This window comes from Anarhichas minor, unplaced genomic scaffold (assembly GCF_050575085.1).
Source record: "Anarhichas minor isolate MPS153535 unplaced genomic scaffold, ASM5057508v1 ptg000087l, whole genome shotgun sequence".
In the NCBI taxonomy this organism is placed as follows: domain Eukaryota; kingdom Metazoa; phylum Chordata; class Actinopteri; order Perciformes; family Anarhichadidae; genus Anarhichas; species Anarhichas minor.
This window is the reverse complement of record NW_027466533.1, coordinates 2786616-2908511: the sequence shown is the minus strand read 5'-3', so window position 1 is coordinate 2908511 and position 121896 is coordinate 2786616. Positions and strand designations below refer to the sequence as shown.

The 121896-nt window shown below is 44.4% G+C and overlaps 5 protein-coding genes across 7 annotated transcripts; 2 read left to right on the top strand and 3 right to left on the bottom strand.

The window, feature by feature from the left end:
• Positions 1-1437: 1437 nt before the first annotated feature.
• Positions 1438-47510, bottom strand: lmo7a (LIM domain 7a). Its single transcript, XM_076081877.1, has 29 exons — positions 47442-47510; positions 42821-42891; positions 40282-40351; positions 34864-34970; positions 26206-26236; positions 24982-25095; positions 23829-24048; positions 22846-23095; positions 18260-18289; positions 17326-17440; positions 16316-16452; positions 15157-15805; positions 14459-14710; positions 13897-14011; positions 12560-12721; positions 11381-11556; positions 11214-11277; positions 10889-10945; positions 9683-9708; positions 9306-9413; positions 7790-7876; positions 7006-7385; positions 5200-5255; positions 4838-4996; positions 4338-4524; positions 3748-4086; positions 2855-2963; positions 2254-2356; positions 1438-2173 (listed from the first exon to the last, which is right to left on the bottom strand). Exons 1-29 carry the CDS (start codon positions 47508-47510, stop codon positions 2151-2153), a joined length of 4266 nt encoding a protein of 1421 aa, XP_075937992.1. The 3' UTR covers positions 1438-2150.
• LOC142938651 (LIM domain only protein 7-like) lies at positions 19805-22666 on the bottom strand. Its single transcript, XM_076081965.1, has 4 exons — positions 22290-22666; positions 21522-21842; positions 21039-21185; positions 19805-20657 (listed from the first exon to the last, which is right to left on the bottom strand). Exons 1-4 carry the CDS (start codon positions 22664-22666, stop codon positions 19805-19807), a joined length of 1698 nt encoding a protein of 565 aa, XP_075938080.1.
• Positions 47511-49657: 2147 nt separating the features above from the next.
• Positions 49658-55083, bottom strand: uchl3 (ubiquitin carboxyl-terminal esterase L3 (ubiquitin thiolesterase)). Of its 2 annotated transcripts, XM_076081955.1 has the most exons (9): positions 54592-55083; positions 53941-53943; positions 53371-53499; positions 53030-53186; positions 51179-51264; positions 50869-50916; positions 50679-50754; positions 50516-50574; positions 49658-50424 (listed from the first exon to the last, which is right to left on the bottom strand). In XM_076081955.1, exons 1-9 carry the CDS (start codon positions 54640-54642, stop codon positions 50341-50343), a joined length of 693 nt encoding a protein of 230 aa, XP_075938070.1. In that variant the 5' UTR covers positions 54643-55083; the 3' UTR covers positions 49658-50340. The 2 variants fall into 2 exon arrangements, with proteins under 2 accessions (XP_075938070.1, XP_075938069.1); XM_076081954.1 differs by lacking the exons at positions 53941-53943; positions 54592-55083 and adding an exon at positions 54407-54412.
• Positions 55084-58103: 3020 nt separating this feature from the next.
• Positions 58104-62945, top strand: commd6 (COMM domain containing 6). Its single transcript, XM_076081889.1, has 7 exons — positions 58104-58358; positions 59855-59913; positions 60335-60400; positions 60510-60586; positions 60883-61051; positions 61143-61295; positions 61391-62945. The coding sequence occupies exons 1-7, from the start codon at positions 58334-58336 to the stop codon at positions 61439-61441; spliced, it is 600 nt and encodes a 199-aa protein (XP_075938004.1). The 5' UTR covers positions 58104-58333; the 3' UTR covers positions 61442-62945.
• A 951-nt stretch (positions 62946-63896) lies between these two features.
• tbc1d4 (TBC1 domain family, member 4) lies at positions 63897-91386 on the top strand. 2 transcript variants are annotated; one of them, XM_076081918.1, is made up of 23 exons: positions 63897-64888; positions 70727-70855; positions 70949-71180; positions 71656-71900; positions 73042-73131; positions 73623-73727; positions 73840-73972; positions 74097-74188; positions 74331-74441; positions 75322-75444; positions 76848-76907; positions 79706-79932; positions 80400-80543; positions 82697-82854; positions 83268-83480; positions 85236-85397; positions 85515-85673; positions 85783-85883; positions 85996-86139; positions 87960-88119; positions 88254-88423; positions 89738-89914; positions 90499-91386. In XM_076081918.1, exons 1-23 carry the CDS (start codon positions 64490-64492, stop codon positions 90727-90729), a joined length of 3765 nt encoding a protein of 1254 aa, XP_075938033.1. In that variant the 5' UTR covers positions 63897-64489; the 3' UTR covers positions 90730-91386. The 2 variants fall into 2 exon arrangements, with proteins under 2 accessions (XP_075938033.1, XP_075938032.1); XM_076081917.1 differs by lacking the exons at positions 63897-64888; positions 70727-70855; positions 70949-71180; ... (14 more) ...; positions 85783-85883; positions 85996-86139 and adding an exon at positions 87445-87581.
• The last annotated feature ends 30510 nt before the right edge of the window (positions 91387-121896 follow it).

The window sequence follows — 121896 nt, the reverse complement described above, 5'->3', positions numbered from 1 at the left end:
GAAAATGAGTTAAAATATATGGTTTCTACTGAAAAATGAAGAAAGCACAGATTGTCCCAGTGTGACGGCAGAGCTACAGTCAGTGCTCGGAGACAAAATTCTGTGTCACTTATTCATTTACAAACTAAACCACAAAATCGTATGACTATATTCCATAAGGCATTATGCCTATAAGTTACTGTGGCTAAAGTCAAAGGACACAGAACCTCTCCGTCTTATAAATAGTTGTGCAAACAGCAGCAGGTAACATCCAGCTGCAGCTGAAGGATCCTTTCACTCTTAAAAATCTTGTATCACAGTGTCCCCTTCTGGCGAGTCCGGGCTACACCCGAGCTTTAAGCCTCCGGTGTGGAAATGGAGCACGATTACTGGACTCACTCTTGTGTGTTGATTGTGAGGGGAAGAATCATCCACGAGGGCGTGACTGGAAATCTCCTGCTGAATTTGTGTGAAATCTTGTGTGAAAATTCCAGCGGGAGGGCATTAAAGAAAGAGTTGTTCTCGTTGGATATTCGTTTTTTGATGGAGGGGAAGAGCAAGCACAACTGAGCTCTTCCATCTGTCTTCCATCTCTTCACAGACCCTATTCTTCGGAGCATACTGCCTCCCTGTAAGCCCCAGCACACACACACACACACACACACACACAAGCCACAAGCCACTGGACTCTCCACATCAAAGCCTTCCATAAAGGCCTGGTTTTGGCTTTGGAGGAAAAAGATGGATAGTTTTATATTTTATATTTCTCATCCATTAGACTCTGCGCTTCGTCATTCAGGCCCTGCTTGTTTTCTAAGCATGAGGATTAAAATATCTCTCTCCAGCGAGAGAAGCCAAGAAACATCCCCCATAAAAAAAGGAATCTAAAAATTTGAGATGTGTGCCTCCAGGGGCTGTTTGTGCTGTCCTGAAGAATACAGAGGCAATTTATGCTCGGCCCAACTTATTTCCATACAGCACATCACTTCAAGTGGGCTTATTTACATCTGTTGGGAAATGAGGACAGTTTGGTACCTTACTGCTGAAATGCATTCTGGGAAGCTGCAGACTGAACAATCAAGAGCGTCCCCGCTCGTATGAATATTCAACGTGTCTATGCAGATATATCATAACAGAAAACATTAACAAAATAGCGTATCAAAGTGTAATCAGATATATTGCATGTGCACCGAATGAAATATGCATGACAAATTGGCTTCAGAGAGCACAGAGCAGGCAGGTCCTCTGAACCCTTTGCACAAAAAGGCTCATTGAAATTCCTTTCATTATGACTGTGGCACTACAGAGAGACGGAGAATGAGAGGGACGGACGGAGAAGTAATGGTTTCTGATTAGAAAGGCAGGGAAAAGCCTTGCATCGTGTACTGGGATATAATTACAAGGAATTATGCAATTTCACCTCTGGGGGGAAAAAAAGTCAACAAAAAACACACGAGATGAGCATTTAGTCATTTTATTTACAAATGTTACTGTTTGCCTCGATCAATTTAGTGCGATATATTCTTCACATGGAAACCTGCTTGTGTGTACAACTCCTCCATCCATCAGTGAAAACTGCAAACAGCTGCTATCCAAGCAGACGGTTTTAAATATGTTTTGAAAGGATCCTAATAATCTTAATTGCTAATCCCACCAATGAAAAGGCACACAGACGCAACGAGAATACATTGGTCGACAGACCTGTTAATACCACAAGACTCAGCGGAAAAAAGAAGAAGCAAGAGTGAGACGAGATTGAAACCTCAAAATATCTCTCAAGATCTCTAAAAATCTGTCATTACAAAGATCTGCCTCAATAATCTTATCGACAATTTAACGCTTTGACTAGTTTCGTGGCTAAAACATCAAAACTTGCGGATGCATGCAGAACCCTTACATTTTGTACAACTGTAATACTTAATAAGATATAGACACGCTAAAGTAGATAACTTCTTTGCAAGCTTACCCTCTCAATCACACACTGAAAATTAAAAATAAAACGGATTATAATTTGAGTCAACCGGAAATTTCTGTCGCCATAAATGGAAGTATGTCCAGACCAGGTGTCCCCGGCTGTTTGCAGTGGCTTCGATGCACACGTTAAGGGGTAAGGGGCTCAGGGGTTGTTGTCACATGTAGTCTCTTCATCAATCTGCTGGAGTACAGTCACGTCACATAGTGGTTGGCTGGCCAGCTGGGAGACAACACACAGCAGCATTAGAGAGAAGAAAAGCAACACGACGTCATGCTCGTCACGTTGATTTGCGCACTCACCTTTGAATCGCACGTAGCAGGTGTTACAGAAGAGCTGCTTGTTCCGTATTCTGACCTCGGCGCCGGCTGCCGACCCTCCGAGGTCACGCTTGCAGTCGATGCACTGAGGGAGTTTAAGAAAGGGAAGAGTTAGAGAGCTACTCAACCGCTGGTTAAAAGCTATAGACTAGTGTCCAAGTCCAAAAGGTGGAGGGATGAGGACAGACAAGACGCCCCCTTGATTGTATGAAGAGAGAGAGAAAAATGGAGGGAAAAGGATAAATGAGAGTCGAAGATTGGCAAGATGGATCACTGTTCAGATGCAGGAGACCGAGCTCGAGTGAAGACCAGAGTTCAAGGGAAGGATCAACAATTAAGCGTTGGTAAAAAAAAAAAAAAAAAGAGAGAGACAAAGTGAGGGAGAGGTCGATTAGTTTGTCTTGCAGGGTTTTGGCACAGAACATACTACTTTGCTCAAGCTGTGAAAGAGATCAGGACCTCGAGATTCACCAGGATTTACCAGGTTAGTCGTAAAAGAAAGGAGGAGTTTGGAGGAATCGAGGCCGAGGTGTGTTGACGGTGTGCTCCGGGGTAGGGGGCCGACACGTGGCCCAGCTCTCACCTTAAAGCAGCCCAAATGATAACAGAGCCCGAGGGACTCGATGATCATGGCCGCTCCCTTTCCCAGCGGGGTGTCACAGAACGTACAGATTTTCCTGCCACTCACTGACCTGGATTACAGAACGCACAGCTGTGATTTTTAGAGCCGAGCACATGTGCACAACGCATGTATGCATACGCACACACACACACACGCACACAACACATGTTCACACCATGCAACTGTTAAACTGATAGATGGCTTGTTTGCTAAAGGTCAATATTGGCCTTTTTTGTTAAATAATTATCTTGGATGAGGGCCAATCACGTCCCCTGCCAAAATGGAGCAGGAGCACCTCCATGACCACAGCTCCACAACATTCTGTAAAATATTTAATAATGTTTTTGCATTTTTCATTCCTTTAATTGTTTATTCCCCTATACAAATCACTGAGTAAACAACTATTTATACTTTTGGCACGGAAACAAATTGGCAAAAGAATATTGGGAAATCTTAGCTTGACTCTTAAATGATCAGTGCCACGGTGTTGCTTTAGAACACATGAACAAAGATTCACACACACTCAAAACAACACTGTATGTTGACAGTGGATTTAAACAGGGAATCTGTAAAACAAATAAAAAAGGAGTGTACAGCATAGTCAGAGTTTCACCTGTCAGCTGTGAATACAGAGGGTGAACGACACATAACACAATATCATACAACAACGTATCATATTAGGTTCAAAAGCAGAACAAGTGAAATCAGTTGAGCTTCAGTTGCCCTTTGCCACCACTCCCCCTCCAAAGTCATGGTTTATCAACACCACCTGGAATAAGACGATGCAACCCAGTATACCAGTGAGAGGTTAGTTGTTGGGGGTGTTAAGCGAAAGCAGCACTGTTAATATTTACCTGCTCTGCTGCTGAGGGGCGCCTGCCTCAGACGTGGGCTCTGGGGAGGTTGCGGGTGACAGAGAGGACGGCGAGGACGGCGAGGGGGACGGCGACTGCCGGGACCAAGGGGACGAGGGGGTTCCCGCCCCGGCTCGCAGGGAGCCCATGGAGTAGGAGGAAGGCAGGGTGGAGGAGCCGGGCCGCTGGGCCCCCGACGACCCGCCGCCGTAAAAGGGAGTGCTGCCGGAGAGCGCCGAGTTAGGCCGAGTGTAGTTTTGGGCGTGAGTGTTGCTCCTGGGCGTCCACGACGAGCGCCAGGAGTTGTAGGAGGCGTCCAAGTTGTCGAGAGACTCACCTCTGCAAAGGCCACACCCACGCCACACCCACATTAGCCCGTTAGAGGCATTTAAAAAGTCTGGCTACTAACTGAACCTGTGGTTTTAGAATATCTGGTCCGATCAAATCTGCCAAGATAAAGTCAGAGTAGCCAGACTAGTAAATGTTGTAATATTTCTGTGCAGGTAACACAGGATATTAGTAAGGGTGAAAAGCCAGCCACCACCATCACACAACAGAGATGAGATTGTTTCACTCTAACCAGACCGTACCTGCGCATGGGCGGCACGTCGGACTCATCGGTGGCGGCGGTGGTGGTGGAGGAGCGCTGGCGGATCCAACTTTTGTCCATCAGCATCGGAGTCTTCTTCTTCATCTCGTTCAGGATCTGCTGGCGCTCCAGCTCCGCCTGCGATGCCGACTGCTGACCCTTCTTCTCACCCACCCCGCTGCCCGTCACTGCACCCAGAGAGGAGAGGGTGGGAAACTCAACATTATGCCGCGCTCAATGAAAACACTTCCGGGAGGACAAACATAGATCACGACTGGCGAAGAGGACGGGTCAGAAACAATGAGGCTGTGATGAAGTCTGGTTGGAAATCGCCCTGCAATCAATGAGTTCATTGTTTTTTTGCTGCATGCAATTTTTCCGCTTGGCTGACTGATTGATGCACCATTTGATTGGTCAGCTGTTAATCAAACAGCTGTAGGTTTTTGATTTCGTAGATCATCACAAAATGAGAGCGGATCGGGGGGGGGGGGCCGAGCCCACCTCTCTCTGGCTCTCTGTATCTCATGGCGTTGAGGATGTTCCTCCTCTCCATCTCCAGCTCGGACGCCGCCCGCTGACTCCGGGCCTCTTTGTCGAGCTCGCTCCTGGCCTGCTCCTGCAGCAGCCGGTGAACCATGCCCCCCGGCTGCACAAACGCACCTACAGTAGCGCACGGCCCAAATGCATGTGCAACGGCACAGCGCATACGTTGCTTTTACAGTTATATTTTCTAAAGTTTTAAAACAACAAGTACGAAGAGAAACTAAGATCTTATATTGCTGTTGCATTCACAATCCATCACTTTTTTTCATTAAAGGTGAAATACAATGATGGACAATACCTTCATTTAATAGAACACTGACCTTTTCTCAGAGGTTTTTCCTCTTCATCAAGCTGGGGAGATGATTTAGACTTCGTCCTGTCAAATAAAGGAAAATAACTGTTATTTTAAAAAAAGAAAAGAAAAGGAGCCATACTTACACGGCTATCTTTATAGAAGGTTTTATAACCTTTTTATTACCACCATAAAATATCAATCAACTTCAATTTTGAAATGTCAAACCCCACGGTGAAAAAAATGGTTATATAAGAAAAGCGCTGATTGCAGACAGCACAGGTCACTCCCCGCTCAGCTGGAGACATAACACACTTATTGGAGGCCTTCCAATTTCATGAGCGTCTATATAAAGAGAGACTGTTTGAATGATTCAGTTCGAATGGAGCCATAGAAACAAAGCATCGAGTACCTGGACACACGCTTTAATATGTGTCAGCTTTGTTCATTACTGAGAAATGTATTGAAAATAATACAAAAAAACACGATTACTGCTCCAGAGATATACGTGATGTCGAATGATGCACCTGGTGTATGTGTTTTAAGGTGAATGACAAATTGTTCTCGTTTGATAGAAACTGGTGTTGGTGTTGGGCAGGATTATGTGCTCGTGAGACACTGTTTTGGCAGGTTCGGTGCAATTCAGGCAAGAACTGAATGTGTTGCCAAGATGACTCCTGTGCAGAGAATTACATAAAGCACTCAGAAAAAGGTGAACCTGCAGCTGAAAACCTGGAGAAGCTAACGTGAAAGCAACACTTATTCATTTACAATTCAAATGCAACCGATTACACCTGAAATCCCCCTATTTAATATTCATAAGCAGTATACAAACATTTAATGGAAGGTTTATAACACAATTTAAAGTACTGCTGTTATTACTTCCTATACACTTTATATTTTTACTCCTGTTTTATTCTTATCTCGTTATAATTCACTTTTTCTATTCTAGTTTTACTTATTTTACTAAATTGATCTTACTTGTATTGCTATAATTATTTTTGCACTGGTGTAAGTACTTATACACTTTATATGTATTACTCTATTGTATATATAGCTTTATAATATATTCTAATGTTTTGGAATTTGGAATTAATAAACCTTATCTTATCTTATAATGTAGTTGTAAGCAAATATAAGGACATTTTTAAGTGCTTATTAAACTTCTTCTGTGAAGACATATTGTGTATTATTACAACTGCTTTTTAGTATATTATCCTTAATTAATTATCTGTTCATACAGGGACCTTCATTCATGAGAGGCCACGGGAGGAGTTATAAGGGTTAATTAACCTATTTGCCAACAACTATTTATTAGTTGTTCATATACTGTACTGCTCTTAAACACTTAATTGGGGGACATTCAATAAACTGTTGCCCATTCAACCTACTCAACTCATTATCTTGAAATACTATAATATAAATTATAATCATTGTGAGGCACTTCAATCATTATATGTAGTATTAGTACTTATCAAATTGGGAATAAGGCGAGCAGGTTTTATTGGGGCCAAAAGCTGATTAGCTGCATACAGAAAGCAGCATTATCTTGTGACTGCAGACGCAAACACAATCCCTGTTGGACTGACCTGTCTGTAAAGGACAGTGATGGCGGCACACTGGCAAAGCCGGAGGCCCTTTGGTGTTGGGAGTGTGTGGGGAGAGGTGGGGCGAGGGTTACAGCACAAAGGTGGAGGACAAAGCACATGCAGACACGTTAGTCATGTTAATGCACAGACAACAAAGCAGGTTATGTCAACTATGTTATTATCCACATGATGGACGTATGAGGGAGACGTGTGAGGGGAGTAGAAGGAGCGGTGGTTCTACTGACCACTGCTGCTGCTGCTGCTGCTGCTGCTGCTCTACCAAGGCTCTCTCCCGCTCCCTGCGCTGCTGCTCCACAGCTTCCTGCCGCCTCCTCTCCTCCTCCCTCTCCTCCTCCCTCCTCCTCTGCCACTGCAGCTCCTCCTCCACCCTCCTCTTCCTCTCCTCCTCCTCCTGCCTCTCTTTTGTCTCCCTCTCCTCCTGGAGCTGCCGCAGCTCGCGCTCCTCCTCGTCCCTCTTCCTCCTCTCCTCCGCCTGCCTTTGGCGCTCCTGTTCCTCCTTCTGCTTTCTCTCCTGCTCCTCCCACGGAGGAGTGGGGGGCTGGCCGACGGGAGAGAGGGCCGAGAGTGGGCCGACGCCGCGTCTGCTCACCTCCAGGCTCCCAGGCTGCAAGAGAGAAGGGAGGACGGGAAAAGAGGAAGCGTTCAACCCACAATGGCATTAGTCTGAACTTTATCAACCTCCAGGAGGAACTGATCAACGGTGGAGGAACTCGTGTTTTGAAATTCCAATCAATGGGGAGTTTTTGTTGCAAAACTATAAGCCGTGAAAGACTTCCGTCACTACGGGAAACATAATCACACATGTTGTGTGTGTCCTGTGTGAATATCTCCATGACAAGACATTGTTCTGCTCTCACTCTATGGGAAAATAACCTGCATTTAAAAAAAGCCAGAAATACCAGCCCCAAGCCACGTAACTGTATCAACAAACACAGAACATGTATTAGAATACATTTAGAGGTCAGAGCTTATTGTCCCCTTTTAATACAAATGAAATCCTTTTGTCACCTCTTGTTGGTCAACGCTCTTGGCAACCTCCTCCTGATCCTTGAGCCACTCCTCCTGCAACTTCTCCTGGTCGCGTTTATATTTCTCCTGGAAGAAAAAAGCAGGGAGAGATGTCAAAGTTCACCCAACTAAAATGACACATGCAAACACTCACATAAACACAAAGACAATGAAAGAAATATATATTGTTCAGTACAGTGGGAAGAAAAAGCAATTCAAATAAAAACTATATTCTAGCTGTATTGTATTCAGGTAATTCTAGGATCACCAACATGTTATCTAACCATCCAAGTCTCACTGGCACATCATGAAATCAGGCCGTATATCCAACAGGGAACAACACTGGAGGAGGAACAAGCCTTCGCGGCTACAGCGGCTCTGCTCGGACACCTTTGATCTCCATCCAGAAATAGACCCTCGGAAAAAATGTTGAGACAGGGTTCTACTACATTCAAGTCGGATACTCGACAGATGCCTTACTTTCAGCTGCCGGATCGCTCTGTTAAGTTTTCTGTCTTGAGCCCATTAGGAGCAGTCTGCTTTGATTGAGAGGACTTCCTGGTCTGTTATTTCAATCTCTGAACCCCGTCTCATTGTGAGATGGGGCACATGGACAGATTCCCGGATGGGAAGAGTATTTTAGATCAAATGGATTGTGAGGCTGGTATTTTCAGTTGTATTAATGGACTAAGGCCCACCTAGCTGAAACGAATGCAGTCTAATATACCAGTCCTACAGTAAATCCTACCTTTGTGAAGGTTATAATGTTCAGTTTCTGTTTCATGGTCATTCTAGCGGGTGCAGGTTTTGGCACTGTTGAATTGTAATGCGTTTTACTGAGAGGTGTACACCAAATATTAGAATATTGTGTATATTTGGGCCTTAGAATCTGAAAAAAACTCAAGGAAATTGATATTTGTCTCATACAGATACACATAGTAAATAAATAAAAATAGAAATAGCAAATACACACTGCTTTAAAAAAAAACTTTCCATTCTCAGATTTTTATTTGACACAATTGTCTTCAATCTGTATTGTTTTAATTGCATTTTGTTTTCTTATCTACCTCCTTGAGTGTCTTTATTTCATTGCGTTGTGATTCATCTGAATTGTTGCTTTCTTAATATAACACAATACAATTTAACAGCACCACAAACTACAGAATCAACCCCTCTCTAGTACACTTCCAGTGAAACCTGGACATTGTAACCTTGACTGCAGGGCTGATTAATTACCCTGCGTTAGCTTCAGCTGCGTACACCTAGTAAACTGGCAACTGAGTGCATGTTTGCATTTCAACACCCATGCTACCATACTATTTAGTATGCCATGTAGTATGTCTCAATACCTAGCATGTCAAATGCAGCACGCCAAAAAACACCAGGATGTCCTACTACTGCATCCGGTCACATTTATCCATCAGACGGTCAAAGTTCAAGGCCCATTGTTATGACATAGTAGGATGTCCCAGTTATATGCATAACGTCAGCGCTACTCGAGCGTGCCCTTATGTACCTGTAGGAGGCGATCCTGCTCCTTCTGCCATTTCTCTTGTCTTTTGCGCTCCTCCTCTGGGTCCCAAGACCAGCGGCTGGAGGACGGGGTGATCGAAGGAACAGGTATCTGCAGACGGAGAAGAATCACTTTGTGATATTGTCAAGTCACTTTTAAATAAGACAGTTTGTACAATTGACATTATATTTGTATCCTTAGACCCATGAGTATTTGATCTAACTCATAAAAAGGAAAGCTCCCTGCAATCAAAGTCATTTTCAAATTTGAGATTCATTATAATGGGTCTATACTTTGTAATAACTGTGCATTTAAAGATGTTTTCCTGCTATAACAGAAAAAACAGAAACGGCCCTCTATACACTGATAAGACTACTCACATCTGGCATTGCAGACTCTGATCCTCCTTGAAAAGAAAAGAAAAAGCATCCAGTCAGTACTTCTGGCATGCACAGGCAGAGCAATAGAAGAGAAGTTAACCCTGAGGCAATATACTGTAGCAATCGCAAAGTTGACAGGCTTATTACATTTTCAACAGAATTTTAACTCAAACGGCAAGTCCTCTTTGAAAATGTCAAACAGTAAATGATGTTTTCAACAAGCCCACCGAGCAACAACGGTTAAATTTCACCCGCTAGGACTTATTGATTCTCTCAATCCAAGATCAGCCACTGGTTGACATTTAAATTGGACGCCAGGCCCAAGAGGTTCTGAATAGGAAAATCAATAAACTGATTGTAAGGACAACAAGGCCAAACAAACTGGAAGGAAAAAACACACGTGTGAGCAGCATGCGTACACAAGGATGCAGACACATACAGCGCAGCCAGTCTGAAAGGTTACCGTACGGTTCGATACATGCAGGCCACGGCAGCAACGGGAATGCTTTCAACTGCATGCGCAGCAAAGTGAAGAGTGTAACCATGTGTTAAACCTGGAGCATTCGAAAAAAACACCACAAACACTGCAGGATACCAAAGGTTTGTATTTGTGGTTGGTACGCTGGCAAAGCGTCTGACATGCTGTCCAGCCTTTGGAGCTGAATGTGCTACTTTTATACTGTTTTGCATTTTTCTTTTCATTTATACAGGGTTTCTTCTTCCCTCCAAAAACAATAAGCTGTGCATTTTTATCAGAAAATGATTCCTTAATTTGACTCCAAAATAGCACCAGGCTCCCCCGGTTGGAAAAGCATGTCAGAGTCCCAGTTTGTACCAAGCGAAGGTGAGGAGGTCACTGCACACTCAACCCTGTTTACCACAGAGGTAGACCAGCGCACTGACACGGGACCCCGAGACACCTGAAGGAGGGGAATCGGGCACAGCACAAAAAGGTAAGCTCTGGCAACCAAACAGAGCCATGGAGGAATCTATTTCAACCCGGACGGCTCATAATCAATCGATAATGCAACTTATCAATTGAGCATGAGGCTGTGACCGATGAGAAACATGCAAAAATCCCGTGGGAAGCTGAGAGACAGAAGCACAGAGAACCAAGCCACCAAATCACAAAGAAGTCATTATTATCATTATTATCATTAAGAACCACCCCGCCCCGATTTGGTCAGTCGTCTTTTCTTTTTTTACCTTTTTCAAAAAACTCTGACCTCCGTTTTAAGTTTTTCAAAGATATGGGTTCTGACTCTACATGAGAGATGGAAAAGAGGAGATATACCATTTTATATTACCAACACAGGAATTACACACACAGCACTGCTGTATCACAATAATACGTTTCAGATAATGTCACATCTTTTTGTTACACAACACAGTAAATGTTCATCAATAACCACAACAGTCCAGTTTTTGCAAAGACGTCAACAAAACCCATCGGTGCGTTTCCGTATTCAGCACAGAAATAGTTGCCAAGATCAATTCCATAACCTTTCTGATTGTGTGCTCTGCTCTTTACCTTTGTTCCTCATGGTCACCGCCTGCTCACGGAAACCTCCATTAACTCTGTTTGAAGCCACGTCCTGCAGGGGGGAGACACGGCGGGGCGCCCGCTCATTAGAAGGGCCCACAATACAGAAATAAAACTTGATCAAAACCCGAGAGAGTTCACCCCAGGTCACTTACTAGGACTGGGTGGGCGGCGGCCTCTTCGGGGAGCAGCTTTTCCATGGAGGTGAAATCCAGGCTGGAGCTGATGGCGTTGGCGTCGGAGTAACCTAGAAGTATCGGATGATCCATACTGGTCAGATTGACGGTCTTATGGCTTTTAAATGGCATGGGAGGTTGATCTCTGTCCCAGTCTGCATGCAGACAATGCAATGGCAAAAAAAAATAGGATGTGTGTTTCTGCACATAAAGCCACGTATTCTGTGCCTGTATATATATATGTGTGTGTGCGCAGTAGTAGTCGTTAGGTATTTGTGTACGTGAAACCCAACATTTGACAGTGAATTGTCTATTTACATAAAGAACGCTATGAAGCAGGGGACAAGGTTGCTGTTATGGTGTTATTACAGAGAGCAGCAGGGTGTGACAGAGAAACCTTCCCCAGCCATGCAGCCTATTAAAGCTTTCATAAACCCACACAGTGTTTCTAACAGGCTCACCAAACTATTTGAACAAGTACTGGCTGTTAGCTCAAGTCAGCTACTCTGGGTGGGTTATTCATATTTTTTTGGAAGGAGACACTGACGTAGTTGAAACAAGTAAGCCTGTTACACTAACACCTAACACTGTGCAAACAGCACTCAGGGGACCGTGGACCCTGAGATGGGTTAAGTCTCCACAAGGAAAACACCGTACAGACAGGAATGCTGATAAGAGAGAAAAAGCAGAAGAGGAAGAAGAAGAAGAAGAAGAAGAAGAAGAAGAAGAAACAACCAGTAGGAATAAAAAGGAAAAACAGGACAAGAAAAATGCACACAGGGAAAAAAACCAAAGTCTTCCCTCGTCAGATGAGAAAACAAACAAACATTACAGGTCCTTCACTGCTTAGCTGTCATGAAATCATTCATGGATGATTTCACAATAGTTTACGGACCAATTTAAAGTGTCAAAACTGTTTAGCAACGCAAGCGGCATAAGCAGCGCTGTCAGTCCAGGAATGTGACCCTTAAAGTGGTTCAATTCAATCTCCCGCAAACAAACAAACACACACACACACACTCACACACACGCACACACACACACACACACACGCACATACACACACACACACACACACACACACACACACACACACACACACACACACACACTCACACACACGCACGCGCTCAGACACACAGCGTTCACATGACTCACTGTTCCTGCCGTGATGGCGTATATCCATGATCAGACTGCCCTCCTGCAGGGCCTCCTCCATGCAGGACTTCCAGTCGATGTAGCTCATTTCTGCCACCTTGTGCCCGTTCACCGTCAGCACCTCGTCCCCGACCTGAAGCTGGCACATCTCTGCCGGGCTGCCTGCACGAGACAGAGGATTACTCATAAGAGCTGTCATGCTTGCACAAAGCAGCGGTTGTTTTAGTCATTTCAGTGAAATTGAATTTACAAGAAATTATCAAGTTTTTGGACAATGAGACTTTTTAATTCGAGTTTCAAAAAAAATCTGTCTTCAAGTTTTTAATTTGTATTATTTAAATGACAAAAAATGCAAATGTTGTTAATATTGACGGTGTATTTTGTGTAACAGATACTAAACAGTGCGGGAAGCTACTGGAATTCAAAAACTGCCTCTTCAAACATTTCCTTTACATCATCTTGACTTTTCACTACCGCCAAGTGAAACAAGACAGAATATATGTTCATATTTCTACCAACTAATCATATTAAGATCAATACTATTGGTTGTGAACATTTGACTGTGTGTCTTTACGTTGCTCTGCATGGCTCATGCGTGCATGACGTGGTTAATAACAGCACGGCTCATTTACTGCACGGCTCCATGTGCAGAACCGTGAATGAGGTCATTGTACTTTTGCATCGTCCTGCTTTATGCGTGCAGTTTTTGTCATTTTTTAGCGCTTTATGTCACTTAACTGGATTTTGAAACATCTCACCAAAGGACTGCAGCTAAACAATTTGCCAGCTGGTTAACATATACAGACATGGTGGTTCATGTGCATTGTCCTTACAAATACAAATTGAAATTAAACAAAGTATGATGCATCGTGACAAGTACACTGTAGGTTGAAACTGGTGAGACAAAGCTAGACTATTGATGCGGGGTGTTACGAGTATTAGTGAAACCTCACTAAATTACATGAGAAACGAGCGAAGGTGGAGAAAGCTCAGTAGAAAGAAAGGCTCAGACCCAGCAGATCTGACCCAGATAGACGCTGCCCTACATAGGTCTGGCAACGCCACTGCAATGGACTTGAAAACCTGCTGACAACCATCCAGCAGTGCCTGGCCGTCATATATATCAGCGCCTGGGCACTGCTTTCCAATATTACTGCTGTACTGTATCTGTGAATACATCAGGTGAGATGTGACCGTTTGATGTTTTTTTCTTCTTCTTTGAACCACTGGGAATGTTGTGAGTTTAAGGCTGCGAGTTTGGCTCATCGGCACGCATTATACTGGAAGGTGAATAAAGCTTATATCCTGTTTGTTTGAAGGTACGCCTCTGCTGTTACCTCGCTGGATGGACGTGATGCGAGCTCCTGTCGAGTCCCACGCCGCCTGGAAGCCAAAGTCTGTGCTGCTGTTGGGCTTCTGGTTCAGGCTGATCCGCATCTCACAGTAGTTCTCCTTGAAAACCAAACAGAGCAACACAGGTGAGTAGAGGCGAACTCAAAACACAAAAAAAACGACACCAAATAAAGGAATGTGTTCCTGACTTTCCATCGCTGCGGAGATCGCTGTGTCAGGTTGTGTTGTCTGAGGGTACGCAGGTCTGCTTTGGCAAGAAAGCCTTGCATTAATCATTTATGGCTGTTGATTAAATGCCAACCTGTTGCTATTCTTTCATTTCTGGGTTGCATTATTCTATTATTTTTAAGCAATCTTTAAATTGAGAATAGAAAAAGAATGAAAATCTGATTTAATGACGCATTTGGGTTCACTACTTATTTACCAGAAAGCCAGACACATTCAGTGACTGTTCACATTGTCAGTCATAAATAAAATGTGTTTAACAATCCCCACTCGTCAATATACAAGCTGATCGGTTTTATCCACAGCAGGTAACGTGACTACCTGGCTGGCTTCTTTGGCTGGAACAGGACTGAGTGGGGCTTCGGTCTTGACCTGAGGAGGGACGGGTGAGACAGTCTTCATCGTGGTCTTGTCTTCCTCCTCCTCCTCCTCCTCCTCGTCCTCGGTGCTGTGGGCCGAGCTGGAATGAGACTGATGCTCGTCCTCAGAGGTCATGAACTGGTGATAGCGGCTCGGCACCGCCGATTTCTTGGGAGCGACGGCGTCGCCGTTGACGCGCTTCTGGGGTTCCACCTGTCCAAGGTGAATCCAGATGGTCAAAGGATGCACACTTTGAGTCTTTGAGATAATGTAAAATGAATTCAACGGCACAGGGCCGTTTATAAAATGCTGATAATGGAGGGAATGGGGGGGGTCAACTCTCTAACTGAGCATGAAACTATTTCATAATCTTTACCTGAAAGTCACTAACTGATCTGATGAAACTGTGACAGTAATGAATGTGATGGAGGCCTAAAATAGCAGCTCTGGCAGCTGAGTTAGCATTATAAAAACACTAGTTTCATCTATTATTCATAAAGTACAGTAATCAGATCGGACTCTTGGGTAACATCGATGCCCTCAAAACACCTGAACAACAAGGCAAAAGATTTCTTACTGCCAAACAAAGACTCTCTAGATGTCCTTCAGTCACCTTGTGCTGCACTGGTAGTTTGTATTTAGAATGATCAAGTACTCACTGTAAAGGGTCGGGGAAGAGGCCGTGGCGCGACAACCGAGGTCAGGCGCGTGCTATCCGGTCTCTGGTAGCTCCTGGGGAGGGAGGCAGAAACCCGAGACACCCCGGGAGGCTTGGGTTCCATTGAGCTGGGCTGTGGTCGTTGTTTGTACAGAGAACCGGAGGAGGGGGCCCCCGCCTCAGTCTGTGCTCCCGACAATGGGCGCCTCGGCTCGGGCAACTTTTGCTGGGAGCTTGAGGAGGAGACGGCGGCCGCAGTCTCCACTGCCTTGACTGTGCCGGTGCGTTCTGAGACTGAACTCAGTGAAGGTGCTGCTGCTGCCGGAGATCGGGACCTGTGGAAAAAGCTGCGGCTGGTGGGAGTGATGGTGGTGGCGTCGCTGCCTGCAGGACTGTCCACAGTGTCAACTCCCTGTGAGGTGGGAGGGGAAGCGGCCCTGCCAGTAGTCAGGGAGGCGGAGGGGGGTTTGTCCTCTTTCCGAGGAGGCTCCGGGGATTCAGAAGAATAGTAAGGAGTGTCAATGGTGTAGCTCCTGGCGGGGAGGGCTCGGGTACGAGGAGAAATGACGGGTTTGTCAAATACGTCTTCGCCGTCCAGGTAAGACAGAGATCCAATGCGACCACCAACGCTGTTTTTTCCTTTATTTTCTCTGAGGACCGGACACAGGAGCAGAAGGATGGGATGAGGAGGGGAAATAGGAGGGGGAAAAAAGTGGACAGTGATGGGTGAAATTAAAGACAAGGGTGGAAAGGGATGCAATTTAGGAAGATGAAGGGTACAAGTGACAGGAAGGGGAGTGAGTGTCAGGGAGGAAAAGAAAAGGGTTGAAAAGAGGGGTGGGGCAAAGAAGGGGGAGGCAGGTTGTAAGCCGTCATTAGATTACACTTTCACATTGACTGAAGGCACAATTACAGAGAGTCTCCTCATTCACTCCTGCACAAACAATCCTCTAGTCTCTGCGTTTAATAGCCCAAAACGTCTCATGCACACCTTTTATTCTATTACTTCAGCAAAGGATCCCCCTCCGAGGGTCAAAAAAAAAAGGTGTAGAAGAGGAACAAATTAAGCAGGTGTTGCTTTTTTGGGTAAAAAAAACAGGATAAGAAAATAAAAATATCAATCTACCGATAGATTATGTGATCAAGGTGTTTTCTCTTACCTCTCCTCTTGCATCTCCTTGAAGGTCTTGGATCTTCTGCTGCTGGACGTGCTCTCCTCTGTTTTCTCCCTCTCCTCTTTCTTCTTCACTATATCAGAGTTGACACTCCTGCGCCTGTTCTTCCATTTGCTCAGGTCCTGTAGAGAAAAAGGAAGCCCGTCTAACCTCATGCACCATTTTTGCAACAGTTAAAACTTAGATCTGGATAAAAGCAGAGCGGTTGTGTTGCGTGGCTGACTGTACAGCTGGGAGGGAGGGAAGTTGAGAAGGAGAGAAAACCCACTCAGAATGGACTACATTTGAAGGTGTTCTATTTGTGTGCTTTAGGCTCCTCCCGGCTCACCTCCCCTGTGTATTGGGGACTGTGTGACCTAAATGCTGCTTTAAGACTCGATTATATTGCCAATGACACCAATCAGACTGCTGACTGTCACAGCAAGTCACACAAACATGGACAACTTTTTATCACTCTTAATTTATCCACCTACAAATTGAGCGCTTGTGATGCATTGATGGTGTTTAAAATTGGAGCACCGCTGCCCTTTGAAAATCATTTTCCAGGATTAACCTGTACCCTCAAGTCAGCTTTACATGGATTAATGTATTTGTTTTCATTCCAGGGTCTCTGTCTTACATCATCTGTCCATATTACATCATAAAAACGGCCCCACATGAATCATATCGTTAGTATTTACAGGAAGTGGTGTTTCCTGCCACAAACACTGATTTGGAAATGAGGACAGTCCATAGCCAGAGGGCAGCGCTGCACCAATCAATGTCAGCTTCCGTCTCTGGCTTCTCTCTGAGCAGCTCTCTTTTTACCCTGCAGGCCACATTCTGCACCACAACACCTGCTCTCCTGATTGCCGCACGGATCCTTCAGATCACATGCTCACCTTTCACTTCTGAGTTGGGAACAAAACTCTTTTCCTGCCAGAGTCAGATTGTCTTGATTTGTAAAACAAGAATGTAGGGATGGCGGACCTCGAGCAGACATATTATTTACTCACATCCTGCCACTGATCCTCAGTGTCCTTTCTCTGCTCGCGGTGCTTCTGCAGCTCCTCGTAGCGAGACTGCTGGACAATGTTGGGGTCCACCTGGATATCGCTTGTTGATTTACTCCTGTGGACAGAAAGAGTTAAGAGAGTTTTCAAAAAAGTCCTTGAGCATCAGCAGCTCAAGTGAGAGGTGGATGGGACGTTTAGTTTGTATATCCCGGCAGAAGCTTTACAAGGTAAAAAAAAAAAAGTTAGCAAAGATTGCATGCATGACTGTTGTGTCAAATAAACAGTAAAAAAACACACCAAAGTTCAAGTCAAAAATAATTTCCACCTTTTACCTCCCGTCCATATGTTTGGATGCTGATGCTGAAAATAAGTCGGATTAGACCTTTAACCTGTAACCAGGTGTTAGTTTGCAAACACAGCACACGGGTCACCCACACAAAAATAAATAAACGTAAGCTAAGTGTGTTAGTAACATGTATCACAGCGCTCCCCCGTCATGCAAAAAGAGCAGAGTCACTCACAGCCTTCAGAAAAATGCACTCTTTGTCCTCTCTTAGCTGTTGAGACGTACATGTCTCACACTCTATCAGTGTGGACAGACTAGCGCTCAGTCAGAACTCTCACTGGGACGCGCTAGAGTTTAGGTGGATGACCCAGCTTATTGCTACTGTGTGCATCTTTTCACTTTGTTGCTTTGTCAATAGAGCTTTGTGGAGCACCAACCCCCCCCCCCCCTCCACACACACACACGCCCCTGAACTTGGCCCTGTGCCAAACAATGCACTGTGTTGTGTGTCAGCATTCAGCAGCCGGTGAGTGAGAGCAGCAGCACAAAAGCAAGGGGGCGGGGGGGGGGGGCTAGCAAGGTGCAACTGCATGGGGGGCCAGAGTGAATGCAAACGTGCCACATCCCTGGGAGCCCGCATCAACTCACCCGTCGATACTCTCTTGCGCTTGCTGCTGTCTGGGGAACCGGAGAGAGCCAAACACAGACAAAGTCACATTTCTGTGGAGGGAGCCTTTGACAGCGAGTGTGTGAGAGTGGCCCGGTCAAGAGCTGCGATTAGTCACTCTCAGACCGGATCATCCCCCACCAGCTGGTGTGGGGCCACAAATGTATGTGAACCCAGCTAAAATATGACGCGGCTGGTTTTCACTTCATACACTGAAGAGGTTAGAGTTTAAAAGTACAGTTCACCCCAAAATCAAAGATACATATTTTACTCTTACTTGCACTACAGCCTAAATCATCTTTGATTCTGGGGTGAACTGTCCCTTTAAAGGTGTGTATATCGTGCGCTTACAGCACCAACTTTCCTTTCCCTGACATTTGTATGGGGAGTTGTGCAGACATGCATGTCTCTAAACAATGCTGCCTTTCTGGAGACTCCAACATGATGTCACTGGTCACGCAGCTTTAACATATGGAAGTGAAGTAAATCCAGATGGCCTTGACTCAGGTTAAATGGTTGCTTTGTGCGTGCTTGTGTGTGTGTGTCTGTTCATGTGCAAACGCTGCAGTACAGATTTGTGTTCAGGTTACCATGGAGTCCACGAGTCGCATCTTCTCTCGGAGCCGTGGGGAATTTCTACAGGCTTTTCCAAATCGGTTCAACAGACTCGACTGCATTTCTAATCGGCCCAGCTCGGCGCTGTAAGCGTGTTCAGGACGCTATGTTCGGATATTACTCAGGCTTGAACCTTTCCACACTCTCGTGCTGCTGGACTTGGAGCTTCACATGTCAGTGTGAAGTTCCCTCTCCTGAGGAAAACAACACTGAACTCTGGACAGGTCCGTGTTACTGTAGGTGTTAGGTGAGGTCAACAAATGGCCACGCATTCCATCACGAGAGCACGAAGTCTCTTATTTTCTTTATTAAGCTTGTATTTTTTTTTTCCATTCACACGCAAACTCGGTCTGACAGGAAAACAAAACCAAAGACTAAATGCAGAACTCAGGTCTGCTTTAACAGAGCTCATGATGTACCAAACAATATTGATAGTGTTTGTTCAAAAATCACACTTCAAAAACACAGTAGTGGTAGGTTTCCATGCACAGTCTCTCCATCCACTCAGCATGTACATACCACGTGTTGCTATGATAAAATGAACCATACCTCCATCATGCAGAAAAACCACAACCAATGTCATCGGGACTTTGACTGCGGTTTCTTATTGACTGGAAAAAGAATTTCAATTTTGAGGTAACAACAAACATTTAAAACAGGAAAATGTTCAGAGCTCTTGCCGTGCCTTCGTTGCAGTCTATGTGACAGACCCAGTGAATGCTGAAGGCACCTACTCGTTTTCATAAAGAAGAGCTTGAAGAGATGGCCTTCAGACCAGTCGCTCACAAGTTGGATCGACATGCAGTCTGGACCGCTTCCCTATCTGAAAGAAAATATTCCAATTCTGAAATGGCACTAATGAGTTTTCACACTCTACAAAGTCAGGAGGAACTAACAGGCATGATCTGTCTTTACAACTTCAGAGCAGCCAGCCTCTCCACCATGAGCCTCTTCTTGTATCTCAGCCGACTGGCTTCCCTGATCTCCTGCATTCTCTGCAGGTCGCCTTCGCTGCAGGAGGACGGCACTGAGGGCACCATCTGACTGGCCGACGGGTCTCTCTGTGAGCTCCGGCTCTGATCGGAACAGAGTTTCCGGACGAGCATGTCATCTGTTTTAGGACGCGCCTCAGCCTGATTCGGTTTATGTGCTGCTGCCTCCCGGGTCAGAGGACACGGGGGGCACAGGAGTCTGGCCTTGAGATCGGGAGGCAGAGCCCACGGCTCCGGGACGGGCATGGGGGCGTAGTTGTCCGGTGCTCCCGAGAGAGGCCGCTGTTGCTGAGCCTGCTGGGTTTTCTCCTTGCGATAGACCACGTCGTCCTGCTCGATATCGGGGTAGTGGTTCTCATCGTCGCTGGCGCTGCCGTGCCGCTGGGTGACGATGTTGAGCTGCGGCTCTGACGAGTAGGGACGGCGGTTGGCCGACAGCTGGGTCTTTATCATGGCCATGTCCGTGTTGGACTGGAAGGCCAGGGTTCGCCTGGTGAACATGTCGTCGTTCTCCAGGTCGGGGGAAATGCTCTCATAATCGAAGGGGTCCGGGGGCTCGCGGGGGTCTTGGCGCCCCAGGAGGGGCCACCGCTCACATTTGACCAGTCTGGGCCCAGAGGCGGGGTCCACTGGGGCAAACGCCAGAGGGGGGGTCATTAACAAGGGGGGCTGTATCTCGGGGAGGTGTGGGAGAGTGTGTGCTTGAAAGCGAGGACTGCAGGGGTTGGGCAGAAGGAGAGAGAAGGACAGAGAGGTGATGAGTGCATGTGAACTGGATCAAAGAGCAAGAAAAGGAGGAAGAGATACATCACGCTGCCATAGTGCTGATATTTGATTCAAACAGATGTTGATCAAATCAGGATCACTCTGGTGATAAATAAAACTGCGACGCTAACTGCCATCACTGGAATAGCCGAATAAAAATAGCATAAAGCTGAGTTACAGCCTATTTTCTACAAAGGTCGGTGCAAGCGAAGTGCTTTATAAAGTGTGTTAGGGCAACCTCGACAGTATATAATATATACTATATATTATCATTAGTATATTAGAAAGCAGGTCGTGAGCCCCAACAGGGGCCAATCATATTCCTTCTTTTGAAATGTGGATGCTCTAAAACATCCCGTCATTGTCACAACCATGCAGCTGTATGGACCTTTTCCCCACAACAAGGGTGGCGCGAGCCGAGGCCTCGTGCGTGTGGGGGTGAGAGGGGGAGGGGCCGGAGGGAGAGCGGGCAGAGGAGAGCCAAGGGCTGACGTCACAGTCGGAATCGTCCGACGAAGAGCCCGACTTCTTATAGCTACAGCCAAGGACGGCGGGGTGGAACGAAGAGAAAGGGAGAACAGGAGCAGAGAGAGAGTAAAAGGGAGGGGGGGGGGGAGAGATAGGAGGTGATGGCAGGAGAGGAGAAAGGAAAAGTAAGTGGGAGGAATCTGTACAGGAAATGCAGTGAATGACAGAATCGTAGGATCTAAAAAGGTTAAATTGGCATGCAATAATTGCAAAGTGGAAAAGAAAAAAAAGATTGTGCAAGAAGAAGGGAATGCATTTTATCCGTATTGCTACTCTGTCAAATGTAATAAAGTAGGTATATATATGAGAGAATTCCATGATTGATTTCAACGTCCTCACACACCTGAAGCCTTGCATCTTCTTGTACCAGGGTCTCCTCTGAGAGCCCAGTTTGATCTTCTGTATGTGAACATCTTCTTCGGGCGTCCAGAACTTTGGCAAGAACTTGTCATGCACTTTGGCCACGGGCTGGGGATTGACGCCCATCTTGCGGGAGTAGAGGTCATCCTGGACGGGGTCAGCGTAGCCCACCTCGTCGTCCTCGTCCTCGGAGTCGTCGTAAATCTCCCTGAACAGGCTGTCCGCGGACAAGGGCCGGCGGTGGTCCACCCTCACGGTGACCTGCCGGGGGGGCCGCACACCCCCACTGTTGACGCCGCCGCTGCTGCTCGAGGGAGACAGCCAATCACACGTGTCAAAAAGGCTATATTCGGCAGCAGCACAGCACGCCAGTCACGCAAAGAGTTGCCAAACAACCTCAAATGAGATGACGCAAGGATTAGCAAACCAAACGCAAGCTCAAAAACCAAGCTGTAAAAGAGGCAAAAAATTGATTTGAGGAGTTAATGTCGCCAAATCACTCCTCCAAGCTCATCAAATTCAGGAGACGCAAAAAAAAAAAGGACGTGCTGCAGCAAATAAATCTCAAAACAAGTCAAACAGAAACCAACTTTCAGGCGAGTACAGAGCTCTGTTAGAGGCAGCACACTACAACCAAGGGCGTTGCTCATGGTTACAATCAACCATGCAAACTGAGGGTAAGAGAAGCGCTCTAGTTCGCTCTCATCAGGCAGGCACATCAAAGTCACACAGTTGCTTCATGTTCTCTGACCTGAGGCCGGTCACATTCTGTTGAGGGGCAACATTGGGAGTCATAGTGACCTTAGGCCAGGGGCCCCTGCTGGCCCCAGGCGCCCGTCCCGCCACCAGGGGACTGACGGGCACGGCAAAGTTGGTGGGAGGAGCCGGGGAGGGGCTGTGGAAGCGTCTGCTGGCGAGGTCATCCAGGACGAGGTCCGGGTCCGGTCGGTCTGCGTCCGAGTCGCTGCCGCTCTGGTACTCGTAGGCCCACTGCAGATGAGCCGCTGGCGAGGCGCTCTGGGACGCCTGGCCGTTGCCGTGGCCGTCGGAGGAAAGCCTTGTTTCACTGAGGTCGCCGCTCCACAGGAAAATTAAAGACAACACCGGTACACAACCAACGTCGACCATTCAACACAACAGCACCACAATCACCCACATGATGGGAAAGGAGACAGGGTCAACTTTGAAGCACAGCACTTTGTGTGTGAACACTTTGTGTTACTTTGCTTTTAAGAAAAGAAAGAGGAATCAAATGAAACAGCACCTTCAAACACAATCAAAGCATTCACTGGTGTGTGTCACAGTACCTGGTGAGTGTGGCTTCCTCCTCCGTGTACGTGGGGTTGGCCCAGCTGCGCCGGCTGTCCTCATTGCGCTCGGCCCGCTTCTTCCTCAGCGGAGCGGGCACGTAGGCCGAGGGTTTGTCTTTAGTGGGCAGGAACTGGTTAAACTGGGAGCTGGCCTTGGGCGTGAGGGTTACTGACCGGCGGTAACTGAGACCGCTCTTGTTCTCGGCCATCCTGACGACGGAGTCGGCCTTGGTGTCGCTGCAACAACCTGGGGCAGAGACGGAGTGGGACGGGGTGTAAATAATCAGATTGTGGGAAATAAAGAAATAAAGTGGGAGAATAAATGGAGGAGACGAGGAGAAGTAAAAAAGGAGAAATGAGGGGAGAGTAGAGAAAAGAGCGAGGGGGATCGTGTTGTGTGTTCTGGCGTGACTCTGGAGGAGTAACAGAGGGGTGCAGGGTGGGGAACGGAGGCCTCCTCATTTACAAGCCGCTGTGGAATGTCTCACTTCCCTGTCCTGCAGCGTGTGTGGGGGGGGGGGGGGGGGGGGGACCACTCTGAGATCACTGACCACTACTTCAACCTCTCAAAGCATGCTACTTTTTTTGTCATGAAACAAGATTGCAGACAAGCTTTTGTCGTTGTTATACATCTCCTTCTTTGGGTGCTTTTTTCACTGAAAACATTCACTTTCAGGAGCACACCACTAGATGGCAATAGGTGTTTGTTTTCACTAATGGGAGGCAACTTTCTCGCTCCTTTGCAGCATAGCTTTCCAGTTCACAAATATTTGAAGTTCTGGACAGAACAGAGATGAAATTTGAGAAAGTCTGAACACTTAAATGACAATCTGCAGCTAGGATGTGATGGGGATAAGACAAAAACATGCTTTGACCTCTTAAATGCCATAAAGTCAGCTTTAGATTAAAAAAAGAGAGAGGTGAAGAACAGAAGATTCAGATATGTTTGTGTAGAGATGCAAACACACGAGGTCTCTTACCCTCGCTGCTGCCTTTAAGAGTGGTGTCAGATGAGATGATCTGGGGTCGGGAGCCCAAAGAGTCCAAGCTGTCCAGGGAGTCGTCTCTCCTGTGTCCTCCTCCTCCTCCTCCTCCTCCCTCTCTCAGTTGGAAGAGCTCCTCTCGCTCTGAGCACCAGCTGTCTCCAAAACCGCTGTCTCTGACGTTGCCGCCTTTCTGACTGGACGATTCCTGCAGAGCCTTTCATATACACACACACACACACAGTCAGATAATGGGCTGCCAATTACAATATTTAGCTCAGCAGTGTGTGTGTGTGTGTGGTGCGTTAGAGGTCTGCACTGTCTGACCTCTCGTTCCTGCACACTGAGTGACTGGAAATGCTCCAGTACTGTCCATAAGAGACGATGCATTCACTGCCATCTCTGTCAAAACAAATGGTGCCATGCACCGTGTGCCGTTGATGACTGTTTACTGCCTGAAGACATTTTTGATGGCTCTTGAACACATAAGCAAGCCCCGGAGCCACTTTAACTAGCATGGCTACGAACAAGCCAAAACTTGAAAAGCTTTCCAGATCTTAATCCACCGAATCCTACCAGACAACACAAGTCCACAAACTAAACCCGGCCTAACCCCGCGCCACTGAACTTGGATTATCATAGCTAAACGTACAAGACGGCACGGTAACCGACTGCTATTACTGAAAACCCCTGCAGTCAGATTAAATTATAGGGGACTAGCGCACCATCGCCTTTAAATCTATGTGAGAGCAAAGTGCCAAATTCAACACTGGAATGAGCAGGGGGGCAGGAAACGGGCTCCTTCAAAGAGAAGAAGCAGCTATTTTCACCTGCAAATATGAGCCGACTGTGCGACCGTGCTGTAAGCAAGATTTGAAATAGCAGAGGCAGAGGATCGGGTCATTTATGACTTAACGTAGCTTTGGTTTTAGAGGCCAGCAATCCGAGGCCCGTCGACCTTTTCACAGCCATTCCTCCACACATAGTGTACATACCGGGGGAGGACACAGAAACGTACTGAGCAGTGGCTGTAGAAGAGGATTTTCTTCACGATTTATGTGGTTTCCACGAGAAAATGAAGCTTTTGTTTCCTGACGACACGGATAAGACAGCTTAGAGTGAGCAATGGGATGACGATCCACTGTTTTACCTTGTATAGTGCTGTGCCCAGTAAGCCCTCGAACGCCTTGAAATTCAGGTAGGGTCCATCATAGAAACGGTCACACTGAGCTCTTCTACCAAGCCAGTAAATGGCGATCAGCACCTGGAGAAGAAGAAAACAAACAGCTTCTTACACAAAGCATACATGTGGAATATAGGTGGAAAACCCACTACCATTACCAGACATAGTACATCAGATCAGAGCTCTACATCTACCCCAGCCCATGAATGCTCTGTGCCAGGTGATTGTTGTGTTAGTTAGCCGCACTGACACCAGGTGATATCACTGCTCTTGTTTCCAGGCTCATCCAGAATACTCTGTTGCTGTTTGTGTGTCGGGCCGGGCAGGTAAATGTGCTGCACTGAAACAAACAGGCATCATTATATTGCAACGTTTTGCTGGTCCCCTTTTTACACGATACGCTTCCAACTGACGCGTCAGCTCTTTGGTTTTGTGTCACGCGGCCACATGCGGGAAAATAATGTGGGTTTGATAAAACACGATGAAGCTGTGATGTGAAATACTATGCTTTCACTTTTCAAAAAGTGTATGACTAATAAAACATTTATGGGATAAAAATTCCCTCAAAAAGAGCAAATGAAACACTATATCTTGTAATTTAATACCTTTCAGGATACTTTTCAAACGTACAGATAAGACCTTGCAATATATCTCAAATTTACCGAATGAAAACCTGTCAGTCACAATACCCTGGTCATTATGAATACATTTCGCGATGTAGAATAAAAGCATTTCAATTTGATGCAAACCCTACAGTGTGCCTTTTTAAAAAGAACTCCATAGATATATTATTTATATCTATCTACCTATAGCATTGTCAGACTCACGATGGACTGTTAAAAAAAAAAAAAAGTATCATAATTGATGCAGCAGATGCAGAGATATCGTATTTCTTATTCCACACATTCTTATTCCTTCTCAAAACCTGGCTCCTACATTACCCACAATGCATATAGCCTTCAGCTGCTAGCCCCGAGTACAGATGAGGAGCTACAGAGGTCAGGTAAACTCACTTCTTTCTAACTACACAACTCCAGAATATATATATATATATACTCGCTAACACCTGTAAAAAGGCTTTAAAATGAACCCTGAACAGGACTGAAGCTAAATTATCTTTTATGTTTTATTATTTCTGAATAAATCAAGCTCTTCAAAAACAAAAACAAAAGGTTATATTTCTCCACTCACATTTTTCAGCCTTCTGTTGGTCTCTTGATGCCTGCGAGAGAAAAGGCAGAAAACAGAGGTGTGTGTGTTTGTGTGTGTGTGAGAGAGAAAGTGACAATAAAAGAACAGAGGGCATGCTTGTTGGGTCTCTGTGTTGGGCGGTGAAAGGGCTGGAAAGTGAGAGCACAATCCAGACCTACTGCCAGCCCTTCACTCACTCGCACACAACAACAAAAACACAGAGGCCGAGAGAGAAACCAAACACGCATTCCTCCAAAATAATAATTATGAGCCATTAAGTGTTTTAGGTGTGCGTTTATTTTTACACTAATCACACAATCAAGCGGATGTAAAAACACATAGTTAAAGCTTAGGTGCACAAAGGGGTTTTTGTTTCTGATTTCAAACGATTCAGCTAATAACTGACGATTATTAGCTGAATACCGCTACTGTTGGAGCAGCAGAGCCTCTCGCGTGCTACCCAGCTCATACAGGATTTCAGTCGTATTTCTGGGGTTTGACAGTTGACCTGACAAGTCAGCAAATCACTCTCAGCTCAATCTTGCTCCTGTGAAACCAAACAACACTCACAGTGTCAACCTGCATGCCTGATATATTCCCTTTTTTTTTCTCATGCACATTGTGTACCTGTCGCCTAAGGTGACCGTAGTGTCTATTTAGAGAGGTCAATAAACAGCTACAGTGCACACAGTGGCCATAACGGTGACAGGGGGAGATATACATCCCCTCTGCAGCTCTGCACGCTACACATTCCTGCTATCACGCGGTAATACAAAAGTCACGTATGCCTCTCTTCCCCCTGAGCACATGGATTTCCTCACAACCCCTTTCCCAGCATGCGGTGCGACCGGCGCAACTGCTCAGAGTGCGATGCACGTGTGGCGTCGACACCTGAGATGACTGCCGTGTCAATATAACGTCAGGTTCATATGGGTCGCTAAGTTCAGGAGGAGGAAACACAGCGAGGACGTATAATCGAGCACATCATTTCAATCAGTCAAATGGGGACAACTGAAGTGATTGTCTGATATAGTACTCAGTAAAGTACTTCAGAACTATTTTAAAGACATTTGTACTTTACTTAAGCATTTCCATTTCCTGTTACTTTATATAGTCCTGTTACAGTATTTCTTTACTCCACCAAATGTATCTGACAACTATAGTTACTTGTCAGATTTCACATTAAAAACATTGGATTCTATAATAAAATACAACAGACCACTGGGAATGGGAGCAGATCAACTTTCTCACCAGTATGCGTCATCGTCAGGGGTGCGAATCCTAATTTGCCAAAGGCGAACACTGAAATGGACGGTTACCAATTTGGCATACAGCAAATTTATAGGCCCAATAAAAGAGGTGGGAGGCTAACAAAAAATACCCTCTCTTGTGTGGCTTGGAACACAGTCACAAAGCCTAAGATTATAGCAGCGCTGGCCAGATCCAGAAAATAAAAAGAGCTGTATACCAAATCTACCACCACACTGCTTCTCGTAATGCTTATTTATGGCTAGTGGTGATAGCTGAACTGAAGGGAAAACATATACAAAGGGATATTTTCAGGCCTCCAGAGGAGCCTCGGGACTGTTGAAATCAGCTGAGCGCTCATATGATTGAGCGCAGTCATCGACAGAACGTCATCCGAGTATGAAACACAGTTCTGCACAGAGAGTACAGGCAAGGAGCAGCCTCAGTGAAGTACTTTTACTATCAATTCAAATAACCACTTTGGGTTTTTGGTCTTTAATGTGCCCAAAGGAGAAGAAAGACATTTGCGTTTGTGTATCCTGCACACATGAAAGGAAGCCTGAATTTATAAGAAATATAATATATATCATGCCAAACCGATTCAGAACAAGAGTCCTTGTGAAGATGTAATTCTGTCTGTTTTGTTCCAGGTTTAAAAGGTTCACTTCAGGGTGAAAAATCATGCTTTTATCAAAATGTATTTGACATTTGCTTTTATCAAATGTCAAAGTCAGGATTCTTGAAAAATTAGGCAAAAAGCTTTCTTTTTGTTTATTAAATAAAAAATGTTACACTGCATCTATCTTTGATATTCAACTCATTATGAATTCCCAAATACTCGATTGCGCTAGTTGTAATATCTAAGATACACACAATTCTCGTCATACTATATTTATTGTTTGGGCACGTGGGATGTTGGATAACATTTCAGTTGCGGGCACAAATGGGTTACAGCTGACTCCTATCAGCCAACCTGCTGTACAGTGACAAATGAACCAGCCAGCTATCAGCCCTGAGCCTCACCCTCTGCATGCTGACACAGACTTTCACGTCAGCGCTCTCTCGCCGATGTCAAAGGGTGACGGACATCCTTCTTCTTCTAACCTCCGGAGGAGATGCAACGGCACAAGACACCATTAGTTGTGCGGGTTAGCCACTCGCTGTGTGCTAAACAACCACACGATGCAGCACAGGTGGACGACAGCTACACTATCAATCGACATTAGATGCACAAGTTTCAGATGCATCAATTATTAAGAGACTAAGGAAAACCACATTTTGTATAATAACTTGAAAACAGGTGTCTAATGTATATTATTTAAACTTATACTATATATTCTACCTCTTTCTTGTCGTATGGCGACTGAATTGCGTGAATCTGTTGTGCCAAAACACACGATTTCATTTGACTTGAAGCAGTTGAGGAGTGTGTTCTGCCAGTACAAACCAACCAGACAAAAAGAAACACATGCAGCCGATGAATCGTTAGCCGCTATTCAAATGCTGGACAAATAACTTCATGACAGGAGCCAAAGTAAATGATCTTTCCCATTAAGTCGATCACGTCCCGCGTGAAGTGACGTCTCTGTGCGTGGACCGAACGGAGACCACAGGATGTGTCTCCGTCCATGCACGGCCACCAACAAGATCGAGGCAGCTCTGAGACAATAACAACATCCCAAAGACAAACAAACCTGGCACCAAAGCCCTAAATTAGTGGGTGTGCATGTGTGGTGAGAAGCATACCTCTGCAATGAAGATCACTTGCTCTGCAGCATTCACCAACCTCCTTCACCCACGTCCTTTCATTCTAACGAAATAGTTTGGATTTAAAGACACACCCAGCCGCTCTCACCGGGTAGTCCTGATAAAACCTACAGGGAGAGTTCGAACAGAGGAATCAGCCGTGGGTGAAGACGGTGTCGGGCATCATTGTGGCGCGGACTTATCAGAGACACTGCAGCCTCTGTGAGGCTCTGTGCAGCACAACTATAACCCTTGTATTGGCCTTTTTTTTTTTTTTTTTTTTACAGCCAGGGCAGTGTCCGTGGTGTGGAGACTTTATTGGCCTTTCACTATCATCGCTCGTTTGCTTTCACCATCTGCCACAAGAAGTGACGGCAGTGCCACATACTAAACCACCAAACCAGAACGTGTGGTGCCAGCTCAGTGAACCACACCCCAAATACTAACACACGGGACACTTCTTTCTCCTTTTGCGCTATGCACTCAAAAACATTCAGACTTTGTCACAGTGAGCGTTAAACTACATCAACAGCAGTACACACACATGGCGTGAGGTGCAGTATTAAGTAAATTCTGATAACAGGCAGTCCAAATTTGTCTGGGAAACAGCACATTCCTTCAGGTAGGTCAAACATTTGGTTTGATCCAGAGCCAGGGATGCCATTGCGTAATCACAATCATAGAATCACACCACGCAGCCACTCCTCTTAATCTATTGTTTTAAAAGGGTCATTGACATTCCTCAAATGACTATTTTGATGTACCTGCCCATCCAGTGCAGTTAGCTTTTTTTTTCAGTTTGGAGAACAGTCAACCCGTGTCAATAATTTGCTTAAAAATCAAACGGCGGCAACGAGTGAGACTTTGGACTCCTCTCAGCGGGGGGTTTGTTTTGTCAGTTGCCAGAGGTCATGGTGCAAAAGCTGGACTCATAGCCATGAGTTCTTTACCTCAATACAAGTAGTAATACTTCAGGTAAAAGTAGCCAATTTCAGGTAAAAGTACTACCTTTAAGTACAATCAGCAGAATATATGTTAAACCTGCATGAAGTGATTTTTGACCACAGCAGAAACGCTGACATGTCGTCACTTGATCACAAATTACTGCATATTTCTACGTCATATTTTTAGAGCAACATTATCATTCATTTGAAGTCGTGTTTCTGGTCACCTGATGAATTCAAGTCTAATATTTGCTCTCTTTTACGTCTGCTTTGAGTCTACCAACTCATGAGAGAAATATCTGTCTCTTTAGCTGCTAAATGCTGCACTGTGTTCACCAGCTAGTCCATAGCTGTGTCTGTCTGCTGTTTGGTGCTGAGCTGGTAGTGTACGGCGGGTTTTTAGAGCTTCTTTAGCTGAAAACAGTTGCCTGCTGCGGGTGAAATCGATGCTATGTGAGAGTGAACCAAAACAGTAAAGTTGTGAGCCGAACAGTTAAAAAATGAGCTGAAAACTCACTATACATCCCCGTAAAGCCGATGGGAGCTGCAGACTCAGGTGATAATAGGGTCTTCAGCTGGTTTAATGCTTCCATTTGATACATTGTTATCATAAAGCATATTCTAAGTATCAAAAGTAGATCTACATACTTCCCTCTTAGATGCAGTGAGGTATAAAGCATAAAGTAGAGATACAAAAGTTAAGTGCAAATACCTCAGACTTGTACACAAGTACAGTAATTGAGTTAATCTACTAAGTTATTTTCCAACACTACTGATAGCTTGTCTTCCGAGGAGTTTTACAACATCTACATAGCATGTGATCAGATATGCTGCAATTCATCTTTGATAAACTACTTTGATAAAAAGGCAGCCATTAGGAGGGTTAAGCCGACGTTAATGCAGCTTACACACTGAAATCAGCTGACTAAGCATGAGAGTCCCTCCACAGCAACAAGTACAGCAGCACAGTGTGTAGAGTTCCAGTGTAATGACAAACAAACACTGCATATCCTGCAGTATCTCATTGACAAAACACCACTTGTTCAGACATTCATAGAGGTCAAGCGTACAGTAATCAGCTGACCTTTTGTGTCACCCTGGCGTGTTTTAGCCTTTTTCCTTTATATCAACGAAGAGTCGAGGTCCCGGTCCAACCTCGACTCCACGCTGTTGAAATTTCCAAATGGCAGCTAAGTGTCTAAAAAGGAAGTGGCCGAGGTTAAATGGAGCACTTTCAGATGCCATGATTCATCTGAAGCACTCCAATGCTCTCCAGACCCCTTTCCTGGGCAGCTGTTACGAGCGGACAGAGTTGGTCTAAAGCAGCCGGTGAATCATGTGGGATGAGTCCGATTCTGGTCCGGTCAGAATGACACCGCTGGGTGTTTTCAGCACTTGGCTGTAGTTCAGCGACACGTGGAAGATGTGAGGAAATCTTCCAGAATGCGTCACCCAGCAGCTTATCAGTCTGTTTCTCTATTACAACAGTTTGTCAAGTTATATATACACACATATACATATACATATATATATATATGTATATGTATATGTGTGTATATATGACATATTTTGATGTTCAATGTGTTTGTAGCTGATAAACTTTTTTTTTTGACAGCAGGCTACATAACTAGAGCAACATGCGCTCCAGATGGCGGTGAGGCCAATACTACAACAACCGCAAGGCTCAAAGGTCAACAAGGACATCCGATAATCCTTTATGGCTGTCATGACAACGTGGCCCAGTATGAATTAAACTGTGTTCTCAGCACACCTTGCTTTCATATTTATTCAATATCTGACTCAAGCTTCACGCTAAAAGAAAGACACCTGCCGACGCTAATAACTACATTTCAAGCACAAACTACCAATGTGTGAGATTCATCTGAGTCAATGGGAGGTTTCTTCTTCACTGAACTAGTGTTGAAAATGTACTTCTGTACATATTTGTAGTGTAGCACCTTTCATACAAGTGACTGCAGATTAGGGCGGCAGTTACTTATTATTTCCTCAATAAATCCATTAATTGTTTGGTCTTTAAATGCCACAAAATGTGTAAAAAATAAAAGAAATGAAATCCAGTGTGACATCATCAAATGTCTTGCTTAGACCAAGCAACAGTAAAAATAGAACAAAACACATCGAGGAGTCAGAATATGTGTGGTAATATTCCTCGATAAATGACTAGTGAAATCAATGAATTAATAATATAATATAATAATATTTACACTGTGCCTGCAACTATAACTTTATCTATAAAACCTGCAAATTCAACAAAAAATAAGCAAGAGAAATGAAATAAATTGAAAAGTTCATAACCACTGAAAAGAGAGGGTAAAAATAGCTGATTGCTTCATGTATCAGTGAAAAGGAAACTTACAGCACTAACAGGATAACAACCGTAGTGCTGCTGAAACAGAGAACAGGGAAGCTGAGCAAAGCACCTGTCAGACGGGGTTTAAGGGAGTGGAGGTTGGACACACACCAGGGGCAAAGACAGCTGATAGACAACTCTCTCTCTCTCTCTCTCTCTCTCTCTCTCCCTCATTTGCCTACAGGCTCTGATAAGCCACAGTGAAATAAAACCATTGGTCGTGCTCGTCTGCAGCCATGTTTGGGATCAGCTCCTCATGTTACTCTGCGTGTGCCATCTCTAAATACTGCAGCCGTGGGCACCACAACATTGAGGCTACAAATATTTCTACATTTTAGCCCGATGAAACGACGCCGCATTTAAGAACAAAAGTGACTGAAAAATCAACTTGAAGAACGGACTTACAGTCGGAGCAGCTGAGGGTTCATCTAAAGACAGAGAACCTGAAACTGTTTGACGTGAGCAACAGCAGCAATCAAAGACACAAAGAAAAGATACATGTTTCTTCCTCTTATAAAGTGGAAAAACACGATCTCAACTGCATAACCTAATGAATGTATTGGGGGGGGGACAACACACTATTAAAAGCACTTGTCAAAGTGACCCCCAGGACCTATAAATAGAAAGTGATCCCCTCCCTTCCCCAAAACCCCCGCACGCAGGCAGACATGGTGGCAGAAGAGCTGAGTACACCCAGTTCCAACAGAGCAGTGAGACTGGGACATTCGAAGGATTACACACAAAAAACATAATGTGAAATTTAGTGACATGCCAGCTTTCACTGCATAAATCTAGGTGCCATTTTTTGTCCACATTGTGAGTCCTTTAGCGCCTGTTTCATGGGGAAAACGACAATGCGAGAGGGGAAATGTCCGGTAATGCAACAGGTCCATAAAAGACTTGTCCCTGTATTTATGACACTGCTGTGCCTTAGGGCAGCGTGTGCTCTGCTGTGGGGACAGACAGGGTGTGTCTTGATGAGAAAGGGCAGGCAGATTTGTTTATTCAGAGTTCATATTCCAGTGTACAGTACATCTGCCTCTGTGTTTATTCTTTTTATGACCGCCGTGGTTTCGACACCATTGTCAGCGTTACTGAAGAATGACTGATGACTGACAAGAGCCTTGGGTGGATCATGGGAAAAGAATGGTCCTCCACATTGTGGCGACATCTCAGAGGACTAGCGTCATTTTGCCACCTGAAGTGATGTCTTTGCTACTACATGCTTATCTACTTGAAGTTTAACAACCTGCAGGCTATGGCTGCTAAAGCACTTTTTTCTTTGTGCTGTACAGCCACACAGAGAGAGAGAGAGTGTCACTGTGGATGGACTGTGCTCAAAGCTCTGGGTTACCTCGCTCCCTCCTGAGGGCGCACCTGTGTAAAAAAAAAAGAAAAAGCTGAACAGGTTGTTCGACATACCGCATGCATATCAGACCGGCACGCAAATGAGCGCAGAGCAACTGTCTGAAACTTAAAAAGTATAAAAAGTGTTTTTCTGTCCTGCTCCAGCTGAGCTTCTTTCTGTTCACACTATCAAGAATAAAACATTTCTTGATGTTCCTTCGCTTCCATGACTTGATTATTTTGTCATGATTTGTGATTTTCTAGACCTGCACCAAAAAGGAAATCAACTTGATCAGATCGGAACATTCTTCAAACCCGTGTAGTTTCAATATATTTGAAAGAAAACAGATAGATGTGTTATCATTATCATTCTACTATATCTACTGCTGCTGTTATTATTAGTAGTTGTAGTTTTTCCATCATTATTCTGCTCACTACTCTCATTATATGAATCATTTATGTCATATGCATTGAATGTGTTGTAACTCTGTTATCTTGTTCGTTCTGTACACATGACATCTATCTCACTTCTGTCCATCCTGATAGAGAGATCCCTTCCTTTTTTTCTCCCCGTTAAAGGAGTTTTTTCCTGTTCCGATGCGAGGGTCCCGGGACAGAGGATGTCGGATGTGTACAGATTGTAAAGCCCTCTAAGGCAAATTTGTGATTTTGGGCTATAAAAAATGAATTGAATTGAATAGAGCTGTGCTTAAACGGGTGCTCACCAACACAAGAATACATCCAGACTGAAAATAGCACTGACCTTTTTTTAAAAACTGCAGCTTGAATCATGTCTCACACGAGGACACACGTGATCCGCAATGCCGTATGTGTGAAAGTTACATGTTTATACTTTCTGCGCATATTAATGAGAACATTAAAAGAAGCTGGCTCAATCAAGGAAGAGTCAAAACCACGAGTTGGACCTCAACTCTGTGAATGGCAAGAACAGGTATCTAGTGGTGCCTGTATGTTAACAAAGCTCATCAGATCGGAACTTACTTGACTGTGACTCTCGTGGATAAGTCCTGGAGATCTCCTGGGTGAAAGAGCTGCGCCTCCTTTAGTCCGAGCTTCTTGCAGGCTTTGAGGAAGACGTTGAGGTTGTCCTGGACAGAGAACAAAGCCGGGATGAGGGTTGTCCACCTCCAGGAGGCGAAGAATAATCACACAAGAATTCTCTGGCAGGGGACGCAGCCTAAACTCACTGCTTCCAAAGTTCACATAGCCAGAGAGCAGAGACAGGACGGGGAGGAGCATGTGTGTGGCAAATAAGAAGTGGCCCAGTGCAGAACACACACACACACAAACACACACACATGCGGGAGGGGAAGGGAGGGGAGAGGCTGTGTGACAGGAGCTGACTGGCAGCAGCAAAGCTACCTGTGGGCTGGGTTAGGGTGGGGACACAGCCTCAAACCAGGAAGGATGACATCAGAGCTTTGCACAAGTCCCACCCAACCGGCCATGCCAGTGTAAAAACACTGACACACACACACACACACAATGCCGGCTACGCTCTCCTTCTCCTCACACCCTGAAACCGTCCCCTCCCCGTCGAGCCCTTCACTCGAGAATACCTGCGGAATCTGCGGTGCGGTGGAGTATTTTGGAGACATTTGGTTGCTATGATACAGGAGGTCAGTTGATAGAAACCGACGGGAGGACATGGGCGTGTCCTACACTGTGTCAATCATTTTATACTGCGTACAGTTTTATATGTGTGCACATAATTAGAGTGATGCACAATGGCAGAAAGACATGTTGTTCTATAAATATACATGCGTTTAAAAACTCGTCTGCGAACACAAGAAAAACACCATTCCTTTCAGGGGTTATGACTTCTCCAGTTCTAATCCCGAGTGTCTTGTTCGTAAGTCAGCACTTCACTGGGACAGAACTCCTTAGGAGGGTTTCATGTAATGACACATGGCCCCAACATGGGCTGGAATAATTAAGGGGTAGCTAGTTCTATATTTAAATGGCAAACATGCTTATTAGCAAATGCTAGGGACAGTGTTGACCTCTCTGTGCAGGAATCCCTCACTAACAGCTTTGTTTGTCCCTTAACGGCACTTTGTCAGGCCCTAGGGGTCACCGTGGGCCCCGTACAGGCCAAGGATCAACCCCCCCCCCCCCCCCTTCTCTGTCAACAGGCACTGGGGTCACAATTTATTCATTATAACACAGAAGATATGTTCTCCTCCTCTGCTTTCTCCTGGTAATAGACATGGTAATGGCATATTTCCAGATAGGTGCAGAGTAGAGTAACTGCTAATGACTTGTCGAGGTTTATCGCATACAGTGAACGCGACTTTCATCTCTCTCCCCATGTGTCCCTGCGACATCGTTCACAAAAAGAAATCATGCGATTAATCGCGATTAAAAAATTGTAATCGTTGCCCAGCACTAATATATATATATGTAATATATATTACATAATCTACACATATACCATCGACAAAGAATGGTGACCTCAATATTTACTGATTTTTAAAGTACAAGAAATTTGTCAGTGCTCTCTGGTGGACAATCTATGCAACTGTGACACGCAGACATAATCGCTGGTCATTTCCTGTTACTTATCGACCGACACATACGGAGAGACAATAATAAAAAGCTAATAGCGACCCAGATAATTTATTGGTCTGGCTCTAGATACCACTTTTATTTTTTGAAAGAATGCAGCTCATAAAAGACCACTGAGCTCTTTTTGCGACCAGGCCCCTAGTCGAGCCCCTGTGAAGCCAAGACTCACCATAATCCCATGTAATCAAGGCCTATGTAAAAGGCTCGTTAATATCACTTATGTCTGAATGTCATTTGAACTCAAAGAGCATTATGAACACACTTAAAAGCTCCCCCCCTCCCCTCCCAACGACCAGCCCCAGAACATGCAGAGATAATGATGTTGAAGGAATGTTATGCTGACTTGTGCCTGCACATAATCCTGCTAAATATGCTGCACCCATCCAGCAGCCTCCTAATCCTCATGCAGACTCGAGGAACCCCCTGATTTTAAGCACTTTCGCACCGAGAGACGGAAAGACTTGGCTTGTAAGGTGTCCGATTCGGATCCCTACCGGTCCCTCTGTTTCTTCCACTGCATTCTTTGTCTAAGATGTGCATACTCTACATTTACCCTCCAGTGACCCCTTTGGCAGCGCAGAAATCACCAAGCAAAAGCTATGGTTAAAATATCAGGCTACGCCTTTCCAAGTCCTGTGACAATAAACCCAGAAGAGATGGAATACTGGAAATGTTGCTTCTCCTGAAACGGACCCAATGAAAGACCCCCCGCCCCCTTTTCCCCCAGCTGTCGGATCCAGACATAACACGCACCCATACAACACAAACAGTGACAAAACGCGGTGGGATGCCTGTCATTGCTCGGATGATTACACAGACATTTAGAGGAGTAAAGACACCCTCGAGGGTCGTTGGAACCGTCTGTTTATCTCCTCCCACTGCCACCTCAACTCACCAAGGAGTTGGTGTATGCGGGAACATCCAGCAACATGCCAATTACAGTGCCTTTACGGTGGGCAGAGGCCGATGGAGTCTTCTTTGACTCCGTCCCTCTCTGGAGTCAGCCCAGTGGGCCTCAGATCCGGAGCCCCCGCTCACGTAGCTAGCCGCCCCGACCGCACAGCTGTCTACTTCCTGCTTCAGCACCGGTCAGAGCGGGACAGGGGGCCACGGGCACCAGGGTGCCATGGCCCAAACCCACAGCTCGCTGACTGCTCAGCAGCAGGCGGGAGAAGTGTGTTGACATGGGAAACATTCCCTTGGACACAAGCGAAGCCAAGGAATAGGCCCGGGTCTGGAGCCAATGTTGCTAAATATTCCACAAAACCAGAGATTTCCGTTTTGTTTTTTCCCCCCCTCTCTTCCCTCCCTGAGCTTCTTACTCTGCTACAGCTGAAGCCTGGTGCCGATTTGAGCGCTGACTCTTTCAGATAGCAAAACTAAATCCACAGTTATGACCATAATGCTTGGAAACGTTTGAGCGCTAATGAGGCATGTTTGCAAAGAGCCTTGCATTGGGCGGCGATTCAAGTTATATTGTATCTACATTACAGACGGATTACTCTTACTCTGAGTTTCTTCCACGTGCCATTTAGACTGTTGAGCATGCTACAAATTTCCAGTTTCGTCTCTGACAACATTTAGTGGAGATAGATAGCATACATGAGGACAAATCCGACACAATAATCCTCACCATGTGGAGACAATTGGCTAAAAATATACAATCACATGATGATTTCACAATGTCAGAGATCACAGCTAAAATTTTTATTTTTAAACACTTCATTTCAACACTCAAGGTGAGACACTATGGGCAATAACATGTTTGGTAAGAAAACATCCAAAATACACATTTGGGTGTTTGTTTTACTGCTTTGTCTATTTGCGTCTGTAGATAATCTCCCATTCCCCAAATATTTGCATTAGATAATGCCTCATTTGCATATTTAAACATACATTCGTTATTATTCATGGAGATGAGAGACAACCTCAGCAACACTACCTGAATACTTTGGGAGAAAAAGCTTTTCTCACACAGCAGAGTGAGAGAGAGCGAGTAATGTTTGTTTTTTGGAGAGCTCTCCCCTTTTCTCCATGTGGTTGGCAGTAACTGATCGCCGTGGGCCAACCGGGAGCCTTCACATTCGCTGGAGAATTTACGATCAGGTGGTTTCGGGTTTTTGTCCAAGTGCTCGGAAATACCACACCGACGCTGCCGACGGAGGACACACTGTACCTCATTACCTCAGCAGGTGTCCAGCCAGTTGTACTACTAACGGTTCAAAGCAAACTGGCAGTAAATTAGATTTATGTGATATCCCAGATATGACGGCACAGTGTTTGTTAACGCAAGTACTGTGTTTACTGTTGACGTCGAGCATGAATGCCAGTCTGTTTCTTCTACTTGTCATTGTCCTGCCAAACATGTTGAGCGTTACTGAGCCCACCGCTGTACACTCAGACTGGCTGGGTTAAGGTTGGGGTTCTCTGTAATTCCTCCAGACAGCTGGACCCAATTACTCCCACAAGAGAGAGCTTTGTGAAGGATGGGTTTAAGGTAGGGTTTTCAACCCTCTACTTCCCGAGCACTTGTGTGCAGACACTCCCAAAACATTTACTCCACTGTGGGCCAAAAGGCCTCTGCCACGAGCTGCCTCAATTTGAAGACATTGCCGCGTCTAAAAAGGTGAAAAGGTTTGAAAGCACTGATTCAATAGCAGGTTGTTACGTGAGCCGAGCTCTGCCCTCGTCTGACCTCCCGTCACTCAATCAAAAACTTAATTATCCTCACCGGCACAAAGACTTTTCTGTCTGAAATGACTTTGACTGAACCCAGCCTCAAGCATGGCAGACATCATATTTAGGGTGCGCTCAAAGGCGGCCAGCGGCCTTTCAAGCAGCTCCCCGTTTGCCGAACTTATTAGTGCGGACGGATATGAGGAGCGACAAGTCACTGAGGCAAACACCTCTCTCCCATTGGCAGCCGTGCCCTCAGACCTGTCGCCAGTCAGCTCAACTGCTGCTTGAGCATTTGTACATCAGTAGTAACAGGAGACAAAACCGTGTACGAAGGAAACTAGGATGAGCTGTTGAGGATATGTACCCTTTGACGGGAGACACCCCGGGTACAAACATAGTTGCTTTCATGCACTGATCACTTTTCAGATTTTGGGCCATTTTGCTTGTTTTCTTTCAGAGCATTCAAAATATTTGACCCTATTCTGCTATATGTAACTGTTCTAAATGTATAGAACAGTCTTCAAAGTAGAAGCACGTTCCTTTAAATTTCAACTAAATGTATGGAATTTGGCAGGCATATGTATCATGTCCAGACTTTTAAAAAAAGGCTCTTGGAACGATACCGCAAAGCCAACAGGAAGTCAGCCATTTTGAATTTTCTATGCAGCATTTGGGTTTCCTCTAAATGATCACATTTTTCTCAGACTCTGAGCCAGACATCTCCACTTGAGTAGCACGATACACCAAACTTCCCAGTTTCAACATCCATATTCTGAAGGTTTTTATTCCTATAAACATGGCTGTTGACAGTATTTTCTTATTTAAGAAGTGATACAAAGTGATATCCAAAATTCCCTCTGTAAAAACCTTTGACTCTAAAATGTCAACAACATTTGAATCTGACTTTATTCAATGGTCAGATTTCTGTTCTGGAGATTAGCTCATATTTGATAAGATAATGCCTCATTTGCATACTTAAACAGACAGTTTTTGGAAAACTGAATTCCCTTAATGTTAGTAATCAGCTGGGGCAGTTTGATGGAGATATCTATTAGTTAAATATTGTACCCTATTCACGAGCACCTCCACTTAAACACAATGTACATGCAATGCCCTCTGCCTCATATTTAAGCTGAATAAAAAGAGACTTACCAGTCCAGCAATAGGTGTGGGCAGCCTGTTAACCCTCCTGATGACACCAGGCTTGATCTTGTTGATCAGACTGCGAGCAAAAGAAAGAGAGGGACAACATCAGGGAAAGGAAGAGGGTAAGTGAAAGCACTCGGTCATTGGCTAGTCTGGTCTCACTAACAAGGAACGAACAAAACGTGTTGCAAAGTCTCTGTGTTGTGTGTTTATGACTTTGTTTAATGGCGGCCACCTGGCTTCTGTTTAGTAAATGGCTAGTGGTGCACCGTGATGTAAACACGCTGGGTCCCCGGCTCCTGAAACATACCCTCTTCTGTTGGAACAACCCCAAACAAACAGGAATCACCACAGACCAGCTCAGAAAAACTGCTATGGTTTTTCATAGATGATGGTGCTTTTCAAAGGGTTCCTTTGGTCCAAGAGGTCAAAAAAAAAAAAAAAAACTACTTTTACTACTAATAAAAGAAGTAATGCCACAGTGTACATTTTTTTACAGGTGCAAGTCTTACATTCACAAGTAAAATAGCAGAGGAATTAGCAACAAAACGTACTCAGATTATGGCTACAATTTACAAATTATCCGCAAATTATTTCCGTGTTAATGTTTTGCTCTATGAAATATAAAACACCATGAAAGTGAAAAATGCCTGTCACAATAAGAGCTCATGGCAATATCCTCAAATGTCTTGTTTTGTCCAACCAACAGTCAAAACCCTAAAATGAGTCAATTAACCACAATACAAGAAACGAAACAGCTGCAAATTCTCCCATTTGAGAAGATGGAACAGTTAAAAGTTTGCAATTCTTTTTGCTTGAAAAGCGGCTCAAACAATCAATCGATTATCAAAATAGTTGCCGATTGATTGAGCAATCGTTGCAGCTTGAACTCATAGCATCAAAAGTAATAGTGCTCCTTTCAGTGTTATATTGCCACATCATTTATTGGACATTTTTTATATTTGGTCCTTTGTTTTTTTATGTAACGTCTTAATCTTAAACATCTTTCTGTTGTTTTAAGAAAAGGGACACATGTTAAAGTGTTAAAGTGAGTCTTCTGCTCTCAGTACAGCAGACAGATTGGGGTGTGGGGTGGGGGGGGGGTATTTTGTATGGGTTGACAATAGATGCAGAGAAAGAATGCAACGGGAATGTGATTTTAAGTTAGTCATTTAGCGGTGAAACAATAGAAAGCAGTGATGTGTCACCAGATAACACACACTGTAAGCCAAGTAGGATGTAATCATGTGTGTGACCCGCACTAAACATTCCTCCCCGAGCAGCTGTGATAACCACAACACAATGGGAACGGAGGCCGAGTATCTAGGTGAAAGCGGTTTTAATCTCGGCCCACCTCTTCCTCGCGCTGAGAGAACGTGGACAGCCCCCCCCCCACAGCGTCTCCACGCAATCAGTGGAGTCAGGCCCGGATCAGCAGAACGAGTCGCTTTCTCCTTTAAACGATGCTGATTGAGGTTTAGAAAGATTCTGCATGGGCCGCTGGTAATTACAGCTTCTCGCTGATGCGTGCAAACCACATTGCTGTGTCCATCCACCGGGGCAGCCCACACACACACACACACCAATGTATAAAAAGGGACATGATGCTAACCCTATCACACACACACACACACACACACACACACACACACACAAACACAAACACAAACACATCACTGATATGAGAGAAGCCACAACTCTTAGCAGAGCAGTCGGTGAATCGATGCAAAAGCCAATTCTGGGTAGATCAGGCAGCAACTTTCACTTATGAAAAGTGAAGCCAATGCTGAAGTGTCTTTAACTTGCATTCTTTCTAATGGCCAGCAGGAGGCGATTGTATAGAAGTCTATGAGAAAATGACTCTACTTCTCTCTTGATTTATTACCTCAGTAAACATTGTAAACATGAGTGTATGGTCTCAATCTCTAGTTTCAAGTCTTCTTCAATACAGCATGATGTTCATTTAGTACATTATGGTCCATTTAGAGTCAAACAGACCATAAAGCAGGGGATGATTTAGGGCGGGCTTACTGTGATTGACAGAGACGTCTCTGAAATCCAAGATGGTGACGGCCAAAACGCAGAATTGAAGGCTTCAAAACGTCCACAAACCAATGTGTGACTATGTATACTTCTTATCTAAAGTCTATGGCATTGATACATTTGCATCTCTAACTCATCAGAACTCTCTCCACACACTACACGGCTTCTCATTAAAGTAAAGGAAGGCACTCAACAGATCTGTAACATCTGTCAAACACAAACTCCTCTTGGAATAGATCACGCTCCGCATCCTCAAACAGTTCCACAGAGGGCAGATACGACACCGGAGGCATCAAATGACCACACAATGCAAGCCCCATTGTGCTGTCTGGAAACAGTGTCTGGCTCACTTCATGTGGCTGACAAACAAACAGCGGCCCGGCGGGGAGTCCGCCTGGGAAATATCAGCAACACTTACGCTGGGGTGCAGAACCTGGAGGAGAGCAGGAGGGCTTCCACAGGAATGAATGGCTCGACAGAGGCGCTTGGGGAAAGTACTTACTCACACAGCAGAACTCCATTCTCCAGCGCTGATCGGAAGTCGTCGCTCCCGAATCTTTTCTTGGTTACTGCCTGGAAAAAAAGAAAGAGAAAAAAAAGGGATACAAAAAGAGTGAGCAAAATAGCGAGAGGGGCTGGGTGAGGAGAGGAGGCGGGGGTTAGTGTGTGTGTGTGTGTGTGTGTGAACGGGGTGGGGAGGTTGGAGAAGAAAGGTAGGATGTTGAGAACAGTAGCAGAGGAAGTGAGAGGTATTTCCTTTGAGTTCCTACAGTGTCTCCGGGACAGAGTTGAGTCTCGCGGTCCTTCAGGTATTCCTCGGGAGACTCACCCTTCTCCTCACTTTGGTGCTAAAAGTCGCTGGTAAACTGGAGAGCTGCGCTAAAACCGTGCTGGAGCCAGGCTGCCCAAAGACCGCAAGGCTACGGGAGCATCTGGAGCGCTGTGTTGTAGCCTCATGCCTTTCCCATGATCTCAAACCACCACTGCGTGGAACACCAAGAGTCATTATGCAGGCTGCGTGCACGTGTGACGTCCAGCCGCACACACATGCACGTACACAGTAGACACACTGAGACAAACATCCTGGGTTTTAAACACAACACATACAATTGTAGCCTTTCATTCATGCAATCTGTATTTCCTTTAAAAGGCAATAATGATATTGTTTTCTTAAAATGTTTTCATACTTTGTTATGGGATATCAAAGTCACGCTGATGGCCACTCCCTCACACAAACTTCCTGAATTTTTCCACCAGCAACGTCTTGACAAATCAGCACCTGAGCTGCTAAATCCAAAACAAATCACAACACAATTAGAGTGTATACTTCTACCAGTTCTGCACAATCGTCTATATTTTATTATTTTAGAAAATATTAATAGTTTTAAAAAATCTGGATGTGCATTGATAAAAAAAGACATTTATGCATGGATGCATGACATTTTTATATTGTAGATAATACAGAAGTAGCAAAAGAAATGCTCAGAAATGCTTTGCAATGTGTGGAAAACATTTTGAGACATCCTCGATCTGGATCCGTCCCAAACACTAACCGATTGGCCCACGGCCTGACTTTCACCACACGTTACACTGAAACCAGTTTCTGAGATATTATGCTAAATGATCCCAGTCAAACAAACAACCCGAGACTACTGATGAGTTATGAAACACCCTTCATTGACCTTATACGCACCGCCATGTGTTTGACTTTAAGTCTTTAGTTTACGTTACCAACAGGGCAGATGAGCACACATATAGGCCATTACAGTGTAAGTACAGTAATATGAGACAGCTGCCATTAAACAAAGCACACACACACACACACACACAAACACAAGCACAAGGCAAAACAAGTCAAACGGGTCTGACAAACCAAATTGGTCAGATGTGCCTTTTCCCTTTGAAGGGAAAGGGACAAAAGCTGGGACTATTACTGGCACAGCTAAGTACAGGCCGTCACTTTTCGGAACGAGAAACCGGAGCAATAGAGACTGACTGTATTACACTGTTATTATTGTATTGTTTCACACAAAGTCCTGCTACACCTCTGACTACACCCTGGGTAACCTGAGCTGGCCTCAAATACCCATCATTCCAAGGGAATTAGACACATTCTGTAATAGAGGACAGAGATTCAAGCTCTGACACACTGTCTTTGCACAATGCCATCAAGCCATCGTCGGGACATTCTTGTTACCTGCTGCTCCTTCATTGACAAAAATACAAACACAACCAGACGCTGAATACAGGGAACACAGACGGACGGGCGAAACACACAAACACACACACACACACACACACACACACACACACACACACACACACACACACACACACATACTGCATTCACACACAGAAAACAAAGTTCACAGTGCAGTTAGCATATGCAATCCTGACCCCTGCTGTTCTTTGGGTGCGGCTGGGATTCGTGTACGAAAACAAACAATACAGGTGGAAACGGTGTCAAACATGTTCCCTCTTTCACTGGAGCTCACTGGAGGTGTGTGATAGGACAAGAAACAGAGTGAATGTGATAATCAAGATATTATCTCCCCGTCCTTGCGTGGAAGGTGGGACCCACCCACAGAAGCTCGCGCTGAGCCAACTGTAACAGAGCAGGTTTCTCCTCGATATCGTCATGATTAGAGGAATTAACTGCCCTCAGATCCAGATCCAGCCCCCCCCCCCCCTTCCTGTTGGACCCCTAATCTGAACCAACATACTGCTGCTCTGATGTAACGGTGGAGATTTAAGGCAGAGGGGGCAGAGATTTTAAAAAACAAAACGGCTTGCCGCAAACTCTACCGTCGCTCCCCTCAAGAATGTGGTCCTCAGAATTCCTTTTGGGCTCGTAAGGTGCATGCGTGAAATGAATTATTATCAGTATTATTGCAATGAACCCAAGAATAATGTCTCGGTAGAACACACACAATCAGAGGAACTGAGGGTTTTTTCTCTGCGTCCGTGACCACAACTATTGTTTATTCATGCGGGGCACTGAGGCAAATTGGTACTCAAGGTTTGTGCGGATGCACACCCCCTCCACTAATTGTTCCTAAAAATTCTTCTGCAGAGGACAGGCGCGTGGGTCGTCACAGGGCAACTAGGACACTGTCCACATATTTCGGAATCCGACTCAAGAGGCAGGAGCCGTCGGTGACGACGCCATCGACGTTGTCAGGACATCAGCATTCATTTAGCAACCTTTTTTTCTGAAACCATAAAAAGCACTGGAACAGATGCGGTCTAATAAAACAGTTATTAGATAAGTAATTTAGCTGGTGTTCATAACAGACTGCGTTTGTGTTTATATGCATGATCTTCTGACCTGTAAGTTGCACAAACACTGCCACTTGTTCCTGCTCGTCAACACTTACACGGCCTCTCCTATTCAATTAACAAGGACCTCTATTATTCCGCCAGGCCCTGCGGTTGTAGGACGCAGCGGCCGGCGCTGGCTCTGTTCACAGCCATGGCAGCAGCTAATGCAGGAATGTGTCCATGTGACAGGCTCCAGACCATTTAGTCTAGTTTTTTTTAACAATACCACCAACCTCGCCGTGCACACATGCCTCTGTTTAAAGCGCTATGAAGCCCGAGCAGTTTGTTAATCATTCAGCGGCAGAATCCAAGAGAGGGTCAAGTGTGCCAGAATCGCTGCATACTTGTTTCCATTACGCCAAAACCCCTCTCCTGCACTGTTAATACACTCGGCCTGCACCTTTTCCACTTGCTTCCTGCTCCCCCCCCCCCCCCCTCCCACCTAATCCTCCTGCCCCCTGCCTGAGATCATGCCCCCACCATGGTGCACGAGGTAACCCGCGACAATGGGCCAGTGTGTAAGCGCGAGAGACACTGATGTCACATCGGAAGAATTCAGATTCACCCCCCTCGTGAAATTAGAACAATATTTGTTTAGTTGCAGCCCCTCCAGCGGCTCCTCGCCACCCTGCTGGGAAGAGAATTTGCGAGATGAGGAAACATAATTCCACACGCTTGTAAAAAAAAAAAAAAAGAAAGAAAGAAAGAATGAGACTCTGGCTGGCGGTTGAGTGGAAATTTTAAATGATTTGACATTTTGGGAATAAAATGGGACTTGTTTTTAAAGGGCTGGTGGGTAGTTGTTGTTTTTTAGTTGGTAGCTGTTTTACAATTTGAAAAGAGGAAACTTTATGATTATTAAAGTTTTTTTTGACAGAACAGTAATCACTTGTTGAAACCTCTACTCTAAATGCATGGCGTGTTTTACAGAAATGGTCATAAATAGCACACGAGCCATAAAGTGTGACTGCTTTTTTTCATTTCTGATTCATTACTGACACATGGAGTAACAATTTAAGTGTTCTGTATACGGCAGAGAGCATTCCTTATTATAGCCAGTGTCATAAACAAGGTGGGAACCCTAAACACAGTCGGTTCATGACTCCTTCCGGGTTGATCTGTTCTTACAGCAGGCGTATGGTAAAATAGCTATGATTCATAGATCACTCATAGAAGTTTTTTCACAATTGCTCTGCTGAATTCCTCACGACGTCATTGAAACTGTAGCCTCAAAGAGAAACCCTGGGATGAACGTTAGAGAAACTGATGAGCAGGTTCTCGTCAAGATCTGACAAAAAGTAAGCAGTGTGAAAACAATGATCATGATGAATGGGGTCAAATCCACCTGTACTCTGAGAACAGGTGAGATAGAGGACGTGGCTAAGGCTTGGAGTGGTTTAAAGCCACACGGTTTCAAGTGGCTGAAATGATACACTTCCACTCTATTATACCTGAGAGGAGAGGTCAAAGGTGACACATGCCTCCATGAATCTGTTGTTCCAGGTTACTATTATCTGGGAACTTTTGTGGTTCAGCAGCTGAGCTATATAAACCCCAAGCGGGCTTTAAATCAGGGACGTTTAGGAAAGTAAACCTCAGCTTTAAATCTCACAGCAGCCACAACTTCTTTCAAACTTCTTTAAACAGAAAACAAATCCACACAAAAACACCCGTTTTCCTGAATTGCCGTGGCGATCACAAGCACTTTGCCTATTCGATTACACCTCTGATTTCGAAAGCTGTCAGTATCTGTGAAGAAAAGTGTTTCGATAGTTTAAATAAAAGAAAACGTTTTTACTCACCTCAATCCATCTCTGCGCCTCCACGTAGGCTTCGTCGCAGCTGACCGCGGACTGCTCGCGCCACTCCATCACAGCGACCTATTGTGTGCACCGGCGGGGCCGAATGGGTTCCTACAGTTCCCCGCATACAAAGTCCGGTGACATCAAATGTGGGCCAGTCCAAACAAGCAGACACAACGCACGCACTTAGCAAACAACAAAAACTCGTTAAGCAATCTAGAGCTTCACCGGTAAAACGCGTAATCACACTACTCATTCAAGAAAAATGTGTCCTATTGTTCGTTTCCACCCAGCCCGTCGCTGTGCCTGAATGCAAGGTGGAACAGCGACGCGGAGCTCCCTTTGCATCACCTCAGGCGTACCTGTCCTTTCATCCGGCACGCCTGTGGCGCGTTTCTCTTCTGGGTATAGTTTCGACACACCGCTCTCGGTTCACAGCGATCAAACGAGATCTCCACAGTCCGACTGCGGGCTCACTTCGTCCCTGACAGGAGAGAGATTCACTTCTGGTTTAAGTTTAAGCATGCATGAGGCCGTGACGGAGGGGGTCCAAAGTGGGGTCCGAGGACCACCCACGGGTCCTTTTGAGCGGCTTCCAGGTGAACGCACGCTTGTGTTGGCCCGTTATTTTCCCTCTCTGAGAGATTATTTTGATCCCAGTTTTTTCGTTGTTCCCCCCCCCCCCCCCCCCCGCTGACCGTACAGTCTGCTGCACAGCGATGTGACTCATAACCAGCAAACAGTCTCACATTACAGTTCCTCGGGTCAACATCGTATCAGTTTGACGTCTGTGAGTATAAAAAGTTTCATCAAATGTTAAAAAAGTTGAGTCCTTGGGTAAACTACTTGGAGAAGTTCGGCTCGCTCTCCTGCAGCGCCACCCAGCGGCGGTTCGGGTGCACGGCAAGGCCTACAAACAGAACTGACTTGATGCAAGATTAAACTCCATGGATTGGTAATATAATGTAATAAGGTACCCTACTTGTTCTTGACTGAACTGAATATTTATACTCCACTACATTTCAGAAGAAATTAATGTTACCCTGCTACATTTATTCAACAATTATTACTTTGCAGATTCAAATTATACATACAAAAGCATCGATTACGTGACAATATATAATGCATTGTATAGATTAAAATACCCATAAGTAAACAGAGTGGTTTAAATTAGCTCCACATTGACCAGCAATTTTAAATTATGGTTCCACATCAACCCACTGATGTAATATAACAAATATTCCGTCAAATTAGGATGAATTTACAACTTTTAGAGCAGGTGGTTGCATTACAATCAATCAAGGGCGAGGCCTGTTTCACACCTCTCATTCTTTTTTTAATAGTATTTCATTTTGCCATTTCAGTGATTTAGTGACCACAGAACAAACAGAAGTCATGCCAGTGATATAAATAGCATAGCTACAGCTCAAGATGTCCCTGTCTTTACTCAATGGTTCCAGTGGTGTCGGGTCTTAATTGCAAACAATTGTCCCATTTCTCAATAAATTCAAATTGTTGAATCTTCAATACACATCGGAGTCTTTCAATTTTAAATATCTCAACAGTATCCAGCCAGTGACTCAGAGTAAGAGGGTCCTCTTTGCACTATTGCCTTCTTGGTCGCCACTAACAGAACTTTAACCATCGGTCATCTCACTGAACGCTTTCCCTCGACAGATCGCCGAGATAGAACACCATAAAATGTCCTTTGTAATTCATGACCAAATATCGCTTTCATTATCATTTTCATACAGTCTCAGAAAACACGGGTGTGATCTGCATTTTTCTCTCCACTCAGTCTCCAGCACGACTGTTATGCAGATGAAATGTACTTCAAGTCTTTAGGAGTAATGAGGAATCCGACTACATTTTTCCAACAAAAATGCCTGGTGGTTGATTGCTGTATTTTAGAGATGTTGCACCAGTCTTCTTTGCTTTACTGTATTTAGCTTTATTTTTCACCATTTCTCTCCAACAGACTGTGGAGAATTCTCAGCTCATCACTCTTTGTATGCATTACAGTGTCACGGTCACATGGCTGGGTTCGTGAGAGAAATCTGGACAAAAATATATTAATTTTTAATTCTCTTCAGCAGGCCTGATCAAGCGGTAGACATCTGGCAACAAACCCATCAAAGGTCAATGTATATAAAAGGTTAACAGATGGATAAATAACTACGATGTTTGGGTTACAGAGAAGATCAACAAAAGAGAGGTTTAATAAATTTGCCTTTTATTTGACAGAATTTGTAATTCTTATTAGGAAAATGTAGGCACCTTCCACATGGATGTACAGTTTGCATTTTTTTTTTTTTTTTAAATCAGCTTTTCATAACATTATTACTGCATACAACAGAGTTAGGCTTCTCTGTTTCTTCAAAGGTATGACTTGTTAATGAAAGCCTTGCTAAACTTCTTTCTTCAGCTGGTTTTGAACATGTGGTTGGACACATGATCAAAAACAAATCCATACATGCAGCATGTGTCATTGAACACGGACCACATAAAAAAAAAGAAGAAGTTGAGCTGAAGAATCTTTTTTCACTTTCTTTCTTCATTGAAAGCCAAACATGCCATGTAAACAAACTTAAGTGCAGTGTCAAGATAGTACAGCTGATATCTGTTTTACAGTTAGAGAGGCTTCAGCAGTGAAGAAACGGAAGATTGTGATCTTAACAGGAAATACTTTTAGCAGCACACTGATTCCCTTAGAATTTCAAGTGATTTATATCCAAACAATTTAACATTACTACAGAATGATACCCCGGATATTTTAGAATTTCCACCATATGGATTTTTTTTGGGGGGGGGGGGGATTCCAATGAAGTCAGCACTTGAGAATGTTTGGCAGTAATGTTTTTCTTTGTTTTCTGGGGGACACACGGGAGCTTCCTCGGTATTAATCTTTGGAGAGGGCGATGATGGTGAAACGCAGCTCCTGAGGGTCGCGAGCCATGAAGACCTTACAAACCTCTGCAGCGTCCTGCGGGGCAATCAAACACATGAGGACTTGCAACTCAACCAGAGACAAAATATTTATGATAATTTGCCCGTTGTATTATGTGCAGTCTTACCTCCATGAAACGATCCTCTGAGGTTTTTCCGTGGACAATAGGGAAAGGCTTCCGGCCATCTAGATTTATAATAATAAAAAAAGAAAGTGGACGTAAGTAATTATCATCAACAATGAGACAAATGCAGCTCAATATATTTGTGGTGGAACAGTGGTTAACTCACCCAGTTCATATAACTGTCCTCCAACATTCACAAAAGCTATAAAATGCAGGTTCACTTTCTCATCTAAACTTGGGGCCTAAAACAGACAAGAAATGAACACATTTTGAGTTAAACACATCCCTAATAAACAAAAACCAGAGGTGTTCTCGCTGTCTCAAGCGTGCTCCTTTTACTAAAACTCAAAACAAACCTCAGTCTGCCCCTCCTGTGCACTGGATTCATGTGTAACGCGTATACTCTGAAACAGAAAGTAGGGAAAAGAGCCAATGAGGGTACGCAATGGTTCCTGGTAGCTTTTCTATGGTATTGTGCTTAAAAGGTAATTTTACCAATCTCCTACAAAAGTACATAACACAAGGCCAGTATTATCATTAACTGACAAATGACAGAGCTGTTATACAAAATTGTAAATGCTAAAAAGTTACCTGGACATAGGTGATTTAGTGACCACTTCATCACCACATCCTTGAGCAAAGATGTTATTTGCAGAGTTTCCTTACCTCGTCTTTTTCCAGGAAGGCGGCTCTTTCCTCTGAGGTCATTTTAGACGTTTGTTCGATAAACTTCTTCAGTGGAGAATCAGACTCTGAGGGCAAAGGACAACATGCAGTAAAATCTATGGAGTCAGAGCTGGGGGGGGATATATATATATATATATATATATATAGATATAGATATAGATATAGATATATATCTATATTCAAGAAGTCTAGTAGTAGTAACGTCTCTGTGTAGTCAACAACTGTCAAATCAAATAAAGAAAGTACACCAATTATATTTTAACAAATTATTATTCTCACTTTTCAAATTTAACTGGATGGATTATAAATAATACATAGAAATACATAAATAAATGTTCTTCACATTTCAAGTAAAATAATGGCTGGATTAAAAAACAACTGACATGACAGAAAGCTTTTGAAAAATGTGCATCTTAAAATAAAGTAATTCATTTTAGAAAAATCAATTTCACTGAATTGTCCTGCAGCTTTAAATTCATTTCATCAGGTGTGGAGTGATGTCAATCAAAAATGCCACAATATTATATTTTTGTCATCTAAAAAGATAAATCAGTGAGCATAGACTTTATCAGTGGTTATTAAACCACTTGTTTCAGTTATATCCTCTCTGGTAACATCATTGTTGGACAGTGAACTAATGTGTTAGGATTCTGATCGTATTGGGCTCTTAGGTTTATTTTCTGTGTCTTCATTTCAGATGTGAGAGGGTACATTTGTTCAAAGGAGTTGTGCTTTGCCTCGTAGTGTCGCTTCATTTACCGCTTTTATCAATAGTTACGGTTTCTGAACATATGGGACATGCTGGTTCTAACTTCCTGTGGGAAGAATTAACATAGAAGAGTCTGTTCATTCATGCTTATAAATTCTATTCTCTCTGAACACGTTTCTCTTTTTGGAGAACGTAATGCGAGATAACTTCTCTGATCAGCGCAATATTCCTGCTCTTCTTTCCATTTCCTCGTCTCTCCCCCGTGTGTCACGGTGTGTATACATCTCATCTCACTCGATTCAGGAAACTTGTCAGAATACTCACATTTGATTGGCTGAGCTGCATCACGTGATGTGATTTACAACGCATTGGTCGGCGTGTTTCCTGCACCGCTGAACAAGTGCCGTAACGGCTGAATAAGTTGCGCCGGTTAAAGTATAAACTGGCTATGTAATATTTAGATTTCAAAATTATCGGTTTGAGATCCTGGGTCCGGATGCAATTGCGTCTGGGTCCAGATCCGGACCGCCAGTTGGGGACCCCCGACGTAGACGCTCAATCAAATATCAATCGACATCAATATTATAACTGAATAACTGTTATAAGGAAAACAAACAGCAGATTTCCATGCCGCAGTGCATCTTATGGTTTTTGCTTAATTATACAATGACAGTTTGTCAAAATGGACTTAAATGAAATGTTCAATTTGATTCTTTGGAGGAAAATGAATTGTTTATTAAGCGATGCATCTGTGAATGGTGGATCGATGAATCAATCGTTAGTACTGCTCAGTACTATCGTTTAAAATCCACTATCAGTCGACCTATATATTATAGATATTGTAATCAGAGGTTATGTATTGTAGGCTAGATAAATAAAATCGGTTTCTTGTCCTAAAACTAAGCGATACAGAACTGTTCTAGGCTGAGAGAAAACAAAACAGTGCCTTTAATTGTTTTGCTGCTAGTTTTGTTCTAAAAATGTATTCAAATCCAAATTGAATGGATATCGTGTTATATTGTCCTCTCACAGTCATTTTAACCCACACACACGACACAATCAACTCTGCAGTCATACGACTCTCTTCCAGTGAATGTGACGTGAACAGCATAAATACTCACCGAATTCCAGGTGAGCCTGGTTGTTCGCCACTGCGTGAATTAATCCTATTGTTCCACAGGCGTTTCCAATAGTTTGCTTGATGAAGTAGACGTCCGGAGACACCTCCTGTCGCTGACCCTTGAGTTTCTCTTCTTCTTCTTGCTTGAAAGCCTCATACTGGACAGAAGGAGGAGAGAAGAGAAATCTCTGTTGAACATTGTTTCTTAGCGCATAGACATGATCCTGTACAACATGTACAGCAATTGTTGAGTCACAACATGCATCCATGTGGAGACCTCCACTATGGCCTATATCCACATGCAGTGAATACATTTCACACCAAAGATGCAAAAAAACGTACCTTATCTGTCATTGGGAAGAGAAGCAGCACTGCACACACTGGTCTTGGTACCATGCCGAGAAGCTCTGGATCCAATCCGTAGACATCTCCAAATTGCCAGGTTGGTCTCATTCCCAAGCAGTTGACGAACTACACAAAAGCTGAGAGTTCATTTGTACGCATACTAAGACGTAAAGCTAACCTAACGACATCTCAGCAAGGTAGAAAAGTTGACCTCAAAGTTAAGTTGTACATCACAGCTGGCTCCGGATAGAACTTAGTCCTGTCCTGTCCGTAACGTAATACAATAAAATATATATATTTTTAAAACAAGTCAATGTCATTACACTCAAAGGAATATTCACTGCATAGCAACATATTACATTTCTGTTAGAAAATCTTACAGGGAGTTTCCTGTAAATATTGAATTTTGGTACCAGGTAAAAGGAAATTAGGAATTTCCAAGAAAGACAAGTTTTTATCAAAACCCAAGCAAGTATTAATTAAGTACCGACCTTTTATTGGAAACTTAATTGTCATATGTACAATTGAAACTGTGGATAAATATCCAATTGTTCATGTACTGCTGACCTGCTGCGTGTTGACTGGTTACACTTGCAATGAATTTAAATGAATAGAAATAGGAATAGAATAGGAAATGTACCAATTTCAAACTGTCTCCGTTCCCCCGCATCATCATCAGTGGCAAACTGTTAACCTCACTTTACCAAGTGATCCTGATGAACTGGACATGAGACATCCCACCTCTTCCCATTGTTAAATGTGGACAGCACTGTGTGTGATTAATCCGGGGTTACATTGATCACTTTGCTCAGAGGCTTTGGCTACTTCAAAAAGGAAATCTCTATTGCAGGACAGAGGCTACATTTTTTGTTAGATGTTATTGAAAATCCCATGGACAGACTTTACTCTTTAATGATAGCGTTACATTGGAGGTAGCATATTTGCTGGGTAGGCCTTGTCCCTCTGCAAGTCTCTTTGTCACTGTTTATTAAGACCCATCTGGTGTTAAATTAAATCAGAAGAAAATTCTCACCTTGGTCATGACCTGAAATGAAAGCACACAAATAGAAGTATTAGTCAAATTGCTTTTGGATTTGGCAAAGCAGCCACACCGGTATTCAGCTTTTGTTCTAACTGCTAGCTCAAAGTTAGCTAGCCCTCACATGCTTGTTAATGAATGGCTTCGATAAAAACGATAAAGTTTGAAGAAGTATCAACAATACATACTTCTGGATTTGACTCCAGGGGCAACCAGCGTGGACTATCCATTCTGAAGTAACGTCAACAGTTACTTTCCTGTCTACCGTGAGCTAAAACGCTGAAACTGATTCACCAAAATCTGTTTGACAGCTCAAATTCGCTTCCGCGTCAGGAGAGCGCACCCTGACATTTAAATAATATGCGGGGGTACTTGCCTCTTCATAAACCATAAATACACCACACCCAATACTTTACACCATACAAATACAAGTTACATACATTATAATCATAGTTATGTTATTTTATTCTATCGTAGATAATTGTGTCATGGTTCTTTGTCTGTAATAAAAAGCAGTTTTGAATGTGCTTCCCACACCGCCCAACAGTGGATCATTCCAGAGTCGCAGGCGTGTTTTGGACTTCAGAAAGACTTCTCAGTGGTTGTGGTTGCCCAGTCCCGTTCTGTTCTACACAGTGCGACATTTCGTCCGCTTTATTTTTTATTAATGGCCGTGTTCCTAATCGTCTTCACTGATCATTTTGCTATAATAATGAGTTTTATTTTTTTTTATCTCGCAAATTAGCGAACTGGTTCGATTCATGAGAGACAGCGAGTGTGATTATTGACAGTGGCAATCGTGTGGCACCGTAGTGACAAGTCTGAGTTGAGTCACCTGAGCCACTTGTTCTCTGTATACATCCTTAATTAAAAGAGTAACCATGTTGTACTTTTTGTTTCTCATTCAGTATTCGCTGGTTTTCAAACAAAAAGGAACAAAGCACATTCTTTCCAAATAATTACTTGTATAGTAATTTACAACAATCGCGCAAAATAATGAAAATAATCTGTTTTAGTATAATTTAAAAGTATGTATAATTAAAAACGTTTTAAAATTAAAATCTGTAAAAAGTCCAATCCAAAATACATTATCTTCACTCTTCCTCTGCTTTTATGTAGGTGTCACGAGCTGCCAGTGTCAATAGTGTCACAGGACTGCCACTAGTTGTCAGACGATTGTCACTAGTCAGAGAAATGCCACTAGTCAGAGAAATGCCACTAACCAGAGGATTGCCACTAGTCAGAGGATTGCCACTAGTCGTCAGACGATTGCCACTAGTCAGAGGATTGCCACTAGTCAGAGAAATGCCACTAACCAGAGGATTGCCACTAGTTGTCAGACAATTGCCACTAGTCAGAGGATTGCCACTAGTCAGAGGACTGCCACTAGTTGTCAGAGGATTGCCACTAGTCAGAGGATTGCTACTAGTCAGATAATTGCCACTAGTCAGACAATTGCCACTAGTCAGACGATTGCCCTAATCAGAGGATGCCACTAGTCAGAGGAATTCCACTAGTCAGATGAGTGCCACTAGTTAGAGGATTGCCACTAGTCAGAGGACTGCCACTAGTTGTCAGAGGATTGCCACTAGTCAGAGAAATGCCGCTAGTCAGAGGATGCCACTAGTCAGACGATTGCCACTAGTCAGAATATTGCCACTAGTCAGAGGAATGTCACTAGTCAGACGAGTGCCACTAGTCAGAGGATTGCCACTAGTCAGAGGTTGCCACTAGTCAGAGGACTGCCACTAGTCAGAGGCAATCGTCTGACACCTAGTGGCAGTCCTGTGACAACTATTGGCACTAGCAGAGCGTGGCACCTACTGACACATTTATTAAGAAGAGGATGAGTGGAGATATTTTCCGACTTCAAACATTTAGGCATAACCACTGGTCAGTGTCAGTTGGCACTCTGCAGATGTTTAGATGCCACGAAAAAGTAAAAAAATAAACACAAAAAAGTGAAAAACTTTGTTATTCAATATTGCAGCTAGTTATTTATGACTATTAAAGTAGGCTTAATAATTAGTGAAAACTGTTTTTGTTCATTTTTGTTTCAAAACGTCATGACGTTGTTAGCGGAAGTATTTCAATAAAGTAAATTTCAAAATAAAGTTGAACGTGGTTGCTCAACACATACAGCTTTAAGCCAGCTACATGGATTGACTTATTCGGACCGTTGCTGAGTTACATTTCCCATCCAATTTCAATGGGTCCTGTTAATATTCAAAGTTTTTTCTCCAGTTGATTAGAATCTAGATAGTTGTGCGGTTATAATTGCTGTTACACTCAAGAGAGGTGTGCGTATTCAGGTTTACCTGGTGGAAAAATGATACCAGTGTTGTGCTTAGACTAACAGTCTCCTAGAAGTAAAGTAGCATAGTGGTGGTATAACGTTTTCAAATAAAAAAATTTACTAAATTAAATTAAAAAGGTTGGTACATTATAAATATTATGGTATATAAGTGTTATATATTATGAAGTGAAATTTAGTAGTAGCAAAACAATATTCAGTATAGTACAGTAGTATTGCATATTGTAATTATTAAGTCTACAAATAGGCCTACGTCTGTCTGTCTGTCTGTACACTTAGGTATTGACAAAAGAAAAAAAACGCAGCTACTCTGTGACTCAACTAAAATCCATACTATGATCATAAAACTGACATGTCGTAACAACAATGGATGTTCTCAGGCCGCTCAGCTCGGCAGCTTTTTGACAGGTGGCGAACAAGTGCCGCTCGCTCGCCGCTGTCCTGACACCTGACTGACGCTTGCCACAGACTTGCCACTGTGGTGCCAGTGCCACAAGGAGGATCTCGGCCTTGCTGTCTGAATCTGTTGTCTTTCGCTGCCAAAGCCAAATGTGACACGAGATGGCAGAAACTCCATTCTCCATTTACAGTCCAGTAGACACTAACAATAGCACAGTAACAGCTGTTTAGATTGGCGATCTACAGTCAAGTGCTTGTGTTACAAGCAAAAAACAATTCACATATGTATTTCATCAAGCTTCTTTTCTTTGTCTTTGCTTCCTTGTCTTGTCTTTCTGAACACTTAAACTACACTAATAACTTTAAAGCAGATCCTGTACTCTGTCCTGGGCTAAAATAAAGGCTGGTTCTACTGTCATTTGTAGAATGTATGAAATACTCTATTTTATCGATCAAACACCTCAGTCATAATACTGTAACAGATATATGTGCAATGCATCTTTCATTTAGCATCATTTCATGTTTGACTGAATAAATAACTCACGGCTCCAGTATTCAACAGTGATGTCGTAGTATAGTCTGTGCCTTAATAGTACAGTGTGATTTCAAAATATAGTGTGATGTCATAGTACAGTGTGATGGCATGACATATTGTGATGTATCATAATAACGTGTGAACAAAGTGTGATATCATAATATAGTGTGATTTGGCATAGTGTAAGATATTATAGTAGTGTGATTCATTTTGAAATTGATGAAAGTTTAAATTGCCAGTCACCTAAGCTTTTTACAGCAGGAAATACTGTACATCCAGAAAACCCTTTTTTTTTTTTTTTTTTTTTATTCGGCCAAGGTGAAATGAGCCTGCTCCTTTTTCACAAACAGAAAAACAAAGCTTCTGTAAGCGTAAAAACCAAAACCTTAAAGCAGCCGATCACACTCCAATACAGTAGGTGGCGGTAAAAACCCTTTACGATAGTTGGGAAACGCCGAGAAAGAAAAAGAAGAGGAGTATTACCGATTATCTTGAATGAGAGGACTTTTCTCTGCACAGAAAGTAGCACTGTTTGTTACTCAAGTGGTTTAAAGGATAATAATCCCTTCTCCTTCTTTTTAGATAATTCGCTAAAGGGGTCTTTAAAGGCCAAGCAAGAAAGTCGCTAAGTTGGTAACACTGCACGGCGGTCAAACGTGAAGCTTGTCAGAAGATGCCAGCAGCAGAGGAATCGTATGGTGAGTTTCCACTTCCATCATGTTGCTTAACCGTACAGTGTTTTCAGCAGATTGCAGTTTGACTCGAGAGACGAAGAGGCTTCTCCCAGCCATTGATTTAGTAGCGTTAGCTTAACACGGTCGCTAGTTTCTGTTTCCCCTCGCTACCTGTAACATTAGCGTTAGCTGAACCAAACTATATCCCTAAACCAAACCAGTCGTCTTCTGCGACGCTTAACCCTACCCCAACTTTACCCTAACCGGTGTAACGTTACCAGTGCCACGCATAACCATGCCAGTCACCGCTGGTCTCACTATATTGAAGCCCTCACAGAAACTACATCATGTGAGCTGTGCTATGTAAAAAAAGGTTTTAACCCGTTTCCCAAGTTGCGGCTCAATTGCGCATCCAGGTATTCGGCTGGCGGCCATCTTTGTTTTTATTTGGAACTAGAGGCACAGCTTGGCAAACAGGTCAACATCTTTTTGTTCTGTCAGCGGACGCAATATTTTTTGTTTTAATGCAGATGGTTAGTTAGAAGACTATGTGGTGATTCTGGAGATACTTTCAGAAAAACGGATGCTGTCTGGTGATCAGGGTATTCTCCAGCAGACCCGCTTAGGGCAGACGGATTCTGCACATCACAGGAGATTTCTACTGAGCAATAACAGAAGCATCCGAACATTACTTCAGGGTGTTGTCTATATTTTAAATGGAGAACCTTACTGCAATACCTTGAATTTGTTTAACAACCTTCGCTGGGGAAATACCTGGAGCTGACCCCATGCATATATTACAACTGATAAAGTTGAAGGCATCTCCTTCAAGCTTTTACATAAATGTCAAACCACTAACTTTTATTTAAAGAGATTTAATAGTGACATGAATGCGTTTCCGTTTATTTTAGAACTGTGTATTTTTGGTCTGATATTAGTGCTTTCATTCATGATCATGTCCTTCCTGAATTTGTTTTGTGTTTAGAACATGTGCTTTTATAATTTCATATCTATGAGATCATTTTGCCCAAACACTGCTATATTATCAACTTATTGTTTTGGCTAAATTCCGTTTTCATAGGAGCAAAATGACTAAAGTTAAACCCTGTTTACTTTTCTTTTTTTTATGAAAGTCCACAATACATGCAAACAATTATTTCATGCGACAACTTTCTTGAAATTGGATTAATTATTTTATTTCTGATTTATAAACTATTTGTCCTAATTATTATTTTAAATGTTGTCTTGCCTTATGCGTTGGCCCTCCTTGTCCCTTGGCGTCTCTTCTTCTTTCCTGTCCTGAATATGGTTTCTATTTGTCTGTTTACTGAATAAAGTCCTGGGTAAGAAAAGGTAACGTCACACTGACATATTTGCAATAGTTTTATCATAGATGAATAATTGGCAAGATTCCTTCGCAGTCTAATTTGCTTGCGTGCCCTTTTAAAAAGGACGCAGATGGACCATGATTAACATAGATGGACTCTGACACCGTGACTCACTTCACTTCTGTACTCCAGGTGTCAACAAAGTTGTGGACAACATCTGTCAGCTTTCTCCAGATCTGTTGACTGAAGCAGTGAGTATATTTGATCTCTCTTTGTACATGTTCCCATGCAGGAAACAGGTTAATGAAAAAGCAAATACTAAGAACGAGGCATACAGCATAGTCCTTGAGTAACATCGAAGTGAGTGATGTAGACGTGCTGAGAAGAGGAACACCGCACAGGTCACGCATCGTGCCACAGAATAAATATCTTAATTGACAAAAATGTAAAGCAGCGTCTCTCTTCACACTTCATGTCATAATGTTTGCCACAGCATGAAATCGCAGTAGAGCAAACCTCTCAGTGGGATTAACAATGGATGTTAAATACAGTATGTTGGTGTTCATTGTCGGGCTATTAGCAGCTGCACTCCGCACAAGTCGCACAGGATGTGGCGTCGTCGCCATAGAGGTTGTGCTGCAGTTGCGATAACTAATCTTCTAATCTCCACAGTGTCGGCACATTCTGACTTTTCTTCAAGGGCAAACCAGAGGAGTAAATTCAGCCGAAATTTCTGACGTGAGTCAATATTTCCCCAGAATATTTTTTTAACTTCTAGTAACCCAGCTTCCCAAGTTCCTCTTTCATTACTTGTTGTTTTCTTCTTCTTCTTTTTTTGTCTGGACAGAGATTTCAGAGAGCTGGAGTCAGACTTGACCATGAAGCTCTGCAGAACATGATCAGATTTCTCATGTTATCATTCAGGTATCTATTTTTCTCTTCTTTTTTTTGCCGATGAACGTGGTGTGTTAGAATGTGTCAGCCCACGTTTATTCCTTATGGTATTGATCGAGGCCCAACATGTTATGTTTGATGCATTTGCATGTTTGTTTGTTTTTGCATGTCCAACTCCCCTTCATTAGAACATGCCTGTAGCGTGGGTGCCAATTGTGTAACGGAGCTTTAACAGCCTTTATCCGGGGCTATGCACCTGGTAAAATGCTAAATCTTTACACAAAGATGCACTTCATTGCAGTGTCAGGTGACATTTGTATCATCAGGTCCGCTGGGAAGAGCGGCCTCTCTGAGGATGACCTCGTGTCGAGGCTGGAAGAAGGCAGCAACAAGTGGCCGAAGGCTTCCCTTCAGGTGTTGCACAGGCTGTGGAGTGAACATGGTGCATCGGTCCATGCTCAGCAGGAGGTCCATGCCATGCTCAGCATCGGCCAGGTATGCCCAAATGTCATTTTCAAATATTTCTTGATGAGTTTGTCTCTATTCGAGGCTGATGAGACTTTGTTTGTTTGCTGCATCTTGCTAGTTGGTGGACCTGCAGTGGAAGCTCGGCATGGCGGTGAGCTCCGACACCTGCCGATCGCTCAACTCCCCATATGTGTCTCTGCTGCTGAAGATTGTCGAGCCCTCTGGACAGATTTGTCACAGGTCTTTTGAAATGACCATTCCACAGTTCCAGGTGTGTGTTTGTTGATGTGAATGTAATGTTCTTTGGAGCAATTTATCACGATTTTTTTATGATTTTTGTGATTTCTTTTTGTTTGTCCCTGGCAGAACTTTCACAAGCAGTTCAAGGAGATGGCAGCTGTTATGGAGACTGTGTGATTGCCGAAGTGCTTGTGGAAATTCCACCCCAGTTTACATGTAACCAACACAAGAACAGCATGACACACATGTGTGTGTGTGGGCCTTCTGGGTGTCTCACAATGTGGAAACAAATGACTGTCAATTGTCTGCTTTGCACTTTCGTTGTTCCACAGATTGCGTCAGCGTCGAAATTATTTACTTTTTAGGACAAACGGCTGTTCCAATAGTTGAAAAACCTCATCTTCACTTAGAATGCCAGGATTAAGTGTACTTCTTCCCATTAACTTATCGAGGTAGCATGATAACTAATGCAGTCTAATAAATAATAAATCCCACTTTAAAGTTACTACAAGGAACTTTCATTTTGTGTTGAATTTGGCGGCCCCTGTGGACAAAAGTGGTAGTGTTCCAGAGATGCCCTTTATGCCCTGGCATTTTACTTCATTGGGGTCTGGCAGTCTGCTACGTGCAGTCGTGATGCGTTAGTGAGAACAGAAAGCAGAGAGTCGGAGAAACAAAATGTTATTTTCTGAGTGTTTCACGGCCTTTACGTTCTAAAGCACAAATAAAACACTTCCACACCTCAAACACAAACTTGCGGGAAGGTGCTGATTTGGCAACGAATGCAGCCAAGGGGCAGGTGTGGACTTGGGAACACAGACACTCAGTCACACAGCTGAGGAGAGAGGGAGACACACAGGGGGAAACAGCCACGTAACAACCCGTTCTCATCCCAATACGAGAACAACGGCCGCTTTGTTATCCTACAGAGCTAGAGGGGGACTTGTGCCTCGGTAGCAGATAGCGAGCGGCGGTATTGGACAACCTGAACTTGCTGCACACCCTGCATGCTGTTATTGGCCACGTGAGGCCCCCGAACACGGCAAAATAATTAGGAAAGAGAAAATCTAGGCAGTAGGTCATAAGTGATGGAGAGGAATTAGTTTTGTCTCATTTTTTTAAGGACATTTTTGCATATTTTTAACAAAGAAATAGTCCATTTAGTTGAGTCAACACCTCTCTAAAACAGTTTAAACTGAACTTTTTATAAACTTCATGAAGGACTGTTTTCTCAGACTGCATTAGTTTTGTCTAACAGTGTTATGGTTCAGGTCCTATATTGCACTAAACTTCAGGCCCCCTCTGGTGTGGTACTTTTAGAGTGTACACAATCAGAATACATCGCCACAGTGAACACTGCAGTTGTATTATTTTTTTATCTTGGGTTATGGATTGTGATTAGCCCTCTTTACAGCATCCTTTATACGACATGGTGTCATTCAGTGGCTAAGATTTCATAGACGCGGTGCAGTGAGATGGTCCATGGGAACTTAAGACAGTTTTTTGTTCATGTCAAATTGATGAAAACTTTCTTTTACGCTTTGTGTTTTTCCCCCTTGCTATGCTGAAATGGCCACCGTGTGGTTCTGAGGAGGCCTAGCGTCGCACTTTTTTCCACTTTGCTCTGTCCTCATTTTGATGCCACACAACAATGATGCAATAAACTATGATTAAATGTAAACCTTGCAGTGCGTTGTTATTTCATCCCAACTTCACAGCTCAGAGCAAAATAAAACAATTGTACACTAAAACAATTGCTGTAAATGACTGCCACTGTTTACCATCTTACTACTCTGTATATGTAGAGTCCACAGGGAAATAATTCAGACTCTACTTTTGGGTACTCTTCTAGTCTGATGGTGGTTCCTAATGGGAAGTCTGGGGATCTGAAGGCATGCTTTAGTTATCTAGTGTGCAGATTGTGCATGTTTAGATTTTCGATTCAATACCATGTCAGCACTCCAAGAACAAAAATACAACTATTATTTCATCAAATAAGGGTCTGGGGGCAGCTGTGTTATAAGTATACAGGTAGGATATGTTCACATGTTGCTCACCAGCAGAGCGGGGTTTAGTGGGCTGCACAGCTCTTGTGGCTTCTGCCTCAGTGATGAGGTTAAATATGGCTCAGATACTATTTTGGGGGATAAGAGGACTCGGAATTCGATGGGAACTCCAGCGCATCAGATGTGATTACAGCTTTCCAAGACTGTGAATCAGCACGGCCTACTTGTAAACACTTAGTTGTGAACTCTTGCATGTTGTGCTGCCAACATATAGCCAAGTGTACGGCCGAGTCTGGTCTCTTTACACCGGCCGATGTCAGTTGTTAGGTAGGGTTTACAACTGACCGAGTGTCTGGTCCTCCGGGCCAGACACTCGGCCCGGAGGACCACCGCCACGAGGGGGTCCCTAAGCACAAATCCACACTACCGTGGAAGAGGTTTTCCAGTTATTATGCTGCTAGTGTATAAAAAGGTGGAGCCTCCCGCTTGTCACGTTTCACGCAGCGGCTCTGCCCCTGCCCACTTCCCCAGCACATGGGACGGTTGGGGCGGGTCGTCAACGCGCACACAGCCGCTCCGCCTTACGAGGCGTTGTGGAAGAAAGGATCACAGACCGGGAGGCGATAAACAAGCATGCGATGCATGTATGTTTTTTAGAAAGGGAAAAGGAAACATAGCGACCATAGCTAAGCTTCAGTGTAATAGGATTCCGGGGTTGGGTCTGTAATGCGCCGTCCCGTTGTGCGCTCAGGAGCAGCGTCCAAGAAATCAGATTTCTCTGGGCGACTTGTGTTTACACAGGAGCCATCCACAGCCACGTTTTAAAGCACGCAAGCGAGCTCGTGCTGGGACAGTACGGAACTGTTTTGGCGTTTCGAGTCGCTGCAAACAGTGGAGGACCGGAGCAGAGAGAGACACGCTGCAAAACACGCCACCATATAAATATATCAATTGACGTGACATTGGATGTGTGATTTTTGGATGACATGCAGCTGATCGACGGGCCGAGCACATGTGCGTGTAGCAAATCGCTTGGTTGCGTGCAACTTTTTGCCGTGGATGCGGACAGGGAAACTGTTGCAAACTAACCACAACTACGCCCCGGCCTCGGTTGCAGGGGATGGTACATCTGGATCGTTTATTTATTTTGTTAAAGTAGTCTTTTAGTACCCCGCGTCACTGTCAACGAGATCGACCGAAAGTCCCGCCGGGGGTCGACATGGAGAGTCCGGATGAGAGGGAGACCAGTCCTCCAAAGTCGGACAGGAGGTTCGCCCTGACGTACGTCGGCTGGTCCTCGCTCGACAGGCGGACCACCCTGCCCATGCTGCCGTGGCTGGTGGCGGAGATCCGCAGGAGGAGCGAGAGGGGCGACTGCGGCCCCGCGGTGCAGCCGAGGGAAGTTCAGCTGGTCCTCAACCCACCGTTCGTCCGGTGCGTCCCCTCCAACAGCAACTGCTCGTCGGTGTTCATATTCGAGCACAAGGCGCAGCTCGTCTCGCGCTTCATACACAACAGCAACGACCTCACCTACTTCGCCTATCTCACGCGGGGCCAGCCCGACAACCCCGAGTCCGAGATGTCCTGTCACGTCTTCCGGGCCAACGACCCCAACCAGGTAGGGCCCCCCCCCACCGAGAGTACAGAATACAGTTGACACGTGACACAACAGCAACTATACCAGGAAGAGAGAGTGGCACGATATTCTCAGTCTATTGTTCTTCACAATGATGATGTTGATGGGAGCAGTAGAATAATCTGTTATTAATGTTATTTCTGGATTATTGCACTTGAGAAGTGAGTTTTTAGTGACATCACACTTCTTAAAACTGCAGTACCAAGCTGTCATTTTAATGTTTTCGTCATATTCCAAAAAGTCCTGAGGGTCCCTAACTGTAAATGTGATGTCAGGATTTACAATATGGTCCACCTGTTTACTTTTTCTGATGGACTGAATCTAGCTCCACGTGTAAACAGAAGACAAAAGCTATGTCTTGTGCAGGGCCTGAATAGAAATCTTCTTTTATGTCATTTAATCCCAAACACAGAGAAGATTAGTCAACGGTGCAAACATGTTTGCTTCGGTATTAAGTATTTAGGCCACCGGTCAGTCGCTGGGAATGATAAACGGAGCAACCCTGGATTTGTTTTGTTTTGTTGGCAAAATTAATCCATCTCTTTGCTTTTCCCCTTTTTCAGGGGGTGGTGGTCAGACATCTCTCTGGTGGCTGTAGTGTGACAACAACAGTATAGGCACAATATCGAGTCAGCACATTTACACGCTGATCAGCATGCCACTCTTGAGTAATGAACTGAAATGTCGTAAGCAGTCAAAAAATCAGGAACGTGGGAGTCAGTGTTTTAAAGAGAATGAGTGTGCAGTCATGTTTTTTTTTTTTTTCATCTTTGCTGAAATGCACTTTTTGGGGAACGGTGTTTCAGGCCCTGTGCTCAGGAGTTAACCACAGTGGCACTGTGGTGTGTGTGAGTTTGCAGTAGTGAATTAGAATGTTTGTTTTTTGTTGTTGTGTTTTTATATATGAATCATGGGTTCAGGGGTTGTGCCAACAAGATTATTCACCTGCTTTAAGACCAGCTGGAGTCTTACACCCTGTCAATGTTATTCCTGTCTCCCCAAATAAAGAAACCGTCTCAAATAATGTCTGCAAACTGATATCCAGTGATGCTAGCGTTCTGCATCGATCTCAAATCCGCCGGCGTTGTGTCACGTTTCCTGTGGTGTGTGCAGGCTGTTGGTTTTGCTGGTGAAAGCTGAGAGCAGAAGAGTGCTCCGAGGCAGACGCACTCTCGAGGTGTCATGACCCCTTTGCTGCCATCCGAATGTTTGCAGCAGTCAAGGGGAGAGGCATCTTGGACATACCTCAGTCGGCGTAATTACGCAACAAAAAAACTGGTTTGGCAGCCGACGAGCGAGCAAATGTGCAAGGTGAACCATATGGAATGCATGGCTTATTCTACCAGTGCACTGCCACGTGTAACAGTCTGTTGCAGACATTGTTAATGATTCGATTATTTCATCTTTATAATACAGGGCTACAGGAGCACTCATTGTGCTTTGGTGGGTTTTCTATGTGTCCCAACTGAGTTTGAAGACATTCTTACTCTTTGCCTTGTTTTGGAGTGACAGGCATGTTTTATTTTTAAATCTATTCTTAGCACGAGGCCTCAGGAAAGACCCCTGGCATCTACCGATACGATGTGAAAGGTTAAAAATGAAACGACGCTCGTGGTGTCCTGAAGAGGGGCAAAGCTTAGGTGGCTCTGTAGAATTTGTACAAGTGGGAGGAAGAAATGGAGTTTTAACAAGAGGGATATGAATACACATGGAATGTCCTATTGTGTGTGTGTTCCTATGTTTGAAACCTCCTCGACTTGAAATGCAACTTTGGTCCCCATGGAATATAAAGGGTTGTGATGCCGTCGTTAGCGGTTAAGCATAAGGTGCGGCCAGTCTGCCATTACTCGGTCATCGCTGCACTCTTGATTGGTGTATCCATGACAACAGGCTCCACATAATAGTTAGATTGTAGCGTTTTACTTGGCTCACGGTTTGGGACACTCCTTTACGTCCCCAGTGAGAGACTCATGACAGCATGCTCAAATTTAACTCTCAACTCATCTCCATTGTGCTGTTATCAAGGCAGCAGTACACAGCCAGAGCCTGCTCAGTGTAGACCACAGGCCTGTGTGTTTTCCACCTCCGCTCCCACTTGGACCTGGACCACAGTGGAATCCCTCACGTTGTCTTGTGGGTGCTGGTGATCATTCTGCGACACGTTGCGATAGTGGGACACAAGACTGACTTACATAACTGCCCTATACTGTAGAAGTCTAAATCAGTATTTAGGAAACTTCATTCTGTATTTTGAAATAATACAAAAAAAAATCATGACTTTCTTTTCCCATTCGTTGCTATTGAGAGGTGTTGATAAACTTGTTGAGTCACACCTGTGCTCACTTTGGTTAGCCGGTCAGGCCAGGTTGCCGCGATCATGGTCACATTTCTTGCACAATGAGAAACTACATTCTTGTTTGGTTTCATGATTGATGATAAAGTGTTTAATCTGCAGTGCATTGGGAACAAATTTGACTTTATTCATATGTTGACAAGTGTTACATCTAAGTGAGGATGCATTATATTGTAAAGAAGTAGCTTTGCATGCTTGGAAATGTTTCCTGCCTTTACCTCCATATGCTTCAAGAGTCAGCTGACTCCATTTTTTTCAGTTGATTCTTTCTTTTTTTTTTTTGCTGTAAAATACATTGGTTTGTCAAATCACATGATGTAACTGTTTGATTGTATGCACAATGTGAGAGTAAACATAACAGAGAGCTCACTGCCCCAGATCATTTTATCATTTATCATTTGTTCTCTCGTCGTACTGTTATGACACGCTAAAGACACGGGAGGATGTAAAGTAGAGTTCATTTCTCTGCTCTCTTGAAACATTGTGATATTCCCTTATGACATGAGCTTCTTGGCCCATGTTAAGAGCCTTCGTGTTGCTTTGTGTTGAGTTGGGACATGAACTTTGTTACACTACAGTGCCCGGTTTGTGTTCAGGCAGATGGAAAAGCACTGGGAGGACGTGACGGCTGTGGTGAAAACAGTGAGCTGCCTTTTGGAACCAATCCTTGGAGAGCTTCCGCCACACAAAGACGGCTATGTTCAAAGCAACAGTATTTATCCAGGTTATATACAAGCAACAGCAGATTCATGAGCTGGTTTCTGTTTCAGTGTTTCTTTTTGTCTTTTTGGGGTTGAACAGTTGAAGTTTGAACAAATTGCTGTTATTGGATTTATTTATTTTGAGTAAATTTGCAAGAACTTACAGTTATTACTTTCAACGTAAAAAAAAAAGCATGTAATCTTGGAATTGCTTATGTTCTGACATGGGGAACTACCTCCCAGGTCTCTGTCTACTTCTGTCCGTATCTTACATAGACGCAATGATAACCTGTGTGTCTCTAAAAGAAGTCTTAAGTAGGCTTAATTGCAGATGGTGTGTGCAAGTGTGTTGGGTCACCAGTTTGGTTTAATGGTGCCGATAAGGGCAACAGAACTATGTGGCCTGCTACTGTTTGACCTGCTATTATTAAGGGCGACTGTTGGTTTGACATGACATGAGCCATGCAGTGAGAGCGCCCTAGGACTCCACCAGCTCAGAGGGAAACGATCCTCGTGTTAGTTTTCTCCTGAGCTCTAAAGCTGCTGCTGTTTGTTTAAACGGGCTTTGGATTACATGTATTGTTTGATAAAGCCAGGCAATGATGAGTGAAGGTTGGCTGTAAAAAGCAGTTTGAAGGAGTGTAAGAGTGGGAGGCTATGTTTGAATAGGTTTCCGTGGGGGGGGGGGGGGGGGCCTTTCCTCTTTGCCTGTCTGTGCCTGTCTCCACCCGAGGATTGAGCACCTTTCCTGGATCTGTATTAGGTTGACTACAAATATTTAATCAGATCAAATGGTGCTGTGGCGTCATGTTACTCATGTATAATCCAGCAGTGCCCTTACATGTTAAGATGGCGCTGTTAGGTTTTTTTATTCCTACACAGGCCTTACAGATCAGACAGTGCAGCTGTGATTCGCAGCCACCAAGGCCTCTGAATTACCGTGACCTTTTAGTGTCGGCACTGCTTTGGCCAATGCTTTTTTCCTCCCGACAAAGGTATTTTTATGTGCTTGCTTTGACATTTTACAAAGATTCCAGAATTTCATTTAGTTTTATGAATGTATTTTTTGTGTATTTTTTTTAATGTAACAAAATGGGGCTGCTAACTGCATTTCGTTGCACAGCCCAGCTGTAACAATAACAAGTGAACAAGTGTACCTTGGAGATGCACTTAGCTGTGTGGGGGGCCAATTAAGAAGAGTGAGTGAGAAGTCAGCTGGCAGTGAATGGCAATTATGAAATGGGCAATAAAAGGTGTTTTTTTTGAGACGGCTTGAGTCGCCTCAACCGCCAGACGTCCTTGAGCTTACAGCCGTAACTGGCTCTCCGAAATATTGTGTTGTTTGCTGTAGCACAATGCGAGAATAGCTGTGGACAGATGTAGAGGTGCACACATACTTGCGACCGATCGCATGATCCTCCTGGCGGATATGATGACAATTACACAGGTCGGTGTTGTTCGAGTGAACAGATGGCTGAGCACGTATGAACAACTACCCACCACCTGCCCTTCTTCCTCCTCTCAATGCAGCCCTCTGTCACCAGCCACGCACGGCTCTACCGCCTCGGGAAGGCAGGCACTTGGAAAACGGGACTTTAAAATAGCTCATGTGGCCACAGCAGCAGCATGGCATTTTTGATCCCTCCAGTGTCTCATACATAAACTGGCCTCCATAAAAAGCAGGACGTTTGTATTTTGTTTACAATCGGCTCTTTCCTGTTCTGCCTGCCCTCCCGCTGCTCTCCTGTGGCTCTGGTCACACCTCTGCTGTAAGACTCATTTTGTTACATAACTTCCCTCCTCAGTCTACATAATAAATGTATTTGCTCAACAGTCAGTTGGCGACTCTTATCAGATAGCCGCTGTTTGTTCTAGTGCTCATTGTTGTCTTAACCAGAGTATGTGACTGACCTTCACTGTGGCCCTTGGTCTCGCTTTTTAGTGAGCTGTGGGGGGTGGGGGGGGGGGGCTGGGCTGTCAGTCCCATTGTCTCTGCCAAAAAGAATGACAACTTGATTGTAAAAGTGCCTCATGACAGAATGATGAACTGCCTTTTGAATTCCGTAGTATTGCGTAAGAGTGCGCTTTGAAAGACGTACATTTTCTGTCGTGACTTGTTTGGTTGTTTTTCCTGGATGCAAGTTACCGAAAACGGACATCCTGCTTTCTGCAGGACAACAAGGTGCAGGTGCCTCACGCACACACATACACACCCACTCCTTTCCAGCTCTTTGTTGTCTCCTCATTCCCATAGAGTGTGGGCGTTTCCTGTCTCCTCACCTACTTCTGTTACTGATGTGGTGTTTGGTCTGTCTGTTGTTGACTAGCCTTAGTTAATTTTTTTTTTTTTAAAGTCACATGAAGTCAGGTCATGGTATTTGTTAATCCAAACATGTTCTTGTGTGAACTGCAAGTGTCAGCCAAACATAGTCTTACTTGTTCTGTTTTGACTGCTCTTTGTGTATTTAGTCTACACGTGTGTCCCCACACCCTGCATTGATTATGATGTGATTTTAAACATTATAGGAAGTAGAAACAACTCTCAAACGGTGTCTTTTGAGTTAAAAGAGTTTTTGCAAATGATGTTGTTGTGTCCATCTCAGTAGTGTTGAGTTATGTTATTCTCCTGTGTGCAGTCGTGAAGGAAGAGCTGCAGAGGAAAACCTCTTACGATTGGCTCCAGTTCGCTTCCCTTTCCTCCTTTGTTTTCCTCGTTAATGTCTTCCTATTTGTCATATACCTTCGGTCCTCTCTCCTGTCTTACAGGTCCCTGAGGTGATCAGCAGCATTCGCCAAGTGTCCAAATCAGCCTTAAAGGAAGACGCCAAGCCCAAACAGGAAGCCGACGAGGCCTTCTACAACTCCCAGAAGTTTGAAGTGCTTTACTGTGGCAAGGTAGAGATGTATGAGCGCCTTACTTATGAAGTGTTTTTCCATTTTATCTAGGCAAATTGTATTAATGCAGCTGAATTTATAAAAAATATCCAGGTGACAGTTCTGCTCAAAAAGGCTCCTGCCACCCTCATCGATGACTGCATCGACAAGTTTCGTCTGCATGAGGTCGAGCGCAAGCGCCTGCGACTGGTCAGCGGCCGGCAAGGGTCCACAGAGGGTGCCCCCGTGGAGTTACTCATTGGGGGAGAAGGAGACCCCCTCTCCTCTGCTCTGGATGAGAGTATAGAATACACGGAAGGCCCCGGAGTGGAGGACATGACTGGAGGTGAGAGCCTCATGCCGATTCGGGATTAGCATGAGCACAACAACCGCTCAAAGCTGAATCTGCAAGTAGCTTCACTCAGATTTTTACCGCACACAATTAACCGTTCGCTAAGCCCTGCACCCCTTAGTTACTGTGGCTACGCCTGTCAAGTCTAATGTCTAATTGCCAGCAGGGGGCGAATCCTCTGGTTGCAAAAACAAGTCTGATTGTACAGGAGAAAATGACCCTACTTCTCACTCGATTTATTACCTCAGTAAACGCCTTGTTATTCTCTTGCATCGTGGAGCTAGTTAGTATGTATTCTAATTGTATTATTCTCATTATTGCATGCAAGTACGGAAAACGTTAGATGAATATTTGATTAAACTGGATGACAAACTGCTGCATTCTGATTGGTCATGTGGTGGACCTATGCACCAATTAGAAAAGCGACTAAAATATTGTGAATGTAAATAAACTGCTCCGTATGTCTCAGGTAAAAGCCTGTCTAACAGTGCCAGTCAGAGCAGCCTGCGGGGAGCATTCCCCGAGTGCATCCTGGAGGACTCCGGGTTCGAGGAGCCCCAAGAGTTCCGTATGCGCTGCAGCAGCCTGGCCGGGAGCCTGCATAGGAAGCCGGGGGAAGGCGTCATCTTGGGCCCTGTGCGGCGCAGACACTCGAGCGCTCCGAACCACGTTCAGCCGTCTGACTCGGACAAGAACCGCACCATGCTCTTCCAGGTAGAGGACATGTGACAGTGCAGTCGACCTCCACGAGAAGTAATGATGTGATATGCTGATGTCTTGGTTTCAGAAATAGTGCATCGGCTCGGGGGTTTCTTATCTCCGAGACCAGATAACTGGAGCTGGTAGAACTCAGCACTGAGGAGCTTTATCGTAACGGCAATGTACTCACATTAACAGATAGCTGCTTTGTTGTTGAGTGCTTAGTTTGTACCCGAGGGCCTGGCCAGGACCCAGGGGTCTATTGTATTTTAATTACAGTATAAATGGACATTTGTACTGAGCTGTGTTAACATTTTTTACTATTTGCAGTGGACGTTAGGTTTATTGGACTCTAAATATACATCCTTTGTATCAGCCTTGAGCGAATTTCTTCAAATTTGGCACAAACATCTACTTAGACTCAAATTTGAGGTCAAAGGTCACTGATTTCACAAAATAAAATTTTGTCCTCAACTGAAGAATTCATATGACAATTGCATACAAACGTCTAATAGCATAAGATGATGTCATTTTGGACAGACGTGGATCTGAACCGCAACTTGGCCGGTTTATTTCTAATTTGTGTAATTCTAGTTTTCCCATAACTCCATCTGTGACACCAGAAACCCAAATGGCCCGCTTGCTTCATGTCATTTTTGGATTTTGAAACCCTCTCTTTATTTAATTCTGAGCCTCTTGCTACTGCAAGTCATCTTTCTGTGCACGTGGCTGGCCGTAATATTGCAGCGACTGGCATCGGCCCTCTGTCGCAGCCCCGGTTAAAGAGGCCGTAACTCCTGCGTAAACCGCCGCTTTGCGGGAAGCATGCGGCCTACGGAGTGAGCCAGCTGCCATTCCTCACACACATGTCCATTTGCTCACGAAGCTAATTTTTAAAACTAGAGCACAACGCTCAATATGATATTCCACATAGCAGTCAATTGTGGGAAAAATCGTTGGTGCAGACTTGTTGACCTCGATTTTGAGAGTGTGCTTTTATGTGTGTCACTGAACGGGTCTCCGAACGGTTGACACTGAGATTATCTTTGACTCGGGTAGAAACGGTGTGGTGATATTGTTTTGTGTTCGTACTCTTTCATGTATCTCTATGTGGTCTCACATGAATCTGTCTGAATATACTTTTGTGTTTTCGCAGGTCGGGCGTTTTGAAGTGAATCTCATAAGTCCGGACAGTAAAACAGTGGTGCTGGAGAAAAACTTCAAAGATATCTCATCGTGCTGTCAGGTTGGTTTATTTTTACTCACTGCATTTACACTAAAAGCCTCAATTTTCTGTCTCTGCTGCGGCCCCAGCAATAAGATAAGCTCAGACTAATTTGATGCATTTCTTCTGTGGGCATTACTGCATTACTGCCCTCCTTTACAGCCCAGCAGGCCTTTTTATTTTTCATTTAATTCTGGCGTCTTTATCAGTGATGTAGAAATATGTTCTTTTCTTTTTTTTAACAGCGCATTGCAATCCCATTTTTTTTAAACAGACATCCAGGATAAAGATAATGCACTGTCTAGCATGAGCAAATTGGCCATTTCACTAACCTAATGGAAAACGGAAATGGTGGCTGTAAAGAGCCATTATGCTATCTGAGACATGTGCTGTTTTATTAACTTGCAGCTCGATGATTTGTATCGCCGAACTGAATGCAAAGATCTAAACGTGTGGCGTTCCCTTGCCGTGATTCATTCTAGTTTCCCCGTTTGTCTCGAAATGTGACGCAGGGTGTCAAGCAGTCCGACCATTTTGGATTCATCGGTCGCGACCAGTCCGAGGCTGGTCCCAGTCAGTATGTGTGCTATGTTTTCCAGTGTGCCAGCGAGTCGCTGGTGAGTCATGCAAAACGCCACTTCAGCTTCCGCTCTCAACCCGATACTTGTATTTTAATCCGTGCTGTCCTTGCGTGCTTGTCTCGTCCCCGCTTTATACCGCGTACGTCAGGTGGATGAGGTGATGCTGACCCTGAAGCAGGCCTTCACGACAGCAGCGGCATTGCAGAGCAACAAGACCCCGATCCAGCTATGCGAAGCCTGCCCCATGCATGACCTGCACAAGCTCTGCGAGCGGATCGAAGGTGAGCCGCGTGAACTCAGTCACTCCCTCCGGCTTGAGTTATAAATGTGTCGATGCGTGGTCAGTTTCTCCGAGTTCACGCGACACGAAAGGGCTCTAATTCTCAGTTCCTATTCTGTTCCCAGGTCTCTACCCACCCAGAGCAAAGCTAGCTATCCAAAAATATCTCTCCCAGCTGACTGACAATGAGCAGGCAGATATTTTTGAGCGAGTTCAGGTAAGGTTAGCTCTGCACGCCTGATCTGAAATTTGTGACATATTGACAGTTGATTTTTTGTGATTGATTTTTAAAGACTGCTTCAAAGCAGTGCTTTTTTTTCCTTCTTGTGTTTTGAGTGTTTGTGTATCCATGTCTGCAGAGACTGAAGCCCGGGTCGGACCAAGAGGAGAACGAGCTGGTGGTTCTCCATCTGAGGCAGCTCTGTGGAACCAAACAGAAGAGTCACCTCCACATCGGAGAGGCCCCGCAGGTAGATGCTTAAACCGGTAGACCCTGAAAAGAAATCATAGTTACAGATTTGATTTCTTTAGCTTCACTAGAGAGCCGAAAACACATTTTCACTCAAATCTAAATCAAATGTAGTAGTGCGGATGCCTAAAACATTTCCAAGGGCCTTTAACAGCCTTGAAATTTGAGAAAAGTCACTTTAGCGCTGAAAGGTTTAAAAAATAATTTGGTTTTATTTGCAGAAAAGAAAATAATTTTGCATTGTCTCAGCAGTCTGGGCCTCTCTGTCTACAAGTAGTTATTGTCCTACGGTTCTCTTTTGGATTTTTGTGTGAATATAGCAGCAGTTTTAAATAGACAAGGCCACAGAAAAGATTAAAAAAATAGACACGATTGTACAAAACAAGATAGTGTGAGTCCTTGGATTCCAGTCAAACAGGTTTTTTTTCTGTTGGTAAAGCAACCTTTGTGTGAGTGAAGGTACGGTTGCATAGAACGTGTTGGGAAATGTCCGATGGCTGCTTTTGATGCCAAACCTTTTCAGCTCTTTACTTCCATCTTAAATGTTAAGGTCATCATAGTATAATGTTCCTACAAAGAACTAAGCTGGTTATCAATTGACTGGCTGTTACATTCAAGAAGTTTCTGCGGGGAAAGCGTGCCATGGAAGTATGAAAGGGTAGTGGATGCTTACTTTAGCATGATGTAGCCTGAGCGCCTGTATGTTAAATAGTAAATTAAAATGGCAGAACACCAGTCAACACATCCAGTGTTATTCTTGGCCGTGTGGTTTTGCTACTGCATGCTCACAGAGTCTGTTTTGAAGGCTCACACTGACAGTCACGCATTTTTTATTTCTGTGATTGTTTCCCGTTCCTCTGCCCGTTGTCATCGTCTGACAGAATGCATCAAACAGCTCATCGGCAGGAGACGGCACGGCCGCCAGCAGTCGCTTCAAACTCGACATCCTCAAGAATAAAGCTCGCACATCGCTCACCAGCTCCCTGGAGAACATCTTCGCAAGGGTGGGTCACGAGAAAGAGTCTTTCTTTTTATGACACATTTTCTTTTCTGCCCCTGCCTCGATCTTAATTCAATGTTCTGCTGTTATTTCATCAAAGGTTTTGTTATGCCTCCTCACCGGCAATAGCCTTTGCTTGAGGCATTATGTTTTTGGGTTATCTGTCCCTCCGTCCGTCCCGTTCCTCCGGGTCTGATGGGTGAAGCCAATGCGAAAGTGTTTTAAACTTGCATTCTCTCTTATGGCCAGCAGGGGGCGACTCCTCTGGTTGCAAAAACAAGTCTAATTCTATAGAAGTCTGAGTAATGACTCTACTTCTCTCTTGATTTATGGTCTTAATCTTTAGTTTCAAGTCTTCTTCAATACAGCATCATGTTCATTTCGTAAATTATTCATTTGGAGACGAATGGATCATAAAGCAGAGAGTGTTTTAGGGCAGGCCAACCTTGTGATTGACAGGTCGCTACCGGAGCCGTCTACGCCGTCTCTACGTCACTCCTTCGCAATTCAAATATGGTCACTTCCTTTCACTGATTGCAAAAAGCAAAGATGGCGACGGCCAAATCGCCCAACTCCAGGCTTCATAACGGCGTCCACAAACCAATGGGTGACGTCACGGTGACTACGTCCACGTCTTATATACAGACTATGGTCCTGTTCTTGTGAACACGATATCTCAGGAACACCTGGATGGAATTTCCTCTAATTTGGCAAAAAAAACATCTACTTGGACTGAAGGATGAACTGATCAGAATTTGATGGTCAAAGGTCACTGTGACTTCACAAAACGTGCTTTTGGCCGTAACTCAATAATTGATATGCTAATTATGACAATATCACACAAATGTCAAACAGGATAAAATGATGAAGTGATGACATTTTGGACAGACGTGGATGTAAACTGCAACCGGACTGGTTGGCGGAAATGTACAACCGCGACGCAGTGATTCTAGTCCTCTCTGTCTCTAAATTGAATCTCTGAATCTTAATTCTCCGCCCACCAGACAGAATGTGGCCACTGTGTTGTCTACCTTTTATGTGTCTCTCTGCTCTCCCTCTCTCTCTGTATCAGTTGCCGTTTCTGTGTCATTGTCATCCAGGGCATTTGGATTGACCCATATCTGCCAGTGAGACAGCTGAATAATTCCTTAGTAGAGGGATCCAGGCAATCTGAGACCTCTGCTGCCATCTGTTATTGTCTCAGAGAACTTAGCTCAGCGCTGACATGTTAACGTTATCAAGTCAGGAAATGTTGGTTCATTATGATTCATGTTTTACTCCCTTCTTGAAAATACAAACGGCACCTTCTGTCGTGAGCGATTGGTACATTTTGTGTAAACATGTTTTCATTTATGCATTTGTTCTTTCAGAACTTGTTTTATATTGTGTCATCACCTCTGTCCCCAGGGTGCCAGCCGGATGCGGGGCCGTTTGGGAAGCATGGGAAGCGTCAGCAGTTTTGAAAGGGTAAGTGTTCCTCGAGGGGTTAACACGAGAATTCCCAGAACTTCACTCGAGGGGCTCTGGGAATTCTCACTTTTGACCCAGTGGCTCTTAAAAGGATGTTATATTCCATCTCTGTCCTCATGATAGGCTTTCACTTTTGTAAGTGTCACTAGCTGGAGGCGGCCAACAGTTCTTTTCTCACGTGGAGAATATTATTCCCACATCTCATCATGCAGCTGCACTGGCCAAAAGACAGAACAGCACAGCAGGGAGTGGACCATTTGGGGTTGTCTGCTCCACGGTGTCACCGCTGTGCAGAATGTGGAGCGAGTGTGCGATGTCGTCCCTCTGACCCCCCATCAGTCATGATGGAGTTGCTCCACTGATGTTAGCATCGCACCCCTGGGACATTGTCGGAGTTACAGTGGACGGATTAAAGGACAAAGGATCCATCCGTCCCATTCTCCTGAAGGCGATATCTCAGGATTAGGGAATTTCTTCAAATTTGGCACCCGTACTCAAGGATGAACTGATTAGAATTTGGAGGTCAAGGTCACCGTGACCTCATAAAACACATTCTTTGCACCATAACTCATGAATTTATATGCCATTTATGGAAATATCACACGCATGTCTAATATGATAAGATATTGAAGAGATGACTTTTTGGACGGACATGGATGTAAATTGGAACTTGACTGGTTGGCGGAAGCGTACAACCACGAGGTGGTTATACCAGGCGGCAACCTCCGGTTCTAAGGAGTGAAGCCAATGCTGAAGTGTCTTAAACTTGCATTCTCTCAAATGGCCAGCAGGGGGCGACTCCTCTGGTTGTATAGAAGTCTATGAGAAAATGACTCTACAAAACGCTGAAGGCTTCAAAATGGCAGTTCACACACCAATGGGTGACGTCACGATGACTACGTCCACTTTTTATATACAGTTTATGGGTAACTCTAGTTTTCACTTAACTCCATCTGTGACATGAGAAAACCAAATGCCTGCTTGCTTCATGACATTTTTGCATTGAAACCCTCTCTAAATTTAGTTCCCGTCTTTTTGCAACTGCAAATAAATTATATATTTGCATGTGGCTGGCAGTTAGAACTTTGTCTGTGTCAAAACCTGCGTCTACACTACCCACAATGCAACACCAGTGCCTATAGTTCAGGCGAAGATTTGAGTGTTTTATACTAATAACGGCAAATGTAGAGATGATCAGCAGGCTACAGAGGTCTGGTGAGCGCCCTTCTTTCTAATTGAAAAACTCAAAAATGTCATTTTCATTCTCAAACTTGTAGTCTATAGACCCAACCAATGCTGACTCAAGTGACGTCACTAGAGGCAATTCATCAGATTACACGTAGCTTCTTACTGGAGCCACAAAAGGCTTTACACCACTTTTTTTCACATGTCAAGTAATACTCAACGAGACCTGTAAAGTGATTTTGATGTGTAAAAGCGGTGGAGTTCTCCTTTAAGCGCATGGTGCTCTTCCTATTTACCGCATGGAGATATTAAATATAGACCCTCCGCATTTGACTTACTTTACCTGTTGCATCAATAATGTCATCCCGTCAGATTCACTGTAAGTATGGAACGCCAAATGAGGGAAATTATTCACATTAAATCAGCCGTCAAGAGGCCATGTCAGCAAATCCACCAATACCGGCTGTTCAATAAGTTAAAATCACAATGACACAGACAGCCCTACTTATGAGGACAAAATCATAAGTTGTATGTTGTTCAATGTAAAATGATGTGCATATTCTGTATGTGCAAGGAGAATCTGGCGTCTTAAGGCGTCTTATTTTAAGGCTCACCTGCGCCCCTCTTTGTGACATTAGTGACGGTCTGAAGGGTGTTGTTTGCCCTGCGATTTGGGGATTTTGTCAGGATGCTTATGTCGAGCAGGAAGTTCAAGTCAGGATGTCCAGTTGTGATTCTGCTGAGCCATGCCCTTCCTTTCCCCTGTCATAGGACAGCACGACGCGACACCCTGATCCGCTGAGTCACGTCATCTTATCGACCAATCAAAATTCAGCCAGTCAGCTGACATCTGCCATGATTTACACAGGGTTAACAGGCCGAAAGACCTTTTCAAACCTGCAATGTGATGAGCGGTGCAAAGACCTTGGAGAGAGTGACAGTAGGTCTATCAGACCTTGCGTTTTATTTTCTCTGTGTATTGAAAGAAGCAGCACAAATATTGCTAAATATCTCCTGCCATGTCAGATCTTAGAGAGGGAGGTCTGTCAGAGCAGGGAGGGAGATTGGAGGGTTTTCATGTGGAGCTGAGCCATTCCGGTCCTCCCCACCAATCAGTGTGTGAGGCCGTGAGTCACGGGACGCTGGCCATTAGAATACAATAGATATGGGTGTTGTGCTGCCAGGCGGGAGGCAACTCAGAGTCCATGAGTGTTGAGTGGAGAGTTAAATGTGGAACGTTGGTTGTTTGGCTTTACGCTGGCTAGGTAAGTGCCTGTAACTTGAGTATTTTGGGTGGTGTTATTTATTTATGGAACAGGGTTACTAGCAGTGTGTGGTTTGCCTGCCAAAGGTATTTAATGTGATTATTACCCGTTGCTGCTTAAACCTAGGTTATTGATCTGCGTAGCTATGCAGAATATCTTAGAGGACTTTGTTATCATGCACCACTGTGTCACTGTTTCACTCTGTCATCCAGCTGTGCAGTCAGACACATCAGAAAATCCAACCGTGCTTTAACATATAATTAGAAAGTCTCATAACTGTACATAACTGTTTTTTTTCACCTATGTACTGACTTATTTCTGCTGCTCGCATTCGGTCCCCCTCAGCAGGATGAGGAATCGCCCGGTCACTCCCCTCCGGGCTCCCCTCCCGCTTTCCCCGACGACGGCAGTGGCGACCCGGAAGCCGGCCTGCAGTTCCGCCGGCGTGCCCACACCTTCAGCCATCCACCTGTGAAGAAACGCATCTCCTTCGAGAGCCAGCCGGCCGCCCTGAGCAGACAGCCTCCGCTGCGCAGACAGCAGTCTGTTAACCCCGAGCTGCTGCAGAGCAGGTAACTTATGCTAGTCAGTCCCGGCCTTACTAGTTCGAACCCATGGGAGAAAGGACAGTATGCATCTCTTAGTAATGTTGCAGGAGTGGATGTTTTGCACAGGGTGAATTGCGCTAAAAAGCTTCTCCAGGAGTGAGCTTTTGTGTTTTGTTTGACTATATATTTAATGCTAACTTTTGCTCAGAAAATCAGAACCTGTTGCTTTTCTTTGAATCCGTTTTAACGCTAACTAAATATTGAGTTAACCTTGGATGTTCACTCAAACAATGTAATCTATTTGCAGTGCTCTCTCCACCTCCCGCTGCACTATCCCTGAACAATAGCGTCACAAGTTTCCTGTCACTGTTTTGATCCCCTCATGTGTTCCTCAGCGTGTTTCTGTGCTCCCACCAAAAAGCTCATTCTTTTTGTGTGATGTTTGTTTTGTTTTTTTGTATTTGTGGGCTTCTCATGTTTGGCTCGCCCAGTCCCGTGGCCGTCTCGAGATCGCGCAGCGTCTCGGAGAGCGAGTCCACCTTCGGCCTCCCCTCCTCCTTCTCTGCCCCCACTTTCCTGAAAAGCATTTACCAGGGCTCGCTGGGCTCCCTGGCAGACAGCGGGAGCCTCAAGAGGTGAGAGGGGGGGGTGCGTTCAGACAAAATCCCCCCCCCCTACTTATACCCAGACCACCAAGGGGCGGGAGGGGCAAACGGGTCTTTGCTGGGATGGCAGTAGCCGTATGTACGTGTTGGCTGTCCAAACCTTTTAACACCCAGCTTTTTCTGTCCCTGTATTTTCATACTTTGTTTATCCACAGCAACCTTTTTAATAGTAAAAAATACTTTACAACTGTTTCCTTTTATTCCCGCCATCGTCTCTGCAGCTGGACCCCCCCCCCCTCTCTTCCTATTTCTCTCAGAAGTAGAAGTGGATGCTGATATCCTCTCTTGTTGTATTTGCATGTAGATTTCAGACTTTTTTGCACGGCAAAACTGTATTTACTCTGTATTTACAGCCTTTATTAACCACACATCACCTTGTCCTGACCAGTGCCACCCACGATGCCTCAGGAATTCTTAAGCATCACGCCGACTCAGTTCAGCGACCTACTTACTTTGAAAGGTTGCTGTTAATGTTCAGCTGCACTAATCTGTATGTTCGAGGAAAGCAAGACACGCGGCTGACACGGTCTAGCAGGTGTCTGCATGGCAGAAAGTAAAGGTCAACATTTGCATTATGAATGAGATTCAGTGGAGCAGGCATTGTAAAATGGCATTTCCACAGGATGTTTTTCCTCCTCCTCAAACTCTGAGTGCTTTTGTTGATAATGCAGCAAAATGCAATTGATTATTTAAATAAATAAAAAAAGAGCAGGTTCAAAAGACACCTTTTTGAAAGACACCTCGACCTGCAGAGTATTTAGATGTGAATATGCCAACATATTCACAGATCGCTCTATCTGTTGCACTGTTAGATAACTTAACCCCAGTGCTGTCTTTTACTTTGTGGCTTTTACGAGCAGGAAAACATAATAAGAGGTAATGTGTCAAGTGAGGAATTTTAATCTGATGTGTGCAGAACAGCTGAGAGAGTAAACAACCTGGTCTCGTTGACATTTGTTTCAACAAAGGTCACTTCCTGTTTTTCCACTGTGCACACGATGAGGCGGGCGTCCGCCGCGCTGACCAAGCTTGTTAACTGCTGTAGCTGTCGAGTGATCCTTGACAAGTGGCACGAAGAGCTTGGTTCTTTAACGGAGGAGAAATGTAATTTGTCCTTGTCGCTTCAGTTCTTGACATTCCGTTTTCACATTCAACAGCTTCGGTGTGTAAATGTACCGTTCACTCTGAACAAAAAACACTTAAAAACAAAAAAGTTGGTGCCAGGATTTCAAATGTATCAGTACAAATCCAATAGGTCATATAATGAATGCGTAACTTTTAATTGCACTGGTGCTCAGAAACTGCAATGCATAATGCGCTGCAATATTTCAGAGAGCTACATTATCACGTTCATTTCACATGTATGTAGAGTAGCCTTACTAGTTATTGAAGTAAAACAGCCCAACCTGCAAAAGAATATCGACATGTCCTTATTTCTGCTGCTATTGGACTAAATATGTTGTGTCGGTAATGGCATCATGCATCATTATGCTGCGCTCCATCTCACCCACCTTTTTATGCACATTCCATGCTCAAATGTGAACTTTCCACATATGAGTACGCACTTTATTTTAGTTGTTATGCAATAACGCCGTTAAGACAGGACCTTTTTAGAACCTGCCAAATTCCCTACAGACACGGTTCCCTTTGTCTGCATTGTCTGGTTGTTTGCAGGTGTGAATTTATGGCTCCGATAAATGTGAAACATGAATAACTTGAAACGGCGAACATGAAGCTGTCCAGCAGCTCAGTAACCAGCTTTTCTTCTCCACTAACAAAAAGTATTTTTCCAGAAAAGCAACGAGCACGCATGCGCCTCAGCTGTGGCCGTCTGTGCGGCTGATCTTACCTAACAACACTACCTTTTGCCCTAACAGTAACATGGACATTGGGAATCAGTCAATGCCCGGTGCATGTTTTCCTCATCAGTCAATTTAAGCTTCACCTGGACCATTTCTCATCAGCTCAGAGAGTTTGCTGATGGGAACCGTGCGTGTGTGTGCGCGTGTGTGTGTGTGTGTGTGTGTGTGCACGCTTGTAAAAAGTTGATGAAAGAGTGTCTGCGCAAAGCGACACCTGAGTCGTTTGCCGGGCGTCCGTGACGCTGCTCTCCTCTCTCGTAGCAATGGGGAAGGCAGGAAGAGGACCCTGTCCACCTGCAGCGGAGACTCGGTGAGCGGGGGCCTCCCTCCGACCCCACGCAGGGTCTCCTGGAGACAGAAGATCTTCCTGAGGGTCGCCTCGCCCATGAACAGGCAGCCCGCCTCGATGCAGCACCCAGGTCCGGTAACACAATCCCTCAGTCCGCTTCTGAATAATCCACACGCGCATTGAAAATGAGGACATTTGATTCTTGTGGAAAATTCGGACACTTCTGACTTTTACATTGCATGTGTCGATGGGGAAAGCAGTAAGGGCTGAGAGGAAAGGGGAATAGTCCCACTCCCTCCTTGTCAGATAAACGGTGATAACGGAGCTTGTGAAAGTGATCCTCCTACCTGTTCTCATGGCCTGTTTTCTTGCCTTTTATAGTCTTTCATACTCAAGGGCGCTTAAACACATAGCCAGCGGATTATCTCCAGATCCAGGGCGTTAGCAACATCTTAGCCTCACAAACTTGGATAGCACACACCGTCATTTGGTTCATAGAAAATATTGAGACATTAAAAAGATGCGTTTTCTTTTTTGTTTCAGACTACTTTGACGGCAGGGAGCTGTTGCCCCTCTCTCCTCGCAGCGCGGGCTCAGGTCTGGACCCTCTGGGGCGTCTGCTGCCCCCGGCGGGCGACCCCCTGTCCGGGGAGAGGCCTAAGAGGACAGGGGCCGACTACCGGGCCCTCTGGAAGACGGCCATCCACCAGCAGATCCTGCTGCTGCGCATGGAAAATGAGAACCAGAGACTGGAGGGTGAGTTGCGTTTACTGCTGTGCACAAGTATGATAATCGCCCCTAGGACGAATACTTCCTTTGGTCACATGAGGGACAAATATGAGGAGTCTTTAGTGTATTTGTTTCGCTGCAGACACTGGAGGTATTTTATGAATCGTCACGGGGCTGTTCTTGTTGAAACCGGCTCACACTGGGTCGTATTGTTAAGATATTTATTACAGTGGGGACTTCCAGTCCCATTTCCCCCTCCCAATCATGAAAGTTTTACACTCAGCCCTCACCACACGCTCTCACACTTACAGTCTTGTTGTTCGCCGCTGAAGCTTTGCGAGCGTGGACGGAGGATAGAAGGCTCCTCCTCACGCTGTCGTCTCCGTTTATTTTGAGAGGTCGAATGTTGCCGTCTCGGTCGGAGATTCTGGAGCAGTGGCTATATTTAGAGCAAAATGTTTCGGTGTTGCATATGCACGCAGTTATGAACACATGCAGATATGCAAACATACTCAAGCGCTCACTGGGTTTAGGTGCATGTATGAGGAAAAACCAACAGTAATAGTTGAAATAGCATTTGTAAATATTGCCCTCTAATAGCCCAAGTTATTAAGGGTGTATCCCAAACTTTATTTTAGACATCCATTTTTTTCCTCTCCTCCCCTCACAAGCACTCGTCTCTAAACAGGAAGTTAGCGGGCAAGAGGAGGAATGGAGAGGAGGAAGTAGAGGCCATTTGGGACACTTCATTAGCTACTGCATTATCATAAAAAGGCATCTTTATAGCGAGGTGAAGTAAACCCCACATTGTAAATGTGGTAAAGTCTAAGACCATAATGTGTGTCAGATTTATGCATGTCTACCTCAAGCAATGGACAAAGAATAGTCTTGCTCTCAAAGGAGGACATAGCCTTTATATTCTATTACTATAATATAGTATATTAGATTATGCAATAATATGCTATATTATATTAGATTATGCTATACTATATTATATTATGCTATATTATATTATACTATATTATATTATACTATATTAGATTATACTATACTATATTAAATTATACTATATTATGTTATATTATACTATACTATATTATACTATATTATATTAAATTATGATATATTATATTAGATTATACTGTATTAGATTATTCTCTACTTTATTTGATTCAACTATATAATATAAAATTAGATTATACTAGATTATATAATATTATTTTGTATACCAACACATCTTTTTCCCTTTGTTTGTTAACATGACATCAATGCTGGTCTGAGGACCTAACTGTGAATATCCCTTTTCAATAGAAGGTAAGCGATATGAAAGCAGCCCACGGGATCAAGGCAGATAGATGTCTTGCATGATTTCGGGTGTTGGTTTATTATATTCCTTCAATTTCAGCTTCTTTTGTTTGCATGTTCAGGGCTGATCATACATGGTTCATGGTGTTTTTGTTGTACCTCTATCCCACTACCTCGATGTAGCCTCTCCATGCCTCCAGCATAATGGAGATGGGTCTTTGGTGTTAATGTGGGTATTGTGGCTTTTGTGTTTACACGGCAGACTTTCCATGGCAACTGGTGACAAAACGCGCGAGGCACTGTTTCCACACTTGTTTTCAAATCTGCCGTCTTTTAACTAGCCTGTTTTACACACGTTTTATAAGCACAGCCCTCCTTTTGTGTACCTTTTGCTCTTGATTTTCTGGTGCAATCAAGAGACTCTTAATTGACAAAATGATGTTGAATATTTTTCTTGTCCCGTTGATTGTGTTGCAGCAAGCAGGGATGAGCTGCACATCCGCAAGGTGAAGCTGAACTACCAGGAAGTGGGCCAGTGCTCCAAAGAAGCGCAGGCATTGTGGGAGAGAAAGCTGTCAGCCCCAGGCAGAACGACGGTCCCACAGGACAAGGAGGAGATGTGTCGCGCTCTCCACCAAGGTGAGAGACGAGTGTTTTTAAGGGTGGTTGTGAAGACGTGCCTGGTGTATTTGTGTGTCTGTGAACACACGACGGTGCATGTGTGACGTATTGAATGAGCACGAGTGTTTTGTGCAGGTGTTCCTAAGAGCAGGCGTGGGGAGGTCTGGCTCCTCCTTTCCCAGCAGCACCGGCTGCGTCACAGGCTGCCCCAGCGCCAGCAAGCCCCGGACACCCCCTACCAAGGCCTGCTGAAGCAGCTCACCGCGCAGCAGCATTCTATTCTGGTGGATCTAGGTGGGCACACGGTTGTAAAAAAAAAAAGGGGGTCCTCCTTCCTCTCGAAACGCTCACAGAAGCTATTTTTGTAAATGTTCAGATGTAAATGTTATCTTTGTCCTCTCAGGCCGGACCTTCCCCACCCACCAGTACTTCTCAGCCCAGCTGGGTGCAGGGCAGCTGTCCCTCTACAACCTCCTGAAAGCCTATTCTCTGCTGGATACGGAGGTACATGCTGTAACACTGTTTCTTTTCCCTGCCATAGTGGTGAATATTATGACATTGGTAGTACATATTTTGTGTTTTTTTTTTTGTTTTTGTGTGCGTGTGTGCCACACAGGTCGGCTACTGCCAGGGCATCAGCTTTGTGGCCGGAGTGCTGCTGCTGCACATGAGCGAAGAACAGGCCTTTGACATGCTGACGTTCCTCATGTACGACCTCGGCATCAGGCAGCAGTTCAGACCCGACATGGTGTCTCTCCAGGTCAGTACACGAATGGCTGGCTGGTCCACTAAACCGTTAGAATATGAGGAACAGTTTCAGCTACGGAGTCGTTTAAATGCGTTTGAATTCCTGCGAGATAATTTAGGGATCAGCATCAGAGGCGATAAATTGTTTGAGGATTCAAGGATCATTTATTGTCATTATTGCACAACCAAATTCAGTTCCAGCCCATTTGTGACACAACACATGACAAACAAAACAAGACAAAAACAGTAGTGCATTCCTGTAGTGCATTTTTTTAATTTGCATCATAAGGACTGTAAACAGCAGCAAAACAAATTCAACATTAAAAAAAACATTGTCCATCGTTATGACGTAAACACAGACTGTATCTCTTTTTTGCGACTGGGCATCAGACAGCCAGCAGTAGGCTGGGTAACGGAGTAGCCGCAGGTCCTAGCTTGGTTAGCTTCCTATCTCTTCTCTGCTCCCTGGGACAGTATGGTGGCCTTTGGTCCGGCAGGTCTGCCTGGTTTTGTTGGTCTGTTAACTAACCTTCAGTGTCGTTCTTTGCTCTTCTTTCAAAGAAGAAATACTCAACAGTTCCGATAGAACTGATGCTACTGCAGCATCTATGCTAACATCTTTAGGAGACGCCATTGTTGTTTTGAAGAAACAGTCGTCTCTCTGTGTCCTGTGTCCACGCCACTAGCTGCCAGTAGCTCATCAAAGGACTCTGATTGGCGCAGACACAAATGCATCACTTCAAGCCTGACAAGATGGATTTTAATGTGATATGTGATCCCGTGATTCTTGCTTGATCTTATTACATCATGAAAATCTAGCCCCTCTGCAAGGTAAATAAATCACAGCTTTAACCGCACTGTTAAGTAATAAAGTGGTGTTCATACAGAAGATGAAATCCTCTGAACATTAAAGCCACTATGAATAGAAGGAACGCAAACGGCAAAGACTGCTTCAGTTTTCTCTCAATAATAGATTGGGCTCAGAATAATAAGAGCATTTCATTTTGGTAGTAATAAAAGAGCTATAATCACAATAATACTCCACACTGTGGCTTTAAATTTAAATGTTATACCATACATACAGCATCGACCTATTGGGAACAGCATGGGAGTGACAATCCCACTGGACTTTAACATTCAAGTTTTAGCTGTCGTCTGCCGGCTGTAAAAGGCCTTGTGTACGTTATTAGTTAGCAACAGCAAACAGTAGCCAGTGTCTCCACCTCTTATTCAAGCCACACCTGCATGCCTGCTCTGTTAGCTTCTGTTAAAGATCAGCTGACCTCGCCGGGGTGAAAGCACCGACAGGCGTGGTGATGTTTAATCCGTAGCAGGTAACCATTTAGCCGAGCAGTTACTCTCCACACTGCAGCTCTGCTCTTTGAGGACTAACTCCAGAGGTTGCAAAGTAAGGAGGACTTTGTTTATCTCCGTGCAGCGGCTCAGCACGAGGAGGTAAAAGTATTACTTGTCTTCTTTGTAACCGTCAGGAAATTGTAAGACTGATAACCGTCTAATTTTAGCTCGGGCTAACTTCTGCTTCTCTTTTCTGTCGTCTGCGCATTTCACTGTGGCACAGTATCACTGCAGTAGTTAGCACAGCCCCTCTAATGCTCGGCCTTGACGCGTGTCTGAGCAGGACTCTAGAGCAACACTGGTACTGCTAAGAAGCTCCCAGCGAGGGTGAATGTTCCTCTGCCAGCTAATAATTCTCAGACTGCTCTGTTCCCTGCAGATCCAGATATTCCAGTTTATTCTGTGTGTTTGTCATCTGTCTGAACATGTGTGTGTGTGTTTATGCCCGTGCCCACTTGCCTCTGTGTGTCCTCCCAGGTTCAGATGTACCAGCTCTCCAGACTGTTGCACGACTACCACCGCGACCTGTACAACCACTTGGAGGAGCACGAGATCGGCCCGAGCCTCTACGCGGCGCCGTGGTTCCTCACCCTCTTCGCCTCACAGTTCCCGCTCAACTTCGTGTCCCGCGTCTTTGGTATGTTCTTAGGATAATGGCTCGCTGTGTTTCGCTCACACGCAAATGCTCATCTGGCCCTGTGAGAATGTCAGCTTTGGAAAAAGTGTGTTAAACCTTTTTGTTGTGGTGTTTGTATGCGTGTTTCTTTTCAGATTTCATATTTGTCCAAGGGACCGGGGTGATCTTCAAAGTGGCTCTCTGTCTGCTGAGCAGCCATGAGGGGGAGATAGTGGAGTGTGACAGCTTCGAGAGCATCGTGGACTATCTGAAAACTACACTTCCTGCCCTCACTCAGACCCAGATGGAGCAGACCATTGCCAAGGTACAGAGTGGGAAGTTGAAATAGTATGATGATTGGCACAATGACGCATGTAAATGTAAATGTTCTGCACGAGTGGCAACTTCATCGTTGTGGTAAGCCGACAGGTTCCTGATACTTGTGATGTCTTTAGAGGGGCCACGTTGTTAAAGACCCCCAATACAAGGCACGGTCCCAACGAGAATGCATATTTAGATAAAGTATTGGATAACTAATCAAAAATACATATATATATTTTCATTTTCAGATTTGCTGCAAAGAAAAGCATTTTGATTCCATGTGTTTTTACAAGTGGCGACACGGAGCAGTCGAATATTCGATCTAGCGAGCCCGATTCAACAATCTCACAAAATTGTTGCTGTGACGGGAAAATGTGGTTAACATGAAGCTTCTGTTTAACAATCAAAGAATACATGTATTAGTTAGATCACTCCGATAAGTATGAACATTATCAGAGTGTTAGATATTCTTTGAAGTTATGACCGATTCGCTAAAATCAGCTGTGGGAGTAGCGTCTGGTTGTGTCTCGCTGTCTATTGATCTCGGCTCTGTGAACCGCACTACACACACACAAACACACACACACACACACACACACTACACACAACAAACAGGCTGCCCATTACTCTCAAATAATAGCTCATCAACAGTAACGACTAACTCTGCCAATACCTTTGCTGTTTTCACTGTTTTTCTATAGATGCATATAGCTTAAAGAGACAGTACACCCCACATACCCCAAAATACATACAGTATCTGTCCTTTTATCTGCAGTGCTACTTATCATTCTAGATTGTTTTGGTCTAAGTCACTTAGTGTTGGAGATATCAGCCGTAAAGATGTCTGCCTTCCCTCCAATATAAGGGGAATATATGGCTTGTGGTGCTCAAAGCGCCAAAAAAAAAAACATTTAAAAACTCAACAGCAATATCTCTTTCCAGAAATCATCAGCCACAGACTTATTTTCTGTCAACCGTAGTTCCTACCTGAAACTGCTCACAACAACTGTGCCATTATTATCCAGCAGATTAATAGTGCATAAGGTTGGCAGTATTGTATATTTGTATTTTTTCAACAATGCCCATGACAATACCAAAACCAACATTATGTTAGTCCATCTCCCAGTACTTTCGGACTTCTCCAGACGGTATGTGGCTCTCAACCCCAAGCCCATTTGTTCCTACTGAAGATGTAAAGCTTTCAAATCACTGACTCACCCTTTAAGCTCACTATACAGACTCATTTTGCTGGACCTTACAGTTGCCTTTTCTAACAGTACCGATATACTGATGACTTTTGTAACCCGTTGTTTGCCAGGTAATGGAGATGGACATCTCCAAGCAGCTGCACGCGTACGAGGTGGAGTACCACGTCCTGCAGGATGAGATGTTAGAAGCCGGGCCGCTGCCCGATGACTCCGACCGGCTCGACAAACTAGAGAAGACCAATGTGCAGCTGAAGAAACAGAACATGGACCTGCTGGAGAAACTTCAGGTAGGGAAGAGAGAAATCACACTCTACAATTGTTACCTTTCACATCAGTGGTAATGGGATTTTGGGAAACGGCAGCAAATGCTGGGTGTATAATTTGTAAGGATATTGGTTGTTTTGATGATTACTCATTGAGGGAATTGATGTGTAACTGTGGGAGGTATTTAATTTGTTGGTCAGTTTATGATTCCTTCTTTTGATGGACTGGTGAACGGCTCTGTCGTATTTGTTTGGAGAGCCGCACTGATGCCACTGATAATGCCTCAGACCGCCCATAGATGGCACTGAAACACAAGTTAAAGACTCAATGAGAATGACAGCTCTCGTATCTGCTGTGACTAAGATAAGAATAGTGGACACTTAGTGCAACATTTTACAAGTGAATTACGCAAAGCCTGGATTCTGCATGCACCACAATCATATCAATCATATCAGATTTTGTGCTATGGTTCTGGTAAAAAGTCGCACGAGTGCCGACTTCCAGCGGAGTTCTCAGAATCCGTAGCTCCTGTGCTAGATGTTTAAGCCCCCTCTGTCTTTGTATCGCACCCCTGTACTCACTGAGATGCGACATCTCTGTCCTCCAGGCAGCGCGGCAGAAGATCCAGTCGCTGGAGACGAGCGTGGAGAACTTCCTGTCTCGGGAGAGCAAAATGAAGCACGTGATTCGCTCTCTGGAGCAGGAGAGGGCAGCTCACCAGAAGACTATCGAACGCATGCGCTCGTGCCTTCCCCCTGACGCCCTGACAGATGTGGAGATGACCCAGATCAAAACGGGACCCAACGGGAAAGCCAAAACTGCAGCCAAGAAGCCCTGATGGCAAGCAGGGTGAGGGAGAGGGGGGGGGGGGGGGTGCAGAGACTGAAGTGAACAAACACAGACTGCTTCAGCGGGGAAGCTGCTGAGCTCCAAGGCTATTGTTGTACAGCTGCACAAACGTGGCAGGCTTTTGTAAGTGTGTGACGTGTGGACTTTGTACGGGAAATATCTACGTGGTGTTCGTCAGCATGCGATAGAGCAGTGGGAGGATGGTTTCAGTCGTACATTAGCGAAACAGACTGCTTCCAATCGGTGCGTCAAAAGCTGCCTCTCCGTTTCACTGCCAGTCTGAAAGGTGAGATCAAGATGCGCAACATCCTCCCTTTTTCAGATTTTTTTTTTTATGAGTAATCATGTGGGGGGTTTTCTAGTTTGACACAAGTGAGAGACTTGTGTCTGCCTCTGCGAATCTTTTTTTAAAGCCGCATTGATGTATTTGCTACCGGTCTCTGTAGCACCACAAAAGCAGTTAAAAGAAGTTACCTGTTGGCAAACAATCCTTTGGACCTCAGGTTCGTGTGTGTGTGTGTGTGTGTGTGTGTGTGTGTGTGTGTGTGTGTGTGTGTGTGTGTGTGTGTGTGTGTGTGTGTGTGTGTGTGTGTGTGTGTGTGTGTGTGTGTGTGTGTGTGTGTGTGTGTGTGTGTGTGTGTGTGTGTGTGTGTGTGTGTGTGTGTGTGTGTGTGTGTGTGTGTGTGTGTGTGTGTGTGTGTGTGTGTGTGTGTGTGTGTGTGTGTGTGTGTGTGTGTGTGTGTGTGTGTGTGTGTGTGTGTGTGTGTGTGTGTGTGTGTCCTATTGTTTTTTAACTTGTCTGTGATGGAAACACTGCCTCAGAGTGCTTTGTCATTTCCTTGTGAATGTAATTTCCTTCCAAAGATCTGTAGTTCTGTTGTTTGCTTGTTTTCCACAACAGAGAAACCTGATGTTTTTGCAACATTAGGCTTTTTAAACCTTTAGCCAACATATACGTTATCTGGGCGCTCATCGCTCGGCACCACACCACTGCCTTCACGTGAGAGAGATCTTTTAATACGTGCCCTTGCGAGGAGCAAAGCGCTTCATCCAAATCTCAAGGGCAGGATGTGAGGTCGTCTGCCTTCTCGGTTTCCTGTGTGAGTGACCCACAGTTGCCTCGTTTTAGCGCTGCTGTTCAGACGCCGAGGCCGGAGGTTCACGCTCCCCTGAGAGGTGAAGAAAAAAAAACAGACTGAGGTAGAGGAGTGATCTGAATGAACATCACACAAGCTTCTCCATGACATTTTTTATTTTTTTTTGTCAGCCCCAGTGTTTGACAAAACTGGCAACGCCCTCTCTTCCTGTAGCTCTTGAAGATGGGACTGCTAGCATCTAGATAGTGTTGATCGGCCCAAGGTGGCAGTTGCCTTTGCTTTTTGGTCACACAGCCGATTCGATGTTTGCAGCAAAAGTGTTTAGGTGAGTAGAGAGAGACCGTAAAGGAAACAAGAGGAACTTAAATTCAGTTCCCTTTTTTGAGTATGGTCGAGTCCCTCCCGATGCTGCGTAATGTATACAGTACATGCACACACACTTGCATGTAAACAAGCTGTGCGGTGAACTGTTTGACTGCATGGGCAGACGGTTCAGATGAGTTCAACGTCCGTCCCTGGCTCCCTCCTCAGTTTAGTTTTCCTCCCACCTCCGTGTCTGACTCACCTTCACCAATTCTGATTGAAAGCAAAACATGCCTGGGCTTCACTCTGCTTTCATAAAAACACCCTTCCATTAAACACCAAGGTGATGTATTATCACGGGGAAAGGCACTTTCCAACGGTGTCTGTCAGTCTTCCTGCCCTGGGTGACACGTGGTGGTGACACATGTTGGTGTCCGTGTAACGTTTCTATTCTCAAACTTTAGCCCAAGCAGACGTAGCCTTGGGCATACAATGCGATACGTCTGTGTTCAGCAATCCGGTGCGTTTGCATGCACCCGGAGGCACTTGCCTATACTTTTCATGCCGAGTTACAGGAACTACAGTTCCTTACATGAAAAGTTTGATATGGTGATGTATTCTCCCTGTCACGGTGATATGTTCTTGTGGTGATCGAGCTGACGATGGTGATGCACCAATGAATATTAGAGAAATAGTCACCTCTGAACGGTCAAGCAACTCATTTTGAAATCTGTGGAAGGATACGTAGGACGCAGCCCTACACAGCTGTCCTTTTGCCGGTGTTTTCCTCATCTACAGTATTTGTGCAGAATATAAATTTACCTTTGAACCAAAGATGTGATTGCTTTAAAAAAAAAAAAAAAAAAAATGAATGAATGAAAATTGAATGATTTCATCCAAAATGTTGTGGTGCATTATGTATATGTATATTTTAAATATAACATATTATTTTGTCACTACACCTTTGCAGCTTTCCTCTGGTTTATATTAAGACAAAAGCTTGAAAAGATACCAAATATTGGCAGTAAAAACTTGAATAAAAAAAGACGGTTGGCCGACTTGTTTACTCACTGTATTCCTTTGTGCCAAAAAATAAATGATGGTCTTTTAATCTCCATTAATCGGAGATATGAGACCATTTTGATAATATCCAATGTGGTCAGCAAAGATTGTTTATTTTACATCAGGTGCTGGGAGTCCTGGCTACTAAATAGCGCTTGTATCGCCGTGCTGTAAGGAAAGACACTTAATAATTGATGGGGGTTGTTTTTTTTTCTGTCGACACGATGGCTACGCAAAAAGACAGTCATGAATTCTTCAATAAACTTCGCCTTGCCTTGTTTTCTGTCTACTCATGTCTGAATGTCTTCCCTGCTCAGAAAAGCTCTCATAAAGAAGTCATGTTCCTTTCCTGCTCTACAAGGTAGCACTTCAAGTGTAGGACGTAGCCTCAAGCTGAAATGGTTTGTGTGTGTAGACGTATTATTGCGTAAAAAAAAGTCCAAGGTAGGCTCCGACAGTTTTAGAGTCTATATGAAGACCTTTCAAGAGTTGTACTTTTGTTAACGCCTTGGGCAAAGAGAACTACAGGTCTCCAGTGGGGGAAAAAAAATTAAAATACTCTGTGAAATTGTACCCTTTACAGAGAGCTTGAAACATTCAACCAACTGTACATTTCTGAATTAGTCATATTGTAGTGAATGAAATAAATGCTCTGCTTGTCAGTTCACTGAATTAAATGAAGATGTTTGATGTAGTCATTCCCAACCAATGCTGCTTTATGTCTTGAATTGTGATTGAGTGTTCTGAAAATGAGCTAGCGAGGGAGTTAGCTAGTGATAGTTAACAGTATATGGGTAAATCGTAGCATTTGTTAGGTTAAATTGTTTGATAAGCTGTTGAAATAAGTAAGCAATAGTAATTGGGGAATTCTTACAATGTATAAAAGTAATGGATGAACAGTTATACTGATAGCTATAGTTAAAAGTATAGCCTACTAGATTTAGAAATGTGAAAAAGCTAAAAGTAGGGGGGAGAACGGGGGCAATTGTAACAAACTCAATTCCTCAATCAGAAACGAGCTAGAGTGGCGACACTAACTCAAGCATGCTCAAGTCGGATTCTCTCTTTGCTATCTAAAGTTTAGATGACTGTGAAATTAAACTTAATCAATTTTATCTCTAGTTTATTGGTTACAAATCAACATGAACCCCTGATGTTAATATAGGTGTCGCTAGCTGGCGTACTGGATTTGATCAATGCTGCAAGATCAGTTGCCCCCCGAGCCACATGGCCCAATGAAGCGCCTCCTTGACTGTGTTAACCAGGTAAGTCTATGGTGTTGACTTACTTTTCTTATAGAAAATGAACATATTTAACTCAAATTAAATGTCTGAGCAGCTCATCAATAATATATATATTTAAAGGTTTATATATATAAAGGAAAATTAAAGACATCATTATACATATAAATATATGTATTAGTATATAATTATGATGTGCTTTTATTTTTTTTAATTGAATACACAGTATGTTGCCCCACAAATTGTAACACTCATTCTGACTTCTTGCATTACGTTTACTATTCTAGTCTTGTCCTTATTAGTGAAAATATATATCAAGTGCATTATTACTTAATGGATACATACTGTATATGTGTCTTATATCCAAAGCTGACTCGTGTATTTAGTCTGAGTTATGAAGGATAACCAATGGATATAATGGATAAGCAGTTGAAACTACGCGATAAATGGTAAAAAAACAATCATTTTAAAAAGCTAGTAATGAATAAAAGTTGCCTAATGGAAAAGTAATGAAAGTTATGCAGAAATGCTTCAAATGGCTGGTTTTATCTGACGGGGCTTTAGGGGAACATCAGACCCAAACAAATGTTGGGAACCACTGATAGCTTCTTAGCCCTTTGTCTATCTAATCTGTAGTCTATGAGATGCAAGAGCTCCGCCAGCCAAGGAGGGGCTTTGAAAGACAGCAGCCATAAAACCAGTCATTGTTTTCCTAAGAGGGCCTTGCCCAGAAAGGTCTGTTGAGTGTTGCGCCGATCAGCCTCTGCCAGGCCTGGAGCTCGTCACACATACAGTAAAGACACGCATAAACGACCGCCAACCAGGAGCCTATCGCGCACTAAACAAAAGGGGCCACATTCCTCGCGTATTCCCACACGAGGACACATCCTGCAGCAAACGGGGGAAGAGTGGGATACTGGGAGTCCACTGGGGATTGGCTGAGAACGACACTTCCTCCGCCGAAGGTCTTATCAGCTCTGTTTGTGTTTTTCTTTCTCTCTCTCTCTCTCTCTCTCTCTCTCTCTCCGTCTTTCAAGCCATCTCAACCTCCCTCTCTGCTCCCCGCTATCCTCATCCCTCCCGTTGGAATTGTGAGGCTTGATCTGAGGCTTAGCTGTGATATTTATTGTATTGTGTAGCCTACGGAAGAAAATGTAGCAACGCAAGAAGACAGGTATGATAGACTGAGAACACAAAACGACACATATCAGTACTGAAACTGATAGACCCGCCAGTGGTTGACACAGGACTGTTGCTGTCAGGCAGTCCTCTATTAGATTGTGTGTGTGTGTGTGTGTGTGTGTGTGTGTGTGTGTGTGTGTGTGCGTGTGTGTCTTAAGGGCATCAGAGCACGGTGTTAGCAGAAAGGGAAGAGTGCCGGTTGCTGGAGTGAAGGGGTAGAGGAGGAGGAGGAGGAGGGAGAAGGTTAGAAAGGGTCCTCCTGCCTTATATGGGAATTCATACTGCTGTGGCGCAGTCTAAAAGCTGGAGTTGTTTCAGTGGAAAACGCTAGACACAGCCGTCAGTACAGTATCACAGGTCACGGTAGATCTGCACACTACGGTTCAACTTTTACTTTGCAGCGCGGTTATCAGATTAAAATCGATAATGTGGTTCGGAGGCAAGAGAAAATGCAAACGTTACACAACTCATCTGAGCGGCACCGGGGCTCGCGGGTTTTCAGACGGAGATTGGGAGTTACTGAATTTGGAGGATGGAGATAAGGGTGATGGGGGGGTGGGGGGGGGAGGTTGGACAGGGAGACGGAGACAGCTGGAGGGGTGGGGGAGAGACTCAGGTGGGCTCAGGCTAGTCCAGAGAGAGGAGCTGGCTCCCCAGAGGCCAGGAACACACACACACTCACTCACAGACACATTTCACTGCATCTCATAGTTGAACCTTGATTTCTCTCCCCATCTCTCCCCCTATAACCCCCCCCCCCCCCCCCCCCCTTCGTTTGCGGATACACAGACTGCTCCAGCTCTTTCAAAAGCTCCTTTCTTGAGTCTCTTCCTTCTCTGAAGCTATCAAATAAACTCTTCACTCCGGCTGCAGCCTTGGATTCCAATCAGCTATCCACACTGCACAGGCACACACACACACACACACACACACACACACACACACACACACACACACACACACACACACACACACACTGCTACACTGACATGTTTTAGTTATCACGGTGACAGATTTGCTTCCTACAGAGTGCTTTTCTCTCTCTGTACCTGTCATGGATGGAGCTGCCAGAGGGGTTCATGGTGAATGGCCAGAGCACAGGAAAGGCTGAAGGAATAGGGAATTTCTCAGTAATGAATCTGCGGGAAGAAACACAGAACTACACACACACACTCTCTTCCTGTTCTCGTCCAGTCCATTCCTTTGGTTTCTCCTCCATCGAGAGCCGGTAGATCCATGAACGCTGCCTGGAGAACCTTTTGATTAATGACGCGCTTGTCATGTCTGAACCCTCTTCATCTTTTTTCCTGACGAGAGTCATACTTCCTCTCCTCACCTCACACACCCCCATACACCGCGACAATCTGGCAGACACACCGTTCAAAAAAAAAAAAAAAGAAATCCCCGGGGGCCATGCTGCTGCAGCACATGTTGGGCAGCATCGCCCGGCTTACCTGATCCGACGTTTCATTCATCTGTGTAGCCTCTGGAGGCCTTGAAAATACACACGGGGATTACAAATGTATATGTGTTTAACACACACACACAAATGCACTTTAAACCGCCATAGCCCAAACCCTCTATTCCCCCCTGGCCTCTAATGCTCCGTGAGCGTGCTCGCAGACATCTCGTGGCGGGGCTGGTGCACACATTCTGACGCTTTCAAAAAACAAGGCCAAAAAGAGGTGAGGCCCAAACAACCATAAGTAACAAGAAGATCTTATTGAGGCCAATTTTTCCCCGAACCTGGAGATCCCCGGCAAAATGTGACGGAAGTCCCCGGGGTGATTTGGACGATCTGAGTGAAGACTTTGCGCCCGGGGACCCCTTATAATCACATTATCGCTGGCCTCTGCCTGGCCCACATCACCTCAGCACTGATTGAAAGACAAACAGGCGAGAAGAGAAGGAGGAGAAAGAGACGGCGAGAGACACAAGGAGTGCTGGCAGCCTGGAAGGAGGGGGTGGTCAGACAGACAAGGAGTTAGTCAGACGGGCAGATATCCTCCTACATGTAAGCCTGTCCAATACAAGTGCAAATGATATGTCTTTGAGCTGACTTTATCTGTTTGTGTGTTTGGGGTTAAGCCCCGTAATACCTGGGTGTATGATATCAGCGATAAGGGACTCTGGGTGTGAGGTGAGGTTGGAGAAGTACTTCTGACATCATGCAGCGTGTGTGTGTGTGTGTGTGTGTGTGTGTGTATGCACATCCTTTTTCCACAAGGCCACCAAGGGGCACACAAGCACAAAGACGAGGTGGTGGGCAGAGCCTGCATGTGTGTGTGTGTGTGTGTGTGTGTGTGGTGTGACTCAGCGCGCTCTGGACACAGTCTGACGTCAGCCTCTGGAAAACTCAATGAAAGCAAAAGGGATTTGTCCGAGGCGAGGCTCGCGCCAGAGGTTCAAGGGTCCGCCACCTCTTTGGCTCCTTTCTGAACCGAGAGTCTCCCCAGAGCATCACTGGGTTGTGTTGGAGAAACTCTACGAGTTCAAGGCAGAGATGATGATTTGGCGATGTGCTATGTGCTCCTACTTTGTTTTTTCTTTCCACAGAGCCACCCAGCTGTTCCTGTGAGCACGGACCAACACACTGTGTTTTACTGTGTTTTACGGGGGGGGGGGGGGGGACAGCTGTACTTGTGTGGCCCTGGGCGCACCCGTCATTAGTGCCAGCCTCACTCCACTCTTCCTCAATCCCCTCACTCGTTCCCACATTGTTTCCCAAACAGCACCGCACCCTTTTACGATATTCGCTGACCCAGTTCATGCCAGTCTTCCCACCTGTCCCTCCATCTCAACCAAACACTGCACCTCTGGCACATCTTCACCTCCCCGCTATCTGCCACCAAGGTAACACACTCACAAAAAAACATAAAAACAAAAGCAACACTCATTGTGCTGGTAAAAGGCTGAGTGCTGTGCGCTCGCCCTCTCAAGATTTTTCTTGAATAGATCATTTCCAAATTGATTCAAGCCGGGCTTGCATCTAATGGTCTGTGTGGGCTCTGATGTGAACAGGAGATGATAAAACACCCTGGTGCTTCTGAGCTCTGTTTGTCAATCATTTTCTATTTCCATGACTCCAGGTCTTTCTTTCTGCCCGTACCTCCTCACTGCCTTTTCTTTGTTTTTGTTTGTCCTCTCAGGATCTCATCATCTGCTCCTTTTTTCACAAGACCCTTTCTGTTCCACCCCCCCATCTACCTCTCCATCCCATTTCTTGTGATACTTATCTGTGATACTTAGAGGTTGATTTCCCACTGTGCGGCATTAACCTTTTTCTCTCTCTCCTCTTGGTTAAACCCAGGGAGCACACATTTGGCTGTTGAAGACGCAGGAGACTCGGGGAGCATGCTGCGTTCCCTCAAGTGGGATGTGGAGTTACACAAGCAATCATAGCTGCAACCATATTAGCTACCGAATTGATACTGTAAAGGCACTTCTCTCTCTTTTCGTATACCAATATATCCTTCTTCCTCGCTCTTTGTTACATAATTCCTCTCAAACCTTTTTTTTTTTTTTTACGTCAAGAGACACTGTAGAGGTGTCAAAGACACTACCTGATACCAACCACACCTCCCTTGTCTCTGCCATGTGACATAACACCCGTGCAAAACATGAACGCACATGCCATATTCGTCACCGTGGACGCAGTCGTGACCCAAGTGCAGAGCCTCGTATTGCCGGCGACGGAGGGAAAAACGAAAGGTAATCTTTGTGCATGGAATAAAGAGTCTGTGGACTTTGCTCTGAAAGTGTGTCTAAACACAATGAGTGAGGTGTAATTAATGCTTCGTTGGTTGCGCCGTGTGTATGTGCAGTCCAGGACCGTGGGTGAGAGGATGTAGTGTGTGCGGTCTCTCTCTAACAAGCTCCCACTCACCCTGGTGGAGGCAGGCGAAGGGAAGGCTGGAGTGACTGCGAGGCTGTTAGAGGCAAGTGGGTTTGCGTTGGACGTGTCTGTGTGGTGAGTGTGTGTGTTTGTCCAGTGAGTGTGTGTTGGGGTGTGTGTGAGAAAAAAAGAGAAAAAAAAGCGTGCGCGTGTGTCCTTTTGTGTGTGCTGTACTGGGATGTGGAAATTGAATGGAGCCTTTCAGTTCTACTGCTCGTCTCCCCGGGGGTGAGAGACTGGTTGCCATGGTTATCCTGGAATCCTGCCGCTAATGGGTGGGAGTTTGTGTAGCTCTGGCAACCTGGCCTGTCTAGGGCGGAATACGTGTGTGTGCATGCGTGTATGTGTGTGTGTGTGTGTGGGTGTGGGTGAGTGCACCAGGGGGGTGTGGTTGGGTGGAGGCAACATTCTAGGACACAGGAGGTCACATATGTGAGAACACAAGCTTCCATTCCTGTACGCTCCCGCGCATATATGCAAAAACGCGGACTCTTGTCGCGTGCACGTGCACTTCACAATGAATACTCTGCAGAAAATATCAGATGAAACCTCCATGTCCACCGACAAACCTCTGCAAGGCTCTAAATCAATAGCGCAGCGCTGCTTGATGTCATAGTTGCAGGCTGGATTCACTGTATCTCCCACTCCACTCCACAAAGAAACAAAAAAAACTCACCCTGCAAAGTCAAAATTACAAGCATGGTGGAAATCACAATCACGCGGTGATGAAATAATCTTGTACTTTTGCTGCATTATTGCAAGTGTCGAAACATAATGCCGTGAAATGGTTAAGCCCCGCTCCCCCCCCCGTCATCCCCATTACCATCCTTTCACCCTCGGGCTAGTGGGACTCTTAACCGGGCACAGAGAACCCCACTGAACAGGAACACAGTGGATAGTTGATAATGAAAAAAACCAACCCTCCACACACAGTAGATTTGTGTGGGGAAAGATACACCCTCAGAGTGTTTTTATCTCTGCTACACAATTTCCAGATATGATTATACATGCTTGTCCACCTCGCAGATATGTGTCCACATTTAACAGTACATAACTGGGAAGTGTTATTCAAAATACATTTGACACAGAGCACTTAATGGGGTAGCGGAGCGAGGAGGGGCATGTGCTATTGTGCAGAGCATATATGCCCGTGATATGCAATGTGACCCGATAATCCTTGGTTTTCCCAGTGTTCTGGTCGAGGGGATCAGTCCCTGCTAGTCACACAGATGTCTTGGCTCCTGCTCCTCTCCCAAGACTGATCCATATATACGTCGCATGAAACCCCTTGTGGATTTAAAGGAACTCGGCTTGGGAATTTACTCTCCTCCATTCCAGTCAGTAACGTACGGCCAAGTCACTGGAAACATTAGGGAAAATGTTTCTCTTGTACGGCGGCCAGCACGCATAAAAATAGAAAATAAAAGCAGTGTTGTGATTACAATCATGCATGATGCATGCAGTGTGCGCTCTGGATGAGGGACCGGGGGCCCAGGGAGATGAAATCATCTGTAAGGAAACGTGCTGCTGACAAGTTTTATGTGGTTTGATTCAGTTTTTTTTGTTGTTGTTGTACTGAGCCCCTTCCAGAGCATGGCCCCGTGAAAAGCGCACAGAACCCCTTCAAAACGCAGCGAGCGGAGGCTGAAGAATGTGGGCCGGACTTGTGGTCAAACCCAGCTAGTCGTCATGGGGGGTATAGAGGGACCTTGTAGATCCACCCCTTGCTCCTTAGCCCAGATTTATGCCAAGCAGTTATATAATTCAATAAACACTTCCAACCCTGCGGCTGAAGTCCAGCCACAAGCCATCTAACCCTCAGACGACATGATCAGCATTTTCAGTTGTTATTACAACCAACTAATTATTGAACAATTGGTTTAAGAAAAACAGTAATTATTACATGTTGGAAGATGGATGACATGTTTTTGTATGGCAGCTGGATAACAGAACCGAAGGTCTATATTTTATTAGTAAAACATTAACAAATACATTTCAGCCTCTCCTGTTTCCGTTTAGCACTGAACGAGCTAACTCCTGTTGAGCCAATATCTTACCATCTTATGTAATGCATTCCTTCCCCAGCATGCTGCTATACAAGCAGGCGAAGGAGCAGTGACAGTACATTTAGTAGATTTGCAGAATACACCCACATCCATTTCCTAGCTCTCCCTCCTCACCAAAAAACCCAGAAAACCTTCGAACCAGGTCACTGTGAGAGTTTCCTCTAATCCTTTATTTTGCATGTTTCCCTCTCTCCTCCCCAAACCCTTGGCCTTTTTTTTTCATTTCCACTCAGACAGCCTTAGCCTTGACTCTGGGCCACCCCATGCTCTCACTGTCCAACTATTTAACTAACCGCAGTGAAACAGCTTTAATTTCAGCTTAGTGCTCGAGCCTGGCCAAATGCGGTGTCACTTGGGGGTCTTTCTGGAGAGCCGCGGTATGGGGCCCGACAGGCAGGTAGGCAGGCGAGGGGGAGAGCAACGTCTCCCGCGCAGTTAGATCTCAGAGACCCCAGAGACACATACGTCAGTCAGAGCGGCCTCCCTCAGAAGCCATTCGGTTAGTTATGGCTTTTTAAATGCTGCCCTGCACCTCTGCTCGATACACAGAGGTGAGCGTTATTATAGTCAACATCTGGATGAAAAAAGTATGAAAGACTCAACATCTTTGGAGTCTATTGAGTGTATTACCTGCCGTATATATATTTTTTGTCATACGAGAATTTTTGGTGACTTATAGGTAGTGGACTTAGAGGAACACTCTCCTCTACCTGTTTTAACTATGGCCATCATTTCAATCATCTACTGTACAACATTTTACTCGCCAAAATCTATTGCATGGACATGGGGATGTGGTCAGACCCCCAGTGAAATCTCCCATTTAACTAAGTCCAATCAGAAATGAAAGTGCATGCACAGAAGACATCTCATGCGACATTGTAAGTAAGTTGTAGTTGCACTTCTTGAAAATACACTAAAGGTCAAAGATAAATCAGGAAGTAGCTTTGTAAGTTTAAAGGTACTGTGAAGAACTTTTCACTGGTTATGAAATAGTCTCAGTTTAAAACTGATGCCTCTATATGACCTACATAAGCAAACGAGACCATTAGAGAGAAGATTGGCTACATGGTTATTCTAAGGCTTGTCGGTGCCACTGGGTCGGATTGGAAATCAAACTCCTCCAGTTAAGACTCCAGCGGGGCCTCCGCCAGCGGACAGACCCAGATCTGGCTTCCCTGCCTCCTTCAACCTGCAGTCGGAAGCTCCGGTGGGAGGTGGAGAGCTCCATGCTCAACAGCAGCATCTCCTCCTCCAGCCAGGAGTAGAGCTTTTCCTTGGTGCTCTGCAGGTCCCCACTGGGAGCCGACACCATGATGTTGGAGGCCCATGCCGTATTGCTGGGCCAGCTGGAGGGAAGGGAGGCACGGGAGAACCAGAACCAGGACGGCAAGTAGCTGACTGTCAGATGTCTGCTGCAGTAAAACGAGAGGTTTTCTAAAGGGATTGTGGTTCCTAAAAAACACTACCTCCTTTGTCCTAAAATCTACACAAAATGAAAGTAAAAATTAAGTAAAAAGTGACATTCAGTGTTGTTCACTTTCAGCATTAAAGAGTAACTTAAAGGATTAGTTCAACATTTTGGGAAATATTCTTATTGGTTTCCACACAGAAAGCACTCTCATGTATTTGCAACCGGAGCCAGCAACTGTTTACGGTAGCTTAGCTTAGCATAAAGAATGGAAACAGTCTTTATGCCAAGCTAAGCTACCTGGCTGCTGGCTCCAGCTACATCATCATCATACAGACAGATGGTGGTTTCAATCTTTTCAGACTGAAAAAGCAGTTCTGAAATCTTGAAAACATTTGAAAAACCATTTTTGGGGGCTCTGGAGCTTCGGAAGTAGTCAACAGCAAATATTTAAAGCTTTGGACATGCAGTATTTCCCACACATAGACTTTACTTTGGCGGAAATAGCCAGGCTAGCTGTTTCACCCTGTTTCCATTTTTCTATGCTACGCTAAGCTACTGTAAACAGCTCCTGCCTCCAGTTGCATATTTATTGTAAAGACATGACAGTGGTATCAATCTTCTCATGGAAACATATTTCCCAAAGTGTTGAATTATTCTTTAAGTTACTCTTTAATACTGTAAGTGAAAACAATACTGAATGTCACTTGTTACTTAATTTGTATTTTCATTTTGTGTTGATTGTGACTGAAAAGCAGTGTTTCAAGTTTGAAATCTTGAAAACATTTGAAGTTGCATTTTTTGGGGCTCCGGAGCTTCGGTAGTCAACAGTAATAATTCATAGCTTTGGAGATGCAGTGTTTCCCACACATAGACTTTATTTTGGCGGGCCACCAAGGTTAACAGATGGCCAAGTATATTTGGCGACCAGTTTCTGCATTTTTAAAATAATTTTTTTTTATCCGTCCAATGCCTCTGTGATCGATTAGTGGACTATAGGGGCCTCAGACCCCGGGCGGGACTACGGTGGCAGACTGCTACACTACACTCACCCCTTGTTAGACTGACACGCTTCTTGTGACACATTATTCACACACAAGGTTCTAAAACACATTGACAACGGACCTGTCTATGAAAGAAAAATGAATACCTATACGAAGAACGAATATCCGAATAGTTGAATATTCAGGTCCAGCCCCGAGAAGTGAGAAGTTGAGTCTGTGGCACCTTAAACCAAAGGCTGCCTAACTTTGATGTCACAGTGTACTGAGATAACCTGGGGTACATCTCCATATCACTGCACTAAGGTGAGAAGATAAACAACTAGAAGTCACCAAAAATGAAGGTTTGTGATAAGTGTTATGAATGATATGGTGTGTCTGATTACTTACTGTATTTGGTTGCCCTGCAAAAGTTTGGCAGAGTAAAATAGTTCCAGAGTAAAATGTTACTGTATCGGATTGGTAGCCAAATTTAAAGAAATAAGAACCAGGCTGTTGGAAAAATGTTTTTTTATCCTATATTTCAAGTTATGACCAAAGTATAAGGTAAAAACAAAAAGTGAGAAGTCTATGTTCCAACAAAGGTGGATATGTGTGTGTGTGTGTGTGTGTGTGTGTGTGTGTGTGTGTGTGTGTGTGTGTGTGTGTGTGTGTGTGTGTGTGTGTGTGTGTGTGTGTGTGTATGTATTTTTTGCTGACACAGTAGGCTGTGGATTTGTCTGGATGAAGAGGAATACATTTATGGTTTTTGAGGAGTGAGGGCCCACACCAGCCACCCTAGGGTCTTGTTATCCTTCTCCTATGCCTGTGCTCTTGGGGCGACTTTAATGAACACTCCTGTTCCAGCCCTCTTCCGGCTCCAGTCAGGCTATCTACAGGGCAGCCCTCATCCTCCCTGTCTGCGCCCTGCCTGTACAGTAGAGCAGGTCCCTCTACAGCGAGAAGGAAGACTAAGACGGAGACAAGCGAGGAGGCTGGGTGATCGAACTGAATAATTGATGTGCAGGGTTCGCTCGGGAACACCTCAAGAGTTTGTCTGAACACTCTGACCACCATATGTGCACTACAGATTTTAAGGAGAAAATGCTACGATGAGGTATGAGTTAAAATGTTTGAGTATCGGGCATTTAAAGCCAGATTTACTGTACCTATAAACAAACATTGGTCATTATAAAATCTCACTGATTACTAAATATCAAATTGCTACGGGCATCAGATTAGAGTATTCAGTAAATTAATGTAAACAGCAAAGTAAGGAGTGAAATCATTACGCCGCCTAGACTGATAAGAGTCTGAAATGTGCTCCACTAATAGGGCCACAACAAGTTGCTGGGGGCACCTCATGGGTAATGGGAGTTGACAGTGTCAGACAGCCAAGAAACATGAAGCGAAGACAGGTTTCAACAAAGTGTCTCCCCTTTGTGATGAAAAAAAGAAGTCAAAAGCCGTCTCACGAATGTTCTCAATAAAAGTTCTGAACTGAGTCGAGGAAACATGCTTCATTTATGAAGTCAAGTGAGAGGTGAAGCAACAGCTGTTGGCAAACGTCATGTTTAAGAACACGTCAATAGTTTGTGGGCTATAAAAGATCACGGACACTTTGATAGTAGATCCCTATTTGACAAAATGATAAATTTGACCGAAAGCAAGAAACACACACTATTACTGATTGACACTATGCAGCCGAAAAGTGCATGATTCCTGTTGTATGGTCTGTTACAGTCTTAAAAACACAAGTGAGTTTGTTTTTTCTTGTATTTTAGGGAAAGGGTAACAGCACAGTGTGTGTCTGAATGTACAGTATATGTGTAAGTGTGTGTCTCTGAATGTGCAAAAAGGCTCAGAGAACTAACACTTCTGGAATGCCCCCTGCAGAGCGAGGACTTCGAGGGTTGGATGTGTGTTTATGGGAGCGTTCTTGGCAAGAAGAGGCAAGGACCCAGTCCAGAATAACGGCACAAGAGTGGAATGTGGTACAGCGGGGAATATCCTGAGTCAAACACAAGGCAGTCCTGGGGTCTGAGGAGGAGCAATTTTTTATGTGGCAAGACTTTCATAAACAGCCCTTCTTTTTTATTTTTAAGATAGATGACACCCCGACGCACCATCCCATTGTACGGCTTGACAGCGCCACATGGATGCCCCGCAATCGGTTTTTCATTCGACTCTTTTCATTTCACACCAGAACTAAATTAGAAGACCATGTCCCGTGGAATATCTTTCAAACCTGTGACTCATTCACTGAAAAAAAAAACTCTATCCAAATGTGAGAGCCTCAACTGTGGCAGTGTCGAAGTCACAGTGAATGTGAAGTGTTAGTATTTCTCTCCAGGCTGTGCATTAGGCCGGATGCCACGCACCTTCGCCCACATGCCTCCCACGACCCAGCGCCCGTATACACAGGGCAGAAATCGGAGCCCAAGCTGCAAGCAGGCAGATAAAGACAATCTCATTGATGTAGGAGCAGCTCACTGGTTAAAAAAGAGACATCTCTGACACAACCCTGCTTGCGTTACCCTTGCTACAGAATCAGATTAACCACCGCAAAAAAAATATTGTGCTGAGGCTCGAAGGCGTAGAGTCAGCTTCTTACATACATATCAAGCAGTTATGGTGGATCTGTGCATGCGTATATATATATATGTGTGTGTGTGTGTGTGTGTGTGTGTGCACGGCCATAAACCTGGTGTTTGTAGGGAAAGACCTTTAAGTGAAACATTGACAAGCGGCTCAATCCATCAATTCCTTCAGGAACCATGTCTGCGCTTGTAATGCCATAAATACACTCCGCGGAGCCAGTGAATGACATGTTCCACCCACAATGCAGTCTACCATCTACGCATTTTTATACTTTATGGTGTGTCTTTTCTTATGGGACAAACATGAGAATTCACAAAGGAAGCTAAAATATAAACCTGAACATGTCTTTTTGGGTATTCGAGGGACATTTTATTCTTCCTGGTTTAGCTGTGCCCTGTTTTTCTTTTCTTTGCCGTCTGTGTAATCCACACAGTGAGCCTATCAACTCCACAGTACCACCCACAGTACACCAAAGGACATTTGACAAACACCACCAGCATTTCTCCCTTGTATTTCTCGCGCTTTACAAAGTATCCCTCCTGCTTTGTCTGTTTTTATTTAATCATTATGTACAAGATTTATGCGTGATGTGCAACAGTTTAGTATGAGCTAAGACTGGGCTGGCTCAGTCAACTCATATGCTCTACTCTCCTTCTCCCCCTCTCACTCCCCGTCTGTTTTGTCTCACTCTCTTTGTCTTTGCCGTTTTTCTCTTGCTCCGTCTCTGCCAGACCTCTACTTTACACTCCCCCTCCTCCCTCGCCTCCTCCTTGAAACCAATTCCTTGGCAACCAGTTGCAGCGTCTCCCAGAAAGGTAGACAGCCTCTCTGCGGTGCCACAGCAACCCAACGCAACATCAGACAGCGAGGCATGCTACATTATTAACCAAGAGGGGCTGTCGAGGACAGCGCTGTGTGGACATGAGGGAGGGAGTGAGAGAGGTGGAGATTCATGGGGGTTACTGGTCCCGAACTGCTGGTTCTTGCATTATAAACTCCAAAGGGGGAAACATGACCATGCATATAAGCACAGAGTAAAGCATATGCAAACAGCATGAGCAGTGTGAGCATGTAAGAGAGCGAGGGAGAGAGAGAGAGAGAGCGGTTACATTCAGCCAAATCCACAGGGGGATCAATAAGGAACATCTGGGTCTGGGGTGGACAGGGTGTCTCTTTTTTTTGTTTTGTTGCAGTCAGTAGGCTACATTTGCCTGACACTTCACCCAGATTCTCTCTGGGTTTATACATGAGGGGAGGGGAAGAGGAGTGCGATCGTTGGGGAAAGGTGTTTGCTTTTCTGCTGGCAGGATTTGCCTGCTCCAAGGCCAAGGATATATTACCGGGACTACTCGCATCGTAGTATTTGTAAGAAAATTGACTATTTTTCGAAAGAAACCAACGTTTTCTTTTGCTACTCTCTGTTTTCATAAGAGTTTGCGGCCACGCTAGCAGCTCTGTGAGGCTGTGTTTAGGCACAGCGGTGCTTTGAGCTACATGCCAACGCCAGGACAATAGCAGGCTCGCAGTGACGATGCTAACACGCTGATGTTTAGCTGGAATCGAGTTCTCAATCTTAGTTTAGAGTGTTAGCATTTACTAATTAGCACTAAACATAAAGTACAAAGTCTATAGCCTACCCAGTTTCATGTCATTCAATACAAAACTGTCGAGCCATTTCCCTTGAAACCACAAACGTGAGCCTCGTGATAGTGCTAGGCAAAAAAGTCAGAACATCACCAAAGTCAACAGGAAAAGGCTGCAACTTCCGAAACGTCACAAAAGTGAAGCTAAACTTACATTCTTTCTAATGGCCATCAGGGGGCAAAAAGAAGTCTGATTGTATAGAAGTCTATGAGAAAGTGACTCTACTTCTTACTTGATTTATTACCTCAGTAAACATTGTAAACATGAGTTTATGGTCTCAATCTCTAGTTTCAAGTCTTCTTCAATACAGCATGATGTTCATTTAGTAAATTATGGTCAAATAGACCATAGAGCGGAGTATGCTTTGGGGCGGAGCTGCCTTGTGATTGACAGGTCGCTACCACAGCGTTATTATTGTGTTTTCATACTTTATAAATGATGGATTCCCCATTTGTAAATTAAGTATTAAATATATTACAAATTATTAAGGAGTTGTAGATGATTAATAAGATAATTTATAAAGTGTTAGTAAATGATTAATAACTTATTTAGATGTACATTATTCATGCATTTATATATATAATGATTTAGATATGCACTAATGGTTAGGGACTATGTTAATATATGCTTTACAAATGCGTATTAATACTACAATTCATGGTTAATTCATGATTAATTAAGGTAGTTACTACGCCTTAGTAAAGTATTTTGTGTGACCTCATCTAAAGTGAGGACTATTTATGCCTTATAAAGCATTTATAAATGACATTGAAAGCCCATCAGTGCCTCAAAATCCATAATGTTTCAACAGAAAAGGCAAATAGACACAACACAAAATGATCAAGACCATATCAATATTTATTGCAAGATGCAAACAATATATTGTTAAATACAAACCTCTCAGCCATTCATTCATGTAAGAAACAAACAAACAAAGACATTCTCCTTCAGGAGAACATGGCTGGATACAAAACATTTGTAAATATACGACTGGAGCTAACCAGGAGCTTTGCATATTAGTTTACATTTACTTATTTAATTATTAATTTCATAACAAGCATATCAATCTCATTCACTCCACTCGTATGAACAGATAAATGATCATCTAACATTGTCGTCATTGTACAGTTAGCCATCTGTCACCTGGATTGCTCTATTTACAACGGAGGTGACGCGTTAGCGTGCGCCTGTCTCAGGACCTCTAGTGCTAGCTGGAAGGCTAGCTGGATACTCATCTGGATACGTGCCAGCAAACTAAGAAACAAACAGACGGGCATTGAAGGCCCGTCAGCAGTCATTCTTTCTGGTCCGGGTCCGCACGCCCTTTCAACTTAGGTCGGACCTTTCCATCGCGTAAGTACACTTCCGTACCAGTTCCTGAGCGAAACGTTTGTCCCACGTTGATGACGTATGAAGCGATCTTTTTCTTTGTCCGTCCCACGTTGATGATGTATAGAAATCAGGATTTTGCTCGATTTCACTTATTTTGCTTGTTGCAAACATTGAGCAGATTCGGCCGGCTGCCATCGGGACATGCAACTGAAGAAAAGTGCGAACAGTGGAGATCGATATGCTCGGTTAAAATGAATAATTAAATAAGTAAATGTAAACTAATATGCAAAGCTCCTAGTTAGCTCCAGTCGTATATTTACAAATGTTTTATATCCAGCCATATTTATATAAAGCATATATTAACGTAGTCCCTAACCATAAATCATTATATATATATATATAAATGGATGAATAATGTACATTATAATACTTCATTTACAAATGGGGAATCCATCATTTATAAAGTATGAAAACACAATCATGAAACACATAATAGACGAGCTTATTAATGAAGAAAAAAACATGTTATAACTGTTGTTATGAATAGCATACTAATGAGTATTAATGTAGGAACAATGCTTTATAAATGATGAATTATGTGCTTACTCATACTTAACTAATGCTTCATAGTGTGTAGTTATTATAAAGTGTTACCAAAATGTCTTATTCAGCATTCGGTTGAACTTAGCTCCACCCTTTTGTGTCACTTGTGATTCTAATGAAACGAGATGGCGACGGCCAAAACCTAGATGGCCAAAATGCCAAACTCAAGGCCTACATATGTTCTTCTTCTATGGTCAGGATTCATCATCTTGGGTCCGTGCCTACAAAATATTTGAGCTACCGTATGTGGTGGACAATCAAAAAAAAACAACTAAATGATGCAATTTTGACAACAGACAATGAAATATCTAAAATATTACTAAGTCGTTTGGTTGAGGCAAACTTTCGAAGCTAAAAAAAACATATAGGAATAGTGAGGTTAGGTAGCAACGATAGCAACGATAGCCCTTATGGTGGAATAGACCAGGGGTGGATTAACCTGCAAGGGGGCTCCAGGGCAAAAGTGAGCTGCGGCCCCCTATTGGCTCCCAAGTTCACACTCTCTCTGTAAGCAAAAGCAAAAAAACATTCTGCTAACAATCCCACAATTCAATGCATTTTATAAATGCAAAAAAGAAAACACTGTTGTATGATTGGACACCTGGCAAGGATGACAGAAAATGATGATCATGCGGAGTGTAAAAAATCTGCAATAACATCAGTTGATAATGTATTTTAGTGGTGTTTACCAAAAGAAATTGTCAAATTAGTAGAACATGATTGGCAGACAGTGCACTCGAGGAAGTCTGAGTCCCTAGGACAGTTGTCTGCATTTATAAGCCTGGGAACAGACAACAAGAAGAATGCCAACTATAGATATTCAAAGAAACAAAGACATATAAAAGGTATTCTGTAGTTAGATAACACAGGGCAACCCCCCCCCCCCCCCCCCCCCCTAAAAACCATGAGGATAATGAGGCTGTCAAAACAAACTACAGATCTATCAACTTCATGATCCATTTACATGCTTCATTGTTGACCGCATATCACAATTGTATGATGAAGTGCAATCTCCAGTAAAGGTCTGGCCATGATTAAAAGGAAACGCTGAAAGGAGTTCTCTACTGTATTAGCCGAAAATTTCACTCCGAATATGTCGAACTACAGAGCCCCACAGACGTCAGAGTCACGGCGACAAAAGAAAAACATCATCTATTCTTCATCAGGTAGTTGAGTCTCTGGCAGCCCACTTCATGTGCCTGGAGATGAATGCGACTCTGCTCAGTCTGCTCCGCACTTTAAACACGTCAGGAAAAAAAAAACACACACAAATGTTGAACCGGAGAGACAGACACAGAGAGCACAAATAAAAGGTTGGGGAGGACTGAAATGGGAAAAAAAAGTGGAGGAGATGAGAGAGGCTGAAGTGGAGAGAGAGAGAGCGGGGGAAAAAACTAAAAAACAGAGAGGAAAGAAGAGTTGGAGGGTGGTTTACTGGGCGAGAGAGAGAGGGGGGGAGAGAGAGAGGAGGAGAGAGGAGAGGTAATGAGGCCAGTGACTGGCTTTACACCTTGTCTCTGTGGAAACTAATTGGGAGAGAGCTGGAGGGCACTAATTTGAGCACTCTGCTGGGTAAATGTAGTGCAACGAACTATGAAGGGTAAATCAATGTACTACCTCTCCCTACACCTCGCCTTCTCTCTCTTTCTCTCTACCTCGCACCCCCCCCCCCCTCCCCTCCCCCTCCTCCCATTATTGTTTCCTAATAAAAATTCCATTGACTTCAACTATGCTTGTGGGCATAAAGGTATCGACCTGGGTAGATATCATGCGTGCTGATGAGGTGCAGCTCACCGAGAGAGGAGTTCAGCTAGTTAGCCGTGCAAACAAAAATGTGGCATGGTTCCTATACTGAGCTCAGCTCAACTGTACGTACTGTAAGGTTGTAGTGCTGTATGAACGGCAGATGCATTTCCCATCAGTCTGGAGATGCAGTGTATCAGAAGGGCCGCAATGACCGAAACGCAGCGACGCTCCCTCGGAAAGTATCATGTGCTGCATGTGTGTGTTCTCTCCCAGGGCGGTGTGCCGTCTGATGGGAGAAAAAGGAAAACAGAATGTATAGTTACCCCCCGTAGTGAGCCCATGGGTGGTTGAACAAGGAGCCAGAATTTGTGTGTGTGTGAGGGGGGGGGGGGGGTGGTCTTAAGGGGACTTATCTTTGCCCTCAGGCCCAGGGATGTAGCAGGCTTTTCAGCCTCGCATAAGAGAGGAGCTCTCGTCGACACACCGACACAGAGAGAGAGACTTGACAATGCTGAAAAAAAGAGGGAAACAAAAACTGAGCTATGTGTTTTAATAGAAGGAGAAGTTTGGTTATTCATCAGATACGTCAGTTCTGACTTCAAGTGCCTGTATTTATGTTGGTGTATTTTTCAAATGTTGGGAATATGTTATAAAATGGACAACAAAAAGTTGTTTTTGCGTGTTTGTCTAACTCCACCTTCCATTGTGGTGCTCTGAAGGATGCTGATCTGCTCCGTTCGCCGCCATCTGCCTCCCCCCTCCCTCACCCCCCCTTCCTCCCTCTCTCTCTCTCGCTCTCTCTGCGACTGTGCCTTGCAGCTTGGCCCCCTGGGAAATAGCTGTGGATAAGTTATTCAATTAGAGGGGCATTATTGGCCCCGCTCTCTCAGAGGACAGAGCTGATGATGCTGTGATTATACCGCTCTGCATTCCTTTATGGCTCGACACCCTCTGCCTGCGTGCACGATTGTGTATGTGTGTGTGTGTGTGTGTGTGTGCGCAAGTAGTGTTTGTGGGGTGAATGGATGCGGTGGGGGCTAGAGATAGGGGTCTATCAGAGATGCTTGGGTGCTTTTTAAATGTTCCCGTCCTAAGTTTGAATTGATATACGCTCCCGCTTCACATGTGGGCTGACCACGCATCGTCTACAAGTTCTGAGTGACTAATCGTTGTGAGATGGAGAGTCTCGACAACTCCCACTGGCTTTCAATGATCAGCTCATTTTAGAGATATTCCTTTATTGCAGAAGTTCAGTGGACGTGTTATCACATCTCTTGATAATGACAAGCGATTGTTGACCGGATTCACCGGGGTCAGGTGATGTCTTTTGTCTGCAGAACACCGGTCAGGACAGTAAACAACGAGGCTCGAGACAAAGAAATGTAAGGAGGGACATCTAAGCGGGGCCAACACAGAGGCCCCCGCACGTCCAAATCCAGGCACGTTCTCTCTCCCACTCTCCACGGACCAGTGAGGTGATCTTTAAAGCGGTGCCATGATGGGTCGGCCCTATCTGCCCGGCGCAGACCCACAGATGCCCTCCCGAGGGGGACGGGCTTGAGGGGAGCAAGGGCAGCAGGCCTGGAGCCTCATCTGCTCTGCCCAGAATACAAATAGGTCAGTGTGTTGGGAGAGGAGAAGCACGGAGAAGGACACACACACACACACACTCACACACACGGACACACTGACCATGAACAAGAAGGGGTCCTGCCAGCTGAATTCCTCCATTGGCCGTGATGGGAAGGGCCATCTGGTATCAATGTGGGGAAGTCAAGCAAGCTTGTGAGAGTACACACACACACACACAGCCGACATGATTTCGTGTCTCTAAGAGATGCGGGGCAGCACCTGAACATCGTGTCATGGACCTCACACATTCGGAGACTCCCAATAGTGAGACACTGTGTCCCCATTTACAACATTCAACTGAGATGAGCTGAGCACACAATGTAAGAGGGAGCGTTCACTGAAAGGTTGCACTTTTACATATGACAAAGGGAAATAGACCAAATTTCAAGCTAGTTTATTACCAATGCAATAATATATATTTATAAGTCTGATTATTAAGAGAGCCTCTGGGACAGAAACCTGGAACTCGTTATTTTTACACAGACTCCTAACCCCCGTAGAGTACAATTCCAAACACCCCTGGACGATGTTTAATCCCATGTCTTGACCCTGCTTTTATGACTGCAGTTTAATTTCACTTTTTTCCAGCCCTGGGCTCAATCGTTCAGATTTCTCCTGTTTTGGAAATTCCTGGAAGTAAGAAAAACTTCAGCCGGGGTTAAAAATAGACATTGTTTGGCCGTGATGTAATCCCGTGGCTGTATTTTAAAGTTTTCTTTCTGCTGCCGGTGCAGGCTCAACATACTGCTGAAAAGGGAAACTGATTTACTTTGGCTTACTATCAAAACCCCGGCCTGATGAGGGAAGGCTTGCACGGGGTAAATCAAGTAGAAAATAAGCGGGGTTGAATTATTTTCAAAAGCCAGCATGCTTATTAAGCCAGAGCAGGCCCCGTGGCAGCAGCTCACGAAAAGAAAACAGTTCTGGGTTTTCCATCTCACCATTTCTTGTTCTCAATATCACCACCTCTGCATAGATACATAAACTATCAGGAGGACACCAGGAGCTTTACATCAGCTTGCTGCAGAAGTCTAAGAAACATGTGCGCCCTAAGAAGTGTTCTGTACAGTATATCTGCTGGCGGCAAAGTATGAGCAAACAAGAGTTGTAAAGGTCTGGGAAGCGCTACTGTTCGTGTACTTTGTACGATGTTTCAGACACTCAGCTACAAGCTAGAGAGATGGATCTAGAAATGAACCTTCAGCTATGAAACAAGGAATTAATTTGTCTCCCAGACGTTCACCTCCTCTCGCCGAGAGACTCGGCAATTGAAACGATTACGACCCGAGCCTTCCCTCCATGCTCTTGCGTCAGCGAGATAAGTTCTGTACGCAGAGGCTCATGTATATCTCAAGCATCCTTGTCTGCACCCACTACAGTCTTATGTCTGGAGAAAGAAATCATTTGTTGTGCAGCAATATGAGTCTTTTTTGATTAACACCCCCATTCTGCTTCCTTGGCGTGCCCCCGCCTCACCTCTCTTTCTTCCTCTCCCTCCGCGCACATCCATCTCTGTGACTATTTAAACGGGTGCCAGAAAAACACTGTGACCCGTCTAATTTGGACTGTGTGAGAGCGCGGAGAGGAGAGAGGGGCCCTGCGATTTTCCACACTCCCTTCTTTTTTTTTTTTTTTACCGAGCGGGGAAGTGGCGGGTGAGAGAGAAGCTGTTGCCATGGCTACCTGCTGGCAGCTTCTGTCCTTGTGTTTGGAGAGCACTGGCTGTTCTCTCTCTACCCAACGCCTGGGAGGGAGCGGAGGGAGGTGGAGTGGAGGAAGGAGGTGAGGGGAGAGGCTGGGAGGGGTCGAGCTGCCAAAGGGGGGGGGGGCAACAAGAGGTCTCGTCGCGAGGAAACCAAAGGGCTGCCGGCTTGGAAAAGAGCAACAAAAGAGCAACACTGTGAGCTCTGGTGGCTGATCAGCCTCTGCTCCACACACACCAGTGTCGATGACAGGTGTGACAGCAATGGGGGGGCGGGGGGGTTGGAGGAGTGGTAGTGGATAATTGCTCCAGTGCTGCCGTACTATTCAGGTGTCTCCACTGCCATGTGAGGAGGCTGATCTCTCATCCACTGCTCGCTGTGTCTTCCGGTTGAAACTCGGAGCAACACAGAGTAAAGCAGAAGATTGATCTATCTCAGGTTTCGCTTCAAGTTGCCGCCACCGTTGCCGCGGCAACCCCTCCCCTGCACACGTGTCAAGGTGTTGCATTTTTTTCCCGCGCTGATATGTTAATTTGCAACCTTTTTCGCGGTATTCCCTACGACGCTTCCTGTGTGTGTACATAAGTGACTCGGGTATTTCAGCGAGGCAGGCTTCACCCTGGGTCTAGCCACCCGGTAAGCTGATCCACGTAATGGATAGCTACGGAATGGACATAATACGGAGCTAGCAGTTTTTAAAAACACACAGGTCTCCTTGTTGCTTTCCTACCCTTTCATCCTCTTAAGCCCAGGAGCTGTAGTTACTTTGTCAGCTAATCCAAAGGATTTCCATCTCTGTTTTTTAAAATCTTATTTGCAGAGTAAAGGCTTGCTACATGCATGCTATGTCCATCAGCGCTTGCTAGTTTGCGACTTATTGCGTGTGTCTGTATCGGTGTTAAAGTTCATTCTGGGAGTGTGCGTGCGTGTGTTTGTGTGTGCGTGCGTGCAAGAGCTGCGAGGTTGCTATTAGACACAGCGTGCTGCTGAGGCCCCGGTGGTCATGCTGAAGCGTCACCCTCCCCCGCCCCCGCTCCCCCCCTGGCAGGAGGCTGACCTTGGCAGGGCCTGACAGAGAACTGGCCTGGAGGGGGATCCACGGAGCTCCACGCCAGCCCACTGAGCCAACCCACTCAGTCTGTGCAGGTGTACCGACGCCTGGACAAACACACACACACACACACACACATGCATGCATGCATAGCCACTAGACCAGGGGAGGCCCCTTGAGCGAGCAGATGTCCTAACGCTCCATTTCTCACTATACATTTCTTCTGGATTTCTCAAGATCGCTCCGTTTTATTGTCCGTTACAATTTTTTACTCATGGCTGGTTCTCCTTCCTTCTTGTATCTCTTCTTCATTTGTCACTTCTGTTTTCTTGGCTCCTGCTTGCAGTGTCGTTTTCACTTCTTGCAATGGTACAAAGTAGGAAATCTAAGGCAATAGAAATGTGGCTAAATCACACTTTTATTAGTGTGTTTTATTGTTACGCACAAGATCTTTTCAGCTATTCCTGTTTGTCATTTCTGTCAGTTTAACAAACCAGCCGATGTCACAGATTACACAGCGCCGCATGCCAGAATCCAGTTGATGGCAGATGCACATGAATAAATAGATGTATAAATGTACGTATGAATCAATAATTTACTTCACCAATGTTTATTTTTATACCATCCATGTATCAGAATACTGCATGACCCAGGAGAGGCACATGCATCTGGGAATGTGGATGCACCTAAGAAAACTAAGAAGAGCCACACACTGATGTGGCACAGTAGAGTTATACTGGACGCACTGCATCCACTTCCACATCCAAAACCTTCATTCGCTGTGTCCACCCACAATCAGTTGAAAAAGAAATCGTAAAGATTACATTGAATTACTTCAAAGTCACCAGAGCATTGCGTCACACAGGAGACATGGTCCCTCTGAATCAGCTGCAGCATCGGAGAAAACACGACATAAAACACGAATAAAAGGAAGAAGGCAATCCTAATGCTTAATTGAATACAACCCAGATATGCTTGGATTGTGCAACTTTATCAGCATATAAAAGGACATCATTCTCAGTGATAGAAAGTATGCTGTATACACTGTTTATACAGTTCATTTCCTGCTAATCAAGCTTTGAATACACATTATGAATTGAAAGGAAGGTATACGGTCACGGCAATTACGTGTCAAACAAGAATAATGTGGAGGATATGAATGTTTGACAGGAGGTAACAATACAGACTATTAGGCATTGAGTATTATAATGCAACTAACTGATATAAATAATAATACTAATTATTAAAGAATTAAGGCATTATTTATCTAGATTGTTTTGGTATGAGTTGTCTAGTGTTGGAGATATCGGCTGAAGAGAGAGATCTCTCCAGAACTAAGGTCTGTGGATTATCTTGAGAAACATGTTCATGATTTCTGGAAAAATCACATTGCTGTTGAGTTTTTCAAATGTATATTTTTGTCGGGGAAACACACAACACAAATTATTTTTCCAAGCAGATTCTTTTTTAGTAAAACAATTCCGTAGGGGATATTTAGATAATACATTTGTTGTTTTTTTTTAATCATTATTCCGACATTAATATCAAGCAATATGAACTGGCCATGTAATAAAGCAAAAATAAATATGCAAATAAATTTATAATAAAGCAAAAATAAATATGTTGTAGCCAAATCCACCCAGCCAAATCTGTACGCATAAACAATTAGGTTTCAAAATCATTTAAAAATAAGCAGTATTCAGAAGGCTGTGAAACCACAGTCATGGCGGGTGAGGGTTGATTACATGATATACGGTTACGCAAAATATATGACTTGCCAAATGGGCAGGGCATTTGCACCAGAGGCTTCCGCCGACTGAGGCGGCTAACTTCCGGTTTAGCCTGATGCTAACTTGAATGGGAACAAAATATTGCAATCGTGCGGCTCGTCTAGACTTTCCAAATGTTATCGGACGCAGTTGATCAAATCCTGGTAGTGAAACAAGTCATCTTACGGGGGTTGTGATGCTCAAAACAATGTATCCTCCATTTAACAGCCGCAGCAGCAACAGAGTGGACCGCGGCAGAGCCAATGACGAAAGCACGCGTTCAACTGGAACATGCATGCTGCGAGCTCCCATGCGCACCGTGAATGGCACACAGAGAGGGCCCGTCAATGACAGACGGGGTAAGTAAGTGTTGTTACTCGCAATTGAACTGCAAAACCAAAGATGCTGTGCGCTCTAGTTGTTATATAGTGTTAAGGGGAAGGGTTATGCTAAGCATGGCTCCAGTGCATCATCGAGCCATGATTTCAGCTCGAAAAATCCTAAAATCAAAAACGGTGAACAAAGTCTTTTCACATGTTTTCAGCAATTATTTTCTAACATAATGTCTTTCGAAACAAATCTCAGATTTCCCTTTAACTTTTAGGAGTTGCCTTAGGAGGGAATTGTTGTATATTTTAGAAATAATCCCCTTAACAGTCACACTGTTACCACAAGAAAGCTTTCTTACACGATAACTATAAAGGTTGCTGAACATTTCTGACTGTATTATGTGGCTTTCTTGAGGAACACTGAAATGTTTCCATACTGAGTGACCTGTGCTCCAAAATAATAAATAAAAAAATAATATTATACATTATTATTTTCTGCTTGAGCAAAGCAGCAGCAAACATAACACCTTGTTGTGAATCAAATGTGTATTGTGTATGGGATTGTGCGCAGCTGCGAGATGCGGCATTGGCTCATTTTTCTCAGAATTCAAACACTGAGATTCAAAAATTCTGCCCATCTTTAAAAAAATCAAGCCAAGAACACAAATGTCAGTGCAATTGTACAAAATGCCAGAATAGAGCCTTGCATAAAACATGTGTCATGTGCATGTCCCCTCCTTTGGCAGACCTGTGTCATGACATGCATCATTCCCCGAAGTTTTGTCACAAATCGACAAAGATATTGAGCGTGAGAGGCGGGCAGACAGGAGAACGGGCCGGGGCCAATCCATTGTACTTCTCGGATTTCATTCTTGAGGGCAAAAAAACCTTGACTTGTGAAGCTGAGAGCAAGCGCTTCTCATTCTCCTGTGTGCTGCCTTATTATTGTGGTGGCCATTTACAGTGGGAACAGAGTGGGGCTGCGGGGAATAAAGAGAAGCTCCAGAGGTGAGCATTTCATAGAAACCAGGGCTGACAGTGTGAATGCATTCTTGTCCATCCTACTTTCAAGGTTTCACGTTGATTCTTCTTTAGGTTTTCTAGCAGACAATTCACTTTTTTATTTTTTATTCCCACTCCCTCCCTCCCTCCCTCCCTCCCAGCCTAAGCAGTAACAGGTTGTGGTCAGCTTCTCTGCTCGCTACTTCCTCGTCTGGCGTGTCTGTTCTTTCTGTCCACAGTGTAAAGTTCAGCCAGAGACAACAAGAAGGGAGCATCACATCGCTCACTTGCAGCATTTCACTACACACACACACGTATATACATACACACACTTTTATTTTATTTTTTACACTCTTTACGAAGACAAATATAGGTTTCCTTTGCACAGTATGGATACTCGCCCCCTCGGTGTAGAAATGTAGCGTGTGACCAAACGATGAACGGTGTTACAATAATTTGATAATATTGGGTTCAGATGATGCAAGGGAGAAGTGTGTGGTGATAATGCTCTTGATGGTGTCTCGCAGCTGATTATCGTGGTGCTCCACAAATGATGCCCCCAGACACCCACGCCCGTCTTTGAACCGCTCCCACCCCTGGGTGACGCATTAGCAAACCTATGTGCGGAGTGGGCGTAGCCTCGGGAGAGGGTGCTTGTGTCTTTAATAAGCCCCACTAGGTGCACCAGGAGGAAGCTCGGACTCCAGCACCGTGACACCCCCTTTCGGATCCCTCCCCCTATGTCCCTCAGACTGCCTCCCGTCATCCTCTCACCTCAACAGTTCCTCTCTGTAGCTTTCCTCCCCTCTTTCTCCGCTCCTCACTCCACCCTCAGAGTGCCTGTTTGCGCTCCGATGTGCCTGCCTTCCTTCAACACATGCCAGGACTCCCGGGGCACCAGTTACACAGTCAAGGTTTCTTTTTAAAAGAGCTTCTCAGGACGTCATTATAAGGATCATCACCGGGCCCTGCGGCTGATGTTACATTAGTGTTCCATCACACACAGGGCCTTCAAAGCGCCTGTTAACTAGCCAGACCTCTCATCACGCAAATCTGAATTTTTCTCCGAGATTGGTAATGCCGTATTAATATACAATTGACTGTCCTCGTGTATCAGTGCACTCGAGATGAGTGACCTGTAAAACAAATTGTGCGCAGCATTGTGTGGAATCACTGATTGCTTGAAACAACGCGATATTGGATATGTCAGATTATGAAGAGAAGAGACAGACGGTGGAGAACGTTTTGCAACTGAAACAGCACGATGCATTTAGTGAGCATTTAACAGTGTGTTCAACAGCAGTTCAATTCTGTGCAAGCTTTTGCGTAATGGGTATTTTTTCCACCCTAAGAGCTGTTCCTATGGTGTGATTGGTCGGTAGGTGGCTGTGCTTATGGGTATTGTAGTGGGTGTCATGGAAACAGACACACACAAAAAAGCCATTTGGAGGTTTGCTGACAGTAGAAGTTGTAAAAGCCCTATTTCACCGAAATCAATAATACAAAGAAAATATTCAATAAAAATAGGGGTGTAACTGATGTAAAAACATTTGTACTGGTATCAGCTAAAATATAGCTTTTCAAACATATAGTCTTTAGATTATGATATCGAGCCACTGGCCATCATAAAACTCCAAATGCACTCGCACAAATCTTTATCAAAATGCTTAAAAACAACACATTTAAAGCAAGATTTAACCATCACTCTAGAGCTGTTTTGTAGTCTACAATTATATCGCATTGCAATTGACACTACGGCCAGATCTAATTATAGATCCTCATCATTCTGTCCATCTATTCATTCAATCAGCCTCTTGTCACGAAGAGTGGAGCAGGTGGACCCAAACGCAGTAGATAGGATCGTAACAGAACAAAACTCAGGACCCAACAGAGACTGGACTGAAAACCAGGACTTAAGTACAAACTCACAACAAACACTTGAGGCTCAGGTGATAGGGAATGAGGTGATTGGCAGCCGAAAATCTCCTGCGGAGCAAGTGGCCTGGGGCCTGAGCAGGGGTGGAGCAAGAGGCGTGAGGTGGATGGCCCTTGGGGGCTGGGGCCGATGGGTGTAACTGACTTGGAGGAATAAACACAGCAAACCAACATGTTGTCACTCCCAACTTGTCAAATACTGATGCTTGGTCAGTGGCCCTAAACCTCAAATATATGACGCCCTAGGTACGCCTCTAGTGTCTGCTTTGGACGTGTCAGGGCCAGTGTGTCAGTTCAAAATAAACAAAACCACTTAGTTAGGTTTAGGCTACATCCACACTAATGCGTTTCCGTTTAAAACCCGGGTTATAAAACGATCTACGTCCACACGGGCGTTTCAGCATTGTTTTAGAAATGATTTCCATACATACTGGCAAACCTGAAAACTAGTGTCGGGCAAGCTAACGTGTTAATTTTGTGTTAACGCATTCATTAATTAACGCCGACAATTATTTAATCGCGCGTTAACGCATTTTTTAAATTTCTTATAATTTAAAATTTTTTTTAATTGAAAG

What these genes read in the sequence shown, in the direction of transcription:
- LOC142938651 (XM_076081965.1), bottom strand. Translation starts at nt 22,666, where the DNA reads ATGGTCGACGTTGGTTGTGTACCGGTGTTGTCTTTAATTTTCCTGTGG. An exon ending in CAGAATGTGACCGGCCTCAG is followed by an intron (nt 21,843 to 22,289) that starts GTCAGAGAACAT and finishes TCCCTCGAGCAG; the next exon opens with CAGCGGCGGCGTCAACAGTG. An exon ending in ACCCTTGTTGTGGGGAAAAG is followed by an intron (nt 20,658 to 21,038) that starts GTCCATACAGCT and finishes TCTTTGATCCAG; the next exon opens with TTCACATGCACTCATCACCT.
- lmo7a (XM_076081877.1), bottom strand. Translation starts at nt 47,510, where the DNA reads ATGGAGTGGCGCGAGCAGTCCGCGGTCAGCTGCGACGAAGCCTACGTG. An exon ending in GACGTGCCGCCCATGCGCAG is followed by an intron (nt 4,087 to 4,337) that starts GTACGGTCTGGT and finishes TGGCCTTTGCAG; the next exon opens with AGGTGAGTCTCTCGACAACT. An exon ending in CTGCTACGTGCGATTCAAAG is followed by an intron (nt 2,174 to 2,253) that starts GTGAGTGCGCAA and finishes GTTGTCTCCCAG; the next exon opens with CTGGCCAGCCAACCACTATG.
- uchl3 (XM_076081955.1), bottom strand. Translation starts at nt 54,642, where the DNA reads ATGGATAGTCCACGCTGGTTGCCCCTGGAGTCAAATCCAGAAGTATGT. An exon ending in CCTTCCTGGAAAAAGACGAG is followed by an intron (nt 50,917 to 51,178) that starts GTAAGGAAACTC and finishes TTTCTGTTTCAG; the next exon opens with AGTATACGCGTTACACATGA. An exon ending in AGGACAGTTATATGAACTGG is followed by an intron (nt 50,575 to 50,678) that starts GTGAGTTAACCA and finishes TTATAAATCTAG; the next exon opens with ATGGCCGGAAGCCTTTCCCT.
- commd6 (XM_076081889.1), top strand. Translation starts at nt 58,334, where the DNA reads ATGCCAGCAGCAGAGGAATCGTATG. An exon ending in ATTCAGCCGAAATTTCTGAC is followed by an intron (nt 60,401 to 60,509) that starts GTGAGTCAATAT and finishes TTGTCTGGACAG; the next exon opens with AGATTTCAGAGAGCTGGAGT. An exon ending in TGACCATTCCACAGTTCCAG is followed by an intron (nt 61,296 to 61,390) that starts GTGTGTGTTTGT and finishes TGTCCCTGGCAG; the next exon opens with AACTTTCACAAGCAGTTCAA.
- tbc1d4 (XM_076081918.1), top strand. Translation starts at nt 64,490, where the DNA reads ATGGAGAGTCCGGATGAGAGGGAGACCAGTCCTCCAAAGTCGGACAGG. An exon ending in CGCCTCGATGCAGCACCCAG is followed by an intron (nt 82,855 to 83,267) that starts GTCCGGTAACAC and finishes TTTTTGTTTCAG; the next exon opens with ACTACTTTGACGGCAGGGAG. An exon ending in CTTCGTGTCCCGCGTCTTTG is followed by an intron (nt 88,120 to 88,253) that starts GTATGTTCTTAG and finishes GTTTCTTTTCAG; the next exon opens with ATTTCATATTTGTCCAAGGG.